Below are 144179 nucleotides of genomic sequence, written 5' to 3'. Positions count from 1 at the left end.
AAAAGGCCATTGTTGAGTTGGAAAAGGCACAGAAAGGGACAACCAAAATGACTAACATATTGGACCCTTTGAGAAAAGGCTAAAAAGGCTGGGACTGTTTAGTTTAGAAAGAGAAGATCCAGGGTGGATGGGGTAGAAGTTTACAAAAATGGTGCATGGTGTATAAAATGTGGATGGAAGAACGTTCTCTCCTTCTTCCACAACAGTAGAATTCATGAGCACCCATGAAGTTGATCGATTCAGGACAGGCAAAAGAAAGAGCGTCACTCAGTGAATAAGTAGTTTATGGACATCATTGGCTGTTAACACATGGCAAGCTTTGCAATTTTTGTCCCTCCCCTGCTGTGTGCCTTTTGATCAAGCGTTCAAAAATTTGAATGCATGGTTAAGAAGGTGTGTCTCCACCCAACTAGGGTTGCTGAGCAAAAAGGGGGGAGGTTGAGGAGGATGGGGGGAGAGAGAGGTGCAGGCTTTGGCGCTCTTCCTCTGTGGGTGGAGGTGACGGCTGGTCCGCTGCTGCTGCCTCTCTCCCTCTTGGCCCCTTCATCCTCTTGCCTTCTTCTCCTCCCACAGCAGAAGGAAGGAAGGGGAGTCGAACCCGTGCATGTAAACGCACCTGAGAACACTCACAATTGTAGCAATCTTTTTTTTTAAGTGCAAAAAGGCAAGGATAGGAAAACCCTGGTAAGTTTCGGGGGCAGGTGGGTTGATCCCACGGGAGGGAGGCGGCCATACTTTCAGACTCCTGCAATTTACTATATTTGCAAGAGACTTACACGGCAAAACAGCCATGTGTTTTCGGCCATTGACACAAAATGTAGTGATGGCCGTAAGTTTAGATATTTAAAAAAAGGAACTGGACAAATGCACAGAAGAATCAGTGTCAATGGGTCATGAAGGCTAAATATAAACTCTGTTTTTGGAAGCAGAAGACTTTCTAGTTGCTGGGAAGCAGTAAATGGAGGCAGCTTCAGATGTAACTGAAGAGTTGTCAGATGCCTGCATTTGGCTAGTAGTGCTTCTTCTAATGTTTGAATATGTATTGTATGGACTACTTGCACAGTCATTGGATAAAAGTATCACAAGATTTTACAAGTTCCCCTTAAAATGTTTTTAAAAAGCACCACTGGCTAGTTGCAAAACTTGCTGTGCATTTTACTGGTGGTGCTTCTTCAGGAAATGTCTGAATCTCTTCCCACCTTTAGAACTTGAACAAGACAGTTCACTTAGCCTCCTGCAGTTCTTACTGTTTCTGTGCAATTACAACTATCTTGATGTACTTTGCAACAAAGGGAAAAATTGATCACTCTTCTTGGTGATGGGCCATAGCTCAGTGGTATAGCCTATGCTTTGTACATACAAACTCAATCCCTGGCATCTCCAAATAAAGGATCTCCAGTAGTAGCTGTCTGGAAAGACCATTCTCTAGTTGGAAAACCGCTTCCAGAGAAGACAACATTGAACTAGAAGGCTGACTCCGCGTGAAGCAACTTCGTGGCAAAACACAGGGAGCACGAGAGAGGTGACATGGATTGGACATTCTGAATGTTACAGATGTAACAGAGAGAAAGAAATTACAGAAGAAGCAAACTTATCTTTCCTGTCCTGCTACCTTTTGACGGTTTGAAACATGTCCTAGCCACACCTGTCACATAGGTCTTGGCAGTACAGTTTGTAATACAGTACGTGAGCAATGCTGACAGTGCAATCCTAAGCAGAGTTCCATCCCTCTCAGTCCATTGAAGTCAATGGGCTTAGAAGGGTGTAACTCTGTTTAGGGATCCACTGCCAATCTACCATGTCCTGCACAGGTACGAAAAGTTCGCTATGTACCAATACGTTTCCCTGAACTGAATGTGTTCCTATTCTCTGCCTAATTCTGCTTTGGTTTTTGAGCATATATATATTTTGCATGTGTGGATGTATAGAAATACAGCAACAAAAGAAGAACAAGAAGGACGTTCCAGGGGAAGAATTCAGAGGAGAGCTCAAACAGCGCCAAAACTGTGCAATATGCTGCTCTGACAGAACTTCAACAATCTACAGACATGGTTACAATATATTGAGATAGGAACCAAGAGACTTTTAAAACTTTTATTGTCAAGTACATGATGTCTTGGGGATTGTTAGAAGTCTGCTATTTAATTTCCCCGCACACCTGGTCACTTATCATTATTAAAATCTATAACTAAGCAGTTCCACTGAAATACCCAATGGACACTAATGTGTTAGAAAGGCCTGTTAAAGTTTGTCACCCTCAGTATGTCACAGTGCTGGCCTAAGGTTCTTGCTTATGTAGTGTATTCAGTGGGGTTTGGCCAAGCTTCTTTGGCAATTAGGCCCTTAATTTCATTGGGACTTGAGGCTAATTTGGACACTATATTATTATTAACATGAACAGCATATGCACAGATTACTCTGGGCTCTTCTTCCCTGTGACTCATAGAACATCCAGATCAATGACACCAGGATCTCACCCCATCACCTCATAGTCATATTTAGTGTACGGTTTGTCTGGAAGGATGATTAGGGTGATTCCCTGGATTTACCTTGCGGCACCTAAAAGACTAACACATTGACTGTAGCTCCAATATTCATGGGCCAGAGCTTCATGCATTTGCTTAAGTGGGCTCAACAAAGGATGCCCAACAAAGGAAATAAAAATCCCTGTAATAGCTTCTCCCAAATGATAACCCACTCGGTGCAGGCAGATTTTCCATACCGGTATCCAAAGCTTTCATGGCTGCTGATTATCCAGAATCAACATATTCAGTCCATGCTTCTCATTGTGGCTCATGGAAGTTTCCCCGATCAGTGGGATGAAAGGGTTTGTTCTACATTGCCAAAGCTGGTCTGATCACACATCCACTCCAAGCTTCCATTTGTTTGGTGGTTGCAAGTTAGTAGCTAACGAAAGCCATCCATTTCCCATTCCCATCAACAACAAAACTCTCGTTGATTTTAATGGTGCTAAGATTGAGCTCAATGTAATATCATGGAAAAACCATTTTGCAATGATTTCTGATCGCTATGTATATGTGTACAATAGCCACATTTAACATTATTTCACACATATTGTGCAAAATGGTCCTATTCAGAGACCCTTCCTATCCCTTTTCCTGAAATGTCAGAAGATCCCCCCCCATGGCTGAATTTTGAGCCATGAAAAAACAGTGCCTAATAATGGAAAATACTGACAGACCTTTAAGTACCACAACATGAATGACATCGGCTATAATAAGTATGAGGAGTGATTCCGAAACAGAAGACTGGCAAACAGTTACCCAGCTGCTAGAGAAATAGCAAGATAGATATTATGTTAAAAAGTGGGTTGGGGGGAAGGGGAGGAATGAAAAGAAATTAAATGAAATGGATATTAGCTGGAAACATCTGTGTTCAACCACAGAGCAAAATGCATATTCAGCAGCCAGTTTATTGGCTCTTTAGAGGATGTGAATGGTGCATTGTAAATAATGACACGCCTGTAATAAATTCCCAGTAAAAAGAGAAGGGCGCTCCGCTTGTTCCTCCCACAATTCACATTTTCTGGGTCCCTGCTGTGAGTGATGATTCACAGCAGTCACAAATTCCTGTTTTCAAAAAATGCTATTGTATACTCCAGGGCTTTCATTAAGTTTTACACTAGCAGGGGAAATTTAAAACTTGCGAGAGCGTGGGGAAAAAGAGGGCCCACAGACTCCGTGGTGACATTCCTTTAATACATAGTGTACCGCACTGATAGATGTGATCGGAGGGGACATGTCAGAAGTCAGTCTGGGGTTGCTTTCTTTAACTAGAAAGGATGACATATGAAATCCTGGCAGTCTATAAAGAAACAAATCCACGCTTCCAAAAAAATAAGGGGAGGGGAACAAATCTCCTTCCCCAAACTGCGATTGTATTTTGTAGACTCACAATCTCAGGCTTGCACTTGGAGGACCAGTTTAAATTGTCCCCTTCAAATACGTAGGAACGGCCATGCTGGATCAGACCAAGGCCCATCAAGTCCAGCAGTCTCTTCACACAGTAGCACACCAGGTGCCTCTAGGAAGCCACAAACAAGATGACTGCAGCAGCACCATCCTGCCTGTGTTCCACAGAACCTAATATATTCAGCATGTTCCTCTGATCCTGGAGAGAATAGGTATGCATCATGACCAGTATCCATTTTTACCAGTAGTCATGAATACCCCTCTCCTCCATGAACATGTCCACTCCCCTCTTAAAGCCTTCCAAGCTGGCAGCCATCACCACATCCCGGTGGGTACAGGCATTTGCATTTTGAATAAAATACATGGCAACATTTTACAGGGAAGGGATCCTGCTTTTGCACTGGTTGTTCTCAAGACCTGAGCTGGCTGCGAAGATAGATCTCACTGTGGAGGAAAAACCTCTGCTTGTCAAGCTGGCTATCAAAACATGCATGCAGACAAATCTCCCTTTCCTCCCTCATTTGCGGAATTCCTACAACATCCTTCTGGTGTGCTGTTCTCCCAGCACTCTCTGCACTGGGTCTTTTAACCCCCAAGACATGTTTTTATATTCAGTTGACATCATTTCAGCGAAACAATTGTTTCGCAGTTGCAAAGCGCACTAATGAAATGAGTTTTTGGCAGGTTTTCTAAGTTCTCAGGGCCCGGAGTTACATGTGGGGTGTGCTGTGGATCATCTTTTACACTTAAGGAGGCACTGAGATATATCTCTATCTGTATAGATTTATTCCTTTTTTTTTTCAAGAGAAGAATTGTCCCAGTAGCTTTGATCCTGACACTAGAATATATCTGCCAAGTCTCAATCATTACCTGCTGCATTGGGTATTAAACATGCTATCAAAATACCCAGTTGAGCTGTGTTCTGGGTTTGCTTAAGCATGATGGCATTCAGCACAGTCGCTCTAAATGCAGACTGAATCAGTCTAATTTATTTTAAGACCCTCCGCTCAATATTTTACTGACGCTTACAACGACTGACAGTTAGGGAGATGAAGTCTCCCGCTTTGTTGGGAGACCTGCTTCCCTGCTGGCTCTGCCTGGTGCCACTCAGCTGGGGGTGGGGGCAGAATGCTGGGAAGGGGAAATTGTTGCTGGTCAGTGTCACGCTGACACCTTGACGTCACTTCTGGAGAGACCCAGAACTGTCACCGTTGCATCAAGGGATGCTCTAGGATTCGCCCATTTTTGAAAGTCGATATTATAAAATGCTCATGCACATATTGCACAGCTAGATCATGTCCCTGTTTATGTTTTAACTGCTGTGGCACAAGCAGTGGCTTCTGTGGGCCACAACAACAAATGCCATGTCTAGTCACAGTATTCTTTTGCAAGCACCTGTTGATCCAGGAATGCTTCTAAATTTTTCCCTCATCTATATTTTTTCCAGGTGTTATTTATTATTTTAGAGATGTATACCTCTGATCTCTAGAACAAGGTGGCTTACTTAAACAATTAAAACAATATAAAACTAACTACATTTGTTTTGCCGTCAAGTCACAGCTGACTTATGGCAACCCATAAGTTGTAAGAGGGGCTATGGCTCAGTGGTAGAGCATCTGCTTGGCCTGCAGATGGTCCCAGGGTCAATCCCCGGCATCTCCAGTTAAAGGAACTAGGCAAGTAGGTGATGTGGAAGACTTCTGCCTGAGACCCTGGAGAGCTGCTGCCCATCTGAGTAGACAACACTGACTTTGATGGACCAAGGGTCTGATTCAGTATAAGACAGCTTCATGTGTTCATGTGTGTTCAACCCTGTAGGGCTTTCAAGGCAAGAGATGTTCAGAGAAGGATTTGCCATTACCTGCCTCCACGTTATGACCCTGGTAGTCCTTGGAGGTCTCCCATCCATATACTAGCCAGAGTCAGGGCTGAGAGTGTGTGACTGGCCCAAGGTTCACCAGCAAGCTTCCGCTGCGCAAGGCGGGATTTGAACCTGGTTTTCCCAGGTCGTAGTCCAACATCTTAACCACTACCCCATGGTGGCATAACAATACCGGCATAAAAATACTATTAACAATCACTAACAACATTTTTAAAAGACAAAAAGGACAAAATAGTTCATTAGCAGTAAACTGATAATATTTACAGTAACTGAAAAAAAGAATGGAAAACATGGCATAAAATAGCAATTAAGTGTCTACAATTAATTAGCAGGAAAATAAATTAGCAATAATTGAGAACAATTAATATCTAACAGCAGGAATGTAAAATATTTAAAGCCAGAGGATAGACTGAGAGATGATAAAAAGAGAACAGCCAGAAGAGCAATGAATCAACAGAAAGCCCGGGGAAATAAATAAGCTGGCATCAAAACTTCACAGGTGATCTGTAATTGATACACCATCACAAAAAAGGTTCTATTTCATGTAGCCACACTGTTGTTGTTTTTTCAGATAGTGGCACAGGGAACAAGCCTTCAGAAGATAACCTTAATGGTTGTACAGGTTTCAATGGGCCCTTCAGGTACTTTGATCCTAGGCTTAAAGGCCTAATAATTGGTGCTTTGAATGATGTCCAGAACTAAATCAGTAGCCGATATAAATCTTTCAGAACAGGTGCAATATTTTCATTATTTATTTCTTTAGCTTTCTACCTTCTTCCCCAAAGGGCCCAAGGTGGATCACAAACTAAAGCCAACAAGTAACAATCATTTATGAAAATCAAGGCAAAACCCAATACAACACAACTATAGAGATTACGGTGGCCAGGTCCCTCTTTGCCACCGGTGGGAGGTTTTTGGGGTGGAGCCTGAGGAGGGCGGGGGTTGGGGAGGGGAGGGACTTCAATGCCGTAGAGCCAAATTGCCAAAGTGGCCATTTTCTCCAGGTGAACTGATCTCTATCGTCTGGAGATCAGTTGTAATAGCAGGAGATCTCCAGCTAGTACCTGAGGTTGACAACCCTAATAGAGATCCTTACTAAAAACTTGCAGATGTTTTTAAATCTTCCAGAGATTTAAAAAATGGAAACAGCAGCCCTATGACCTGGATCTAGATAATGGCCATAGTCCCCCTCTTGTATACACACTTTAATGTGGTTAGAAGGTTTGTGTGTGTCAACGAAGCTGAGAGCAATACCATCAGGAGTTTAGACTCGGTCAAGAGGCTAAACATGCAGCAGAGTAATTCAAGGGAGAATGCTCACAGCTGAGACACCAGATTAAGATGCACCCATCCTCTTCAGGGATCAACAGTCACATCAGCAGAAGAGGAGATAATTCCAGTGATGATGGAATTACCAAGGAATCCTTGAAGGGTAACTACTGGGCAGCAGCAGTAGTAGAAGGTGACACTGAGCCAGCACAGTGTAGTGGTTAAGAGTGGTGGTTTGGAGCGGTAGACTCTAATCTGGAGAACCGGGTTTGATTCCCCACTCCTCCACATGAGCGGTGGATGCTAACCTGGTGAACTTGATTGGTTTCCCCACTCCTACACATAAGGCCAGCTGGGTGACCTTGGCCTAGTCACAGCTCTCTCAGCCCCAGCTACCTCACAGGGTGTCTGTTGTGGGGAGGGGAAGGGAAGGCGATTGTAAGCTGGTTTGATTCTCCCTTAAGTGTTAGAGAAAGTCGGCATATGAAAACCAACTCTTCTTCTTCTACTAGTGGATCAGCTACTCAGTCAGCTACTCGGGAAGAGCAGAGGACAAGTACGGATAATGCCGTTCTTAATGTCGCAACTGGACTAAGGCTGAAAGGGCATTCAGTTGTTGACATGAATGGATGTCAAAGAAAAGTTCAAGGCTGTTTGATGCATATAATAAGAACATGGAAAGTGAGAAATATGGATCAAAGTAAGGTCTAAATGATGAAACAAGAAATGGAACGTTTAAACATTTCAAGTAGACTGGGTTAGGACATTTGCAGTCAGAAAATTGCAAAACAATGACAATGACAAACACAAAATGACAAACACAGAATAAATGGTGTTGCTCTAATACTGAGGTAATATGTAGTACAAGCAGTCAGGGGCTATAATGCAAAGTCTGACCGAAAAATATCAACGAGACTTCATGGAAAGCCTATCAAAAGAATCATCATTCAAGTTTATGCCCCAACTATAGATGCTGATGAAGAAGCAATTGAAAGCTTTTATGCAATTGTGCAGGAAGAAATGGATTACACGCCTAAACAAAAGTAGGAAACAAAGCAGAAATAAATATTGTTTGAAGGTTTGGGCTAGGTGCATGAAATGAAGCAGGAGAGAGACTCATATAACTCTGTGAAGAAAATAATTTGTTTATTGTGAACACATTTCAGGCAGCCAAAAAGACGATTGTATACATGGACATCACCAGATAGCCAACAGGGAAATCAAATAGAGTACATAATCGAAAGCAGAAGAGGGGGAAGCTGTATTCTGTCTGCTAAAACAAGACCAGGAGCTGATTGTGTGATACAGAGCATTAATTATTAATATTGAATATTAGAATAAAGCCAAAGAATAACACGAAAACATTCATAGTACCAAAATGCAATCTAAACAACATTCCTGAAGAGATTAAAGACTATGTAAAGAACAGGTTTGCATTAATAAGTTCAAGTCAACATGAACCAGAAGAACTGTCGGCTGAAACCAGAGATATTATCTAGGAAGAATATGCAAAAGCTGTTCCTGTAGCCAAAAGAAACATAAAACCTTGATGGATGAATGATGAAACTCTTAAAATTGTTAAAGACAAATGAAAAGCAAAAGGCGACAGAAATAGAATCAGAAGTCTAAATGCAGCATTCCAGCAATTGGCACATACAGACAAAGAGAACTATTATAATAAACAGTGTAAATAAATTTTAAAAATGGAAGAATAAGAACAAGATCCATTAAGTCAAAGGGAAAAGTAAAGCATGGTTAGGCATGCAGAAGATCAACATGGAACTTCATTAACTGAACAGGACAAAATAAAGAAAAAAATGAGAACACAGTGAAGAATGATACAGAAGAGACAATACATTTCTTCCAAGAAGAAACTTTTGAAGAAGAACCCACAGTTTTAGCAAGTGACATGAAAGCTGCACTGAGAGAAAATGGGAGAAATAAATTTGCAGAAGTAGATGGGATATCCATAGAAATACCCCAAGACACAAAAACAGAGTCCATCAAAATCTAAGCAAGAATATACCAACAAATACGGAAAACAAAACAATGTCCAACAGTCTGGAAATGCTCAATTTACATTCTAATTCCGAAAAAAGAGACATCAAAGATTGCAGCGTTGGACCACTGCACACTGAATGCTTCTCAGCATTTACAAACTCCCCCTTGAACATTACCAGAGCAAAACAGAAATTTTAATGTGATTGTATGAGCTTTCTTCTGAGTTTTTTATAATAAATGCACAGGAAGTCACATACACATCACTAAAATAATAATAATAAAATTGCTTTTTAGCAGTATTTTATCCATGCAAATGTGAACCTAGGTAATATAGAGCAGGCAATTCTGTGTAAGCCAGAATTAAGGAAGGGAAAAACACACACGTACAGCAAAATTATGAAACAATAACGAAAAAGAATGGTAAAAGTCTGCTTATCCCTAGTTAGACTTATTCAGTGAGTACCAATATATACATTACTTTATGCACATAAGAGGTTGCTTCTGTATTGTAACAGTCAAAATAGTCATATAGCCCATTCCTAAGCTTTCGGCATGAGCTGCTAAAAAGGGACGGCAGGGAGGAGTCATAAGTAGCCCAGACGCCGGTGTGGAGGGCCCCAACGCCAGCGCAGCGCCTTCCTGGCCTCCTAAGGGCTTTCACCCTTGAAGGTCAGGAATACGCTGATACTGTTTAATGTGACTTGCCATGCAGATTGTCCTGCCTGCATAAACCAATCTCCTGCTGGCACAGAAATCATCCATGTGGTCAGAAGATCCAACTAGCAACCTACACTAGCCATCATAGGCAGGTGCAGAGTTGCCATGCAGAAGTGAATTCCTATATGGATTTTTTCTTTTATTAATCATACTTTTCACCAGCTACAAAAATGGACATACAACATAGAAACATTTTAAAAGAACCATGTATAATTATTTGCACAGCATACAATTCTTCTCAATAACCTATCTCTGTGATTCCCTAACTTGTTCATTGAGCATACAAAGCAAATACTTCTAGCCATCAAGTATGATTTCCACATTGCTCAGGTAAGTGAGCCAAGCCACATGCTGCAGATGAATGGGAAAAAATAATCTTTCCCTGGGAATCAAGTCCTATTTATACTATGGGGTCACTCACTTTAAATGTATTTTATTTCACATTGATTTCAAACAAATGCTTTTAGCATTCAAGTTGCTAATTGTTCTGACACCTAGCATTTCAATATACACGGGCTGTGAATTCAGCTTTAAGTAGGGCTGCCAAGTTCCCACTTCAGGCAGGATACCTTCTACCCCTGGCTGGGCCATCCCACAGCCATTCACCTGAGCAGTGGCCGAAAAATGGGAGGAATGGAGGGCAATTGACAGTGTCCTGACATGATGATATCACTTCTGGCATGACTGGAAGTGGCATCATCACACTGCCAGCAATGCTCTAGCATTCAATCAAAACTCTATGGTTAAACCACAGAGTTTTGGCTGAATGCTGGAGTGTCATCAACAAGGCAATGATGTAACTTCCGCTCATGCTGGAATGGCATTCTTCCATCACTAGCACTGCCATTAGGTCGTCGGCAAAAGGTCAGTCTCCCACTACTTGCCAGACTCATGCTAATGAGTGCTAAGATTTTTAACAGCAAAGAAATAATTCTGAGCCTCTCTTTATGCAGGCCACAATCCTATACACACATGTACCAACATGGTGTAGTGGTTAAGAGCGGTGGTTTGGAGCAGTGGAGTCTGACCGGGTTTGATTCCCCTCTCCTCTACATGAGCAGCGGAGACTAATCTGGTGCACTGGATTTGTTTCCCCCACCCCTCCACACGAAGCCAGTTGGGTGACCTTCGGCTAGTCACAGCTCTGTTAGAGCTCTCTCAGCCCCACCTACCTCACAGGGTGTCTGTTGTGGGGAGGGGAAGGGAAGGTGATTGTAAGCCAGGTTGAGTCTCCCTTAAGTGGTAGAGAAAGTCGGCATATAAAAACCAACTCTTCTTCTTCTACTACCAGGGAGTAAGACCCCATTATATAAAAAGGGACTTATAAAGGTAAACATGCATAGAACTCCCCTGTGATTGGAAGAGGATTTTTTTAAAAAATAAGACCTATAAACCATGAAAATCTTCACGCCTACCCTTCTGCCTGAATACAAGAAATTCTACCTGTTATAGCGCAGACTTTTATTGAAAACAAAATCCCCCTCCCCTTTTCTTCCAGAGTGCAGCTTCTGAAAGTGGTATTGCTTTTCACTTCTAAGTACCTACGTGGGACTATCTAGTATGTCTTCATGATACTGAGGTAATTAAGGTCAACTGAGGTGTTCAGACCAACGGGCCCCTGAATAAAATGCAAGAGGATCTCTTAACAGGAGCTCTGTGTTCTGAATCATTCTCTTCCTCTGAGTCAGGAAAGTCAACCTTCATCATTTCTTTGTTTCCCTAGGCTCTTCCTTTAGCAAAGAAACTCACCTGACATACTTTGTCACTATAGCTGAAGTTACTGGACAATAGGTACCTTTAAAAATGGGTAAGAAAGCAAGTCTGTCTTCAGACAGCATAATCACATTTTACATTTTTTTTTTAAAAAAAATCCTTTATGCAGTTAAAGTATTGTTTTAATAAAGAAAGCAAGCCAGTCCTTGCCCTATGGCCAACCAGAATTTTTAACAATCAGGTTGATATTCCACGCATTAAAAAGACTTGCACCACCTGTAAGTAGGGTTGCCAGGTCCCTCTTTGCAACGGGTGGAAGATTTTGGGGGCGGAGCCTGAAGAGGGCGGGGTTTGGGGAGGGGAGGGACTTCAATGCCATAGAGTTCAGTTGCCAAAGTGGCCATTTTTCTCCAGGTGATCTGATCTCTATCGGCTGGAGATCAGTTGAATTAGCAGGAGATCTCCTGCTACTACCTGGCAGTTGGCAACCCTACCTGTAAGTGATTGGAGCCATTTTACCTCAAGGCACCTTTGGGCCCAATTACACCAGCCCAAGGGTGGGACTTGTGATGTTCCCCGGCTTCCATTCACTCCGTTTGTAAACTTCGGTTCAGCAATAAATCTCAAAGGGCGTGATGGTATTTCTGGGGTGCCCTTCTGGTATTAAATTTATAAAAAAATAATCCTCGGGGGTTCCTGCAGCAAATGAATCACGGTCAGATCTGGATTTGGGGGGGTGGAAATCACTCTTCACAATTACTTACACACTTTTGTGATACTAATTTCCACACACTATTTGTGCAGTTTATACTTCAGATTGTTTCCTTGCCTTCAGCACACCGCACCTCCGAAAATAAGCAGCAGAGAATGAAAGGCAATGCATAATGTATACTTCTGAGTTCGATAAGAAATTTGGGACCAAAGTACATGTTATGTTGCAGGTTTATGATCAGATCCCCTAATGTGGGGCTGAGACTTAAAGTGGGGGGGGGGGCTTGATAGAGACACCAGCGCTGGGGATGACATATAAATGTCCCCTCCCACCACTATTTCCCTGATTAGAGCTGCCCCCCTCAAGGCTGCTGTTAAACCCAGCAAGGGGGTCTCTTTTTTTCCTGCTTTGATTAATAGGTGCTGAGGGGAACAGCTAGGGAGAATGTCGGGAGAAAGAGGTAAACTCCACATCTCCAATACCACTGCCCCAATCCAGCTAGATCCCTCCCGAATAAGGATGTACCAATAGGCCCTTTTCATTTTTCTTTGTTTTCATCTGTTATCATTGTGAGAGATTTTGTTTCACCCATTTTCATTGCAGGTGTGTCTAGGCTTTCCAGCATCTGGAGGATGCTGACCTCCAGGTAGTAGCTGGAGATCTCCTGCTATTACAACTGATCTCCAGCAGATAGAGATCATTTCACCTGGAGAAAATGGCTGCTTTGGCAATTGGACTCTATGGCATTGAAGTCCCTCCCCTCCCCAAACCTCACCCTCCTCAGGCTCCGCCCCCAAAACCTCCCAGTGGTGGCGAAGAGGGACCTAGCAATGCTAACCGTTGTGCACACATATCTTTTCCCACATCCCCGCACTGACTGGACATTCGGTATTGTTGGGATTTTCGTCTCATACATTCCATACAATGGTTATGCTTAATGGATTGGTTTTAGTTTCGTCATCTTAAGTCATAGCTAGGTGCACTTAGTTAAGTGTTTCTTATTGTTGTTGTAATTGGGATATTGAAATGGTTTAAATACATGAGTTTAACGCACATGCTGCATTGCAACATTTATTAATTCATTATTATTTCCTATTTATCTTTGTTTTGGCCATAGCGGCTGCGAATTCATTATATTACCTGGTATCTGGCAACCCTAGACATGTACAGCTTGATGCACAACTTTTAAAAAGAGTGAGTTCAATCTCAAACCTGCTCTGGACCAAGATCTCCCTCCTCCTAACCTTGCCAGGCTACAAAATGTTCTAATTGTGAGCCAACACAGGCCCTTTAGGTACATTCTCTGGCAATCTAGGCACTATTAATGCAATGGTTGCCATTATTTTAAGACTCTCAAATAAACCTGCGGGTGATTAGATTGCACGATGATTTTTGCACGAAGGGAAAGGAAAGATGCAGACTTATTGCACAAATTTTGGACATGTTCTATGCAACTACATTCTTATATATCCATTGTTTTGGATATGCCTACAATTGTTCATACAAATGGCATTCTTGAAATAATTTTTACTGCTCCAACACTTTTTCTTCTTAAATTGAACAATAGCATTTAGTTCAGAATGAGAGCTTTGAAAATTAAATCTTCACTTGTTTTTCTTCTAAGCTAGAATTTGTTGGAAGGATGTTTTTTTTAAAAAAAAAGATATGAGGCTTTGTTTTAATTTAAAAGCAGACTCAGTTCCAACTGTGTAACATATTGCCAGCTTTAGGGTGATTTACTTTCAGCTATAAGTAAAATAATAAATCATTCACCATTTTCTAGACTTGCTTCTTCAACATTCATCTCAGCAAGTGCAAATCCCTTTGTTAAACCTATTTGCTTGCCAGTTGCACAATGAATTATAGATTAATTACTCAATAACAATTATGGAGGTGATGCCTGACTGAGGAATCGCGCGCACACATTTTGGTTAAGTTAAACATAGATATGCAGTTTCAGTCTTGGCCTAAAATAAGGACTTCTCCATATGATGAGATAGTCAAAGATGAAAAGGGATGGCAGTTCATAGACTGTTTGTTCCTCCTAGTGGAAAAAAGAAACCTGGGAGTCATATTTTCCAGGATAACATGAGCAGCTACCCACAGATGTCTCATACTTCATCAGATTCATTTTCATGGGCTTCTAAATTTCTCATGCTAAGGGGTTGCCAAAATAGGTTAAACATTAATGCCAAATTCACTTATAGTAAGGTTGCCAGCTCCAGGTTGGGAAATACCTGGAGATTTGGGGGGGGGGTGGAGCCTGAGGAGGGTGGGGTTTGGGGAGGGGAAAGACTTCAATGCCATAGAGTCCAATTGCCAAAGTGGCCATTTTCTCCAGGGGAACTGATCTCTTTTGCCCAGAAATCACTTGTAATAGCGGGAGATCACCAGCCACCACCTGGAGAAGTACGAAATTAGTAAATTCCGAGTGAAGTGCCCTGGTTGTCTTATAGAGTCCAATGAAGACAACTAGGAGGAGGTTAAAAAGAGCAACAGTTCTTTATTTAGCTAAACACAGACCTGGGGGTGAAATAACCAACAAATAAGATGCAGAGTTACTCACCCAAGAAACAAAGGAAAGTCAGTATCATTTATGCATTCGCATGGGGCAGGCCCATGGCTGCTGACAAGAAGATTGATACACAAAAGCACCAATGCACATTAAGTGTCTCCTTCACTCTAATTAGCATAACCTATAGATATTGGCCGAAGGCTGTCTCTAAGCAAGTTCTAGGTCTTGTGATCTTAGTAACTAGAAAACACATTCCTAAGGATGAAGGTAATTCAGAGCTCTCTACTGGTAAAAAGCCGTACCAAGCACAGAGAGCATGATTTGTTGGTTCATGGCTCCGGGTTGCCAACTTCCCCAGAGCTTCCATGTGTGTGCATATGAGTACATAGTATTTTATACCAGCCCTTACATCTGGGCATTACACGAGTTACATTCAGGACTGCTGCAAGTTGCATTAGAATCCATGACGGAACCAGTTAATTTGCTAAAATTACTTAGCAGTATTGCTTGTATCTTATAGGATCAAGGTCCTGAAAAATAACTGGAAGCAAAATGGCTAACGTCAACGAGAGAGATATTTTTAAAAAATTTAGATGTTCTTCAGTTTAGAAATGGGAGAAGTCAATTAAGAAAAAGTGCCTCCACTTGAGAAATTTGTGCAAAACTTGGGCCTGCTTAAAATATTAATTTATTTATTTAATCTTATATCCTGCCCTCCCCAGCAGTGCCGGGCTCAGGGCAGCTTACACATCTCAAACAACAAATTCCATAAAATTCCAATAAAATCATGTTAAAACAGCACTTATAAAAGAACTGGCCTTGTAAACATAATCAATAAAACATCCTGGAGACAAAGCCTTATGAGGAAAGGCTGAGGGAGTTGGGAATGTTTAGTCTGGAGAAGAGGAGTTTGAGGGGGGACATGATTGCTCTCTTTAAGTATTTGAAGGGCTGTCACTTAGAGGAGGGCAGGGAGCTGTTCCTGTTGGCAGCAGAGGATAGGATTTGCAATAATGAGTTTAAATTGAGAGAGGAAAGGTACCAGCTGGGTATTAGAAAAAAAATTTTTTTACAGTAAGAGTTGTTCAACAGTGGAATCAGCTACCAAGGGAGGTGGTGAGCTCCCCCCCACTGGCAGTCTTTAAGCAGAGGCTGGACAAACACTTGTCAGGGATGCTCTAGGCTGATCCTGCATTAAGCAGGAGGTTAGACCAGATGGCCTGTATGGCCTCTTCCAATCACCAAACTCATCTAGAAGATGGAGGAACTTTCTACGATTCTATCCACAGTAAATGTATGAGATGGCGTTCCCGTAATAGTATATAAGCCACAGCATGTCTCCCCACATAGTTCTTAATAAGTTCAGATGGAGATGTGGGGGGGAGGGGAGGGAGGCCAGCATTGAAGGAAAACAGTAGTTGGCCTCAACCATAGGCCTGGTGGAATAGCTCTGTCTTGCAATTTCTCCAGTTGATTTAGAGTAGAACATCCTCCCTTGCAATGGGTGCTCATTTCCATCTTTGTTGCTCTTTTGTGAGTAAGCCAAAGTAGTTTTTGTTCGGTTGTGCATTTGGAAGAGACTGTTATGCTGAACTATCATTTTGCAGATTATCTTTTTTTTAATCAATATTTTTAATTATTGAAATTGCTTTATGGTTTCCACTATGTATCACCTTGGGAGTGATAGTTGCAAGTGGTTTATAAAATTGTCAATAAATAAATAAATGGGAATATTTGGATAAAGCTTTTTCCAAAGAACTATTCCTTATTTACCATTAAAAAAATAACATGGGAAAGACAATCATAAGAGCAAAAAGCAAATTTCACTATGAATGCATTACAATATTGTGAATGTCCTGAACCATGAAAGGCATCATTCCCTTATGATCTCACAGTAAAGTTCTTGGTTTGGAGCTCCTTGAGTGTCATTAACATCATTCAAATCACCAAACTCGTCTAGAAGATGGAGGAACTTTCATTCTTCTCAAGACAGAACAACAGGGTAACCTACAGACAGTAACTCAACAGTAAGAAAATAGCTTAGCACCATCTACTGGTTGGAGTTGCTACATACCTATGAATTACCACATCTCTACTTGGTTTTGTGTACAGTGTAGCTCAGGGAAATAAAGTTGGTGGAATATCATCATTCTCAATGTATTATTGTAGGGTTGCCAACCTCTAGGTGTGCCAGTGTGGTGTAGTGGTTAAGAGCAGTGGAGTCTGATCTAGAGAACTGGGTTTGATTCCCCACTCCTCCACATGAGCGGCGGTTTCTAATCTGGTGAACCGGGTTGGTTTCCCCACTCCTATACTATACATGAAGCCAGCTGGGTGACCTTGGGCTAGTCACAGTTCTCTCAGAACTCTCTCAGCCTCAACTACCTCATAAGGTTCCTTTTGTGGAGAGAGGAAGAGAAGGAGATTGTAAGCCGGTTTGATTCTCCTTAAAAGGTAGAGAAAGTCAGCATATAAAAACCAAATCTTCTTCTTCCTCCCACTATTACAACTGATCTCCAGGCAACAGATCTCCAGGCAACAGAGATCAGTTCACGTGGAGAAAATGGCTTCTTTGGAAGGTGGACTCCATGGCATTATACCCAATGAAGTCCCTCCCCTCCCTAAACCCCACCCTTCTCAGGCTCCACCCCAAAATCTCCAGGTATTTCCCAACCTGGAGTTGGCAATCCTAATTTATTGATAAGTAAGGTTCTAGAGTTCTGCTTTGCAGAACAATTATTGTATCTCATGTACAGGATTTCACTAAAAGTATGGTGACACTGGAGCCTAATTTAAAAAAAAAACATTTGATGGGTAAAAGTGGAATTTGTTTTAAAACATTTATATCCTGCTTTGTGTGTGGTGGGGGCTGTAATAAGGAAGGCTATTGAACATAACTGAACAAAAAGGCTGGCTAGGTCCAGCTTACTACCTGCTCTTTGGGCAGGGGCTGTGGCTCAGTGGTAGACCATTTGCTTGGCATGCAGAAGGTCCCAGGTTCAATGCCTGGCATCTCCAGTTAATGGGACTAGGTATGTAGGTGATGTGAAAGACCTCTGCCTGAGACCCTGTAGAGCCGCTGCCCATCTGAGTAGACAATACTGGCTATGATGGACCAAGGATCTGATCCAGTATAAGGCAGCTTCATGTGTTGACTTAGGCTGGCTAGGGTTGGGTTTTGTGTGTGCATATATGTTTAAAAGGAGGGAAAGAATCATAGAGCTCTGTGTAACATATAGTTTCAGTATAATAAAATACTACAAAAAACATCCACCCATGAGCTTGATAAGTGGATGACTGATGAATAAGGTTGCCAGCTCCAAGTTGGAAAATACCTGGAGATTTGTGGGGGAGAAGCCTGAGGAGGGTTGAGTTTGGGGAGGGACTTCAATGCAGTATAATGTCATAGAGTTTGCCTTCCAAAACAGCCATTTGCTCCAGGTGAACTGATCTCTGTGACTCAGCAAGCCATCCACTGATAGAGGAGGTTATACACCATTGAATGGAACATATGTTCCATGAAAACATTTCATAGAATTGCCTATATTGAAGAAGCTGCTGTGAAATGGGAGGACATACTGGAGGCGCATTATATTGGCAACTATGAACTTTGCACTTTTTTGCTATCAATGATATATAGGAATTTACAACTACTGTAACTTGCTATTTGCACATGCAATTTGGAATGCTTTGTTGTTACTTGGAATATATTCACTTGGCATATGTATGCTAGTGTGAGTGTTTTTCTTGCCAGTAGTGCTTTTGTGATTGTATAACTACGTTTGTGAGCACTCGATAATTGTTTGATTGCTATACCACCTGGAGGCTGGCAACCCTACTGCTGAAGTGCCTTGTTAGACTTGTCTGGCAGACATTACAAATAAATTTAGGAATCATCAACCCAGTAGCCTAGGGTAGCCAACCATTAGGTGAGCCCTGGAGTTCTCCTAGAATTACAACTGATCTCTGGACTACAGATACCAGTTCCACTGGATGAAACAGCAGCCTCAGAAGATGGACTGTATGGCATCACACCCCCACTGAGCTTCCTCCCCTCCCCAAACTGTACCCTCCCAAGGTACCAGTCCAAATCTCCAGGAATTTCCCAAGCTGGGGTTGGCAACCCTAAAGTAGTTATTCTGCCTCTCGTGGAATTAAAAGAGCAAACCCAAATACAAAATTAATCCAAATATGTTACCTTCAGGTGTAAACCGCTAAGCAAAAACCTTGTTTGTAAGGCCTTGCTTCTATAATCCACATTTCTCATAATGGCATAGGTTGCTGTAGGCACAGGAGATGCCCACATATAATCATTGGCAGGATCAAGTTAAATAAAAGTAGGTCTTCAATTGCAGAGCAGTGAGGTTTTCATTAATGTGGAATCATGGCTACGATACCACTTTCCTGTTACCAGCATAATTTAATTGGGATATTTGTTCATTCTCTAAAGGGCTTTGCTTCTCAAGCCCTATAGCCTTCCCTCCATCACCCTCATTTTCATGTGTGAATGCTGCAAAGTGTCTTGTGGTGACACACCAGCAAGCTGTCTCTCATCAGCCTGTTCTGCAGTGCTTCTAACTCTTCCACTCCAGGGAATGTTCTTCATACTTGATGCTGCTGGAAGATTAAAGCTGTTCTCATTTTCTACCATAAGCCAAATAGATGCATAAGCAAGCTGTGTGATTATTCCTCTGTCACGATGGTGGTACAATATTACCTTGCATTTTTGCAATGCTTTACTGTAAGTAGCATAATAGTGGACATTTGCAAGTCAAATGCAGAGAATAGGTGGAAGAGAGGTTAAGAAAGGTAGATTGTGGGGCTGTAAAAAAAAAAATAGAAGCTCCTATTTTGCAAATTACTATGAAACCAGTGACTTTTGTCCAGCTCAGGAGGTGACGTGAACATTAGGAAATCTTATTCTACCATTGGAAAAAATCATCAGGATTCATTATCCCAGGAGTCCTTAAGCACCAGTGACATTTTTTTCTTTTCCCCAGATATTGCCAGTCTGAATGAGCAAAGTAAAAAAGGATATGCCAGTCCAAGAAGATGCAGTGCAATATAGTTGATTTTTATATACCATCCCTCATACAGAGTGCCACAAAACAGTTCACAGGGACAGAAATATAATACTTTACAAAGCTTGGCGCAGAGGCTCCCGGAATGGCAGAAAGGGAAAATGACGTATGGAAATGTAGCCAAGAAAAAGGAAGAGCTGCAATTTAAAAGGCAGTAAAGATGCAGGTAAGTATCCTTGGGGACAAGTCACAGTGAAGGATGCCGCAATAGCGTTTAGTGTCAATCCCAGCCGAAGACAACAATTGATGAACAGAATTAACTTGGAGACATAAGTGATTACTAGCAGGCAGGCTAACCTTTCGGCATCAAGCTCATTCCAAGGAGAAGTTTGTGCGTCCTTAGCAGAGTTTCATATCTTCTGTTTCCCACTGTTGCTCTAGTCCTGACTAAGAAGCGAGCATTCAGACCATAACAATCAACCTCTAGTAGGCAAGCAAGAGATCCCAAATTTGATCTAAGGTGACAAATTACCAGGAGCTCAAAACCTAAACAACAAAGAACGCATTTTTATGATTTCTGTTCCATACTTGCAACAAGTTTCAGTCTAAATTATGTGAGTAAATTTGATGAGGGAGTGAAGAGAAGATAATCATTTCTTGGAGAAGAGTGTTGTACTGTTACTGAGCCTCTTTTTGGGTGCACGTTTTTTGTGAGCCAGTTTATAAACTGAATAGAATCGAATGGTAAAGCTCTTCCTAAACACTTGCTGTGTGTGTGTGTGTGGGGGGGGGGGGGAATCTCATTAAAAATAGGATGTCTGAAAAAAAAACTAGATGGAATTATCCTACCTGACATGTTAGTTTCCTAAGTGCAAGGAGGTTTGGAGGGGGGGAATTTAACCACTTTCCCAACTGGGTTTTTTGTGATGTTTTGTCATTTTACGTATTCGTAATTTTAGCCACATTTTGTCGACGTGCTCTACTGTTTATCAACCAATTCTGCAATCCTGTGTTATTTGATGATCGTATAATAATGAATTGAATTGAACTGAACCACTTTCCTACCTACAATCTGAAAAGACACCCCCCCCAAAAAAAGATAAAAGGAAAACCATTTCACTCTGCTGCATACCACTCTACCGTGGAACAGGTATTCTGTTAGGGGCAAATATATGCAACAAATCATACCAACTGTGCTGGAATGTTAAGTCGATCATTATGCAGAATGTATTTGAAGAGATGAATCCAAGAAGCTGGTTGTGATTTGGCTATGAAAGATCAAACTTCATCATAGTCCTTCCACTGGTCTTCTTTTGGCTCTTTTCCAGTTCAACAAGGACAGCTTCTTTTATTCCCCAGTGCCTGTCCTTCTAGACTTAAAACATGGGTCGTAACCCACAATCAACTAAATTTTATCCAGTATGTGCATCCGTCTGGTTTTTTGTTTTTGTTTTTTGGCCTTCCTCTTGATTTTGAGACCTCACTTCTTCTCACTAATTTGATCTGTATTCAATCATTTCTCACGAATTGCTGTTTCAGAATTAATGAGGTAACCTGGTGTTCTACCAATGGTGAATGAGGAAGGAACATAAAACGTGTTTTTTTTTAAACATCATTGTTGACTCATCTTTTTCAGTGGATTCATAAATGCACTGTCAGCAGGGAATTCTTCCAGCAGCTTCAATTACAGTTTTTCTCTTTACATTGTCTGATAGGGGGTGGGGTGGGACTCATATGTCTGCTTGACTGATAAGTGTGGATTAGCTAATCTCTTATAATTACTTCACAATATTAAGGTGTGTGGGGGGGGGAACAGGTGCCAGAATATTTTACACTTGCAGAATCTTTGCAAGGTATTAAGTCTCTCATAAAGCATCGATACTTATGCTGGAAAAAGGTCTCACTTCTTATGTGAGATTTTGAGCATTACATCATTTGGCACAATTGCATAAAGGCTGTGATGGTGAAAGAATCTTAATTTATATAGCATCTCGGAGTCTTCAAAGCTCTTTGTGTAAATTATCTTGGTAGTCCTTACCACAATGTTTTAAGGTAGATGGGTATTATTATATCTCTATTACAAATGAAAGGGCAGAGGCTGGGAGCTAGTGATATACTTAAGGCTACCAATTGAATTCCTGGCAAAAATCACTTTTGAACGAAGGACTTCCTGGCTGACAGTGCAGTCTCTTTGCTTCTAGATTATAAGATCTTGCTCTTCAAACAAATATACCCTGAGGCCTTTTTTATGCCCCCTGGAATCCTACAGTGCAGTCCTAAAAACAATTTTACCCATCTAAGCCCATTGGCTTGAATGGACTTAGAAGGGTATAAGTCTGCTATATTGTACTGTTAGTTTCCCAGGGTTCAATCGGATGGAATACACATTTCAGTTCCGTCCATAAAATGTAAATTTGAGGCTCACACAACCACTGTTTGACTTCGGGCCATGCAGCTAAAGGAAAGGAGATTTGGCACTTCAATCTCCACTTACCTTCTCTACTCAAAACTGGGCACATTAGCTTGTTATTAGTGCTTTAGATTAAAAAAAAAATTAATAGACACATATTTTCCCTTTTTCTTCTTTCATGTCACCTTTTTACAACTAACAATATCTATCAGAGGTCGATGAGTTAAACTTTTTCTTTCTTTCCCACATGACCCCAGGGCCAACTGAGGCAAGCAGTTTCCATTGTATGGACATAACAAGACCTGTGATCTCCCTTTCCCCTGTTTTAGCCCTTCTCTAGTTTCCTAATAGCCCCATCTATGAGAAACAGTCTTTGTACTTACAAACCAAAGTTTAGCTTCTGGCACAATGATCTGCATGCCGATATTAATAAAGATAAGATAGGAAAGTATGTGGGACAGGGCTTATTGAAGCTCCCAGACTATGGAATTCCTTGTCCCAGAAGGTTAACAGCGGCCATTTTCCCAGTCAGCCTCCAAGAAACTTGGGTAAATGGTTTTATTCCCAAGGGTATTAAGGGTATTAAGTGTTTTTCTTCCCTGAAAATGTTTTATTGAAGGCATTCCATTGCAGTTCATTTAATATTCTGCCCATTGCAGATCCTTGTTCTAATAAAAGTCATGTGCCTTTATTCTTCCAGTTTATTGTGTTGGCTCTTTATTCCATGTGTCCCACAATACCATTACTGCCTATCCCAGCAAAGGTTGGGAAAGGCTTCCTTCCACTGAGTATCAGCACACAGCAATGCACCTACATTACATGTTGCTAATCTTCATCACAGGAGCCCCGTGGCACAGAGTGGTAAGCTGCAGTTCTGCAGTCAAGCTCTGCTCACGACCTGAGTTCGATCCGGACGGAAGTGGCTTTCAGGTAGCCGGCTCAAGGTTGACTCAGCCTTCCATTCTTCCGAGGTCAGTAAAATGAGTACCCAGCTTGCTGGGGGTAAAGGGAAGATGACTGGGGAAGGCACTGGAAAACCACCCCGTAAACAAAGTCTGCCTAGGAAACTTCGGGATATGACATCACCCCATGGGTCAGGAATCACCCGGTGCTTGCACAGGGGGCCTTTACCTTTTTAATCATCATGGGCTGCCCACAACCTATTCCCCCCTTTCCAGCGCTTGTAGGGAGGGGCAGGAGTGGTTTTCGGTAGATTCTATTGCTTATTAATGTTAGGAATTACTGATTATTTTTAACTTATCTCTGCTGCTAGTTAAAATCTTAAAGGGTTTTTTTTTTTTTGCTCTTTGTAATATTTTCATTTCACATTGTAAGCCACCTTGTCTGTCATTTGTATGACAGAAAGGCATTATGTAAATCTTTTAAGAAAAGAAATTAAATCCAATGCATCTTCTACTGGGCTCATTGTGGCTCATTTCGAGAAGGAGAAGGAGAAGAAGAGAGGAGGAGTTGGTTTTTTTTGTCTACATTTAACAAGTCTCAAACTGTCTTACAATCGCCTTCCCTCTCCCCACAACAGACACCTTGTGAGATAGGTGGGCCTGAGATAGGTGAGATAGGTGGGCCTGAGAAAGTTCAGAGAGAACTGTGACTAGCCCAAGGTCAACCATCAGGCTTCATGTGGAGGAGTGGGGAATCAAATCCAGTTCTCCAGATTATAGTCCACCGCTCCTAACCACTACACCACACTGACTCTCAGGTAAGTATGCATGAAGTTCTAACTTTTTGAATCTCTTCCTTCACTTTAAATAGTAATGGTGCAATCCATTAAAATATGTCATAACTTTCAGGCAGATGTATTAATATAATAAATGTACATACATTGCAGGTATAGCTCAGTAGATTCCATTTTTAAACCTCAGCTATAGAAGCGCAGGTACATGGGCTGCAGTCCCTAGAGAGGGAAGCCAATATATGTCTCCAACATCCCATCCCTTCATCAGGTCTTCAAGTTATACTTGCGTATCACATGTTTAGGTAGCATGGGAAATATTAGACAATTTACTATGAAAACTAAGAAGCAGACACACTGCTATACCAATGAGAGCTGGTGGCTGGGATATTTTAAGGAACATGATGTAATCCAGAGTAGTGGATTTATACCAGGAGACCCAGACTCAATTCCTCGTTCAGCCATGAAGCTGTCTAGGTGACCTTAGCCTAGTTAGGCTAGGGGACAACCCTGTATTCCATCCTGAGCTCTTTGATGGAAGGCGGGATGAAGGCGTAATAACCAAATAACTACCATACATGAAATTTACAGAATTACCATGGAGTTATCCTCCTGTGTTGCTTAATTGCATAAAAAAAGATTCCCCTAAAGTGTCCTGACCTGGTTGGCCCAGGCTAGCCTGATCTCGGGTCAGCCCTGGTTAGTATTAGGATGGGAGACCACCAAGGAATACCAGGGTTGCTGTGCAGAGGAAGGCACTGACAAACCACCTCTGTTAGTCTCTTGCCATGAAAACCCCAAAAGGGGTCGCCATAGGTCGGCTGCGACTTGATGACACTTTACACACACACACACAAAGTGGCCTTACTAATTCTGGCACTACTTAGCAGAACACACAAGGAGAATAACCTGCAGTAGAAACCATCATTACCTTTCAAAGCTAAACAAGGTTACTGCTAGGGGTTTCATGACTGTCATCTCATTTGAAGCCATTGCAAGTAACAGCAGTTTATTACAGCACCATGAGTTTAGTGTTGTACCACTCTTTCACTCTGTAGTTTTTCTTAATTTTGAAATTCTCCCCTGGCAACTCTTTTTCCAGCATCTTCCTTGGTGTCAAGATGTAGGTGAGAAATTAAATAGGGCTATTTAGAAGGAGCTGAACCTGGACTGTTCATGAGGTTAGGAACATTAGGAAGAACTTTCTAACAGTTATAGCAGTTCCTCAGTGGAACAGGCTTCCTCAGGAGGTGGTGAGTTCTCCTTCCCTGGAAGGTTTTAAGCAGAGGCTAGATGGCCATCTGTCAGCAATGCTGATTCTATGACCTTAGGCAGATAATGAGAGGGAACGCATCTTGGCCATCTTCTGGGCATGTAGTAGAGGTCACTGGGGATGTGGGGGGGAGGTAGTTGTGAATTTCCTGCATTGAGCAGGGGGTTGGACTAAATGACCCTGGTGGTCCCTTCCAACTCTATGATTCTATGAGGTGCATGTGACCACAATTTGGTCATCCCAACTATTTCTCAAGCTACTGACTACATACATACAGTGGCAGGTATTCATAATCCTGAATGGAGCATTAACAAAAGTTTAGCGCTGTACCACTCTTTCACTCTGTAGTTTTTTCTAATTTTGAAATTCTCCCCTGACAATTCTATGGAAAATGGTGTGTATTGTCTTTTTCTAAGATGACAACTTCCTCTGGTAATAGCGTTGCCTTATCGTAACACTTACTCTGGAATTATCTTTGTGTCCTATGGAGTTAGCACTTAATGTAGCCAATAAATGCTTTGTGTCTGGGGAGAAAACAATTTGTGTTTTCAACCTACCTGTAAAAATCCCCATGATTACAAGAGTGTTCTTCCCTTTTCTCTCTGTACAAGAGGAAGGGATGCAAGAATGCCCACACACACACACACACACACACACACACACACACAAAACATAAAAAGAAAACTGGAGAACTAACTCCAGTTATGCAAGCTGTCAGAGCACAACTTCAAGGGACTCACCCCAACCTAGAGAAAAGCTTAATTGGACATGGATTTTTACAATTATGCTTCTATGCAGTTACTACACCTTCATTTTGGCATACACACAGAATAAATAGGCTTCACAACATTAGTCACCTGATACTGTCAGGAATGAAGTGCCACTACCTGATGGGGGATTTATGTGAAATCAGCATAACTGATATCATATTGTAGCAGCCAGCAAAGAAGCAAAGGCGTTTCTAAATTCTGCAGTTTCAGCACTGCTATTTGTGAGCATGGAACTTGATCGGTGGGTAAGTGCGATTCAAAATTACGGAAGGTCACTAGCAATCGTCCATTACTTCCATTGGTGTGGGAAATGAATCCTTGGGCCACATTGGATACATGATTTTCCCCGGCAAAGTAATCATCTTCATGAAAGAAAATAAATGGAGGAACTCGTAGCAGGTGAAAGATGTCAACCAGTCTTGAAGAATTTTCTAACAGAGTGGTTCCTCAGTGAAACAGGCTTCCTCGGGAGGTGGTAAGCTCTCCTTCCCTGGAGGTTTTTAAGCAGAGGTTAGATGGCCATCTGTCATCAATGCTGATTCTATTACCTTAAGCAGATGATGAGAGGGAGGCCATCTTGGCCATCTTATGGGCATGGAGTAGGGGTCACTGGGGTGTGTGGGGGAGGTAGTTGTGAATTTCCTGCATTGTGCTGGGGGTGGAACTAGGTGACCCTGGTGGTCCCTTTCAACTCTATGATTCTATTATTCTATGGAGAAAATGGCCTCTTTGGCAATTGGACTCTATGGCATTGAAGTCCCTCCTCTCCCCAAACCCTGCCCTTCTCAGGCTCCACCTGCAAAATCTCCAGATATTTCCCAACCTGGGGCTGGCAACCCTATTAAAAAAGGATGGTTCAGATTGTGGACACTACATTGTCCATGGCCCAAGAAGATGCAGAAATCAAAGAAAGAGCAGGGCTTAGGAACACTCAAAGATGCTTGATCATGGGCTTTGAGACTGCAGCTGCTATTAAGATTTCAAAGGTAACATGATGAAAATAGAATTATTCCACAAATTTTGCATGTTGTTTTCCAGGTGCCCTCTGTAAAAGCTCTAATTCTATTTATTTTTTTAAAAAAAAATTAAAACTATAATGGGTACATGTTTTTACATTAGTAAAATGCAAACAAAATTGGAAATGTAGATGCAGACAACATTTAGAATTGCAGTTACAATATCATCTTTGGCTCTCTGAGCCTAACTGAACACCAGAGTATTGAAATACGAGAATAAAAACAAAGACATCTGATGCATCCTGCTTGTTACTAGTTCTCTCTGCTTTGCTACCTGCTTCAATTGAAGCTTTGAAGCTAAAGAAGCTTTTTGTGATTCTTAATGTCTATGTGCATAATTACAAATCAAACATATTCACATTATTAACTTTTATAAGTTTATTAGTCTCAGTGCTAATGAAACCATTCATCCTTTGCAAATGCACATGGCTCCCTAATGAAACTTCAGTAGATGGGAAAGTAGTTAACTGAATACATCCAAATGTTTATGCCAGATTCTGTTTGCTGCAGCAAGGAGGCAAGACCAAATTGCTTTTAAGCAGCTCTCTACAACCAACACACAAATGCAATCACACACTCTCCACAAGATGTACATTTTTGCTAGAGAGCTACAACCATGCTCTTCCAACATCAGTGGTTAATGATGTGGCCTGATGAGAGGAAAGAGCTCAAAATGCATCTTTTGGGGCCACTGTTCTGGTGATGAAAACTGTCGTCAAGTCACAGCTGACTTATGGTGACCCCATAAGGTTTTCAAGGCAAGAGACATTCAGAAATAGTTTTCCATTGCCTGGTTCTGCATCATGACCCTGGAATTCCTAGGAGTGTACCATCCAAATATTAGCTAGGAGGTCTACCATCCAAATACTAACAAACCCTCCTTAGCTTCCAAGATCTGACAAAATCAGGCTAGCCTGGACTATCCAGGTCAGGGTCCACTATTCTACTGTTTTCTTCTCAATCACGTTTTTTTTAATGGAAAGACAAACTCATACTTAAGATGGGCTTTGAGTATTAGAGGTAGGGTTGCCAGGTCCTACCTCTCCTCTGGTGGGAGACTTTTAAGGCACAGTTCGGGATCGCGTGGCAATGCGTGGGCGCACCGACATGCGGGTGCGTCACTTCCGGTTTACAACCGAAAGTCCCACCTCGAGAGAGGCATTATGCCACTCAAACTCTTAGTTCACGAGGCGGGACTTCCGGTTGTAAACCGGAAGTGACCTGCAGCAGCATGTATGCGCTTGCACATTTGCCCACCAACCATCATCTGGGAGACTCAAACTGGCTTACAATCACCTTCCCTTCCCCTCCCCACAATAGACACCCTGTGAGGTGGGTGGGGCTGAGAGAGTGTGATTTGCCCAAGGTCACCCAGCTGGCTTCGTGTGTAGGCGTGGGGAAACCAACCTGGTTCACCAGATTAGTGTCCTCCACTCACGTGGAGGAGTGGGGAATCAAACCCGGTTCTCCAGATCAGACTCCACCACTCCAAACCACCGCTCTTAACCACTACACCACGCTGGTTAGTACGTGGACCACATAGGAATACCAGGGTTGTGATGGAGAGGCAGGCACTGTCAAACCACCTCTGAACATCTCTTGCCTTGAAAACCCTACAGGGTTGCCATAAGTCAGGTATGACTTGTAGGCAAAACAAAAATACAGTACAAAACTCTGACACCTACTGGTCAATCCTCTTTGCTTCCCTTTGTGCTTCCGCCATCCTTGCATGGTGGAGTTAGCACTGCAGCAGAGAGGCAAGACGTCCAGACTCAGCATGCGTTAGGGCATGCTAGGCAAGGAACCCTGTTATCACTAGCACCAATAGAATTGCCATTGGCTGCTTCAGTGAAATAACCATGGTAATAACGATAAAATGACAACGGTAATGGCGCTTACAATCGCACAAGAGTGTGATGTGACGATAAGCCAGTTTCTGTCCGTTGCACATGTTGCAGCAGTGTTGGGAAGGTCAGTCTGATACTTGGAAGCGCCGATTCTCAGCAACCGGCCAAAAGGTAACAGAAGCTGCATCCGATGGAATCTTATCTAACCCCAGGAAATCACTCCCAGCTCTGTTCCATCATCCAGCTCTTACTAGAGCAGAGAAAAGCCTGTGACATCAATGAGAGAGAGAAGGGAACATATGGCTGTAGCTGAGGGAGCCATCCCAAAGCCAGGCCAGATGCAGACGCACGAAAAAAAAAAACCTGGCTGCCAACCAACTCCAGCATTTGGGAAGCACTGCAGCACAGAAATGCTCCTCTGCATACATCTGCTTGGCTTTTTTTTTTAATGGTCTCTTTGCCCGTCTAGCGCTGAGCAGAACTTTGGCCAGCGATTGTGATTTGTTTTAGATTCTCTTTCTCCTGACTGTTTAGCGTACCTTTTGTCGGCTCGAATGTTTCAAGAGTTCAGTGATTTTAATGAGTCGCCTAAGCGGCTCGCTTTTTTGTTGGCGCATTTGAGTGTCACAGCGGTGGGCACTTAGTGAAATATTTAAGACTGATTTCCCTTAGTTGAAGGGCTAGTTGTGTTTCTCGCTCTCTGTTTCTCTCTCTGTTTTTTTTCTCTCTCTCTTTTACTATTGGTTTCAAAAAGAAATCTATAAGAAATCCTCTTGTGTTTCAAGCTTCTAAACTGTTGTTATCAACTTCACAGCCATCAAACTGCAATCCCTTTCCCCCTGTTTTTGAATTCAGTTAAAATTGTACATGATCTGAAAGTGCAAGGTTTTTTTTTCTCTTTTTAATCTGTGAAAGGAAACTCTTTTTCTTGATTTTTGTTGTTGTTTATTGGCTTCCCTAGCAGGAAAAGGAAGAAAATAAGCATTTGGCTTTTGGACCGCACAAATTATCTCCAATTTCCTCGTTATTTATACGCTGAAATCTGAACGTTGTGCCTGCAATGAAATATGTATCAGTACAAAACAACAAAACATTCTTAACCCAGTGAAGTATTAACTTTTTGTTTAAGAGACATCTTAATCCTATTAATGGTAAATTATATTGCCTATTGTGGAAAGCAAACAAGGAAGAAATATTTGAAGCGTGCAGTTAATTACGATACCAAGTGAAACATAACATTTACGCTCTCCCTTTGTCACCTGAACAATTTTTCTTTCACTACCTGTGAGTCATGCGCTGATTGAAAGCTTGAAACTGATGAGAGAGAGAGAGAGAGAGAGAGAGAGAGAGAGAGAGAGAGAGAGAGAGAGAGAGAGAGAGAGAGAGAGAGAGAGAGAGAGAGAGAGAGAGAGAGAGAATGGTCGGTGGCATGTCTGCCCTGGAAATTTCATTCGGAAGATCATTAGTATTACAGGAAATATCACTGTCTTAGTTGGGTTTTTTTAAAATGGGTAAGTGATTGAAAAGAAACATCTTCTCTGAATAAACTGACACCATCAATGGCAACTGCAGAGAAAGTATACCAGTGTTCTTACTGATTGCATGGAAGCAACAAGATGGAGAACTGGCCTTACAGGCAGTCACTCTAAGTGCAAATACAGCCAGTCCCTACTTCAGTGACAGAAATCAACAAAAACTCTACCATATACTCATAATTGTTAAGAAACATAGCACAGGATGACTGCAGCCAGGTGGTCCGTTGGCCATCTGAAGCATCTGGCCACATGGTGAGATCCTATATTGGCAGTAGGGATGTGGTAAAATTGTGCTTTGGTCTCTATTCAGACAATATGGACACATAACCACCACATGACAACAGTTGTCCAGAGGCCAGTGAATGTGTTATGACTAGAGATTGAGAAATCTGACGGGCTCTTTCCAAGTCACGAGGAACATAAGAAAGTATAACCTTAATAGCACGCATTCCTTAACCTCAGAGGAGTAGTAGAAGAAGGAGAGTTGGTTTTAATATGCTGATTTCCTCTACCTTTTAAGGAGAATCAAACCGGTTTACAATCTGCTTACCTTCCTCTCCTCACAACAGTCACCTTGTGAAGTAGGTGAGGCTGAGAGAGTTCGCAGAGAACTGTGACTAGTCCAAGGTCATCCAGCTGGCATCATGTGGAGGAGTGGGGAAACCGACCCGGTTCACCAGGTTAGAGTCCGACACTCTAATGGATGAGTGGGGAATCAAACACAGTCCTCCAGATTAGAGTCCACCACTTTTAACCACTGCACCATGCTGGCAGTAATCCCAAGGAAATTACTTCCAAGATTGGGAAATGCTTGGGGAAATTCAAAAGACCTAGATATTTGACTGCAGGGGGGTTTCTGTGCAGAGGGTTTTCCAGGGCAGGGAGATATAGTGGATTATGGACAAACATGTCCACCCAGTGGGGTGGGGCATTTTTAAATTATGATTTTTACAGAAATGAAGCATGTGATAAAGGAACGTAAATCCTGATCCCTCCCATGTCTATATAGCTGTGCTCTACTATTTGAAGCATTTCATTTTCTCTGAGCAAGCTCACTTGCTCCTGGGTGGATAGTAGGAAGTTAAATTAGGGATGGGGTAGAAGGAGAATGCCAAAATGTATGAACACGGTACATGTGTGCATACAATTCTTGGACCTTCAGTTTAGTGCAAATTGTTTTGCAATAACCACGGGGGGAAATTACCACCACACAGTACTTTATTTGCCTCCTATATTAAATCCATGGCAAACATGTCATTCAGATCTGTACGTATACGTGTTCCAAAAATCTATCCAAAAAGAACAGATATTCCAATTTTACAGCTGGGATTTCTGCCTCTAGCCCATTTATGTCATGGCATTATATATTTACATTAGGTGTTCTGAATGTCTGTTTAATTAGTAAACCAAGGCAATTACTCCAGACTCTTGCATTCCTGATTGTGACTCCCAATCTGGCAGTAAACTTGCATATGGCACAGGATTATTCTGCACTGCACCAGGTCTCGTTGCCAATTTTCTATTGTCTTTTACTGTATTTTTTCAAAATCTCGTCACTTATTCGGAGGATAGGTCCTTTTGCTTTAAAAATCCTTTACCTCCTCTCCTTGCCTGAATTTGTCATGGATGCCATCATTCTATTCCCTTCCCCTCGCAAAGAAAGCTAATGCCAGCCTAGATGCAGCCCGCAAAATAGGTACGGGAAGCATGCCAGAAGGCTTCTCACCAAGGAGTACAGCTGCTGTCCTCCCTCTGAAGAATAATTCATCACCTCCTCGAAACGCTCTGTCTTCATTGGCTTACAAACACAGAGCTGCAGAACCTGTAGGTGAATCTGTTTGTTCTGCAGAGTAACATCATGTACTGCGTGGCACCCTGCCACTGGGATATCATTTCCACCGGGTTTTGTTTCCCAGGCGAAAGGTGTTTTTTTTTTTTTTTAATGAAATGCATTGGTTCCTGCAGTTTTGAATTCCCCACTGCCTTCCCGCTTCCTTTGAGTTCTGGATGAAGCCAACTTACAGCTGGTTGATTCTTGTCTTAATCAATTACTTCTGTTTAGGATTTGAAAGCCGTGTCATACACTTAAATGGGCTTATTTCACGAAGCCTGCGTCAAGCCGCTCTTGACAAAGCTACCCAGAGAAGGAAGGTGCGCACCTGGAATAAGATGAAATACACTGATGTACTTTGACCCGATCCACCTGTTACTTGTTAACAACTAGTAACCTGTTGAAATAGTATTGAAATAAGACATGGAACAGAAGACATCTTGGCCCATTTGTTTAACACACAATGGTCCTGTGGTCATCGGTTTTCCGTGGGCAAATTCCTTAATCCACTTATCTTCTTCAAAAAAACCTGAAGTAATTTTATTAAATATCAATTACATCTGAAGGGCAGCTTTCACAAGGCAACTGAATGATTCCATGGTTGAGTCCCTTTATTCCACACAACATTAATTGGGGAGTCTTCATCAACCATCAGGCCATTCTGGCAACAATCGGCAGTAGTGTTGTCTCTTCCTAGTAGAAACAACAATTTCTGTGTGACATTTGTAATGGGTAAATTGTCCCCTCATTCCAGCTAGATGTCCCTTGCTTCCCTACAACATTCCATGTTGTTCATGTTGCCAGAAGCTGCTCCTCGCATTCTTGGTATGCGTGACACATTCATTATGCTCTCTGAAATGACTGACAACTATCATAGCCATCACTCAGTCAGAGCTACAATGCCAGGAGAAGGCTGGCAATATCACATTTCTTTGAATATGCACCCACCGGCATTTCCACTGGCTCGACAGTGATCTCTGGCATTGGCCCTGTGGAATGTAGCAAGAGACCAGTTCCAGCACTCTGTGCCTTCAGCCTCTCCTTTTCATGACATAACCTAAGCAGACAGTTGTAGTTTGACTGGCTGCTGTACATGTTTGATGAGACACCGACCCATTCCCCCCCATTTGCAACGTGGCACAAATAGAATCATTTGTTAAGCAAAACTTATTTCAAAAGAAATTGCTCCCCCCGGACAATATCAATATACAGTTGTCCATATGGCTTCCGACTTTCCTAAATCTGCCCCATCTGTCTTGACCTGCCACATTTTCAAAATGCACTCTCTCTCTCTCTCTCACACACACACACACACACATACACACTTTTGAACCATCTTCATCTCTGGCAGCTCATGGAAGTCATTTTCTCGAATCAGCCTTTACAATAAATTAATCATGACTACGTACAAAACAGCAAAGGTGGTACCTTTCTACTACTTATACCAGCAGTTCCCAACCTTTTCAATAAGTGGATCCACAAGTTCAAATTTACTTGGCATCGTGACTAGGGTTGCCAACTGCCAGGTAGTAGCAGGAGATCTCCTGCTAATTCAACTGATCTCCAGCCGATAGAGATCAGATCACCTGGAGAAAAATGGCCGCTTTGGCAATTGAACTCTATGGCATTGAAGTCTCTCCCCTCCCCAAACCCCGCCCTCCTCAGGCTCCACCCCAAAAATCTCCCGCCGGTGGCGAAGAAGGACCTGGTAGCCCTAATCGTGACCCTTCCAGCGTGGCCCAAGGTTTTTTGGCATCCTAGGCAAACTATGACCTTGGCACTCATCTAGCTTAGCATTCCATTTTCTACAGTGGCTAACCAGATGTTTTTGAGACACCAACAAGCATTGCACAAAGGGCGCGGCTGTTCCCATTATTAACCCCAAGCCAGTGGCATTCCGACATACACAGCCTTTGCATATGGAGGTTACATTCCAGCCTTTGACCACCCTCTCCTTTTCCATTACTTCCTCTAATTCCCCCTAAGATTCTAACCGCCCATTCCTGAGATCTTGGCTGAAAAGAGCTCAGGAAGAGTGCAAGTGGCTATGCCGGTGCCCAGGCTGCTTGCGCCGGCGCCCGGGCCACTTGCACTACCAAGAGAGCAAGGGATGCCGGTGTTCGGGCGCTCATGCCAGCCTTCCTACTCTGGAGTGGCAGTGCAGCCCTGGGATGCCAGTGTGCCAACAGAGCAAATCCCCGGGCTGGCATCCTGCAGGGCGTGCCTGGGGCATGCGGGGAGCGGAACTGCCAGTAGTAGAAGAATTGGTTTTTATATGCCGACTTACTCTACCACTTAAGGGAGACTCAAACCAGCTTACAATCACCTTCCCTTCCCCTCCCCACCACAGACACCCTGTGAGGTTGGTGGGGCTGAGAGAGTTCTAACTGAGCTGTAACTTGCCCACGGTCGCCCAGCTGGCTTTGTGTTGACTCTCTAGCATCTGATACTTAGAACTCTTATTCCCTCTACACATGGAAGTTCTATCTCACAAGTGTGGTTGTGATGAGGGGAGGGAATCTCTCCCTCATCTCCTACTTCATTTTACCTCAGATAATTGAGATGCCAGAGGCTTTATTCAGTTCAACAATAACATAACAGAATTTTATTGTACTTCCCAGGGAAAGGGATTGGAGGAAAAACTACATTGAGGAAAGTTACAAATGTCCTATATAAATAATGAGTTACTCAACAAGTGCAGCACAGATGTTATTTTACTTAGCCCAGACTTCCAACTCTTTAAGGTAGCTTAGTCCCAGAACCTGCACACAGGGGCTCATGTATTATACTCTGGTGCCTAAACCTAGGAAATATGGAGATTCTCCCTTCTCATGGCAAAAACTTTGTAACAAATATTATGCAGTTTATTAATGAACAACAACAACAAAAGTATTACTAACCAAAGAGGACAAGAATAAGTAAGCCTTCACGCTACCTTCACATGACCAGGACCCTGTTCCAGGAAATCTAGCTGTGATAATGGTGCAACAAAGTAACAGGACAATTATTTTGTGCAATGATATTTTTAAATGCCCTCCAATTGTTATAAACAAGATGAAATAATTTTGAATATGTATACCATTTTATTAGATGTGATGCTTAAAACTGATCGAAATGTTTTTCATAAGATGGCAAAAAACATAGGCCCTGGCATGGATAACACATAATGGAGGGACTGCCTCTCCTGGTATGTTCCCCAGAGAGCATTATGATCATCAAACAATAATTTGCTGGTGGTCCCCGGCCCAAAGAGTGTCTGGCTGGCCTCAACCAGGGCTAGGGCCTTTTCTGCCCTGGCTAGGGTTGCCAACCTCCAGGTACTAGCTGGAGATCTCCTGCTATTACAGCTGTTCTCCAGCCGGTACAGATCAGTTCACCTGGGGGAAATGGCCACTTTGGCAATTGGACTCTGTGGCACTGGAGTCCCTCCCCTCCCCAAACCTCACCCTCCTGAGACTCTGCCCCCAAAATCTCCTGCCAGTTGCAAAGAGGGACCCTGGACCTTAGTAAAGCTGCAGGTACAGAAGACCATGAGATCTGAACGAAGAAAGATAAAACAGAACAGGACAAGAATAAAAGGCCTTTGCCATGGCTAACAACAGGATCGTCCTTTTTCTCATCCTCTCCCAAAGGGTGATCTATGCTACCCAGACCAAAATATGCCACAAAAATAGTATTGTAGAAAATGCCTGGATGCTTGTGATGCCTTTAGCTATAGCTCAAAGGCTTTCTTGCAGCCTGAAAACAACCAGCCTTTAAACATGCTAAATCCCCCTTATGAGTCTTAAACTACTTCTTCAGGTCATTATTAACTGAGTTTCAACATGATGCCATGTATATTAGGGGCCATGGCGGTTTGACTAAGCAGATTTGAGAAACTGATTTGACAGACTAATTTGATATAAAATATAATAACATGGTTTTCTTCTGGATACTCAAGGAACAGAAGTCATATTGCATGCAAATGTACAGTTTTCTCTCTCAGTGAGTTAGTCCATGGTTGCTGTTTCTCATCATTTAGCATATGGATTGGGCTGAATTGTGGCCACAGGAGGACTGTAGCAGTAAAACAGCCCTGGAGCAAGCTGAGCCAAGGGTCTCCTGTGGTGCAAAGCTGGATGGACATGCCTAAACCCGTTGTAATCATCCCTGTGGCCCATGGCTGAGCCAAGCAGATCCTACAGTGCAGCTGGCACCACAGGCGTCCCTTGGCTCTTCTTGATTCTGATCCCCAGCAGCCCCCCACCCAGGTCAGTGGCCCACCAAGAACTTCCAAAGAAAGTTAAAGGGGTGGTCTTCTCTTGACTACAGCACAAACAGCATGGACAGCAAGGGTTTGTGGCATATCTGGATGGAAGCAGGAGGGCTTGCCATCCTACCTGTGACAAAGAATCAGATCCGTACTCCCGCCTGCTTCTCCAATCCTGCAGTACTATATGTTGTTAGCTCAGCAGAGAGGAGAACAATCATACTAAGGCACTCTGGGATGCATGTATACTGTTGTGTGCACAAGACTTACAGTATCATACTCTGGAATTCACCTGACATGGCATATTTGCCAAAACAAATTGGCATCAATACACTAATGTTATCACACAACCACCTTTATAGCTGGATTTGTTGCATATTCCAGAAATATATTACTGTGGTGTTATTTATCCTTGTTTTTCTGCATGAAAATTTCTGCATGACATACTAGCAGTACATACGAGCAGTACTAATGCCCAAAGAGCCTTCCAAGTATGTGTTTGTGATAAGGGTAACAGAATGAACGGCACTCTAGCTAGTGGTACTAATCACTTAAGGTGGACATATTGCTATACTTCCATCCCAGTTTACAGAAGAGCTTTCTTTTTAGCAAGATTCAATGTATTACCCACAGCAGTTTTGAGTAGGTGCTATTCTAAAAAGCCCTACTCCAAGCATCTATGTGGATGCGGAACTGCTTCTATTGAAACTATGGAGCATGCCTTATTTTATTATAGAAGATATATAGACATGCCTGTAGCTAATAAGCTACAATTTCTGCTGGGTTGTTGTGATCCAGCTATCACAGTTCCAGTAGTGAAATCTATTTTGGGTTTATTTGGATTTAAGAGACATGAGGATAATTTTAAAAACATATATACAATTAAATAAATTATATAAAATAAAATAATATTTTAAAATTCTGCCCAGCAGCTCAGTGTGATTAGCTCACAGCCTATTGGTTAGGAGCTGTACCATTAAAGTATATACCTCCTTTTCTATTTAAAGCCTGTGGGCTACTTAATTGTGATGAGAAATCATAATATGCTTGGTGGTATCGTTATGTCATGATCAGATTTGTTTTTTAGAATGCATGATCAATATATGGAACTTAGTACCGCAGCCCATTGTAATGGTGACTACTTTAAAATAGAAAGATTAACATATGGAGCAACAAATCCATCACTTGCTGGGAGCTATGACAGCCCAAAGGACACTTTCCATTCTTAATAAGGATGGGAAGTAATCTGAAAATGTTTCATCTGAATTCTTGTTCAAACAGAAGGTTTCAGAAATCTCCCTGGTCCAATTGGGTTTAGATTCAGATCTCTTCCACAGTCATTTTCAAAACGTATTCATTTCTGGCCCACAGAGACACCCCTTTCTCAAAATTATTGGGGTCTGGAGGACATAAGAAGGGCCAGAGGTAGGGCTCAGGTCTTGGACACTGCCATAAACATGTTCCTCGGTGTCCAGAGATTATCAGAAACATGGCAATTTTGTATTTCCTATGGTTTCCAGCATGCTCACAGCAACACTCAAGTCCTAAAATAGCAATTTGAGCCTGCCAGGAGCCCTTTCTACCCAGCCCAAGTTTAGAAAGGGAGGGCTCTTGGCAGGTTCATCTTCAGTGATACCTCAAGGATCCATTGTGCTACAGATAATGTCACTGATTCTGACTTCACCTGTTCTGAACAGATCTAGTCTTAAATCACATGGATTGTGAATGTTTAGCAGATGTCCTCCAAATTAAACTAACTTAAAAGAACCCACTCTTTAATTGCACATGGAGAATCTTGCCTGTTACTCATTTTGGTGTGACAACCAAACACTGGAGACTGACAACAGAGGATGGACACCACTTCCTATTCCCTGGTTTCATGTCTCCCAAATGTATCTTTACATCCAACGTCAGTGGACAGAATGCTAAAATGGACTACTGGTCTAAATAATGGTCCTATGGGGTAACTCGCTAGCTGCTACAGTGAGCCTAATGCAATTTGTGACGGTTTGTCTCCCATGGCATCTATATACCATTCTGGAGTATTTGCACTAGCCTGACTAACTAGAATGAACCAAGGAGAAGAAATACACTGCTGGAAACATACGGGCTGGCCCACACATCCTGACCTGTCTCCTACAGAACATCAATTGAAACTGATTGATCTAATGCCTTGCATCTGCCAAGCTGTCATTCAAGCCAGGGGGGATTTGGATGAAGACAAGGGAAGCATTGTAAAAATGACTTTCTGATTTAGTTTACTGAGCCAGCCTTGAACTTCTCCTAGGTACACTAAAATCAGCTTATAGAAAAGGCCTTGCTTGCTGGGAAATAGCTTCACCAGAATGTAGACAAAATGCCTATATAAAGAGTAAAAAGGGAGGGGTTCTCTTTGATTTGTGCCTCAAATGCGTACTGGGAGAGGGGAGGAATCCCAGATGTCTGCTGCATTGTAAGAACTTATACATGCATTTAAATTGCTTATATCATTACTTACAGATGTAATTGTGAAATATGCTCTTTTTGCATTCAAAATTAAGGGCAGAACAGATGGTGAAAAACTCACTTTAAAGCAATATGTCCATTAAAATAACCCATACCGTTTGTGCATGCTGTAACAAATTCTTATTTCTTTATTCCTATTTCTAGCGTGACCTATCTTAAAGGCTTGGGAAAGAGAGCAATATGTTACAAAATATTATAAAATGTATTCAAGAACAGCATTCAATAACATTATGGGCAAATCCTGTCAACATTAGGCTTAAATATTCCCATTGAAACCAAAGAGACACAGAAGTGCTTGTCTTCTGGACTGATCACATCCAAAGAGTTCATATAGATCAATGGCCTCAAACTAACCATAGTCCTTCATTTCAGTCCAGGCTACTACTTCAGACTGTGGGTAGAGGCTCTGTGTCATGGGTCAGCCTGCTGAGACTCCCTCAAAGAAGACCTTAAAGCAGAAGGCAGTGAAAGAGAAGAGCAGCAGCAGGCTAAGCAGCCACAGGCAGAGCAGTCTCAGGCAAATGGATCTTCCCCATGTCTACAGCCACCCAGTGCAGGGGACTTACCCATGTCAGAGGTCCAGCCACAGGCAGTGTCACCAAAGAGCCCCCCAGAGCTGCTGGAGCAGAGGTGCAAAAGGCTCAGGGCACAACTACACAATTGGCGAAGGGGTGCTATACTACAAGCCCAGTGAAGAATACTCCCTGATGACAGTGATGACACTAATGAGCTTCACCAGGCATGGAATACTGAGACAGGGTAACAAACAACAGCTGGTGCACCCCAGGCTTATTTAAGCCATCAAGTAGGCTTGGCTGTTGTGCAAGCAACTTGTCACTAGCCTTCCTGTGTCTCCTGTGGATTCTTGGCATCCTGATTTCTTGGACTGAACTTGATTTACACCATGGACTGCCCTTTCCTGTACTGATATCTTGGACTATGCCTGAAGCATGAATTACCTTGGACTGCTTTCCAGTCTATGTTCCCTGCCTCCAGCCCTCGTTCTCTTCCTGCAGCATGACACCCTGGTAGCTGCATGTTCCTCCCTTTAAAAATATAGATCAGTACTACTCTTCTGTTTGTTTATTTAATTCATTAAAATATTTATACCCCACTTTTGCTCCTGAGTGGGGGGAAACAGAAACTAAGGGGTCTTAAAATATAGGCAAGCATAAAAATGTACGGAAGAACAAATTTAAAAATAACTCTATAGATAAACCATCATCCTTCTAACAGAATTGGATCATCATTCCATTGTATTCTGTGGGATGGTACCATCAGCAACAGGCATTGCAAGGAATGAACTTGGCACATGGGTTCAAACCAAGAGAAATGATCCTTCAGGTATGTGAATGAATGAATAAATTTATTTTTATAGGGACATAGGCCATTACAAAACACCACCAGCAAATATAACACATTATAACATAAATATACATAATAAAAGTCAGGCTATAAAATTGGAATTACAAGAAGATAAACAACCTTAAAATAATTAATTTTGATACAACAATACAGACAACAACAGCAAACAAAATCAGTTTGATGTAACTGCTCTTGAAGAGATAGCCTTGGCCCTTATTTTCTTTGCTGCCAGGGCGTATAGTGCCATTCTGTAAGATATATGGTCATCAACATCTGATAGCAGAAATATTATTTTCTCTTTATCATAATACAGGCTTAAACTAGTTAATATCCCAGTGAAAAACTTGCTCCAGTGTTGTACATACACTGGGCAGTCAAATATATAATGGGCTAAATCCTCCAGCACTGGCATTTCACAAATGCATAAGTGTTGGTCCCTTGACTTTTATTTATAATGTCCATCCAAGATGGCTGTGGGCATGGTTCAAAGTGCAACGTGAAAGCTGCTCTGAGGTTATGATTTAAGATCTTAACTTGATAGGTCGATCTAAAGTGATCATATTTCAATAGTTTAAACCACAATGCGGACTGTGGTTTCAAAATTAATTTATCAAGGCATCGCACTTATATACCCAGTCTCTAAGTTGAGAATTATCTACTGAAGGACCAAAAAATTATCTGGGATGAAATATCGTGACAATAAACTATTAAGAAAACAGATCACGATGGATCTTTAGAAATTATGGAAACAAATTATAATTAACGAAACAAACTTGATTTATCCGTTCCAGTTTTTTCCATAATTTTAGAACAACAAGATGAACACGAGCCCTGAAAGAAGGTAGACCAGTTTCTGCTCTCATCAGGGCAACCAGAGTCCCCTCAGGAAGGACCAAAATACAGCTTAGAAATGTATTTTGAATTGTTTCTACACTAGATATAATGTCCTCTTTCCAACCCCGCACTTCGGCTCCATATAAAAGATGGGAGATAACTGTATTTTAAATACTTTTAGGGCTGGGTCTATAAGAAAGCCTCCCTTTGTGAAATAAAACCTCAAAATGGACTCCACAATCCTTGTCACCAAGGACCTAATAGTTGCCAAATGGTAATCCCAATTTAGAGTCTCTTAAATGTAATTCCAAGGTATTTAAAGGAACTACACTGTTTAATTGGGTTTCCAAGTATAGTCCAAGATATTTTAGCCCTTTTCCTGAAGACCACCACTTTTGTTTTCCTAAGAGCTTCTTCTTTACAGTAAGTCCCTAGTTGCTGCAACAACTTACTCAACTCAATTTTTGTAAGAAAAACTACCACCATGTCATCTGCGTATAGGAGGATAGACTTTTTTTATCCCCAAGAGTAGGTGAACAAATTGCGGGCCAGATAGACTTTCAACAACGTTATTTGTATACAAGTTAAATAACAAGGGGGCCAACACGCAACCTGCTTCACCCCACTGGAGATTAGAATTTCATTAGTTAAAGAGCCAGATGTTCCCACTCTAATTTTGTGTCCAAATGCAGTTCACACAGCAATAATAATGCCTGCTTGTCAATATTTAGTTCTGCTAACTTTTGCCATAAGCGGTTCCTGTTGACAGAATCAAACACAACGGCCAAATCAACAAATGCTTCATATAGTGCTTTTGTAGGACCATTTATACCCGAGAAAGCCAGATGTTGTAAGGTCTGACAATGATCAACTGTACAATAGCCCTTTCTAAATCCTACCTCATATGGGTATATAATATGATTCTCAGCCCCCCCATTCTTCTAACTTAAGGAGCAAATATTTACTAGATCATTTTGCTGCTATGCCAAGCAGACTTATTGGCTTATAGTTCTGTGGATCAGTTTTGTCCCCTTTCTTATGGACAAGGCCAACAATACTTTGTTTCCATCCAGAAGGAACTGAGCCTGTTTCATTTATATATGAAAAGACTTTTGCCAACACAGGAGACCACCCTGTTGGGAAAGCTACAGCAAGGGAAAAGGAACATTCTCTTTCTTCACTCTCTGTCAAAGGATTAAGTATTAGTCTTGTAAATTTCTCAAATTCCATACCTAATACAGCTATTGTGTATTAGGAGCCAGTGTTGTGTAGTGCTTAGTAATGGACTCTAATCTGGAGTACCAGGTCCCATTCCCTGCTCCTCCACATGAAGACAGTTGGGTTACCTTGGGCATGTCACACCTACCTCACAAGATGTCCGTTGTGGAAAGGGGAAGGCAATTGTAAGCCGCTTTGAGACTCCTTAAAGGTAAAGAAAAAGTGGGGTATAAAAATCAACTCTTCTTCTTTGTCTTATTCTGTAGGGCACACTTTCCCCACTTATGTATGCACCCCAGGCTTCCTCATATCTCTCTCTTTTCACCCCACAAGGAGAAGCAAGGAAAGCAGAACCAAAGCAATTGCATTCCTTTCTTCAGAAAGCATTTTATTTGAGTGAGAAGCTTCACAGGCACAATATATGATTTTTCACATGTAATCTACCTGTGTTCTATGGAGATTATTTCTGCTATTATGGACTTTGCCACCTTCTTGGGTAATGTAAAGCATAAGAAAGAAATCTTGAGTTTGTAGTGGATAGGTCACTGAAAATGTCAGTGTCATGTACAAAGACAGTGAAAAAGGCAGACTCAGTGTTAGGAATTCTTAGGGAATGCACTGATAACAAAACAGCAAGTAGAATGGTTTTGTATAAATGGACTCTGTGGCAATGTTTAGAATATTCTATACAGTTCTGGTCATTCCATCTCAGAAAGGCCCTGGAAAACATATAAAACATACATAAAAGAGCAAGCAAAAGGACAAAGGTCATAGAACAGTGATTCCCAACCTGGGGTGCGTGTCCCCCCAGGGGTATGAACCAGGACATTTAGGGGGACGTGAAAAATGGCAGAAACGTAAATTTGAAATAACAGCAACTATATTAATTACAAACATTTTGGTGATATGAAGGGTACAATTTATAGAAATGAGTTGCAGAGGGTATGCAAATGAAAAAAAAAGTTGGGAACAACTGTCATAGAGTATTTTCCTACAAGGAAAGACCAAAGTCTTTGGATCATTTAAAAGATGAGTAAGGGAGAGAACTATATAGATTTATAAGATTATGAGTGTATGAAGAAGGCAGTGAAAGAGAGATCTTTCTCCTCATAATAGTAGAATTCATCCAACAATGTTAAGCAGCAGTAGGATCAAAGCAGAGAAGGGGAAGGATTATTTCACACAACGATTAATGAACTCATGGAACTGAATGCTACAAATTGTGGTGAAGGCCTCTAGGTTAGATGGCTTTTAAATATGTTAGACTCATCCTTCATAATTTATCCACCAGTGGCTGATAGCTAAGTGTCACGTGTCTTCTTGCTGAGCCCTAAATTGCTTCTCAAAGTCTAGAGGAAGGATCTCTCTGAATACCAGGATTATGGAGGCAAACAGTAGGGGAGAGCTGCTGCCATCCAGCTCTGCTTTAAAACTTCCCACAGATTGGAAATGGGATGTTGGCTGGATGGGTTCTCAGTTTGATTCAGCAAGACAATTCTAAAACGGTGCAATAAGGGTACAGTTCCTGTGCATACTTTAGTAAGAAACCCTTCTTCTCCCTATTGATTCAACAATTCTGTCTATATTACGCGTGACTTACAACACACTCCAAGAAATGTACAGAAGTGGTCCACAGCAGAGGAGATATGATTTCTCATGGAATTTCTCATACCAATACGGTGCTTTTTGACCTGTGTGCACTGAGACATCTGTGTGTAGCCCAGCATTCCCCCCCCCCCCGAAGAATGAGCACACATGGAATAAAAATACCTCCGTGTGAAGAGCTAAAATTGAGTACAGTAGCACGTTAGAGACCCACAAGATTTTCAGGGTATAAGGTTTCTAAAGTCCTGAAAGCTTATAGCCTGAAAATCCTGTGGGTCGCTAACCTGCTACTCGACCCAAATCTAGCTCTTCTACTGCAGACCAATATGGCTACCCTTCCGAGCCTACCTGCATATGCAGATGCCCTTATACCTTTCTACAGAGGAGAGAAATGAATACATAAAGACACGGACACTTAAATAATGAATAATAGAGTTGCTTAAGTTGGATCATTTTGTTTGAGCTAGGGAAGTCATTTGCAAGACAGCATTCTGTATTACAGTGGTAGCAAACACTGTACAAAACCAAAGACATCCTCCTGACCCTCATTGTTTCAGTCTTATAGGAGTTGAGTGGATCGTTATCATGCCTTGCTGATTGGGAATGTAAAAGTGTCATACTGGAGGGTAATATAACGTCAATTTATTTTATTAAGGCACTGTGTAGATTTCTAATGTGACATAGGTGCTCAGAAACATGATGAGAAACGCATCTCTGCAACATCAAGATGCCCCTTTTCTGCCAGATTAGGACTTTTTATTCAGTGGAAATAAGCTGTACATTGTGCTTGGAAAGTTTGCGTCAAATCTGCAAACCTTGCATTAATTTTGTAAAAAATTGTTTCTATCTGATTTCCATTTTCGCATTATGTTTGCTGCCATTCAGAACAAGAGCTGGGGGAATGTAATTGGTCTGTTGCTTTTGATGGTAGGCTTTATCACTTCAAAGAGGCAGACGAAACTCTCAGCTAAGCAAATTGTAGCCCTTTTTTGTTACCCATTGCTGAAATGGCTTTCAATTAAAAAAATTAAAAGAAAGATAGGAAAATAAAAGCAATGCACCCTTTTGATTTATGCTTGCTTTTTTGTTCTTCACCAAATAAAATAATAATAATTTCTTGTTCAATATGGTTATTTCCCTGAAAATGGCAAATTACGGCCTTGCTGCCTGAAAAGCTATAACATTCTCAGCAATGAAAATAATATCAGTTGCACTGTTTATAAATCTAGTATTTGGGCTTTAATGTTCTTTACGGATGAAGTGAACTACAGTGGCACCTCAAGCATGTCTGCAAGTCCTCACCAATGTGGTGGAGAGCCAGTGTGGTATTGTGGTTAAAAGCGGTGGACTCTAATCTGGAGAACCCGGTTTGATTCTCCGCTCCTCCACATGAACTGCAGACACTAACCTGGTGAACTGGCTTGGTTTCCCCACTCCTCCACATGGCCAACTGGGTGACCTTGGGCCAGACACAGCTCTTTTAGAGCTCTCTCAGCCCCCACCTGCCTCACAGGGTGTCTGTTGTGAGGAGGGGAAGGGAAGGTGATTGTAAGCCGTTTTGATTCTTCCTTAAGTGGTAGAGCAAGTCGGCATAAAAAACAAACTCTTCTTCTTTGTCTTCTTCTTCATGAGAAAGGCTATTTAATTGGTTTTATATGTCATAATGTTCTGATTTTAAAAAAGCATACTCCCATCTCGTATCTTAGATATGATCTAGGTTAGATCAAGGGTCAGCCACATGTAGACAAACTAGGAAATAGTGTGGAATGCCAACACTCTGGGGGTATCTGCCTCTATCAGCTACTCAGGTCACAGATATAGTTAGAAAGAGGAAGAAATAAAAAAAGTAAGGAAGGTACAAAACCACTAAAATAAGGAAACAGTATCTGGCCGGCCCCTTGAGAGCTCTTATCCTGCCCGCAAGCCAGCCGAGGCAGCCACCCCCTCCACTCTTGATCTGGGCTGGCAAGGCATGGCTCAGCCCCCACCAAGTGGCATTTATGTCATAACCGGCCCTCATAACAAATGAGTTCAACACCCTTGTGTTATGCTGTTCATATGGTAGTACACTGAGAAAGGGGGAGATGCATGCATAATTTTAATTTGGCTATAGTAGCAAAATAAATCCTTGGCTCAGTGCTAAAACATTTTCTGTGGTCTTCTTCTCATAAAAAGTAAGAAGTCCAAAAAGCCTTTGGGCTTTTGCATGTCTGTATTAGTTGGTAAGAAAACAAACAGGCATTGTATTTATAATGTAGTTGAGTCTGAGTGGCTTTTTGTTATCATTATCATCATCATCATCACTTCTATAGCACTTTATGTAGGTCTGCTTTAAAAGCTTCTTGACCACATGCAATCACCCCTGGGGAGTGTGAAGGGCTAACTTTAGGGTTGCCAGGTCCCTCATTGCCACCGGTGGGAGATTTTTGGGGCGGAGCCTGAGGAGGGCATGGTTTGGGGTAAGGAGGGACTTCAATGCCATAGAGTCCAATTGCCAAAGCAGCCATTTTCTCCTGGTGAACTAATCTCTATTGGCTGGAGATCAGTTGTAATTGCAGGAGATCTCCTGCTACTACCTGGAGGTTGGAAACCCTAGCTACCTTAGCTTGGCTACTATTTCAGTTTTGCTGGCCTATGGCTGAGAGGTAGTGCCTTGGCTAAGGCTCTCAACTCTGGCTTGGGAAAGTCCTGGAGATTTGGGGGTGGAGTTGGGAAGGGCAGAGTTTGGGGAAGAGCGGGAGCTCAGCAGATATGTAATGCCATAGAGTTCACCCCAAAATCTGCCATTCTCTCCACGGGAACTGATCTCTGTACTCTGGAGAGCAGTAGCAGTCCCAGGAGAACTCCATGACCCATCTGGAGGTTAGCAACCCTAGCATTGCACAAGGCTGCACAAGTATTCTCAGATCTTAAAAAGGTCTCCACAGTGCAAGGCTAAGCCAAAACCCATTTATTGCCTTATCTAAAACCTCTTGCTTTAGCCTTCGAAACAACATGCTCCTCATTCAAAGCTTCACAATGTACACATGGGGCTTCTGTACAAGCCATGTTGCCTATCGACTTCAATGCATTTGCGCAGTGGGGTTATGTGTTCCAGGTGGCTTGGAACGGTGGGCAATTTCCTGCCAATCCATCATCCAGCTCACAGCAAGGATTGTGTGTGCTGCAAACAACACTTTCCTGTCGCTGCCGGTCCCATTCCTTCCAGAAGCACCACAGTGCAAAGGGACGATTTACCACTCAAATGGTGGTTTAAGAGGTAAATCGTCCCATTGCACTGCGGCACTTCCATAAGTAAACCGGAAGTTATGGGATCATGTCGCTCGCAGCCACGCATGTGTGATCCCTGCCCCAAAAATCTCCTGCCGGAGGAGAAAGGGGGACCTGGCAATCCTAAGTGGGGTGCAAAACCAACCCCGTAGCGAATGGGAAAGTCACTTGACATTGGGATCAGCATATTTCATTTATTATAATTATATCTTGCCTTTTTTGAATCATGCAACTCAAAGCAGTGCAAGTGAGGTCTGGCTATGACCAGACCCTGACCTGGATAGCTTCAGTATGGTTATAGTGCCACATAGATGTAGCATCAATAGTGCACAGCAGTGCCTTTGTACTATCCAGTTTACAGTATGCACCATAAATCATTGCTGGTTTGGGGGGGTTGGGAATGGTATGTCAGGAATAGCCCAGAGCAGGAAGCCTGTCAAACAGAGGATGATAGATTTCCTAAATCAAACTGGAAGGCAATTTGTATGTGTTATTGTAGTATTTCCATCAATTTGTTGTCTTTTACCCTGTGAATCCAAATCCCAAACCTCAAAACCATCTTTCATAGCTGGAGCAGCCAAGTTCATCAGTGCAGACACGATGGCACTTCCTCCTAAAGAACTGGTGGTGGAAAGAGCCATCATATTGCAGGTGACTCATGATGATCCTCTAGGGTTTTCAAGGCAAGAGGCAAACAGAGGGGGTGTTCCACTGCATGCCTCCGTGTAGCAACCCTGGATTTCCTTGGTGGTTTCCCACCATCCAAGTATTAACCAGGGCCGACCCTGCTTAGCTTTTAAGATCTGATGAGATTGGGCTAGCCCGGGCCATCCATAGGGTTACCAGCTCTGGGTTGGGAAATATCTGGAGATTTGGGGGATGGAGCCTGAGAATGGCAGGGTTTTGGGAGGGGAGGGACTTCAATGGGGTATAATGCCATAGAGTCCAATTGCCAAAGTGGCCATTTTCTCCAGGTGAACTGATCTCTGTCGCCTGGAGATCAGTAGTAATAGCAGGAGATCTCCAGCTACCACCAGGAGGCTGGAAACCCTAGTCATCCAGATCAAGCCTTAAAGAACCACACATCCCATTTTTGTTTTGTTTTGAGCAACAGAACATTTCTTCATCCATGCTGGGCCATGAACACATGAAGCTGCCTTATACTGAATCAGACCCTCGGTCTATCAAAGTCAGTATTGTCTACTCAGACCAGCAGCGGCTCTCCAAGGTCTCAGGCAGAGGTCTTTCACATCACCTACTTGCCTAGTCCCTTTAACTGGAGATTCCAGGGATTGAATCTGGGACCTTCTACATGCCAAGCAGATGCTCTACAACTGAGCCACAGCCCCTCCCCATGTGTCTTCCTACTCTACTTATGTCTGTGAAAGGAAATGCACAGTGTAATTGCCAAAGCTTACCTTTAGTCAGCAGAAGATACGCGTGCCCTGAAATACATTCCAGAGTTTCTGCATTCACATCTCAGGTTCAGTTATTTGTACTTTAGAGAATAATCAAAGTGTGTCAAGTAAGTGGTAGCACCTATTCTATTAAGCATAACTTTAAAGTATATGAGTATATTGCTTGTGTGAAAAGGGTGTACTTAACCAGGTTCTTAAGAACTTTGCTGACTTGTGACAATAGCCAGCAACGCTTTGTTTACTGGCGCAATCCACTTAGCGCTACACCCACTCAAGTGCCACTGAAGTGAATGAGGGTTATTCAGGTACACTGCTTGTTACAGCATTTCTTTTATTTAATATTCTGTGAAGAAGAAAAACAATCATTGGCTATAAGAAGATTTGGCTCTATATTATTTTAAGTCTGAAAACCTATTTAGTTTTTGAATTTGAACACATAACAAGATGATCCTCCTCTTCCATAACAAAATTCTACCTTGGGTGTTAAAAAAAACCCTTAAAATATGCCAGAGGATAAGGACATTGAGTGAGATTAGGATTCTATTGTATGCCGGAAAAGAAACAGCCCCCCCCCCTTCTCACAAAGTCGTAATCTCCTTTCTTTAATAACAAGATAAATTGTTTTCCTGTCTGGGCCTGGAAGTGGAGGTATAGAAGAAAAGAATGGTGTTAGATTTTGTTTGCGTATTTTTGTACTTTGTATGCCATTTTAAATCTGACACTTATCTGAATGGTCAGAGGAGGATAGAAGTCTCAGTCAGCTCTTGTGGCACTCATTTTTCTTGTCTTAAAAGCCTTTTCATATCATACTCCTGTATCTTCTCCCATGCACTACCAACTGCACCATGACATCTCTATTATCATGTAGCATGTCTTCCAGGAAGCAAGGAGGCAAGGATGTCCCTCTAATAGGCATGGTCCTCTTAGCTCATGCATATCTGCCAACATACTACTTGACATGACTATGAGTTCCCAGTCATGTTAGTCTTTTCCACACAAAGAGAGATGGGGAGAAAAGTACGTGACCCCCTCAAAAATACTATTTATTTTTTCAAAAGTTTTAAATATGAGCCTAAAAGGGATCTGAGACTGAATGAATGCATTATTTATTACCACCGAAGACCAGTACCAAAATAGATACAGTACCAGAAATGTTCACATAAACAACCATTACATTGATTATATTAAAAATAGCAAATATAGTTCATTAAGGCAATAAAGAACAACTACAGACTCTAATAGCTGCCCAAAAATCTGTTGACTTTATCTTTAATCCATAGGGTTGCCAGCTCCAGGTTGGGAAATACCTCGAGATTTTTGGGGTGGAGCCTGAGGAGGGCAGAGTTTGAGGAGGGGAGGGACTTCGGTGCCATAGAGTCCAATTGCCAAAGCGGCCATTTTCTCCAGGTGAACTGATCTCTATCAGCTGGAGATCAGTTGTAATAGTAGGAGATCTCCAGCTAGCACCTGAAGGTTGGCAACCCTAGTAATACAATTCCTCTGATCTACCAGTGGTTTTCTAGAGGATAGGAGTAAAGAAATCATATCTAAAGTCAATGTGAGAAGAAAAGCTTAAATGTGACCTTTTTCTTGCACAATAGGAAGCCTTTAATAGTAACAAAAACTCCTCCTTACTGGCCAGGCAGCTCCATGGTATACAAAACAGTAGAATCTACAAAAGAAGGAGGCACTTATTCTGACAGAAGCTGTTCGCAATAGGAGAAGACAGCAATGGTACGGCTGATAAAAGACAATCCTTGATGGTTTCTTGCTAGTCATTTCAGTGTAAGATATTATACTGATTATCTTCCATCCTAAATTAATTTGGAAACATGCACTGAGTGCTGGTTTGCCCGTACATCATTCAGTCCAGCATCAAGTGATGACTTGCATACTTGAAGGAGCCTTGAGCATAGCACAGAATTTTTTTTATTATTATCTTGCTCCATCTTAATACTTTTCAATGAAATTTATTTACACATTCAACAGTCAAACCATTGGTTCTTGTAGGTTATCCGGGCTGTGTAACCGCGGTCTTGGAATTTTCTTTCCTGACGTTTCGCCAGCAACTGTGGCAGGCATCTTCAGAGTAGTAACACTGAAGGACAGTGTCTCTCAGTGTCAAGGGTGTAGGAAGAGTAATATATAGTCAGAAAGGGGTTGGGTTTGAGCTGAGTATTGTCCTGCAAAAGTATTGTCCTGTAAGTATCAAGATAATGTGCTAATGAGGGTATGGTATGTTAATATGGAACCATTGTATCCTGAAGTGATCTGTTAATGTGTGTAATCCAAAACTAATCTGTATGGCTATTGTTGAATGTTGTCTTTGTCTGGAGGTTTTTCAGGGCAGGAAGCCAAGCCTTATTCATTCTTAAACTCTCCTCTTTTCTGTTAAAGTTGTGCTGATGTTTATGAATTTCAATGGCTTCTCTGTGCAATCTGACAAAATAGTTGGTAGAATTGTCCAGTCTTTCAGTATCTTGGAATAAGACCCTGTGTCCTGTTTGTGTCAGTCCATGTTCAGCCACTGCTGATTTCTCAGGTTGGCCAAGTCTGCAGTATCTTTCATGTTCTTTTATCCTTGTTTGTATGCTGCGTTTTGTGGTCCCGATGTAAACTTCTCCACAGCTGCAAGGTATACGATATACTCCTGCAGAGGTGAGGGGGTCTCTTTTGTCTTTTGCTGATCGTAGCATTTGTTGTATTTTCTTGGTGGGTTTAAACACTGTTTGTAGGTTATGTTTTTTCAAAAGTTTCTCCATCCTATCAGTGACTCCTTTAATAAATGGCAAGAATACCTTTCCTATGGGAGACTGTTTTTCTTGAGTTTTCTGATTTTTGTTTGGTTCAATGGCCCTTCTGATTTCATTCTTGGAGTAGCCGTTTGCTAGCAGTGCGTGATTTAGACGGTTAGTTTCTTCTTTGAGAAACTGTGGTTCACAGATCCGTTTTGCACGGTCCATTAATGTTTTGATTATTCCTCTTTTCTGTCGGGGGTGGTGGTTGGAGTTTTTGTGTAAGTAGCGATCTGTGTGAGTTGGTTTCCGGTAGACCTTGTGACCTAACTGAAGGTTTGATTTACGGATGACAAGGGTATCAAGAAATGGGAGTTTACCCTCAATTTCCTTTTCCATGGTAAACTGAATGTTTGGATGGATATTATTAAGATGGTTTAGAAAGTCCATTAATTTTTCTTCACCATAGCTCCAAATGGTAAATGTATCATCTACGAACCTGAACCAGACTGTAGGTTTGTAAGGTGCTGATTCTAATGCTGTCTTTTCAAAATATTCCATGTAAAAGTTTGCTATTACTGGACTGAGTGGACTTCCCATAGCTACTCCATCAATCTGTTCATAAAATTCTTGATCCCATAGGAAATAACTTGTTGTCAAACAATGGTGAAATAAGGCTGTTATATCTTCTGGAAAAATCTGGTTAATCAATGAGATTGTGTCTTTAACTGGAACCTTGGTAAAGAGACCCCCTCACTCTGCAGGAGTATATCGTATACCTTGCAGCTGTGGAGAAGTTTACATCGGGACCACAAAACGCAGCATACAAACAAGGATAAAAGAACATGAAAGATACTGCAGACTTGGCCAACCTGAGAAATCAGCAGTGGCTGAACATGGACTGACACAAACAGGACACAGGGTCTTATTCCAAGACACTGAAAGACTGGACAATTCTACCAACTATTTTGTCAGATTGCACAGAGAAGCCATTGAAATTCATAAACATCAGCACAACTTTAACAGAAAAGAGGAGAGTTTAAGAATGAATAAGGCTTGGCTTCCTGCCCTGAAAAACCTCCAGACAAAGACAACATTCAACAATAGCCATACAGATTAGTTTTGGATTACACACATTAACAGATCACTTCAGGATACAATGGTTCCATATTAACATACCATACCCTCATTAGCACATTATCTTGATACTTACAGGACAATACTTTTGCAGGACAATACTCAGCTCAAACCCAACCCCTTTCTGACTATATATTACTCTTCCTACACCCTTGACACTGAGAGACACTGTCCTTCAGTGTTACTACTCTGAAGATGCCTGCCACAGTTGCTGGCGAAACGTCAGGAAAGAAAATTCCAAGACCACGGTTACACAGCCCGGATAACCTACAAGAACCAATGAACTCTGACCGCAAAAGCCTTCGACAATAGTCAAACCATTGTTATGAAAAGAAGAACCAATGCACTTATGAACCAGTCCTTAGTATTTGGGTTTGCCAAATTTGTGCTGGTATATAGGCCTATGTTCACACCACCGCTATTGCCTATGTTTGGAACACTGCTATGGACTGAAGTCTACAAGGATCATTACCATGCATATTGATTGCAAAGGATCATCTGGAAATGAAAAAATTGATTGTATTTAAACTGAAAGTTATTTCAGAGGTTCGGATTAGGGAAGCCAGGTCCCCCCCTGGCCTCCAGCGGGGAATGGGGGGTAGGGTTGCCAGATCCAGGCTGGGAAACTCCTGGAGATTTGGAGATGGAGCCTGAGGAGGACAGGGACCTCAGTGGGGTAAAATGCCATAGAGTCCACCCTCTAAAGCATCCATTTTTCTAGGGGAACTCAGCTCTGTAGTCTGGAGATAAACTACAATTCCGGGTGATGCCCAAGTCTCACCTGGAGGCTGGCATCCATAGTTCAGATTGGTCAGAACATTTCAGACACCCATCGCAAACCTTGTAGCACAATCACCTTTAATCTAAAAGATCCCACTTCTGCATGAGAAGAGACTCTTCCTTACTGTGTATTACGCTGCACCCATCCCAACACAAATCCCTAGCCTTTGATCTCTATGGTTGGATCTGGACATGAAGCAATATGAGGTAGTATAATAAACCTTCTCATATCAGCCTACAGGTTGAGAATAGTATGTGTGGATATTAGGGTTGCCTATCTCCAAGTGGGGTCTGCAGATCTCCTGGGATTATAAGTGATTTCCAGAGGACAAAGAAAACGGCTGCTTTGGAGGGTGGACTCTATGGCATTATACCCCACAAAGGTCCCTCCCCTCTCAAACCCTCCCCAAGTTCCACCTCCAAAATCTCCAAGAATTTCCCACCACGTTGGCAACCCTAATGTATCTTCATATGCAGAAGAATAAAATGGGAATGAGGTAGTGCTGAGATGGTGGAGTGGATTATGCCACTTCCAGTTGCTGGGAGGGGGAATCACATTTTTTAATACACTCCACATTTTCAAAAAATTCCCAATCTTCCCCTGCTACAGTCCGAAGTGACACAGTCCTTTCACCACCTCAAAATGTCTGACTTGTCAGTGAGGTATATCCTTACCTGTTCCTCCTCTGGTGTTATGCCAAGCAGAGGGGTCTCCTTTTATTGTGGGGGGGGGGGGATTAGCTGGAGACTGGTAGAGCTTTGCAAGAGGTTGGCATGGGGGTCTTGGCACCAAATTTTATGGGGATGAGTGTAACAGTGAAAAGGGTTCCCAATGAAGAGGATTTTTATGAATCTTAAGGATTTTATTAAAAGAAATCAAATTTGTTGCACTCACACACAAACCCCAATTCATACAGAGCTAAGAAAATAAAGGTATGAGGGGGTGGACACAAAGACTGAAGGTTCCCAGGGGAAATTATATTTACCTTCTGGGGAGCGAGGGTCCAGATAGAGGCAGCTGCGTGGAGACAAGTAACAACCTGTGCAACTTGCAAGGAAAGGAAAATGATACATGCAAGTGTCGTGGCTCTCGTCTTGGATCCATGAAAAACTCTAGCAATTTGCTATTGCAAATGGGGATATATTTATACTCAGGGAAGGATTTGGAGACTAGGTCTCACTGCACCTGGCAATATCTGGGAATGGCTTGTCATTTCCAGTGACAAAGGCTTGATTTCTCTAGATTGGATTAGGATTAGGAAGGAGAATAGAACCTGGAGGTGAGGCAGATCAGAAATGATATCTAGGTACTTGTGGCTAGGCACCTCAGAGCAGAGCTATAGAACTGGAAATGAAGGGAGGTCTGGAATGGTTCTAGCAGGGTGAGTCAGAGGGTTTGGCTAGCTACTTGATGAGGCCATCTTAATGGAGTTGATGAGTTTTGGCAAGGTGTGTATTTTCAGAGGAGAAAGGCTGTATCACAAGAATATGCAAAAACATAATTGTGATATGCATAAACAGTGCTAGTTAATATGGTCCTCCTGGTAGGGTGATTCACTATGATGCGTATTGTCAGCTTGGGAAGAGGGACAATTATCTCTTTCAGCAGAGCGACACCCTTAAGGTGACACAAGACATTATATATCAGTATATGCCTTATACTGACCTGGGTATATGTCCTGACCTGGGTGGCCCAGGCTAGCCTGATCTCGTCAGATCTCAGAAGCTAAACAGGGTCAGCCCTGGTTAGTATTTGGATGGGAGACCACCAAGGAATACCAAGGTTGCTGTGCAGAGGAAGGCACTGGCAAACCACCTCTGTTAGTCTCTTGCCATGAAAACCCCAAAAAAGGGGTCACCATAAGTCGGCTGTGACTTGACGACACTTCACACACTTCACACACATATGCCTTATACTGAATCAGGCCATTGGTCCATCAAGGTTGGTATAGTCTACTCAGACTGGCAGTGATTCTCCAGGGCCTCAAGTACAGGTCTTTCACACCATTTACTACCTGATCCTTTTAACCTGACATACCAGGGAATGGCCTTGACCTGGATAGCCATGGATAGCTTGATCTCATCAGGTCTCAGAAGCTAAGCAAGTTCATCTTGGCAAGTATTTGGATGGGAGGCCTCCAAGGAATACCAGGGTAATGGCATGGAGGCAGGCAATGGCAAACCACCTCTGAACATCTCTTGTCTTGAAAAGCCTATCAGGGATCACCGTACGTCAGCTGTGACTTGATGGCAAAAACAATAACCAGGGAATGAACCAGGGACCTTCAGCGTGCCAAGCAGATGCTCCACCATAGAACCACAGGCTCTATATGATGTTCAGACCAATGGCTTTCTGCTGAGATATAAATATGGATGTAGTTTAGGGTTGTATCTTTCAGCTAACTTCTAAGAGTGTGAACTCTCTAGTAAGTTAGAAAACCGGGGTTGTTCTTCGCTTGAAAGTTCCTTCTCACTTTTCCTGCATATTTCTGTTTCCATGAAGGCTGAGGCCTAGATGTAGGGTTGCCAGGTCCCTCTTCATCACTGGCAGGAGGTTTTTGGGGCACAGCCTGAGGAGGGCAGGGTTTGGGGAGGGGAGGGACTTCAATGCCATAGAGTCCAATTGCCAAAGTGGCCATTTCCTCCAGGGGAACTGATATCTATCGGCTGGAGATCAGTTGTAATAGCAGGAGCTCTCCAGCCACTACCTGGCAGTTGGCAACCCTACCTAGATGCGAGCCCGTACTCCTAGGGTAACCAACACAGAGGCTCCCTCTATCTATGAAATCTGACACGCTCATTTGCTTATGGTGCATTATGAATAAATCCATCAATTGCCTTTTCTACCACCATATGCATTTTTTGGTATGCACACTTGGGTACATTCGAGTACCGATGCTTTTCATGCTCTCCCTCCCCCAACCCCCAGGAAGCTATTACAGTTTCACACTTGAAACACAAGACCCTCCTGGTAGAAGTATTTTGAAGACTAAAATAAATAAAGGAGAAAAGTGGAATGGAGTCAAACAGGCAATTATTTGTAATAGAAAAAACTATTGATTTTTTCCTTTTGATACATAGTCTAAATTATCCCTCAAGAAAAGTAGTAATGCATCTTTAAGCAGATTTATTGGCACTAGCCATAAAAAATGTGTTATTTAACCTCAACACTATCACATTTTTCCATTTTCATTTGATATAAAGATGGAACATTGAGACAGACATTGGACGGAAGATTTGATTTAGGGGCCAGAAAGGTTCCAAGTACTCTAACACAGGATTAAAGCCCATTGAACACACTGGGATTTACTTTTGAGTAAACATGCTTAGAATCAGACTGCATTTACTACAGTGTGAAAGGGTTCCTCCTCAAAAACGACTTTTTCTGTGAAAAATATGGCACAGCCTCTTAAATTGTGGTCTACAAATGTGTCCTAGTTGATGTACATATAGCATACTGCATTTGTTCATAGTCATTAGTCATCTGTTGCTGACCTGGTCTCTTCCTTCCTTCCTCTCCCTTTATTGTAGTCCTCCTGATGCAAATTTCGATTGCAAGATCCTTGAAGCACTGACTGTTTTGGATATGCAAATTCTGTAAAGCACATTGGGCTGGCTAAGTAAATGGGCTGCCCATTCCTGAAGAGGGGATAGAGCCACGGCAGCCGGGAACAGGGCAGCTGCACCACCATCTCCGAGGCTTCCCAGCTGCTGTGGAGGCAAAAACCCTTTTAAAAAACATTTTATATTTTAAAAGAGAGAAATGCCCCATAGGGAGCAGCGAGGCTGCACCACCTTTTTCGGTGCTGCTCAAAGGGGTGTTCCCGTGGCGAAAGGGCCGTGGAAGCTGCCTAAAGGCAGCTCGACCCCCGGGAATACCCCAGGAATGCTCTCCCCCACATGCTGGCACAGGCTTTCCCTTCCGAGAAAGCCCGGCCAGCATGGCTGCGCTGGCGGCAAGGGCTGGCAGCGCCCAGATGCCAGCTTGTTTGCCCCTGTGCTGGCGGTGCCACCTTAAGGTGCCAGCACGGGGGTCATGCCAGCTCCTAAGGAGCTTCCCCCCCTTCAGGAATGGGGTCAAAGTCTCCAAAGTAACATGTTCTCATGAACAGCAAGGGAAAAATGCACTAGAAGGTAGAGGACTTGGCACTATTAATGCATTGGACCCATTTTAAATAATCATAGAGCCTCAGAATCACAATGTGACCTGAAGCTAATATAGAATTTGACACTTGGTGAGACAGAACCACGCATTTTCACATCATAACAATTGCACATTATTAGCCCAGTGAAGTACCCTTTATAATTAAGAACCTGGATTAAGAATGCTGCCATACAATTTATCCCTGACATATTGCTTTTGAAAACTGCAAGGCTAAAAATAGAGTGTATTAGTTTTTTGAGGGGGGTGTAATTTATTTACTTGTTTAGAACATTTATTTAGAAATATTTGTTTTTACATGTTTCATGGACAGACGGAGGCTGCTGCACCGGATAAAGACAGCAACTGCTGCAACAGAGACGCATGCCCCAGTTCGGTGCAGATTGAGGTTTGTAGGACACCTTTTTTCTGTTTGCACACACTCACGCAGACACACAACCAACATTGGATCATCCCTAGTGCCCTGGAATAAAAGGCCAAATTGAATGATCCATGCACTGCACACACACTGAATAAGAAAGAAAGAAAATTGTATGTAGCAACTGTAGCTACCCTGCACCCTTCTAAGACCACTGACTTCAGAGGGTGTAACTCTATTTAGGGTTGCACTACAAGTCAACGGTTCTTCATCCTCTAACAATGTAGTATCTTAACAAGAGATGAATGAACAATGACCTAACCTCTCTCCCTGTTTAATCTTGTCTCACTCTACAAGACAGGTCTATTGTTTGGGGGATATTTTCCCTCTGCTCTACATCTCTATGCCGTGTCGTTCCTGCAGTTTGCTTTTGTCTCATTCCTCATCCTCCCAGAGGGTTTCTTGTTATCTTGTTCAGCCCCCTCTCTTGTTACCCAGTCTCCCATTGATGAGATTTGTCTGTACCTAGTGCATCCTCAAATGATCTGTTGTTGTCAATATCCCCCTTCCTGTTCATGTGGTAAACTCTGGATTATACAGGTGGCAGAATGAAGTGTGCCATTTCATAATTAATCCCTCAAGCATTGCCTGCAACTTCTCATCAAAACAATCAGCCGAGCAACTTTCACTAAATATATGACATGAAAGGAAGATGGGAAATGGAAAAGGGAACCCGCTTTTGAAAATCCTGATTGTAGAAACAGTCTTTCGAATTAAATTATTCACCCACTTCTTGGGGTTTCATTAAAAGCATTTTGCTTTCAGTAGTCTAACTGAAATTGGCCTTTACTTTCTTGAATTTAATCAGTCCTGGAACAAGGAGAAATGTGCTATTTTTATTGGAATCGAGATGAACTTGATGTCTGAGTGATGGTAAACAACCACCATGTTGCACTAATACTATGCTACACTGGACCGAAAAAGGAATAGAGTGCCCACCAGGAGGTGTTGGCAGCCGTGTACATTTGCTGCTTATGCTACAAATGCACGAGGCAGCCACTGCCTTCAAGAACAGAGAAAGTCCTTTCTTATATTCGACAGGCCATTTCTGCACCAGAATCACAAACAGGACTGGTTTTCTGCTTCAGCATATGTCCAGCAAGACAAGAAACAGTCCTAGGTACCATGTTGAATGGGGTCTCTCTCACAACGATGGCATCACCCAAGTGATGGTGACGTCCATGCAGAGCCAACATGCTGCTTTAATGAATGGGAGGTCAGGTCAGATTGCAAAGATCACCATGTGGCTAGAAGCTTAGGTATACCAAACATTCACTCCTGAGATTGGGGGGGGGGGAATCTGTGTGCGGGAATGCCCTTAAAAGTACAGCAGCCTAAAAGTCCAACTGATCTGGTTTGCTGCCACATAGGCCTTTTATGCAGGGACGTTTCCCCACAGTCACCCCACCAACTGCTTCGGGGCTTCCTTTTGGTTATGCGTGCCTTTTCCATCCGTCAGAAGATGCCTTGCTCTCCCTGCGCATTTTGCCCACATTTTCCAGATTCTGGCTAAATCAGCCTCTAGAAATCATGGGCAAAATGCGCAGAGAGAACGAGGCAACCTCTGACGGGTGGAAAAGGCATGCATAATGAAAAGGAAGCCCCAAAGCAGTCAGCGGGGTGACTGCGGGGAAACGTCCCTGCATAAAAGGCCATACTGAATCATGAGAAGAAATATTTACATGGGAATGTAGGCTTAAAGCAAAGAGAAAGAAATATCCTCCCTGTTAAACACACAAGCTTTTATTCTAGCCCTTTTCTGTTGAGTAAGAATTGCTTGTTGCTTTAAACAGAACAGGAGTACATCAGCACAATCAGCCTGGGGAAAGTCTCAAATATAGATTCTTACACATCCAGCCTCTATTGTCTGCATTGTCATCAGTGTGTGTTGGTCTTCTGTCCCTGTGCACAGCAGAATGTACAGCAGCACATAATTCTGAAACAGCATGGTCTTCAGGAACAGCTATGTATGTGTATATATACACAAGAGACAGCATGGTGTAGTGGTTAAGAGCAGTGGTTTGGAGTGGTGGAGTTTGATGTGGAGAACCGGGTTTGATTCCCCACTCCTCCACATGAGCGGCGGAGGCTAATCTGGTGAGCTAGATTTGTTTCCCCACTCCTACACATGAAGCCAGCTGGGTGACCTTGGGCTATCACACTCTCTCAGCCTCACCTACCTCACAGGCTGTCTGTTGTGGGGAGGGGAAGGGAAGGTGATCGTAAGTGGGTTTGATTCTTCCTTAAGTGGTAGAGAAAGTCAGCATGTAAAAACCATTGCTTCTTCTTCTATATCTGATGGACAACATTCACTGCCAGAAGATGTGGCGATGTCATTACCTAAGTTAGCTTTAAAAGGAAACTAGACACATTCATGAAGGTAAAGTCCACCAGCATCTGTTGGTCATGAAGAATAAAAGGAACCTCCATGTTCAGAGCAAAGGGACAGCAAGGTGGACTATTTACTTCTTGCTCCCAAGTAGATTTCTCAGGGGCACTGAGTTGACCACTGTAGGATACTGTAGGATACTGGATTGCTCAGCCCTTGAGTAGAATGCCAGGTCTATGTTTTCGCTCTAAAAACTGCTATGGTGGCCAATATATATATATATATATATATATATATATATAATATATTTCCAATATATATTTCCAATATATTTCCAATATATATATATATTTCCAAGGGCGGAAACACATGGTTGCTTTAGCCTCTTTCATTCCTTGTTTCAGCCAGGATTCAGCCAGGATCGAACGCATGCGTTTCGCCAAACATGGGTTCGATCCTGGCTGAATCCTGGCTGAAACAGGGAATGAAGGAGGCTAAAGCGACCGTGCGTTTTCGCCCCAAGTCTCTTATCCAGTTGGTGTCTTGATTGTTTGTTTGGGCCAAATTATCAACTGGAGTTCTCCTCGATGAAGTCCTGCATCATGTATAGTTTGGATGCTGAGTCTCATCCAGCAGGGTTCTCCTGACATGTTTATGAATGCACAATGTCGGCAGAGAGATCTTCCTTGTTGTGTCATTGGAAAATGAAATGCTGGAACTCAATTCTTCAATCTCTCAACAGTCTGAAGGAGAAGGTAACTTCCACAATGACCATCTGCCCTGAGCAGACACGGGAAGGCGATGCACTGCCTTCCAAAATACACTAAGCACCAAAACAAATTTCATAAAAACTGTTTTTCACCATACATTGCAAAAGGATCATTACCGGCTGTGTGTCAAACTGAGTTTCCTATTTAAACAAACAATGTGTCAATGAAAAGAATGGACTAATGCTAACTTCTATTATCATAGACATGCCTGGAGATGAAGAGCGTTTGATCTATTGCTACTTCTTCAGGGCAACTTTCCTTTCCAAGGAGGTCTTGTATCACTATATCCTCTGCTTCCATTCTGTCAATGTTGCCTTTGTTTTAGAGGCTCTTCAGTTAAATTAATATAGTGATCAAAAGAAGAGAACGGAGTTCAGGCTGGGTTTAGATAATAAATCTACAGTCGCTTTAGATGAGAAATGACCCGGCTAGAATTCAGGCTTAGAGGTAAAATTTCCCAATTGGTAGGAAGGTGAAGGTCATGTTATTTAAGGCACTAACTACTATGAACCATGAGATAATTTTTAAACCAGAAGCACACATATGGGATATATATGTGTGTGTGTCTATTCTCATTGTGCCTAGTGGATAATATGATGAAGCTAAATACCATTGGAAATAAAATAAGGGTCATTATATCAACAGAAGTGTGACCCCAACCCCATGCTTTCTGAGATAAAAAAGTAGTAGGGGTCCTTGTAGCCAGGGATTGGTGGATGGCAGGACATTTTCCCCTGCAAATGGACCCAGGGATTTTCCCCCCACCCCATAATGGCTCACTTCCAATTTCGGAAGGAAGGTAACTTAAAACTGCCTGAGGAAAGGGAAAGGATAAGGACCCAGTCCACCAATTCCTCCCCACACACAAACATCTCTTGTCCCTGCATTACCACGATGAAGGAAATGTGTTCAGGAATTTCATGTTTTCATTAAAACGTTTACTTGGTTCCCTCCCCCCCCCACCCCATGATCCGATATGCTTACACTCTGCCACTGAATTGCTCGGTTCATTCCAGTATACAAGTATCTTTCACAATGTGCTATTAGGGAGGTTCTGACAGCTTCTGGGGAACATGTAAATAGAGCAAGAGCCCAGATACCACAGATGGGCATTTTGTTAACGTTGTCTACTAATCTCAAAACTTTTGAAGTGCAGTGCCAATCATTTTATAGGGGATTTAATAAGCAGTCACTACTGACTGGGACACTTTTACCAGCTTAATGAAATTTGGTTTAAATGACATTGGTTAGTTGTTGATTGTGTTTTAAAGTAAGCTGCAAGCTCCCTTGAACTGCGGGGAAGGCAAAGGGCAGAAATAAGCAGCAAAAAAACCCAGGTTCCTCCTAATCAACACGATTTAGGAGGCTTTATGCTAGGATCAGACGGGGACCACGCTCTCTTTCAGAAGTAGTCAACATTTCTAATGCTATGAAAATGCATGCAAAAATGTGTGCATGGGTGTGCCCCTAGTCTTTAGACAGATGTATTATAGACTTCCTTTTTATTCTCCTTTAAGGGATATAATAAATAAATAAATAAATAAATAAATTTTATTTGCGGCTAATATGCCAGATAAAACAGAAACAGACCATTTAAGGGATATGCTAGCATTGCTGACTGCTTATATTTGTTGTTTCCTCGTTACAGTTACAGAAAGCTTCAACATCCATAAAAGAATTACTGTGATGAGGTTTGAACTCCATATTTCTTTACCAACCCAGGGCTGGATTAACCGTTAAGCAAAATAAGCACGTGCTTAGGGCATCAAGGGCAGGGGGGCACCACAGAAATTTCTCATTGCCGGATTTACCATTGACCGTATGGTGCAAAACTGGAAACAGTGCAGCTGAACCAGGGTCCACAAAAAGTAGGAGAAAACTTTTCAAATATCAATAAAGTGGAAGTATACAAAAACAAACATTATTTTCCATCTTGCTGTAAATTGTGTTTCATTTTGAAAAATAAAATTTTATTTGATGGTTTATTGTTTATATTTTGAATTACATATACATGGGGGCTCCAAAATCTTTTAAGGGTTTAGGGCCTCTAAAGGTGTTAATCCGGCTCTGTACCAAGCTATTTATCTACCCACTCCTCCTTCAGCAAGTCATCTTTTGTATGATCATGTAGAGTTTGGGAAGGATCAATCCAACCACATTATTCAATGTAACTATCACATTATCAATTGAGCCAATTAAAAGTGTCCCCTGATTTTGATGCCCGTGGGGAAGTTCCTATTTACCCCTAGCTCTGTGTCCACTTTGGAGAATTCACATGGGCTCCCAATACTTTTTAATCAAGGCACAACAAAATGTAGCCTGTGGTGAAGCCATCCGTTCCAGGTGAAATCTCTGTAGAATTGGCAGAACCCTGGATGTTGGTATTTTTCTACATTAGCCACATTTCTATGAATTGTAATGACAAAAGAATGAAAGTTCTGCCAAATTCAAAACAGTATTTTAAATAAAGGACCTGTAAGAAAAAAAGATGGACTATTATTTCACAACTACTTGTTGCAACTATAAGCAGCAATATTTTTCCAGTGACCTAACCGAACAGCATTATATGACAGCATATATACATTTGATAGGCATAAATCAACATAATATCCACTTTGTACTATTACATTACTGAAAATGTTCATCCGGAATAGTGGGGGATGGCAAAGGCAAGGGCAACAAGTAATAAATTCTCTAGAAATTTTACCAGATGATTTGGTGTGTGTGTGTGTATATAAATCATACAACCACTCATACCTTAATAACATTACATTATTATGCATGCAGCATCACCTAAATAGGCCTTCCTTATAGCAGGTTCCACAAAGTTCACCACACAATCTTATGTATGGTTTATTAGACTAAAGAACAAACTTACTAGATCTATGAGGATTATGTTTGGGTACATTTCTGTTTCTAAGCACATCAGCATGTCTTCAGGTGCCCAAAGGGTCACCATGCATGAAGTCACTTGAACAGAGACTGATTTAAAATACAATAAGCCAGGATCATTCCTTGCTAGATAGCCCTAGATGTGAACTACAGCTTAAAACAGAATGTAAACTTTGGAAATAAGGCGTAGGAATGAATAACCTTACATGGCACTTGCATCGGGTTTGATAACAGAGTTCCAATTTTCATTGTAACAATTCAAAGGTCTAGTACCTATTCGAAGATACAAAACATGCAATCTCTCATCATTCATTTGTTTATTTTTTCAGATCCAGTGTGGCTAGGTTTTTAAGGACATTTCCATCGACTAAAGAACTTTTAGTCAACTTATCTTCCTTTCAGCCAATTAATTGATCATATTAATTTGTATATAATTGGATAATACCAAACTTATCATATAGGGGCTTTCTGAAAATTTGAAGAAAGTAGGATATAACCTATAGCTTAATAAGCCAGAGACCCCTTCCTTCCTTCCTTCCTTCCTTCCTTCCTTCCTTCCTTCCTTCCTTCCTTCCTTCCTTCCTTCCTTCCTTCCTTCCTTCCTTCCTTCCTTTCTTTCTGCAACATACTAGAAGCAAAACAGTTTCAACAAAATGTATGTTCCTGTCATAGTCAGCCGTTTCTTAAAATGTAGGTATGCACAGTGGATCACACAAAGCTGTAGTACAAGTTTCCTCTAGTCTAACTCCCCGATACCACCTGAAGACTGTAGGGGGGGAGTAGTAATGTTCATAGAGGATAGGGCTATCCATGGCTACTAGTCAAAATGGATACTAGTCATGATGCATACCTATTCTCTACAGTATCAGAGGAGCATGCCCATTATATTATGTGCTGTGAAACACAGGCAGGATACTGCTGCAGTCGTCTTGTTTGTGGGCTTCATAGAGGCACCTGGTTGGCCACTGTATGAACAGACTGCTGGACGTGATGGGCCTTGGTCTGATCCCAGCATGGCTTTTTTTATGTTCTCAAAGACAAATGTTTTATTTTCCTTACAGGTTCTAAGTTTTGCCTTGGATTTTCCACACAGTTCCTGAATAAGCATAAAAATGTCAGTTTGTGCTCTTGTGACAACACCGCAGTAAGATGCAGGTAGGGTTTCAGCTGCTATTCCATGGCCTTGCTAGGTCATAGTTGACTTGGAAGACCCTGCAGAGGTGACTGATGGGGCAAAGGGCACCACTATAACAGGGTTCTGCTATTACTGCTTCACACCCCACTCTTGTAGATGGATTAATTTACTGAGAAAACAGATTAAAGACTGCAGCCCTAACATTTATCAAAGCTAAACAATTAAAGAATAGATCACGATGGGTAGCCATGTTAGTCTGTCTGTAGCAGCAGAAAAGAGCAAGAGTCCAGTAGCACCTTAAAGAGTAACAAAATTTCTTGCAGGGTATGAGCTTTTGTCAGTCACAGGTCACTTCCTCAGACAGAAGTGAGCTGTGACTCACGAAAGCTCATGCCCTGCCAGAAATTGTGTTAGTCTTTAAGGTGCTACTGGACTCTTGCTCTTTTCTACAATTAAAGAATACTTATAGAATCAAAACATTAGATGCATAGGTTTGGATCCTCTGCCCTTCCTCTGCATCCGCTTCTCTCTGGCAGCTCTGTCTCAGAGCTTAATTCCTCCAGCACTCGTCACTACACACTTCTGACTTGTGCTACACCAATGTCTTTCCATGAGCTGCAAAGTGCCAAGTGCAAGAGGAATGCAGAAGAAGACTGCTCCTGCACCACCTGGAGAGAAACATGCATGGAGGGAAGTTATAGGATCCAAACCTTATTGTTTCATTGGTTTGAATTTAATAAAAAATACTCTACACTTCAGCTCATTTTAAAGACACGTCTCTCCTCGATAGGTCAGGTCCTCAACACCAAAAAAATGCTTCCAGCTTCCAGTGCCATGCCTTTTGTTGTCCCTGTTGGACTGGATCCCTACATCTAGCCTCTAACATATGATTGATGAGATTTAGAAGAAGAAGAAGAGTTGGTTTTTATATGCCGACTTTCTCTACCACTTAAGGGAGACTCAAACCGGCTTCCAATCACCTTCCCTTCCCCTCCCCACAAGAGACACCCTATGAGGTGAGTGAGGCTGAGAGAGTATGACTTGCCCAAGATCACCCAGCTGGCTTCGTGTGTAGGAGTGGGGAAACAAATCCAGTTCACCAGATTAGCCTCCGCCGCTCATGTGGAGGAGTGGGGAATCAAACCCGGTTCAATAGATCAGACTCCACTACTCCAAACCACTCTGAACCACTACACCACGCTGGCTCTCAATTCACTGCCCCATTCCCTCATAAAAAGGTGATGGATACTGTCAAAGATGAACATACCCAACCATCTCTCTTCCAGGTATTTCTGTGTTCATCTCCAAATGTAACAGTGCCACACTGCCCACCACTGCTCACCTAGGTCTGAGAGCCAGTGTGGTATAGTGGTTAAGAGCAGTGGACTCTAATCTGGAGAACTGAGTTTGATTCCCCACTCCTCCACATGAGCAGCAGACTTTAATCTGGTCAATGGGGTTGGTTTCCCCACTCCTACACATGAAGCCAGCTGGGTGACCTTGGGCTAATCCCAGTTCTCTCAGAACTCTCTCAGCCCCACCTACCTCACAAGGTGTCTGTTGTGGGGAGAGGAAGGGAAGGAGATAGTAAGCCGGGTTGATTCCCCTTAAAAGGTAGAGAAAATTGTCATATATAAACCAACTCTTATTCTTCTTCTTCTTACTCGGGGGCAGTGTCTGCAAACTGGAAAAAAAATGTCAACCATCAAATAAATGTCACACTGAATGTAAAAGTATGCTAAGCGTGTGAGGAAACAATTAATAATTAAAGTTATCTAGGCTAGTAATAAAAAAAATAGACTAGATAGCATCACTTTCTAGGTAGATGCTGCTGCATTCTTTAGGTCTACAGACGTAATGAACATCACAACATGGGGTGTGCACATTTGCTACAAATTTCCATGAGCAGCCCTTGATGCTATCCAATTACATCTTCTGGCTAATAGCATTTTGCAGATGACGGCTAGGCTGATCCCAGGGCCAAGTGTGCACCTCTCTGCTAAATGCCCAGAGTACAAAATAAGACACGAAGCGCCATTCTCCTACAACGGATTCCTAAGGGGAGTGGATCAGGCTAAGACACCAGGTGCAATGTTCTTCCCTGCTGTGTACTGGAGAGAGGAGGGGGACGTGGATGCAGCCATTTATCATTTGTGGACATCGTGACATTGTTTTATTATTCGACTTCCAATTGCATTCTGGGATCCTAATTCTGGTCTTTCACCTGATCAACGGCATCTTCAGCACTAGTCGCTGTCTCTCTCGATGATGAGGCAGGTGCAGAGGAGGCTATTTTTGCATACTGTGCTGAGCTGACATAATATCTTTGTCACAGGAGACTAGGTAGCTTCCATTTATGGGGGCCACACTGCAAAGTAAGGTTGAAAAAAGGAATGCCTTCATCAGGTATGTGGTGTGCTTAAATTGAAACCTCCTGACAGTACCTTTACCAGAAGTAGCAGTCTGTGAATTACTGGAGATAATTAGAAGACTGGATTCAACGCGTTGAGAGGAGAAACAGCTCTGAATCCTACAACTTACCTAGGTATCAAGTGCCAAGCAGCCTCACGGGGCAATTTTTTTTAAAGAAGACAAAAGAATACCTTCAGCATATTTCTTCAAGAAAATAAAAGCACCACAAGTGCAATCAGCAGATTTGGGTGGGAGGGGGGTCGTTCAAGAAATTGAAAATTATCCACAAATATAGCTGTGCTTTGGAGATTTTGTTGAGAGTTTTCAGAAGAAAGTTGAAGACACAAACAGGAAGCAGGTTTCTCTTGGACATAAATCATTGGGAGGGATTTTGTGAAAGGTAATTTTTTTTTTTACTGGGAATCAGAGTTTCTTGATTTGCACAGGGTTCTTGGCTGTGCACATATCCACCCAGGTCCCCTATTATGCTGTACCAGTCTATGGTGCAAGCTATCTATGGCGTGGGTTTGGGGAGAGGAAGGACTTCATTGCCATAGAGTCCAGTTGCCAAAGAGGCAATTTCTTTCCAAGTGAACTGATCTCTATCAGCTGTAGATCAGTTGTAGATCAGGAGGTCTCCAGCTACTACCTGGAGGCTGGCAACCCTACTAACTGGACATATCATACTGCTAGATCTGTAGCACGCACACAAGTCCAGAATGCTTGGAGAACCAGTCTGTAGTTCTCACAGCTCCCACCTGTGTACTTTACCAGAAATAATTCTAACTACAGAGAATAAAATATGTGTACACTTGGTACTAATATTTTACCCTCACCAAGCAACATTTATGAGTGAAGCCCATTACTGTTTTACTATTTTGAAATAGAGTTATTTCATTTTTTTAAAAAAAAACCTTTCATTTCTAGAACTTCATTGTTGTTTTTTTCCCTGCTTCTTCTCTATCAGTTCATACTGTGTATATCAAAGGAGGCCAACGTTATTTCAGTATTGACTTTTATTTTGATGAATGCGCTTCTATTTCATTTATTCTTTATTTGTACAGAAACTACACAGTATTTTTATATTGTTCCCCACTTCCTTTTTGATTAAACTGTTTTATTTGATTCCCCAGAAATAAAGCAGTGGAGAGGAATAACACAGATGCAGTAGGCTTTCCTGACTTTCAAAATGTGTTCTTCCTAGAAAAATGCCTCGTCCTTGTGGGTGCTCCATCCGGATGCAATTCCTTGATGAAGATGCTAAAGAAGCACAATGATTAATACTCATGGTAACTGTCTGAGAGTATCCTAAAAAATTAAGGTTGCAAAGGTATATACATTTTCACTGGCAGTAAGACCCACTGAGCACAATGGGATTTACTCCTTAGCAAGCATACACTACATTGCAAGGTAAGTGAAGAAACCCTGACCTAATAGGGTTGCCAACTTCCATGTACTAGCTGGAGATCTCCTGCTATTACAACTGATCTTCAGCCGATAGAGATTAGTCCACCTGGAGAAAATGGCTGCTTTGGCAATTGGATTCTATGGCATTGACGTCCCTCCCCTCCCCAAACCCTGCCCTCCTCAGGCTCCACCTCAAACACCTCCCACTGGTGGCAAAGAGGAACCTGGCAACCCTCCCTCCTAGTGATTGTTTGAAGCTGCAGCAGGAATAGGATGGTTTTCTCCACTGCAATGAAATGAAATTTTGTTTTGGGAGTCTGGATCAAAGCCAGATGGCATTGCCTAGCTTTCCAAGACACCCATATTGTTTTCCCTGCCCTAAAAGGGGGACCAAAAGGGAAAGAATATGTGTCTTGGGAATCTGAGTCAAATAATCAAAGACGGTATCTAGCATGGAAAGGGCCCCCAGCTCTACCATTAGGTGGGGGCTGGTTTTGAAAGACTATTAAAGGGCAGAACGTTGTCAATTATCTAGTTTAGTCAATTACAGTTAATTAGAAAAGCACAACAAATCCTGGGAGGAAAACACTGTTTAAATATGTTTGGAAACTCTGGGAATGGAGAAACCTCTTGGTCAGATTACAGCAATGAATGGCTAGATAGTAACTTTGCAGTAACATAAGTCTCCTTTACTGACATTCATTGATAATAATTAATGTAAATATTCAGTTCTCTTTTTTAAGAGTATTCATATAATAAAATAAACTATGACATAACAAACATGAATAATAATTGATGATAGCAACACTAATGGGCAGTAAATAGTGGTATAAAAATTGTAATGAAATAGAATAGATTTTAAAAGAACTTTCAGTGGTGATTACTATTATAAATCTAAACATAAATTTCTAAAAAATACTTTCCAGATATTAAAAATTGAGTTAATATATTACTATTATCTATCCATAATATCATCTATTCCTGCCCCCTGAACTGATTGCTGTTGCTTGAAGCTCAGTGGTAATAGCAAGAGATCTCCAGCCAACCCCTGGAGGTTGAAATGAATAACAGCAGAAAATTGCCCAGCTTTTTTAATAACCAAAAGTGCAATAACTTACAAAATAGTGTACATCACTAACTAATACAAATAAACAATCCTCTAACATCATATATATATCTAAATCAATCCAGCTAATAAGGTCCACATTGAAACATTATCAACCAATTAAATTCCTGTTTGCAAAGTATCGTGTTTTCCAAGCCACAGGTAAGTTGAAAAAGGAAAATCTTCAAATGGTGCATTCGTGGAGTAGTATCCTGACAGATGCACAATTCTTCATGGACAGACTACAGGTCTCATGAACCAGCCAAGTCAGTGCTGCAAAGCTACAGGGGTCTGGGTATTACCCTGTTTCGACCCTCATCTTCATCAGAAATCACTGGAGCCCATAGGGTCTTGAAATCACAAGCCCAGCCACTATTTTTTTAAACCAGGTTCTTTATTGAGCAACACAGACCCCTAAAGGTGTGGCTCATTTCACCAACCACAGGATTAAACTGTTACATAGGAGAAGAGCCAAGTTGCTGCCCGCTGCACTCATCCTCCTCCTACCAGAAGGGTATAACTCTGCTTAGGATTGCAGTATAAGTCACTTTGCTCTTTGGTTCTTGTAGGTTATCCGGGCTGTGTGACCGTGGTCTTGGTATTTTCTTTCCTGACGTTTCGCCAGCAGCTGTGGCAGGCATCTTCAGAGGATTAACACTGAAGGACAGTGTCTCTCAGATGTAACTTCATATGCTCTATTCTTAATATTAACTGTTATGTCAAAATCCAGTGTGGTGTATTAGATAGAATTTTGGACTAGGATCTAGGAGACCCAGGTTCAAATCCAGACTGGAGGCTGGCGTACAAATCCCCTCTAGGTCATGAAGGTCACACGGTGACCCTAGACAACTCACTGTCTCTGACTAAGTTACCTCACAATGGCTGCTTTTACACATAGGCTTTTCATGTTTCAGCCACCTGACTTATATGTGTTTTTGTCATGTTTGTCACTTAAGTCATTTTCTATTTGTGCCAGACCGTTACCAACCCATCCCTTCAACAACAACAAAAATCTGTGTGTGTGTGTGTGTGTGCATGCGTGCGTGCGTGAGTGAAATGCCATCAAGTCATTTCTGACTCATGGCAACCCTATCAATTAATGTCCTCCAAAATGTTCTATTATTAACAGCTCATGTCTTGCAAACTGAGGGCTTTTATTTCCTTTATAGAGTCAATCCATTTCATGTTGGGTCTTCCTCTTTTCCTGTTGCCTTCCACTTTTCCTAGTCTTATTGTCTTTTCCAGTGATTCCTGTCGTCTCATAATGTGACCAAAGTATGATAGCCTCAGTTTGGTCATTTTAGCTTCTAGAGAGAGTTCAGGCTTGATCTGATCTAGAACCCAAAATCTGCTTTATTTTAAACCTACTAAAAACGGTATTTCCTAGGCAGGGAGCTAGCACCACAAGCACTTTCTTGGGTCTGAAAGGGAAACCGCTCAATTGCAGGACTTCCCTGAAGTGCTAGTCCATTGCAGCAATTAGCATAACAGAAGAGAATCACCCAGTCTGCCTTTTAGACAGAGAGGAGGGGGAAAGGGATCTCTGCAGGTGATTGCAAATACATGGAGGTTTTTTAAAAAAAAAGTTTTTAAAAGCTATTGCATTATTTCTATGCAGCATTACTCATGCTCATGAAGGTATTATTTAAAAAAAACAGAAGATTGCTCACATCTGCACCGACTTTTTAGACATGGGGATGAGGAAGTACCTCTGTAAATACATTTTTAATAAAGGTTTTTAAAAGATATGGTATTATTCCTATGCAGTTTTACCAATGTTCCTAAAAAAATGAGGGTGTATTGGGGAAGAATCCTGATGGCCACATGAGAACATGGCAGGGGGGTGGCTTAAACACACATCAGGGTAACCACTGCTAACAATGGAGAGAAAATAGATTATGCTTTGCTGTCTAGAATCCCCATTGCAAGGGTGATTTAACACAGGATTGCATCACCCTGGTGTGGAAGCAGCCAGAAATGCTGTGAGGAGCAAATGGGGTTGGGGAAATGAGAACGGGAAGAAACCCATACTCTTCCCTGAGTTCTTTTGGAAGAGACAAGAGACTGAAATGTAACAAATAAATAAATAAATCATACCATGTCAATTGGCCACAGATATATTTCTGGGCAGCAGCAGTAGTGGAAGGTGACGTTGGCGGAGGATCTTTCGTAGATAACGGCAGTGCCACTACAGCTAACCCTGTTTAGTACTGCACAGAAGAAGGCAACGGTAAACCACTTCTGACCAACCCTTACCTTGAAAACCCTACGATGAGACAATCCAAAATGAAAAAAGATATAGTGCTGGAAGATGGGACCCCCAGGTCGGATGGCACTCAATCAGCTACTGGGGAAGAGCAGAGGACAAGTACGAGTAGCACTGTTCTTAATGATGCAATTGGACTAAATGTTGAATGTAGCAGGAAAAGAGGACGTCCCAACAAGAGATGGATTGATTCTGTAAAGGAAGCCACAGCCCTCAGTTTGCAAGACCTGAGCAAGGCTGTTAAGGTTAGGACATTTTGGAGGACATTGATTCATAGGGTCACCATGAGTAGGAAACGACTTGATGGCACTTAACACACACACATATTTCTGAAACCCACTATCAGTAAAGCTGATTAACCCTACATTTCCATTCCAAACTGTGTTAAGAGCTAACACTTCTCTTGAACCAACAATGTACTCGCAAGCATGTCAAATAAAGCAAAACAGATTTGGTAATAATAATTGGTAATATTTTACTAAAATACAAAGATCTGGATTTTGCCTCTTAAGGGTAGTTTGGCAATATTCTCCCTCCACACAAGATTATCCTTTACGCCTGACCCTCCTCCACCAGGATTTCTCTCTCTCTCCCCCACTGTGCAGTGAGCAGTGTTTGTGGGGTCACTGTTTGCCAAAGGAAGCTAGAACAGCAATGTCAAAAGGGTAATTGGCAGAAAAGAGATTTTTTTTGCCTCTGAGCAAGAGGAATTAAGCTTTCCTTTAGCACCTTGGGACCATCTCGGGCTCATTGTTGCTAGACCTACAAGCCCTAATTATGAAGATCACACCAAGGGTCATGTTATGCAGTGAGACAAGAGTTCTTTCGAGTGAGAAGGAGGTCACAGTTCCTTGTGTGCTACTGATTGATCCTTGGAGTTCACATCTGGAGAGAGAGGGCCCATTATGGGGGGGGGGGAGAAAAACTTTACATTTCATAGAATTACTTAATTTATATTTACTTTTAGCTGAGTTTTGCCGAAGAGCTCCATTTTGGTAAGATATTAGTTACTGCCAGGGGAAAAAAATGCAGAAGGGCTTTAAGTATCTGCTTACTCAAGTATCCTCTTAAGGAATACTGCAAAATGTTTCTAATAAGACTTCAATCTTTTTTGGGGGGGATGTGATAATTGGACTTTTTTAGACTCAGAGGGGAAAAAATACTTTGGTTTATGTTCGTTCACATTCACAAATGGGGAAACAAAGAAGCACTGGATTCAGTACTTGCCAGAGCCAACTTTAGGCTGCTGAAGCAGAGAAGAAAAATGGTTCCAATTCATGCAATCTGAAGTTAGTCTGGGTTAAAATCTTCCTAACTGCCAATTCACTTCAGTAGCCAGCATGGTGTAGTGATTAAGAGTGGTGGTTTGGAGCAGTGGAGTCTGATATGGAGAACCGGGTTCGATTCCATACTCCTCCACATGAGCGGCGGATGCTAATCTGGTGAACTGGATTTGTTTCCCCACTCCTACACATGAAGCCAGCTGGGTGACCTTGGGCTAGTCACAGCTCTCTCAGCCCCACCTACCTCACAGGGTGTCTGTTGTGGGTAGGGGAAGGGAAGGTGATTGTAAGCCGGTTTGAGTCTCCCTTAAGTGGTAGAGAAAGTCAGCATATAAAAACCAACTCTTCTTCTTCTAGTTGCTGCAGCAATACCACAGCAAACGTTATAGCAGCCAAGTATTATTCAGCATATATATAGGTTGTGCAGCTTACTACACTACATTCTTCCCTGCATACACTACCTTTTGCCAAGTTGAGCCCATACGAAGCAGATGCGGCAAAAACTATAGCTATGAAGCCCAGTGTATGAGGCAGAACCTACCATTGTTTTTCACATTAAAAAAAATGGAGCCTGTTTCAGGGCAAGCTCTCTGGATTGGTTCAGAGTCTGATCACACAGCAGCCAAAATTAGCTTACTAGGGCTGAGATTTGCTGATCTATTTTAGGCATACCCTATTTTAGGCTTGAGCATGTCCAGTAGGACTTTTCCCATTTTCCCCCTTTAACAAACAAATCCATACAATGTATTACCGAACCATTTTAAGGGACCCCCATAAGACATGGAGGGTTGCCCCACTGAGAAATATGTGCCCAAAGCTTCCTGCAGCACAGAGAATAGTAGATCAGTTGTTTGGATGGAAGCTAAGTTGTTGCAGCTTCTGCACAGCTTCCCATGGCCATCTTTCACTGTATGACAACGGCTTTCATTGTTCCAAGCTGTACCGTTTTTGTCTGCCACGTTTGTGGAATCTTGCTGTTCCTATTTCTCGGTACCCTTCATCTCTCAGTACTTGCTGACTGCTGAAGCACCGCTAAAAATGAAGCTCAAGTAAATGTATTCTCCTGGGTTGAACAAAGACCTAGGATTCCTGTCTCATTACCAATGCCGATTTCTCCACTCCTGCTGTATATTACACCTAATCCATGGAGATAGACCATGATGTTAGTCTTTCTGTAGCAGTAGAAAAGAACAAGAATCCAGTAGAGTAACAAAATTTTTGGCAGGGTATGAGCTTTTGTCAGTCACAGCTCACTTCTTCTCATATCTGAAGAAGTGAGCTGTGACTCAGGAAAGCTCATATCCTGCCAGAAATTTTGTTAGTCTTTAAGGTGCTACTAGGCTCTTGCTCTTTTCTGCACCTAATCCAATCATGTCTGCTGTTGTCATTTACTGGCTATTGACATTTACATGGTATTGCCACTGGGTGTCTGAAGTCACTCTTTTCTACTTAAGGAGAGGTGGACTCACTTCTATCTGTATGTGAAGAAGTGAGCTGCGACTCACGAAAGCTCATATCCTGCCAGCAATTTTGTAGTCTTTAAGGTGCTACTGGACTCTTGCTCTGTTCTACTGCTGATACCAGAAAAAGCCTTCATAATGTTGGTCACTTAAAAGATATAAAACTTTAAACTTGAGCATTGAACATTGTTGTACCAACGTTGTAATTCTTATCTGCACAATCGATGAATTGAAATAAGGCTGTTTCAGCTGCATAGCATGAAAGACTCTTAGGGAGGGAGATTCGTCTGCCCAAGTGTTTCTTTACAGAACTATGAACTCCGCCCTAAGAGTTACCTATTTTGCTACTGTCTACATCATCCCTTGAGCCCCATGGTGCAGAGTGGTAAGCTGCAGTACTGCAGTCCAAGCTCTGCTCACAACCTGAGTTCGATCCCGACAGAAGTTGGTTTCAGGTAGCCGGCTCAAGGTTGACTCAGCCTTCCATCCTTCCGAGGTCGGTAAAATGAGCACCCAGCTTGCTGGGGATAAAAGGAAGATGACTCGGGAAGGCACTGGCAAACCACCCCATAAAAAAAGTCTGCTTAGTAAACATCGGCATGTGGCGTCACCCCATGGGTCAGGAATGACCCAGTGCTTGCACAGGGGACCTTTACCTTTACCTTACATCATCACTTACCACAAAATGAAAGAAAACTGAGTTAAGAATCTCGAATCATTCCAGGAATTGTTGCCTCATCTCAGTCTCTCATCTCCCCTTGAATATCTAACAAAGATTGAAATGAGCTCAGGGGTTCTTCCCTTAGGATAACTGAATGTGCGGATGAGCCCAGAGATGGTTTAAAGTAAACAGAATAGTAACTGTAAGTAGGATTTGAAGTCAACCCAAAATATACACATTTCCAACATAGCTCAAACGAAATAGAGCGCTAATGAATTAATCGGTACAGTTAACTGATCAATTCATTAACTGCAACATTAAAATGGTGAGTTATGTGTTGGATTTTAATCAGAGCTGTCCTATGAGAAAATACACTTCAAACAGAAGGAACCATAATATATATTATATATTCACTTCTTAATATATGCAATAACTTTAATATGAATCAACCCCTCCCCTCATTTAAAAATGTCTTATAATAAAGCTGGAGGGCTACTGTTTGAGAAAGAAGAAGAAGAAGAAGGGAGACTCAAACCGGCTTACAATCACCTTCCCTTCCCCACAACAGACACCCTGTGAGGTGGGTGAAGCTGAGAGAATGTGACTAGCCCAAGGTCACCCAGCTGGCTTCGTATGTAGGAGTGGGGAAACAAATCCGGTTCACCAGATTAGCCTCTGCCGCTCATGTGGAGGAAAGAGGAATCAAACCTGGTTCTCCAGATCAGACTCCACCGCTCCAAACCACCGCTCTTAACCACGACACCAAGCTGGCTCCCCATATCTAACGTCCCGTATCCTGATAAACTGTCCTTAAAAAAAAAACCTTGGAGTATGATAATACTGAGATAGAGTAATGTATACTGAGTAGCTCAAAAGAAAGTCCATTTAAAAACAACAACAACAACTGTAACCATGCATGTTAGAGCGATGAAAAATTAAGGACTTTTAAAGATAACATGACCAATTTCCACAAATTACAAACAGTCAAATTTGGTCCAAGTAGGCCCTTGTAAAATGGCATGCCACTTGGATTCTGTAAACTGACTTGTGGAAGAACCCAGGAGAGAATGTACCTCCTGCCTTACAGAAGAAAATTGGTCTGGATGGCATTTTCATTTTTTCCAACCCTATGTACTGTGATGATTCCGTGACATATGTGATTCTGTGATACTGCCATTGCTGCTGCTTTGACACAACAAGGTGAAAGATCTCAAGGCATTTCATGTGTCAAAGAAGAGGGAAAACAGTGTGGAAAGACCCCCTTGATACCATTCTGAGCCCTGAGCAGATGTCAGTAGCATGATCAAGCCACCAGCTTGACAAACCTACCATCCTGTCATCCTGCTTCGCCGCCATTCCAGAGCTACAAAGTGACAAAAAAAAAAAAAAAAAACTCAGAGTGGTTGAAAAATAGGTCCATAGCTACCCTGGGGGGAAATCACCAACATATGAAAAGGTTCATTATGCTACATATGCTCTACAGCAATACAAAGGGAAGGAGCACAAACTCCAGTGATACCCAGGGTCTTTCCTACCTTCCTTACTGGTGATTCTGGGAATTGTCAATAAATAAGAAAAGGGGGGGAGAGACCCAACCTGAAAAATCAAAAGCTGGGTACCCAAGGTTGGTGGAGAAAGGTAAAATAATGTTATATAGAAGTATATTTATTTTAAGGCAATTATATCAGGGTTAAAAACATTAAAAATGATAAAACAAGACTCAATAGCAACTAATAGGCTGAGAAACTTAAACCACACACCATACGCATTTCAGCCAACTGGCCTTCATCAGTAATCAGATAAAAACCCATATAATGCACACACAAACAGTATGCAAATATATCACAGTATATAGATAGAATTACAAAAGCCCAGGTATGTATGTAGGGTATATATCAACTTTCAAATTTGAAAGCTCACTAGGTGAGATTCCTGCAAGTTGTTCTACTCTTGGCTATATTAGTCTCCCATACAGAGTGTGCATGCTAGTTATTAACTTGATTCTGGGAATTGGTCTGTCCATGGTTTCCTCTGCCACCAAATGCTATCTCTGACTTATCAAGTACCCTATTTGTATTCAGCACCTCTCTGATGCACTAAGGAGTCCCGCAATAAGCTATTAAGGGCATTTAATTTTACCAATTTGAAACTGAAAAACACAAGCTACTAGGGCGGTGAAGTTGCTAGAAGAGACATCAGACCCTAAGTTGGAATACCGGATTCATCACCTACTATATGTGCTAAGCCTACAGATTGGATAATTGCAGTTCTATCAATTAAAAGTGTGTTTCTCAAATCCATACTTGCTGGAGTAAGAAAAGTAGCTTAAATACTAGCACACCAGAGATATTAATGAAGAGTTTTATCTTATAGAATAACCTCTGAAGCAGTAAAACAAATAAGTATAATTTGAACATCTAAGGAGATGGTTATCACTGCAGCTACATGGTAATAAGTCCCACTAATGTAAAATAGAACTTTCTTCAACATATGTTAGTATCAAGGTGTTCATAAATGATGCAGTGCAATTATATGCTGGATTTCCCCCTCTCCATATCACACTGTCAAAGCAAAAACACAGAGGGTTGAATGCTAACTACCACCAATGGAAGGAGTTCAGAACTTTATTTATTTATTTTGCAATTTCTAGCCCGCCCGCCCTGGCCGAAGCCAGGCTCTTTGCTGCATTCCCATCTGTTCCTACAGCTACAGCCCCTTCTGACCTGGCTCAGTGGCAGAGCATCTGCTTGGCATGCAGAAGGTCCCAGGTTCAATCCCTGACATCTCCAGTTAAAGGGACTAGGGAAGTAGGTGATGTGAAAGACCTCTGCCTGAGACCCTGGAGAGGTGCTGCCAGTCTGAGTAGAGAATACTGACTTTGATGGACCAAGGGTATAAGGCAGCTTCATGTGTTCATGACCTCCAGAGAGTATATTGCTTGGGTGTAGGACCCATATGGAATAAGAGCCATATGGATTAGGGGCTTTAGTAGGGGAAGGGGGCAAAATCACCCTTGCTGCCGTGTGTGTCACAGCTCCATCTTTGCTTTTGGAGCTCAGTTGTGTGGTTCAAAAGCTATCAAGGGCTGGATAATGCCCTTTCAATCCACTTCCAATCCACTTTGCCACTGGATTTTACTTTGTGAAATGGCAAAACCCATGTGCTAACTATCATTAAAGTGCATTGAAAGTGGATCGAAAGTGCATCATTCAGCATGTGTGAAAGTGCCCCAAGGATGAGTGAAAATTAAGACTGACCTTGCAACGGCCACATGAATCAGGAAAAAAATGTGTATTTTTTTCTAATAAAATCTGCCAAACTGAAATAAAAAAATATGATCATATTAACAATTTATGTTCATGATTGAGTTTCTCAAGGTATCCAGTAATCTCTAGAATTTATGGATCTGCAACTGCAGCTGACAGAATTAAAAAAAATAAAAATAAACAGTGTCAGACATTGGCTAGGCAGCTGAGAAGAGCTACAATCAGATGGATTTCATTTGCGAAAACCTGTTCTTTGAGTGTTACAATCTGTGGTCTGAAAGTTAGGGAAAAGGTTGCATTCCCAGTTGGGCCATTATGGCGAGATACAGGAAATAAATTCTAAAGTAAGTAATGGATTGTGAGAAAGAGGAGGAGTGGGGGTGGGGAGAAAAATGCTCTGTCTTCTAGCACAAAATCTACCAGTAGTTTTCAATAATGAAGACATGCAAAATAAGAAGGGCAGCTGCTGAAACTTATCCCCTGTCTTCCAAATCTCATACTTTCCTGTTTATCATGCTTCACTGGGAACTTGGCTGAGCTTCTCTCAGCAGGTGATTTCCAGTGCAGGACTTTTCCTGTTTCTCTCATTCTAACTTTATACCTCTCGCCCCTGTAAAGCTCCTGTGAACATTTTTTTCTGGGACAACAGACATGCATTACATTTGGCATAATATTGGGTAAATTGCTTCATGGCTTTTTCTTGTCTATTTCTTAAGACTGAAAAGCTCAAAGGAATAAACATGTCACACCCTCTCTCCACTCCCACCAGCCTGTGTTTATTACACAACTAGGTATCCCAAGGTCTACACTCAATTTTCCTCTACCTGTCATTTGTTTACACAACCATTAAGCAAATATGCTTAACCAATTTGCTTCACCTCAGGATAGGTAACTCAATAAAAGATGGCAACCTCTTCTCAAAAGATTAGACTTTGCACTAGTAACTTTGATTCGATTTTTACTGCTACAGGACACAAAATCATCCATTCCCTCCTGCTTCATTGTCCAGTTCTTCTCTATGTTAACAGTATTTCTCAACTTGTACCATCTCCAGATTTCATCAACATCCTCCTACTTTCCTCCCCAAGGTCACTAACAAAAATACTGAATACAAATTGACCTTAAACACATTTGGCTAGTTTACAACAAAACAATATTAATACACAGAAATATAGAATTGAATTATTGAATGATCCTAGAGAGTTATTTCTATCCAATGTATCAAAGGTCGTTTATGCATGGGAGTTTTACCTGAGGTTCGTTGCTCACTGGACCCACACTTTCCTGTTGGGAGTCTATGCACTAGCGGTCTCCAAGCTCAAATCAGGAAGTATTTGAATCCCCACCCCTTGAAATGCTGCTTTGTAATTGGCTGTAGTAAGAGAAAAGCCCCCCCCCAAATTGCTTCATAAAAAAGAATTTTAAGAGCATTTTAAGAATAAAAACAAAAAACGAAGCTATTTGAAAGGGGGGAGAAACCCAAGCCTCGTTTTTAAAAGCCTTCTGCTCAGAAAGAACTCCAAGGAAGCAAGAAGTATTTGAATCCCCGCCCCTTGACACACTGCTTTGTAATTGGCTGTCTGCTTACTGTGAGGAGGAATCAAGCTTCTGTGTCCCATGCTTTGCCTTATGCATGGGGCTTTCAAGCAGGCTGAGCTCAGGGGAGAGGGAAGAATTGGGTTAATAGAGAGAGGGAAAGTCCCAAGATTTGTAAGGGCTGGCAGGGAGGCCATCTCTAATGGAGGGAAAACTCATGCATAATTCCAAGGAACAACCGAGACAGATGAGGGGTGAATGTGAGTGAAAGTACCCATGCATAAACAACCAAAATTTATTTATTTTTCACATATTATTATTTCCCTTTATTGTCTTCCCACCTTAGAATCAGGGCATGGATAACACAACAATGATTTTTAAAAAGGTGGCTTGATACACATTACTTCTTTCCTCACTTCTACTGTAAAATGATATGTGGAACTGGTGGATATTACCTGGGACTAGGGCTGTCGATTCAGTTCGTCCCGAACCGAAAAACAGCCAAATTTCCCCTGATTCGGCGGATTTCCCACTCAAAAAAGGTGGGAAAACGGGGAGCCGAATTCAGCGAGTTCGGGGTGTTTGCTGAATAAATTCGGCAAATTCGGGGTTCGGCGCAGCAGCATAACCGTCAGTTAGTAAGCAGCATTCTCCCCCGGCCAATCGGTGGCCAAGCTGGGTCTTCTTCTGGCCAATCAGTCGCGATTGAGTGCATGAGCCCAGCTGCTGCGTGGCCCGGGCAGAGAAAGAGAGAGTATCTGTTTGTGTGAGAGAGAAATCCCCATGGGGGGGGGGTGCTTGTGCACATTCGCTCCTTTCCATGGCTGCAGGGGGTGCATTTTTGGGGGTACAGCCCCCAAACTTTCAGCATAGCTTCAGAGGAGCCTTCTTGCGAGAATCGCCAAGTTTTGTAAAGATTGGATCAGCAGGGGCTGAGATATGACCCCTTTGGGGGCTTTAATCCATAATTTTTCTCCTGTGTGTGTGGGGGGGGAGCAGAGTCTGTGTGTGTGTGGGGAGGGAGCAGTTTCTGTGGGTGGGGGGAAGCCAAAGGGGGCTTTCGCCTGTTCTGTCTGGGATGTGTGTGCCCCCTCGAGTCTCTCTCCCTCCCTGGTTTGAGGGGGGCGGGCTTCAGTTGTGTGTCCTCAGGTTTTCCCTCATTCATAAGATCAGTTAGGTCTATTTTGATGCTTGCTCAAAAATTGTTTTCAAATTGTGACTTAAAGAATGCATTTTCCTGGTCCCGAGTCCGATGCAAAAGGGGAAATTCCACCTCCTCCTGCTCCTTATGCTTAGCTAGCATGCCTCTGTCCCTTTCCATGGTTTGCAAACTCCCAGGCGGCCGGTGTTGCTTTGCATGGTTGCAAACGTGTTGCTTTGCATGGTTTGCATGGTTGTGTTGCTTTGCATGGTTTGCAAACTTCTTTGCACCTGCCCCGCCCTTGCTCCCTGCAGCTCAGCTGTTTGTCAGGGCTGGGAGCTTCAAGTGGGCGGCAAGCTCTGCTAATTGCAAACCCCCATTGTCAGATGCACATTAAGGAGGGAGGACCCCTTTCGGGGCCCATATCTCAGCCCCTGCTGATCCAATCTTTACAAAACTTGGGGGTTATTGCAAGAAGCTACGCTGAAAGTTCGGGACCTGTACCCCAAAAAATGTGGTTGTGTTTTTAATGGCTTTATTTGGCCTAATTTTTCCCCGAACTCCGGACCTCATGTCAAATTGCACGGACCCGAAGTGGGGGAGTTCGGACTTCAGCATTTCCCAAATAAAAACGAATTTTTTGGGGGGGTACAGGTCCCAAACTTTCAGCGTAGCTTCTTGCAATAACCCCCAACAGCCCTACCTGGGACATAAAACTATCAATAGTGCTCTGTTATTGATAGGATTACATATATCAGTACATCAAATATGATCTCCATACCCTGTTCTCTAGATCTCTGATCTGGAGAACAGGGTTTGATTCCCCACTCCTCCATAGGAGCGGCGGAGGCTAATCTGGTGAACTGGATTGGTTTTCCCCCTCCTACGCATGAAGCTAGCTGGGTGAGCTTGGGGTAGTCACACACTCTCAGACCCACCTACTTCACAGGGTGTCTGTTGTGGGGAGGGAAAGGGAAGGTGATTGTAAGTTAGTTAGATTCTTCCTTAAGTGATAGAGAAATCAGCAAATAAAAAACAACTCTTCTTCTTCTTCCTTAGACAGCTTCATGGCTTCAGCCTTTGCTGCTTGAAGTGGCAGGCGACATGCCAGTATCTTTATGAGGGGGGGGGGACTGAAAGGAAAGGTGATAAAACTTTAAATGCACATTAAAGGGATAATCCAATCAAGGTGGAAAAATGAAGAGAATGCTCAAATTTTCCCTCCTTCCATATATATTTACCTTTATAACCAATTTTGTATTTGTGGAACAGAATGATTATTGCACAATTGCCACTGGGAATACGGTAAAAGATCCTTAAAGAAAGCTCAGCACTTTCATGTGTACATGAAAGAAAGCAATCACAAAAGTTTATACCATTACTATTTGACTTCCTCCACCATGAGTATACTCTACAGAGATGACAAAAGTGCACGCTGGAGCTGGGCACAAGCTGCTGTGGACATGGTGGACTTGTCTTGTACTAAAGGCACTTTTTTGTGAGGGGAGGAATACCATAAGCAAACAGAAGATGGATGAAGACCTTCTGTTTCATCTAGTACATCTCTCATTGGTCTACATGAACAATTATACAAACAGAGAATATTGCAAACTGATTTAGGTTGGTGGGGGGAGAAAGTCACTTGGAAAGAATAGTCACTCTGCAATCAAGTAGCTCTCCATACTCCTCCATTGGTGCTGTTATCACTTTCTTATTCTTCCCTTTAAAGCTACCTCAGTAGCTTCTCCCCGTTTTCTCTTTTGTACAAAGGAGAAGGCCACACACACACACACACACACACACACACACACCTTTGCTCTGGATGGGGAAATAACAGCATCAGCACACTTTCCCATCTGCCTTTCTACTTCTTCCTGTGCTCGCGCACTCGCGCGTGCGCTCACACACACACACACACTGGCTCTGAAAGCAAAAGAATTGTGCCATTGACTCTTTCCCCCTGCATCAAAGCTGCCATTTGCCTCTTCCAATGAAAACATAGAGGCAACTGCATTTCCCCCCTACAAGGCCATTTACAACTTGTGGTAGTACTTTGGGAAAACAGCAAACGAAAAATTTCCCCAACTGAGCACTGCAGAGCTGCTCTGAAATGTAATCTTTTACAGGCCACCATTTTGTGACTGACTTCACTCAATGAATCACTATTTTGTGACTGGGTCCACCCACCAAATTGTCACTCGTGGCTAGCAGCTTTCATGGCAGTTCCCCAAAACACAAAGTCAGCCCTCCCCTGATCTTGGAAAAAGAATAGGATTGCTCATTTCTAAACGGCAATCCACAGCTCAATTGTCCATTAAGAAATGGCTACCCATCATATGGAAGATAGCAGAGATAGAGATGTAAAAGTTGCAGAAATTTTAAAGCATGGAGAAACTCTGTGGTTTTTTCCCTGGGGGAAAAATGGAAATTTGGGGGAAAATTGAAACACATGCAATATTAACTTTCCCATTAAACCTAAACCTATGTTATTGCTTTAACAACATAAAATGCATAATTTATTACTCAGAATGTAAAACTGTATTAATTTATATATTTATGGAATTTAAAACTAAAAATGCCTTCATTTTCATTGGCAAGATTGAAAATATCCCCAATACTAAAGTGAGAGAAAGCTGCACACCGTACCACCCTATGCTATCTTACCACATTTCATTCATTACAAATGAAAACAAGTTTTAAAAAATCAGTGTTCCTCAATGGTCCCAATTTTCCCCACTAGTTAAATGGGGGCAAGATATTGAAAAACTCAGAACACCCCCCCCCCAATTTTCCACTTCCCACTCAGGCCCTCATACCTCTAGACAGAGATAACCAAAATCACTGAGTATGTTCCAGTTAGGAAAGTCAGGGCTTCCATCCTAACTGGACATCATTTATTAATTATATGAAGTAGCATTTTACTTTCCTACCTTCCTCCAAAGAGTCCAGAGCATCACTTATATTTACAACAACCCTGCTGGCTGGCTGAGATGTAGGTTTGGTTTAGATGGAATTTCAAAACAGGATTTGGTGTTTTGAGAATGAGTCCAGAGAGAGCTTCTGAACCAGGCCTTGGTGACTTGCTCAGTATCACCCAACTACCCATAGCTGAGCAGGAATTTGAATCTGTGATTCCCACTCCCAAGCCAAGTGTCTAAATCAGGGGTGTCAAGCGCATTTGTTATGAGGGTCGGATATGACATAAATGTCACTTGGTCGGGCTGGGCCATGCCTCACCAGCCCAGATCAAGAGTGTGGAGGGGTTGGTGCCTCAGCTGGCAAGGCTGCAGCAAGTTTGCAACCCAGATCGAGAGTGTGGGGGTGACTGTCTCAGCTGGTGAACCCACAGCGAGCTCACCAACCCAGATTGAGATTGGGGAAGGTGGCTGCCTCAGCTGGCTCGCGGACCAGATAAGAGCTCTCAAGGGGCCGGATTCAGCCCGCAGGCCATATGTTTGACACCGCTGTTCTAAATACTTGTTATGGGCACTGCATTAATATCAGAAGGATAGAATTCCAATAGAGAAGAAAACAAGTATTAACTAGATCAGTTCTAGTCTATACTGTAAGGGTGTAAATCACATTCCATGTAAGTCACTTACAACTATTCACTGGATTGCCTCTCTAATGTTTTTCATTGGCGGGGGGTGGGGGGAGAGACAGTTGTATCCTGAGTGAAATATTGGACAAAATGCTACTTACTGCATTCAGATAAACTGATCAGTGCTTCATTATATACACCCAAACAATACTGTTCCATCTACAGACATTTTCTGATAATGATGCTCTGCATGAATGTATAAATAGCAACTAATAATCATAATACAAAATGAAGCATTTTTGTGGGATTTAACAATGATTACTATTATTGGGAAACGGGAAATTATGAAGTAGAATATTTTCACGTGGAAAAATGTTACCTTTTTTTCTAAGGCCTTGATGTAATTTAGGGGAAATATTCAGATACATAGCAGGAGGAAACTATCAAACTCTGTTCAGATATAAAATCCTGTCTTGTATACCTTGAACTCTTCAGCACATTGCTCTTTCACATATTATAAAAATTTTAAATTTGCTTTGCAAAGCAGGAAACACATTTATTTTATACACCACTTCCAGACACACTCATAATACGATATTATAATGAACTATTTTTAATATAATAAACCAAAAAAAAGTTCTTAGTACAAAAAAGGCTATTAAACAGCCAAGCTTTTATTTCTACATCATCTACCAATGGCTTTTATTTATGTGATTTTTTATCCCTCACTTCTTCCGAGGAGCTCAGAGTACATACACATAGCACACTTGGTGTCCCCCATTTTATTTTCACAAAAAAAAACATTATTGTGACTGACTCACATGGATGACCCGGACCAGTGGCTGGAACCAGGCAGTGTTTTCCTAGGGAGAGGTTTCCAGAGGGAGGGAAGGAGGGAAAGACAGTGGTAGATTGCCTGATGGGTGGGAAGACAAGAAAAAGCAGGGAAATGGAAGAGGCTAAAGGGGTTTTCGGAGAATGGGAAGAGTAAATAGTGGGGGAGGGGAAAATTAGATGCCCCCTGCAAATCCTTGAAGGTTTCCTGCTTGTATCTAGATATCTAATAGTGATGTGCCCCCCCCCCCCATCTGTAGATATCCAAATTTGTGGATCAGGACCTAAACAGGAACTAAACAGATAGTTTGTGGATCTTTACACTATGGGTCCTGTGGATCTTTACACTACAGGTCCTTTAGGTCCTGTCTCACTAACCTCTTAGAGTTTTTTGAAAGTGTCAGTAAGCATGTGGACAGGAATGAGCCTGTGGACATTGTGTATTTGTATTTCCAAAAGGCTTTTGACAAAGTCCCCCACCAAAGACTGCTAAGCAAACTTCATAGTCATGGGATAAGAGGACAAGTCCTCTTATGGATTAAGAGCTGGCTGAAAAATAGGAAACAGAGAATAGGAATCAATGGTCAGTTCTCACAATGGAGGGATGTGAGCAGTGGAGTCCCTCAGGGATCTGTGTTGGGACCGGTGCTTTTCAACCTGTTCATCAATGACCTGGATTTGGGGTTGAACAGCAAAGTAGCCAAGTTTGCAGATGCCACCAAATTATTTAGGGTGGTTAAAACAAAATCGGACTGTGAAGAGCTCCAAAAGGATCTCTGCATACTGGAAGAATGGGCATTAAAATGGCAAATGAGGTTCAATGTGAGCAAGTGTAAAGTGATGCATATTGGGACAAAAAATCCCAACTTCACATATACACTGATGGGATCTGTGCTGGCAGCGACAGACCAAGAAAGGGATCTTGGGGTGGTAGTGGATCGCTTGATGAAGATGTTAACCCAGTGTGCAGCTGCTGTAAAAAAGGTGAATTCCATGCTGGCCATAATTAGATGAGGAATTGAGAATAAAACTGCTGCCCTTGTACAAATCTATGGTGAGACCACACTTGGAATACTGTGTACAGTTCCGGTCACCGCACCTAAAAAAGGATATTACAGAGCTTGAGAAGGTGCAGAAAAGAGCAACCAAAATGATTAGGGGACTAGAGCAACTGCCCTATGAGGGGCGGTTAAAACGCTTAGGGCTGTTTAGCATGGAAAGAAGGCGGCTGAGGGGAGACATGATAGAGGTCTATAAAATTATGCATGGTTTGGAGAGAGTGGACAGGGAGAAGTTTTTCTCCCTCTCCCATAATACTAAAACAAGGGGTCATCTGCTGAAGCTGGAAGATGAGAGATTCAAAACAGATAAAAGGAAGTATTTCTTCATACAACGCATAGTTAAATTGTGGAACTCCCTGCCCCAAAATGTGGTGAAGGCTGCCAACTTGGAAGGCTTTAAGAGGGGAGTGGACATGTTCATGGAGGAAAGGGGTATTCATGGCTACTAGTTAAAATGGATACTAATCATGATGCATGCTTATTCTCTCCAGGATCAGAGGAGCATGCCTATTATCTTAGGTGCTGTGGAACACAGGCAGGATGGTGCTGTTGCAGTCGTCTTGTTTGGGGGCTACCTAGAGGCACCTAGTTGGCCACTGTGTGAACAGACTGCTGGACTTGATGGGCCTTGGTCTGATCCAGCAGGGCTTTTCTTATGTTCTTATCTTTCAACAAACCTGAAAAATACCCTAGGTTTGCAGAGAAATCTGAAATCTAAAAGAAATACATTGAGGATTAAAAAAAAATGATAAAAAGAGCACCTGTAGCTTTAAGAAATGGATTTCCTCAGTGGCCATTGCTAGGCAACCACAACAGGGGCCAGACCTGCACTAGGCAGCAACTACTGGGTGACTTGATACCACCTGACATCCATGACTCAACTAGGCCTGGCTGCTTGCTACTGTTCAACAGCAGCCACCCTATGAAAGCCAGTGAGGTGTAGAGGTTAGAGCTTCAAAGTAAGCTCTGAGAGACCCAGAAGAATACTGATAAGGTTTATATATACATATTCACATTTGAATGCATATCCATAGTGCACACCTTTTCACTCTAGTTATTCTTCCTATCATCTTGTTCTAACTTTTCATTCTCTTATTAATTCTGTGAGGCACAATTCATGCAACCATCATTAAGTGTTCAAGTCCACAGGACTTGAAAATTTCCAGAGTGCTGAAGTGGTCTCCTAAATGGGTTGGCACACAGATTGCAAGTTGGAAGAAATTAAAAGTCTTTGAAAAAGTGAGCAGGTCCTGAAAAACCAGAAAATGTTGAGTAGCAGAATATTTCCATTCAATTCAGATGAAAGAGTCGACCATTATTGACCACAACTCCTCAAAATCGTTAGTAGGAACTGAGTATCCTTTGCAATATCTTATAGAGTATCCTTTGCAATATCTTTCTAATCATGAAACATGGGTTTGGGATCATTTTATCAAAGCAAGTTTCACAGAATGAAAGAAAGAGCCTGATGGACTGTTTTTGTTAAATGGCTGTTTCCTTATTTATGCTTCCTACAAGCTAGATATATCAACCAATCAAATGATAAATGCTCCTGTTTCCCATCATAATTAGCTAAATATTCTTTTACTTAAACAAGCTTTCATTTTGCTATAGACACAGTATAATAGATCCATTAACGTGGTCTATCAGAGGCCAAGGATCTTTTATTTATGAGTGCAAGTACAAATGGTAACTGTTTTTTATATGTATTTTTCTTCTTCATGTTGTAACACCACGTAATGGCTCAGCTCCAAACAGTAATCACACAATGGGTGCCATTCCTTCTCTCTTGACCTACCACACTCCACATGATTTAATCCATTGTTTTGGATGTTGCTGATGATTTATTGTACGAAAAATGTAAATGATCTGGATGGCAGATGTTTTATATTTTCTGACCATTCATTTTCAGTGGGAATGTAATTAAAATTTATGAAGTGTATCTGCTGAATTGCATTGGCAATTGATGATCTCTTCCAGTCCTGTCTGTCTGGAGATGATGAGTGATTGTGGACAGTGAGATGTGTTGACAAGGGCAGAAACAGACGTGATGTTTCTGTCAGGAGTGAGGTTACCTGAGAAAAGGGCTGTGTTCCCCCGCCTTTACTTTTTCCCACAGGAAGAAGGTGGCAACCAGACCTGTCTTTCGTCTTGCTAGACAGAGTACAAAGCCCCACCGTACTCCTGAAAGCTGTCACTCTTCACAAGTACAATCTCTGTCTCCCTCAGCAATAGGCATCTGGAAGGCAAGATATCACTTACGGCAGCCCATGTCAGAATATTAATTAAATTTCTGATGGCCACCCAGAAAAGTTAATGAGTATAGATTTAACAACATCCCAACTCGTAAGGCTACACATTTAACCCTTTAGTTGTCAATTTTAGACTTGATCTGGGAGAGAGGGGGAAAGAGAGGGAAGGATAGTATCAGGGAGAGAAGAATATCTGAAAGGAATCAAGGCACTCAGTGCTACGCCAAAGAGCAGCCAGCTGGAGAATCTGTAATAGAGGTAGGTTTGAATGAGACCACTGTGCATACCTTAGGCACTCAGGCAACAGTGACAGCAGTCAAAAAACACAACCATAATACATAGCTCTTAAGTTTACAAGTTGCCTGGAATTCTCCATTCAACAACCCAGGGAGTCTCAATAAGCTCAGAAAGCAGGTTTTAATACAAGCATTAAATATCCAACTTTTAAAACTTAAAATTAAATTTAAATTAACTAAGGCTAACGGTGAGAAAGGAGCCCCGTGGCCCAGAGTGGTAAGCTGTAGTACTGCAATCCAAGCTCTGCTCATGACCTGAGTTCAATCCCAACGGAAGTTGGTTTTAGGTAGCCGGCTCAAGGTTGACTCAGCCTTCCATCCTTCCGAGGTCAGTAAAATGAGTACCCAGCTTGCTGGGGGTAAAGGGAAGATGATTGGGGAAGGTGCTGGCAAACCACCCCGTAAAACAAAGTCTGCCTAGTAAACGTTGAGATGTGACGTCACCCCATGGGTCAAGAATGACCCGGTGCTTGCACAGGGGACCTTTAACTTTTTAAACAGTGAGAACCCAGCATTAACTTTTGGACCTCATGATGGTGATGTGATGAAAAAGGGCAGTGACAACTCTTGTTTGTAGGAACTTAACATTCTTTGTCCAACTCCTGGGGCTCTGGGGTGGAGTCTGGAGCTGCCGCTCCTTCCAGGGCTCGCTTTTGCCTCATCAATGCCCTTTAGAAGAAGCCTCAAAACAATGAGGGGGAGGTAGAGTTGTGAAAAAAAAAATCAGTAAATTTTGGGTTCAGGTTTATTGGGCCTGATTTTTTCGGTAAACCCGGAATAAGCTGATGGAGGAGAGGTGACCCCTTCCGTACCCCATAAAATTGGACCCCCTGACCCAATCATCACCAAACTTCAGGGTTCATGCAAGAAGAGTCCCTTGAAGCTATCCTGACAATTTGGGAACTCTACCTCCAAAAATGTCTCTCCCAGAGCTCATTAAAATAATTCCCATAGTGAAAAGCCTGGGGGAAAGCCTGAGGAAAGCTGAAGCAAAAAAAAAAAAAAAAAAAGCTGAATACCAATTTGGCTGATTCGGCAATTGGCTATTTGTCTTTGACTTTATTCCCAGGTTTTGGTATCCAGTAAAATGGAAACCTTAATATTGCTGCAATGGCTAATTTCGGTTTTATTTTCGGTTTGGGTTTATTGATATGCACAACCTTAGGGGGAGGTTTCGCTACTCAACTCCCTCTCCACTGCTGTGGCCCAACCCAACCATACACTCTGTGGATAAGGCCTTGCCCTTCCCCGGGCTCTTTTCCAGTTCACTGTTTAAAAGTCCCCCCAGCCACAGGCCATCCACGGGCTCCTCCAATCCCCTTCCTGCCAAGCCTGTGTTCTCTCAACTGCCATCCCTGTCTTCCAGAGAGGCACCACCCACAGATTCCTCTTCCTGAATCTTACCTCTCCAGGATGACCTAAGGCAGGGGTCAGCAAACTCATTAGTCAAAAGAGCCAAATATCAACAGTACAACGATTTAGATTTCTTTTGAGAGCCAAATTTCTTAAACTTAAACTATATAGGTAGGTACACTGTTTATTAACTTAATAAACTAGTTTAAAGTCTTAATTAAACTATAGGTACACTGAATAAAACTTGATATCATACTTAATAGTGATCTTATGTATGATAAAAATTAAATTGTAAGTCCCTGCCATTTCCCCCTCCCCGTCTGGAGTCCTCGTCTGGAGGACTGGTCTACCGCCATAAAAGCCTATTGGTAGACCTGGCCTCCGGCTGAGTCCCATTGGGAGGCCAGGTCTACCCATTGGCTTTCTTGGCAGTAGAAGGCCCGGAGGCCCATAGAAGCCAATGGGTAGACCTGGCCTCTGAAGGGGGACTTTTTCCCCTCCTCAGAGTCCAGGTCTACCGCCAAGAAAGCCAGTGGGTAGACATGGCCTCCCAATGGGACTCAGCCGGAGGCTAGGTCTACCAAAGGAAGCCCGCCCTGCCCAACAGCTGATAGGTGGGCGGGGGGCAGGAACTGCTGAGCCGCTTGCCCAACAATCGCGCGGCTAGAGGAAAGGCTTTAGCCTCCCAACCATTGAGGGCAAGGGAAAGGGGGACCTGGCCATTCTCCATGGCGGGGAGGGGAGAGACAGCGCACCCGCTCGCCTGGTCTCTCTCTCTCTCTCTCTCTCTCTCTCCGCAGCCCGGCTACCGGCGCGAGCTGGCGCGAGAGCTGGGGCTCCGAACCAAGTTCGGAGAACTGCACTCAACAGGCCAAAGAGCTGCATGCGGCTTGGGAGCTACAGTTTGCAGACCTCTGACCTAAGGGATCCCATTGGGGGCCTGCCAGCTTCCAGGAAGTCTGTGCCTTCCCAGCCTCCTTCTGCCCCTTCCCCCATTGCTCTGTCAGCAAGTGGTCCTGCGACCAGCCTAGGATTGCCAGGTCCCTCTTTACCACTGGTGGGAGGTTTTTTGGGCAGAGCCCGAGGATGGCGGGGTTTGGAGAGGGGAGGGACTTCAATGCCATAGAGTCCAATTGCCAAAGCGCCTATTTTCTCCAGGTGAACTGATCTCTATCAGCTGGAGATCAGTTGTAATAGCAAGAGATCCACAGCTAGTACCTGGAGGTTGGCAACCCTAGACCAGCCCTTCAGTATGGCCAACTTCCTTGCAAGCCTTTCTGCTTGGTGCAGCTTCATGCCAGCTCCTGCTGCCTCTGTTTACTGGCTCCCTAGCCACGCTGCCTCCCCTGGCCTTCACAGTTACACATCCAAGCCCCCTTAGGTGCTGAGTTTCATGCTTTTCTCTGTGCCTCTAGACACCTCCCCTTGTACTGCCTTTGCTTCCTGCCCTCACAGGCATCGAGCCAGGGAACCCTGGGTCTACTGCTGCTTCCTGGTAAGCAGGGGAGATGCTGCTTCCTGGTAAGCTTCCTGGTAAGCCTACTGCTGCTTCCTGGTTGGCAGGGGAGATGCCAATGACCCGAGACACCCTTACAACACCTGTTTAAACTGAGAAGGTAATGAGATAAAAGAATGTCACATCGCCTTCAACTCTCTTCTTTGAAATACTGCTTGTCTGTTCAGTCATAAATTGTTGCACTAAAATCTCTGTAATTTTTTTGTACAATGTTCAGTTTTCAATCTTAGAAATTTAAGATTCGTACAGACATATCTATATCTATGTATCTATCTATATTCAAAATTCTGTTTTTGAACCTTGTTTTGTGTGAAAGATAAGTTTCAGCTCTAATAGCTCTGAAGTTAAAAGGCTAAACTTTAAATGGTGTTATAACTATTGAACAAAGATGGCTCAGTAATAAATTTCCTTCCACAGAATTACTCTGAATATGGAAGCAAGAGGGTCAAACTAGATGTGACAGCAGGCACATGTCTCTAGGATTGCCAGATACCAAGTAATGGTGTGCAATTGCCCACCAATAAGGGGGGCTGCCCACCACCCCTCAGCTGGCTGGTGGATGGAAGCAGGCCAGCTGAAGGGGGAGATTAACGTCACTTCCGGGTTTACCCTGGAAATGACGGGGATGGTCTAGCACATTCCTCCAAAAACTCTATGGGCATCCCCTTCACTTCCAAGTTTACCCCAGAAGTGACGTTATTGCGCTGATCACTGCCCCCCCCAGCCCCACCACAATGAGGTTCTCACCGATGGCAAGGGGAAATCTGGCAACCCTGCGTGTCCCCCTGATGGTTTTTTCAGCACTGGAAAAGGTGCGGGGGAGGGACAAGCACTCCTCCTCCTGCACTGCAGACCCAATCAGCCATCACAGAAGTTTTAAACCATCCACGCAAGGCTCTGAAATCAAGTCTGGGCCCCTGTGTCGGCCCAGAGTACCGCAGCTTGAACACATAAAATGTGAAGGCTTCGGTTTTCTAAGCATTTTTGATAGCAACTGTTCTAGCGAAGGAGAGGGCTGTGTGATACATTGACAGGCAGACTTTGTAGACCACACAAAAGTATTTCTGCTTTCTTCCACTGGAAAAAATACACTGTCGTCTTCAATACAATATCCTTGCCACTCTAGATATCCGAAAATCAGTGCGTCCTGAATCCAGTTGAAAATAAGAGTGCCCTGCTTCTCTTGCATGCCACACCTGCTGCCCGACCCCACCAAAGGCCACTGTCTTTCAGGAGCATCACAGCTGCACAACTGGGGTGGGCTGCCATGCCATGTCTCCAAATTACTAACTCAGAGGTCGTGCCCCTGAAGCCTGCAAGGTAATTTTAAGTTGTGTGTGTGACCAACAGCAGATTCTGCTATATTACATATTTATGAGGTTTTCAAATTCACACTCAAGTTCTTAAAACTCAGGAGGAGAACAGTTTGTTATGTTATCACAGAACTACTTCATACGATAAATATACACTTCTTACTAGCTTAAATTAGCACAGAAGTGTCTAAAAACAGTTCAGCAAGAGGTTAAAATGCTTAAAAAACATAGAAATTAAGGGTGTTAAAATCAACCAAATTACTGAGCCAATTAAAAAAAAAACTCTTAATCTGCCTCCAAATAGTTAACAAGTTAAGTGAATTGCTGAGAAAAGTGCATAATGTCACCACGGAAAAGTCCCTTTGTCTGGGTTAGGTCCCATGGAGCATTTCCAATAATTAAATGAATTTTCATTAATCCTCTCCCTCCCAGTGCAGACCTCTGACTCCCCTCTCATGCTGTTCCTGGGCAGAGCCTGTCCCCCAAGAGCAGCATTTCAGGGGGCATTTGGTGCTGCAGCAGGAGGGCGAAGATCAAAAACGTCCATTCCACTGATGGAAATCCCTTCCATCAGCCGAAATGTTCCATGTGATATAAACCTCTGGTAGGTAGACATGTACATCTGAAGTTGGAGCACTACAGAACAGGGCCTTTGATGCTGATCTTAACTGATGACGGGCTCATATCGGAAATCTCTCAAGTACCCTGATTAGACCATGTAAGGCTTTAATGAACCAGCACTTTGAATTGTGCCTGGAATGGGCTGGCCCCTGATGAAGTTCTTTAAGAACTGGCAGGATAGGAACTTTCTACCCCATACCAGTTAGCACTTTTAAATATACAAAAACATTAAAAAGCTCGAATAGCCAAGTCAGACAGGGTCCTTTCCAGCGCTGTTTTGGACTTTGAGTAGGGTTGCCAACTTCCAGGAACTAGCTGGAGATCTCCTGCTATTACAACTGATCTCCAGCCAATAGAGATCGGTTCCCCTGGAGAAAATGGCCAGTTTGGCAATTGGACTCTATGGCATTCAAATCCCTCTCCTCTCCTCCCCAAACCCTGCCCTCCTCAGGCTCCACTCCCAAAACCTCCTGCTGTTGGCGAAGATGGACCTGGCAACCCTAACTTTGAGGGAGGACTCATTGGGACCAGGTCTGGGGCTAGGGTTGCCAGTTCCAGGTTGGGAAATTCTTGGTGATTTTGGGGTCGTGTCTAGAGAGGGTGGGGTTGGGGAGGGGAGGGACCTCAGCCGAATATAATGCCATAGAGTCCACCCTCCAAAGCAGCCATTTTCTCCAGGGAAACAGATCTCTGTTACCTGGAGATCAGTTGTAATTCTAGGAGATCTCCAATTCCCACCTGGATATTGGCAAGCCCTGGCAGCAACCACTGGGTTGGAGGGGGAAACAGGGAGAAGTAGTGTGCCTCCCCACAAGTCCTTGAGGGTTCCTTACCACGCAGGTGGGCCTGGCCCAGTGGCCAACACCACACAACCGGACCATGGTTTTCCTAGGTAGAGGCTGCGGCGGGGAGGGGGGGCATGAAGAACAAGGGGAAGATAAATGTAGGTTGGCTGTTGGGTGGGTGGGTGAAGGAAGCAGGAAAAAGGGAGAGGTTATGAGGGCTTCCAGGAAAGGGAAACAACAAAGAGTGGGGGTGGGGAAAATGAGTCCTTGCAGGTTCCCGCTTGATTCTTTTTAATCACCAGTACTGCTTTAGACATGTCATTTAAAAACACGTGTTCTAATTTAAGAATTACACAGGCAATTGCTGACCTTTATAAGAACTCTTTTGGCATCTACAGATAAGGTTGCCAATCTCCAGGCAGTAGCTGCAGATCTCCCGCTATTACACCAGATCATAGAATCATAGAGTTGGAAGGGACCGCCAGGGTCCTCTAGTCCAACCCCCTGCACAATGCAGGAAATTCACAACTACCTCCCCTACACACACACCCCAGTGACCCCTACTCCATGCCCAGAAGACAGAGATCAGTTCACCTGGAGAAAATGGCCACTTTGGCAATTGGACTATGGCGTTGAAGTCCCTCCCCTCCTCCAACCCCACCCTCCTCAGGCTGAGCCCCAAAAATCTCCAGGTATTTCCCAACCCAGCGCTGGCAACCCTAACTACAGAAGAAGACTGCTATGTTAACATGTCCCAGTAAATATGTCTAATGTAACATTACACAAATCTGAACATCAGAAGCAGGACCGGTCCTCATAGGCAGCAAGGTTTAGCTAACTCCAGAGGAGCTCTGTTGATCATTCGGAAATCAGTGGGGTTTGGGGATTTCAGTCACAGCAGCTTAAAATGGAATATCAAAGAAAACGGGCGCCTAATCACTCCCTCTTAATATATTTTCTCCCTCAAACGAATAGAAGGAAAAAGGAGCGCTAAGGATCCCCGAAACTCAGTAATTTTTAGTTCTTTCGTTTTCTCTATTGACTTTAATTAAACTAAACCAGGATTGTGGACCTGTCATTCGAGGAACTTTTCCATAAAGAAAAAAGGGTCTTGCTCCCCAGGTGGGTTTTCCCAAGTTTTTTCAGGGTCTAACCACAATATATGCTTGGCATCCATGACAAGGTTGTCAAAAATAATAGCTAAGGAACTCACTGTCTGTCATTCTGAAATAATTACATATGGGGCTTTACTTGCATCCTAGATGGATTATACGTTTCATTGAGAATATATATGCAACCTTTTAGAGAAAAAGTAATTCATTGAGGGCATCACTGAGATTAGCAGCCAAATAAGGATGACGGGGAAAGAAGAGCATCTGTTGATGTGCACGTTAGCCAGGCGTAGGTTAGAGGGCTTGTCACTCAAAGCCCATTAATTGCAAAATGCCTTCATGTTTTATTAGCCCTTTTATCAGGAATTAATCACTAACTCTGATATAGAATTCAGACTTGCAGATGTACTGTTCTTCATATATAAGGCAGGAATCTGGGGTGTTCTTAAACCATGGTATGGTAGCCAATGAAGAATACCTTGTATATGACAAAAAGTTGGTGCCATTAAAAAAAACCAGTGTTTTAGCAACCGCCATCTAGCAACAGCAAAGAAGGAGGAAGCAAAGCAAACTGTACTCAGCAATGTTCATCAGGTGCACAGTTGGAACAGAAATGCAAAACAGGATGTTCCTGTTCAGTAAATATTATCATTTTTATTCAGTCATTAATTAAGTTGCTTAATTGCTGCTGTCAAAAGACTCTCAAGTTTGTGACTAAGTTGTTGTACTGTTTTGATAGTTGCTGAAGAAGAAAAAGACAATAATACCAGGGTTATACCGTACCTTAAAATAGGCAGGGATAGGAAGTTGGAGATCACAACAACCAACATGTGACTTGTGGGGGGGGGAGGTCCATCCATGAGTGCTTTCCTCTAAATATGTACCTTTGAACTATGCACTTAATGGAGATGTAGCAAAAAATATATATACCACAAATAAAGACTCATAAGCAAAAGCCCCCAGAAAAAAATTATAAGACTTGGACAGGAAGTAAAATACCTCTCATTTGTATGAATTTATTGGGGAACTCTGATAGATCATGCTGCATTATTGCTAGGGTTGCCAACCTCCAGGTGGTGGCTGGAAACCTCCCGCTGTCACAACTGATCTCCAGATCAGTTCACCTGGAGAAAATGGCCACTTTGGCAATTAGACTCTATGGCATTGAAGTCCCTCCCCTATCCAAACCCCGCCTTCTTCGGGCTCCAGCCCCAAAATTTCCAGGTATTTCCCAACCCAGAGCTGGCAACACATCCTCTACACATTTTTGGTGGTACTGGAGAAGGTGGGGATTGCATTAACCAATCATTGAAGGAGACCACATAGGTGGCTACTGCTCCCCCCTCCCACCACTGAGGAGGGTTGCCAACCTCCAGATACTATACAAATAACTCACTCTACTGTAATGGATATTGGTCAAATAAAACAGTAGTAGGCAAAAGTAAACAAGCAAAAATAGCAAAGTGCAATCAATGTATTACACGAGTGTAACAAGATAAACAAGCAACGCTAAGCAACCGAGGTTACAAAGCAAGTAGGTAGAAACAATAACCTTAATAGTAATAGTTTCTACCTACTTGCTTTGTAACCTCGGTTGCTTAGCGTTGCTTGTTTATCTTGTTACACTCGTGTAATACATTGATTGCACTTTGCTATTTTTGCTTGTTTACTTTTGCCTACTACTGTTTTATTTGACCAACCTCCAGATACTACCTGGAGATCTCCTGCTGTTACAACTGATCTCCAATTGATAGAGATCAGTTCACCAGGAGAAAATAGCGGCTTTGGCAATTGGACTCTATGACATTGAAGTCCCTCCCCAAACCCTGCTTTCCTTAGGCTCCACCCCAGAAACATGCCACCAGTGGCAAAGAGGGACCTGGCAACCCTAGGGTTCTCCAACCCTTTTCTAACCACAGACCCTTTTTAGGTCCATGACTACTGATTTGTGAAGCTAGGAGCAGCATGCCAGGACTTTCAGAGAGAGGGGCTGTATAGCAGGGCAAGGAGGAGCAGGTGAAAACCAGGAAGTCATCAATAAGGGAATTTTTAAAGTCATTTTGACACTTTTAACATTTTGGCATGTAGGCCAGAAGGGTATTTATACACATCCAAGAGATTTCTGGGACTAGCATGCTTTCTCTCTCGTTCTCTCGTTCTCTCTCTCTCTCTCTCTCTCTCTCTCTCTCTCTCTCTCTCTCTCTCTCTCTCTCTCTCTCTCTCTCTCTCTCTCTGTATGCATGCATCCAGAAGACAAAAGATCAGTTTATGAAGCCTCTCAGCTGCTATTTCATTGATGTGATTGATGCTCCATGGCCTGCATATTATCATTTCTGTCATTACTCTGTGAAAATCATTTTTATGCAAAATATTTCCCCTCCTTTTAATCTAACTTTCCCACAAGGGCCTAGAAATGGAAATGGGCTCAGGCCCTGTCAGTCAACACAATTATAAATATTTTTTTCTCAGAAGGATTATTTTAAGCTCTTTTAGGAATACATCTTTTCTAGTGCACAGTGCTGATGAATAGCCAACACTTACAGCATATTGTGCATGTAATTTGAGGTATTAAGTGTGCAGTAGATTGATCAGATTTTCCTGAAAACCCAAAAAGCATCATTAGCATCAATACAATGATTCAGACTGATAGAATTTCAAAAAGGGGTAGGACTGATTTCAGTATTACACAGTCCCCCTTTTTTAAACAAGAATTCCCATGGTCCTCTGATATGTTTTAAATGTACACACGTAAAAAGTCTCTTAAATTAAGGTGTTGCTAATCTGTATTGAGTTATCCTATGCATATGCTCTTGCTTAATAAAGTTGTAAAACTTGCTTTATTGAATGAGACCCAGGTCCACCTAGTATACCATTCTTTACAAGAAGCCCAGCAACCAAGAGACACTAGATGGCCCACTGGAAATCGCACACTGACCTATGGTTGGACTGTGGCCCACTTTTTTCCCATCATTAAGTTAAGAACATTTTGTACTGTTCTAGAAGACTCCCCTCAAAAAGGGTATAGAAGAGGCAGAGAAAGTACACGAAGAGGTACTTTCAAAGATCACAAAGCTATATTATGTTTAAGCTAAGCGAAGGTGAAATGATGTCCAATCCACTAGGTTGGACTAGAGGGGCAAAACAACCACGGATCTGTAGGATCTGTTGCATTAACAGAGTCCAGACAGCTACTGAAGATGTTCAAAGAGGGCCCTGCAGCTTGACCTCTTCTTGTGCATGTAGTAGAATTGATCCTGACATTTTTTAAGTCAAGTGGTGTCCCTTAGGGCTGTTGATTCGGTTCGACCTGAACTGAAAATCAGCCGAATTTCCCTTGATTTGGTGGTTTTTAGTTCGGGACGAACCGAACTCAAAAATGGCAGGAAAAGGGGGGGGCAAATTCAGCGAGTTCGGGAGTTCACGAATAAATCCGGCCAATTCGGGGCCATCAGTAAGCAGCATAACCTTCAGTAAGCAGCATTCTCCTCCCCCGGCCAATCGGTGGCCAAGCTGGGTCTTCTTCTAGCCAATCAGTCAAGATTGAGTACTGGAGGAATCAGCTGATGTGCGGCCCGGCCAGGGAGAGAGAGAGAGAGGGAAATCCTTGTGTGTGTGTGCGGGGGTGCTTGTGCACATTCGCTCCTTTCCGTGCCTGCAGGGGGTGCATTTTTTGGGGTACAAACCCCAAACTTTCAGGGGATATTCAGACAAGCCTTCTTAAGAGCCCACCCAAGTTTTGTAAACATTGGGTCAGGGGGTCCCGAGATATGGGCTCCCCCCCTTTTTCTTTCCATGGCTGCAGGGGGCGCTTTTTTGGGGTGCAGCCCCCAAACTTTTATCATAGCTTCAGACAATCCTTCTTAAGAGACCACCCAAGTTTTGTAAAGATGGGTTCAGTGGGGGCAGAAATATCGGCTCCCCCCTTTTCTCTTTCCGTGGCTGCAGGGGGCGCATTTTTGGGTGTGCCGACCCCAAACTTTCAGCAGAGCTTCAGACAAGGCTTCTTAAGAGACCACCCAAGTTTTGTAAACATTGGGTCAGGGGCCCCCGAGCTATGGGCTTTCCCCTTTTCCCTATTGGGATGAATGGATCACCCTCGAGAGATGCATACATATGGATCTCATATTGGATACAAATGGAATCATATTGGATTACCCAGCCTCCCAGCCCCTCCTGATGGAACAGAAGACAGCCACAGTAAGACCCCTTTGGGGGCTTTAATCTGTAATTTTTCTTTTCTGTGTGTGTGTGGGGGGGGGGGAAGCAGAGTCTGTGTGTGTGTGGGGAGGGAGCAGTTTCTGTGGGGGGGGAAGCCAAAGGGGGCTTTTGCCGGTTCTGCCTGGGGTGTGTGTTCCCCCTCCAGTCTCTCTCTCCCTGGTTTGAGGGGGGGCTTCATTTTTATGTCTTCAGGTTTTCCCTCATTCAGTTAGGTTATTTTGATGCTTGCTCAAAACTGGTTTTCAAATGGTGACTTAAAGAATGCATCTGCCTGGTCCCAAGTCCAATGCAAAAGGAGAAATTCCACCCCCTCCTGCTCATTATGCATAGCTAGCTGCCTCTGTCCCTTTCCATGGTTTGCAAACTCCCAGGTGTCAGGTGTTGCTTTGCACTGTTGCAAAGGTGTTGCATTGCGTGCTTGTGTTGCTTTGCAGTTGTATTGTTTTGCAAAATTCTTCACATCTGCCCCGCCCTTTGCATGTTTGCAAAGGTGTTGCTTTGCAGTTGTGTTGCTTTGCAAAGTTCTTAGCACCTGCCCCGCCCTTGCTCTCATCAGCTGTTTGTCGGGGCTGGGAGCTTTGTGCATGGGTGGCAAGCTCTGGCCAGAGATGCACATTAAGTGTGGGGGGACTTCTTTTGGGGCCCATATCTCAGCCCCCCCTGGCCCAATCTTTACAAAACTTGGGGGGTCTGGCAAGAAGGGTCCTTTGAAGCTCCTCTGAAAGTTTGGGACCTCTACCCCCAAAAATGCCCCCCCAGAGCCGCAGAAAGGCGCGGTTGTGTTTTTAATGGCTTTATTCGGCCGAATTTTTTTCCCGAACTTTGAATTCCCGCCGAATTGCACGGACCCGAAGTGGGGGAGTTCGGACTTCAGCATATCCTGAATCTAAACAGGCCGAATTGAGCCAAATCCGAACTATACCAAAAAAATTTTTTAATTCAACAGCCCTAGTGTCCCTCCCAAGTAGGACTAGCAGAATGGAGGCCACATGCTGCTAAGAGAGCATTCTGCCTGCAGCTCTGGGCTTCAGCTCAGACCTGCCACCTTGCTTGCTGTTGGAGTTTCAGGAGTGGTTCTGGGGTTCTGAACAGAGTGGTAAGCCCCAGCAGTTGGTAATAGAGACACACCTGGCTCCTAGGGTGGAGCAGAGTCCATGAGTGCAACTGTGCAAGTGGGCTGCTTTGTGTCCTCCTACTGGTGGGTAGATTCCTTCTGAGACCCAGTAGTACTGGGGAACTACAGGGGAATCCTTCCTGGGATTCAAGGGGTCCATGACTCTTCCTCCTCCGCCTTCAAATCTTCATATTCAGTAGGGCTGTTGGGGAAAAAAAATTGGGAAAATTCGGGTTTGGGTTTATTGGCTGTGAGAGATCCCCCTCTCTGAGTTTGCTTCTCCAAATCAGTTGCTCAGACGTTGATACAGAAACAATCGATTTATTGAAGCCTTCAGGAGATGAGACAGGCACAGGTAGAAAGTTGCAAGTGAGGGGCTATACGGGTTTACAGAATATATTGACTCCAGGGCACTGGGGCACTGGGGTTCACACTTATTGTTATGGGAAGTTACAAGCTTGGCATAATACAAAACATCAGACAGATCCCAGGAAGTCTGGGCGGCTATCACACTTCCAAGGCCGCATCGGCCTGAGGGAGTACTGGCAGGAAGAACAGCGGGGGGGGGGAAGATACATGGGCCATCAGGCCTGGCGCCTGAGACCAGAAGGTGTGAACTGCTTTTACGAGTTCACTGATAACACAGCAGGTGATGGAAAGCAGAGACACAAAGACAGAGACCCTCACATTCTGCCCCCCTTAAGGCCCCCCCCCGGGGTCCCCGAGAGGACGAGGCTTATCGGGATAAGCAAGGTGGAATTCCCGGACTAAGCGAGGAGCCGCCATGTGGGGTGCGGCCACCCATTCGTCATGAGCGGAGCCAAGGTTTTTCCAGCGAACAAAGTAAAACAGTTTCCCTTTCTTCCATTTGGAGTCTAAAACCTTGGATATTTCCAAATGGGTGTCCCCTCCTACTACGGTAGGAATCTCGTGTGCGGGAGGGGGGTGGAACTGGGGGGCTGCCACATAGGGTTTGAGGAGGCTTATATGAAAGACTGGATGGACTCCTTTCAGAGTTTTTGGGAGGTCCAGTTCCACAGTAACCTCGTTGATTACTCTGGTAATGGGGAAAGGTCCCACATAACGGTCGCTCAGTTTTTTGCAGGGGCGAAGAGAGCGGAGGTTTTTGGTGGACAGATAGACTTGCTCCCCCACCTTGAGTTCCCATCCCGGAGACCGGTGTTTGTCTGCTTGTTCCTTGTACTTGCTTTTTGCCCTTTCCAGATTTTTGAGCAACCATGGCCAGGTGGATTTGACCACCTGAATCCACTCCTGAAGGTCAGGGGTAGACTGGAGCTCTGGCGAGACGGGGGCAGAACCGAAAGGGCCGAAATCCGTCCCGTATATAACTTGGAAGGGACTAAAGCCGGTAGAGGAATGAGGCGCATTGTTATACGCATATTCGGCAAATGGCAGCAGGTCGACCCAGTCGTCCTGGTGGAAATTTACATAGCAACGCAAATAACATTCTACCACCGCATTTACTCGTTCTGTTTGACCATCCGTTTGGGGGTGATAGGCGGAAGAAAGGCCCTGCTCTTCCACTCCCATTAACTTTAGGAAGGCCCGCCAGAATTTGGCAACAAACTGGACCCCCCGGTCGGAGAGGACCTTCCTCGGGATCGAGTGTAGCCTGAGGACGTGTGTGATGAACAGTTTAGCTAAGCCCTGGGCTGAAGGAAGGCCTGCACATGGAACGAAGTGAACCTGTTTGGAAAAGAGGTCTGTGATAACCCAAAGAACCGTTTTTCCCCGACTCGGAGGTAGGTCGGTGATAAAATCCATGGCGATGACTTCCCAGGGACGGGAGGGGCTCTCAAGCGGTTTGAGAAGCCCTGGGGGTTTTCCCATCCGTTTCTTGGCTGTGGCGCAGGTGGGGCAGCTGCGCACATACAACTCTACATCAGATCTCATACCGGGCCACCAGAATTGTCTTCGAACCAGGTGAAGCGTTTTTATGAAACCAAAATGACCCGCTAGCCTGGCACCATGTACAAGTCCCAATACTTCCTTGCGAAGAGAGGAGGGGACGTACAGTTTCCCCCCTTGCACCCACCAAGTGTTGGTACGTTCCAGACCAGTGGGGAGGAGATGATGCTCCTCCTCCTGCAAGGAGGCGTCCCGGAGTCGCTGTTGGAAGGCTTCCGGGATGCCTTTGAGTGTAGGGGGGGTCTCCGGTGGTCGGGCTTGGGACCGGGTGGTGACGGCTAAGCTAGGAACTTCCCCTCGCTGCTCGGGAGTGAACAGGGAGTCGACTGGGCGATCGAAATCGTTGCGATACTGGGGAAGTCGTGACAAAGCGTCGGCTAGGGCATTTTCTTTGCCAGGGACATGTCTGAGAGTGAACCGGAACTTAGCGAAAAATTGGGCCCACCGAACCTGTTTGGCATTGAGTTTTCTAGCCCCCTTGAGGGCCTCAAGATTCTTGTGATCGGTACACACTTCGAATGGCAGTTCGGCCCCTTCCAAGAAGTGTCGCCATATGGTAAGGGCATGTTTGACCGCTGCTGCCTCCTTCTCCCAAATGGCCCAGTTGATTTCAGACTGGGAAAACTTCTTGGAGAAGTAGGCGCATGGTCTCAACCTTCCCCCCTCATCCCTCTGCAATAGGGCCCCGCCCATGGCTACATCCGAGGCATCCACTTGCACCACAAAAGGCTTGGTGCAATCTGGGTGAGCCAAAACGGGTTCGGATGAAAAAAGTAGCTTCAAACGTTCAAAAGCTAGCTGGCATTGGGGGGACCATTGCAAACGGGCTGAGGGAAGCGCGGCGCTAGCCCCCTTGTCCTTGGTACGCAACAGGGCAGTGAGGGGAAGCGCAACTTGGGCAAAGTTAGGAATGAAGTTCCGGTAAAAATTGGCAAACCCCAAAAACTGCTGAAGTTGGCGGCGGGTAGTGGGGGGTTCCCAGTCCCGCACTGCCTGGACCTTGGCGGGGTCCATTTCCAACCCTTGGTGGGAGATCACATACCCCAGAAATGTAATGGAGGGTTGGTGGAATTCACATTTGGACACCTTAGCATACAGTTTGTGCTCCCGCAGCCGCTGGAGCACCTCTCGCACTAGGCGCACATGGTCTTCCATGGTTTCAGAGTAAATAAGGATGTCATCGAGAAATACCACCACCCCCCGAAACAGCAAATCATGCAAAACCTCATTAATTAATTGCATAAAGACACTCGGAGCCCCCGAAAGTCCGAACGGCATGACTAGGTACTCAAACATCCCAAAACAACTGGAAAAGGCCGTTTTGGGTTCGTCTCCTTCTTTGATGCGAATGCGGTGGTAGGCTTCTACCAAGTCCAGTTTGGTGAAGATTCGGCCCTCCTTTAATTGTGCTAGAAGGTCAGGAATAAGAGGGAGGGGGTAAGCATTAGACTGGGTGACTGCGTTCAGTCTGCGAAAGTCAATACACAGTCTTAAATCTCCCGTCTTTTTCTTTACAAAGAAAGCTGGGGCTGAATAAGGAGCCTTGGAGGGGCGTATGAAACCCCTCGCCAGATTGACATCCAGATAGTCTCGCAACACTGTCTTTTCACTAGGGCTCATGGGGTAAACCTTTCCCTTAGACAGTTTGCCTTCCCCTACAATCTCGATGGCACAGTCCGTTTCTCTGTGGGGAGGCAGTTCGTCGCACTCTCTAACATCAAAAACATCAGTAAATTGCGAGTACTCAGAGGGTAATTGAGGAGAGACTGGGGCGGGGGACCCTACCAGTGCGGCGGCTGGAGTCCTGAGTACCCGTTCCTTGTCATGCAACCCACAGGGGTTTTCGGGGAAGGAAAGCACCCGTTTAACCCAATCAATGGAGGGATTGTGCCCCCTTAACCAGTTCATCCCTAACACCACAGGGGTTACAATAGGGGCGATAGTGAAATACAACCGTTCCCAATGTTCCCCCACGGACATAATCACGGCTGCAGTTCTGTGGGTCACCGGGCCCCGTTTAAAGTCACTCCCGTCCATTTGGGAAAAACGGAGAGGTCCCGGAAGCCGCTTGCGCCGGACACCCAACTTCTTGGCAGTTTCCTCATTTATCATGGTGCGGGCACACCCCGAGTCGACCAACGCGGGGACCTCTAACGGGGGACCCCCTTTGGGTAGGGACAGATGGACACGCACAAATACATTGTCCTCTTGGGCGCTTACCATCGGTGGAGCTCCTTGCACAACGATAGGGACGGTCTGCTGCGGAGCCCCCTCTACAGCAGACCGACGGCGTTTTTTGCCGGCTGTTCCCACTCTTCCTCCTCGCTGGAAGAGGGGGACGGGGTAGTGGCCTCCGGGGAGCCGTCCGAATCAAAGACGGTATTTGTAATCCGGGACCCCGATGGGACCGTAGAGTCGGATGCCCCATCCTGGGGACGTGCGTGGAGAGCGGAGGGTGCGCCGGAGCGCCGGCTCAGTGGTCCACTTCTGCGGCGAGGCTGGCTGTCGGCGGCCGGTTTCGTCGGCTCGGCCTGGGTTTGGCGGGGAGGGGTCGGACGGCCTGAGCGAGAGGGGCATTGCGATGCAAAGTGACCCTTTCCCCCGCAGATCAGGCAGACGCCGGCCTCGAACCGCTTGCGGCGTTCCGCGGCCGAGAGGACCCCGCCACCCCCTTGCCGGAGTTCCCGGCCACGGTCACCCCGGGGCCTGGGGTCTCGCCCAATCCGTTGCTTGGACAAGTTCAGGAGTTGTTTGCGATTCTCGATGTCAGCAGCATGGCGAACCCAACCTTCCACATCCGGGGGGTTCCCTTGCATGAAGGCCCAATGTTGGAGGTCTGGGTTGAGACCCTCCCTGAAACATTGTACCAAGGTAGCCTCACTCCAGTCCAGAATTCGGCTAGCCAGTGACTGGAACTCACTTGCATACTGCGCCACCGACTTAGTCCCTTGGCGCAGTTGCATCAGGGAGGCTTTAGCCCGCTCACCTAGAGTCGGGTCCTCAAAACGGTTTCGGAGTGCTACCATGAACTCGTCCAGGGTTCGCAGCACCGGCGAGCGGAGTTCATACTGCAACACCATCCAGGCAGCCGCCTCCCCTTGCAGTAAGGAAGCCACGTACTGCACCCGGGACTCCTCAGAAACGAAGGTTCGGCCTTGTTCCCGCATAAAAATGTCTACTTGGACCATAAAAAAGGTCAACTGGTCTCCCGACCCGTCATACGTGACTTTCAGGTCCCGACGGGCCGGGGGGGCAGGGGTTGCGGGCGGAACTACTGGCGCCCCGTCTGGGGGAGCACCGGCTGGAGGTTGCAATTTCAGCGCATCTAGGGTCGTGGCCATCTCACCCATTACGCGTTGCATGATCTCCATCTGCTCCTGCATAGCCCGGCGGTCTTCCTGCCACTGTTTTCGTTCTTCCTCCATGAGGGCCTCTTTGCGGGCCGGGTCCCCTTCGAGTCCCGTGCTGGGGAAGGCCAACCGGCGATCCTTCGCCGCAGTCCGCGAGAGCGACCAGCCCTTGGGAGAGTCCAGCCAATAAGTGAGCCCCCGGGGACGTCCGTCCCGATCTTGGTCGGGGGCGCGACCCTTCGGTTTCTTTGGCTTGGCTCCCTCCTCTTTAGGGTCCGGCTTCTCCGGCTCGTCCGGTTCCTTGGGGGCATCGGGGTTAGGGGTGGTGTCCTCGTCGGCTGACATTCTGTCCAAAGCGGTACAGCTGCAGTCCGAGAGGCAAGGACTTGCAACTTAATGTGAGAGATCCCCCTCTCTGAGTTTGCTTCTCCAAATCAGTTGCTCAGACGTTGATACAGAAACAATCGATTTATTGAAGCCTTCAGGAGATGAGACAGGCACAGGTAGAAAGTTGCAAGTGAGGGGCTATACGGGTTTACAGAATATATTGACTCCAGGGCACTGGGGCACTGGGGTTCACACTTATTGTTATGGGAAGTTACAAGCTTGGCATAATACAAAACATCAGACAGATCCCAGGAAGTCTGGGCGGCTATCACACTTCCAAGGCCGCATCGGCCTGAGGGAGTACTGGCAGGAAGAACAGCGGGGGGGGGGAAGATACATGGGCCATCAGGCCTGGCGCCTGAGACCAGAAGGTGTGAACTGCTTTTACGAGTTCACTGATAACACAGCAGGTGATGGAAAGCAGAGACACAAAGACAGAGACCCTCACATTGGCCTTTTGAGGGGGGACCCACATGCTGAATTCCCTTATACCGGTAAAGGTGGGAATTCGGCATTACATTCAGGATTCCTGAAAAATTCAGCCATTTAAATGCATTAAACCCTTTTTGTGGCTTTTCACAGCTTGGGGGGGCATTTTTGCAGGTAGAGGTCCCAAATTTTCAGGGTAGCATGAAGGGACTCTCCTTGCAAGAACCCCAAATTTGGTGAAGATCAGGTGAGGGGGTGTGACGTTATGGGGTCTGGAAGGGGTCACCCCCCTTCCTCCATAGGAATGCATATGATTGTCCAGGATGGATGCAACTAAGATAATTAACGGTTGGCTTGGAACACTGATTAAATCATCTTAGTCAATGGAGATTACCTAGCCCCACTGTCTAGCCAGGCACACCTTAGATCTTGGGGAAATGCAGAGCTGCCAACTGCCTTCTCCCCCCCAAGTCAAACATTCAAGATGGATCCCAGACTTCTCTGAGTAGCATCCATTTTGAATGGAGCAATGTTTTGCTCTTATGTCAGCCTTTGGTCCCTGTGGTTCATGGCACCCTTTAGCGGGAGGAGTCCAGCTGCATACAGAAGGAGGATGCTGTCTTCATACTTTGCTTTCTCCTTCATGTGTTTTTGCCCAACAGGGCCTTCTGCAAACTGGCTTATGGGAAACAATTCATAGAAGGGTTTGGTTACAGCCTCTGGGGCCTTACAACTGCCCATTCACCAGGATGGAGCACTCTTGTATTAGTAGCAATGACTGACACTGAACCAACTTGATGTAGTTGGCCTGAATAACAATTCAACAATTGATGCCATAAATTCCCCAAGACAAGTTGGTCATACAAGATCCCAGCTCCCAGCTTGTGTTTGTGTGCGTGTGTTAAGTGCCATCAAGTCGTTTCCGACTTATGGTGACCCTATGAATTAATGTCCTCCAAAATGTTCTATTGTTAACTGCCTGGCAGATTGAGGGTTGTGGCTTCCTTTATAGAGTCAATCCATCTCATGTTGGGTCTTCCTCAACTTTTCCTAGCATTATTGTCTTTTCCACTGCCTTCTCATAATGGGACCTGAACCCTTCCCAATCCCAAACTTTTCAGGGCTAACAAATACTTAGCTTGAGATGTCTTGATACGTTCAGTGACTCAGTCTGTGCGCTATCTTTGAACCAATGTGGTGTACAGTGAGAGTGTGAATAGAACTCAGGAGCTCTGGGTTTAAATCCCCACTGTGCCATGAAGGTCAGCGAATGACTATGGGCCAATCATTCATTCTCAGACTAAACTACCCCATTGGATTGTTGAGAAGATAAAACAGAAGAGTGGAGAACTATGTATGCCATCTTGCACTTTTTGGGAATATCGTATAATAAAATGCAACTCACAGTTTTGAAACTTTTTTGGTGGGGAAGGCAAAATACTTTTCAGAAAGGCTTGAAGGTCTCTATCATTTCCTGGATTAACCAGCATGATGCAGAGCTATATATATGTGGAGAGGAAAGGAGAAAAAGAGAATAGATAGGTTTATGCTGTAGAGAGGACAGGTTTACATTAAATAGTAAATAATATATTAAAATTCTCACTGTATCAAGACTATGTAACATATTACAAGTAAGGGATATGTGGATCCATAGTACATTCTTTTTACAAAGTGGCCAGTTTTGTTTTTTTAATTGTGAACAGATATAAAGGTAAGTGGCATCAGGAGAGGTTGGAATTGGATTTTTAACATCAGGCATGAAGAAAAGGTGGGCTAAGAGCCTTTTGGTACCACAGAGGCCTAGATCACACGTTAATATGTGTCGGAGTTGAAGAGGGGGTCACAAGGTGAAACAGAGTTCAACCATAAGTTGACTGATAGCTCTGTGGGCCAGATTGGGGGGGGGAGAGAGAGGGATGTCTAGACTCAGGGAAAAAGTCACTGGAGGTTCATCCCGCCTGAGAGAAATTCCTCTCAGCAGTAGCTATCCCAGTGATGAATTGACCCGTGGCCCTGAGATGGAGCTGGCAGTTTGCACTCACTTGTCTCCCACAGATGTGATATAGTTTCTTAACAGATGCATGCTGCCAGGTCCCGTCATTCTCCAAGCTAGCAGCCACCCAGTGTTCTACCCAGATATTCCAGTGCTCTGAAAATAAATTAAATGCAAGTAGTAAGCAATGGAGGAGTCATATAGTTCAGGCTTTTATTTGCTTATTTCTTTGCTGTATTTTTCTTTGCAGCTTGTTTGAGCACAGGGGGGAATCATTTATTCATTTTATACCAGGGGTTTTCTTTTGTGGATTCTAAAAGCAAATATTTCTCCCGCTTCTTTGTTGTTTGAAGTAAATGAACAAGAGTGACAGAGCAACAGACAGTCCAACAGGAAAGCTAAAAGCATCTTTTTGAAATGGAGCACCTCTCCTCTTACTTCCCTCTGTTGGAAATGAACTTAAATAGCATCTGGTTTCACCTAGGACATAAGTACAACTTTGTCCAGAGAAGTAAAGAAGGGGGGGGGGGAATCATTGTAAAATGCAAGATTTTCATAGCGTTTAATTTTAGCAACTGTGCAGTTCTCTGCTTGATGGCAAAAATGCTTTGAAATTAAAAAGAAAAAGTGGTTCTATATTTTTTTTAAAGACAAAAATTAGAGACAGGCATCTATAATGATTATTTTCTCTTCCTCAACAGCCATGATGGATCAAAGCAAGAAAGTAAGTATCTTGGAAATGACATATCTCTAAAAATTTCATGATTGTCTGTATTTGATGTGACACGTCACCAGACTGTGTGTCAAATCTGGAAAAAAATCTTTCAAAAATATAAAGACACAGAGTTTGGTTAACTACATTTGTGACAGGTGGGAATGGCATGATTTGAAATCCTTACTTCTTCACAATCATTTAACATAAATGGAATCCCAATACTCAAATGACACTCTAGGGAGATAAATAACAAAACATACATTAAATGTAATAAAGAAGGACCATAAATGGTTGTTGCCTTGTTGGAAAGTTAGCATTACAAATCTGAACCTGAAAGCACTCATAGGTGTGACCATCACTCACATTAACGAGGCTTCTAGTCATTTCCTTTGATTATCAATCAGACATTAATGAATAAACTTTAGAATTAGCAGTCACCTATAGAAATATAACATTAATTGATAAGGAACAGAATAACAGCCAGACATTCAGATACTTCCTTATTTACCTCAGAATAAGTAACAGTTACAGATGTCTTTGTTCATATAATTAGGGAGGAATTTGTATCTAAGAAGAGATGCAAGACACAACGGAAAAACAGATGAGTAATTATATCACAATGCAATTCTAAACAGAGTAATACCCTACTAAATGCCTTGAAGAGTGTGACTCTCTTTTGGATTGCATTGTTCATTCTCGGCAAACATTGGTCAGATCAGATTGTTTGGTCTGAGCATTACTCAGTACTAATCCATTCAATATACATAGGGGGGACCCTTTAAAAGGATGCATTAATATGTTTTTGTAGCCAGATGCATTGTTTCAACTGGCACACTTCTTGATGTGGGAGGAGTAAGGATCTACTTTGGACCACAGAGTTGTAACTATCCTTGTGCTGATATTGCTGGCCATGTGAATACAGGGAATGGTCTTTCAGGTCTGTACGTAGGCTGTATAGCAGTCATCATGCAGGGATGAGATCTTTATGAATGCATGCAATGGGAGGGAATTCTTGTATAAGGCATGAGGACTCGCCCTTTTGCCAATTTAGCCTGGATCTGACAATCCAAGCTGTCCCTCTAACAAAATAACTGCACACCGAAGGGTATATTATACTACAACACAGCCTTCAAATGGCAACCTTCAAATATCCACTACAGAAATCAATTTTGTTTTGTTATGTTTGTTCCTGAAAGAGGCTTGCCATTTGCCTATCCATGGTAGGTAACACCCCTCCCCCTCTCGAGAAATTGACTCTTGGGAATATATTGTTGCACAATAAAAGACACGGATCAGGTGCTTTGTATTCTAGCAAAAGGGTTTTGATTCACACACACGCATCTCCATGTTTGAAACTCAGCAAAGTTTTAACCCCCGATATCTAACTTTGCCATGTTTTAGAAACCCACTTTAGAGGAGGTTTCTAATCTAACCCCCCATGATGATAATGGCTGCTGATCAATTTGAAACAGCAGTGTCTTTGAGCATGCAGTTTTGTGAGAACCAACCTGGTGCAAACCAGTTTGGTAGATGTTCAGAGCTGTTAGGTATGAAATGAACAGACTGGGTGATTGACTCACAAATGATCAACACTTTTAAATATAGTAGATCATTGAATGTGTTTGTGGCAAAATTTGAATCATCACTAGCAAAAAAGTAACTTTATTTATTAAACTTTGCTTCTGTTTTTGAAGTGTGGATGGAAAATGAAAATCTTGATGTATATAAAGCTATACGAAGGTAATTTTGTATGAAATACTGTCAAAAGAATGATGCAATCACATATTGATTGGATGTTTTTAAAACAATGTTTTATCAAGGCACACGAACACATTACTAGCATAGAGGGGGAAAGATGTAAGTGAACTGAAGGAATGGTAAACTGCACATGCTCAGATTACCACTTTTTTTAGAAATTCCACTAGTTAATCTGGAATTAAGAAAGTGCATCATGACGTACACAAAAATTCTGAAAGGCAATTGAAGTAATCTGCTCAATCCTACTTTAAAATAAGGTGCAGTTCACAACCAGCTGTGAATTGTTGGACAATGACCATTAATTAAAGAATCTACCCTGAAACACAAGGGATTGTGGCATTTAGGAATAACTAGCATTTGGGAAAAGTAATTTCTTCTGATGCTGGTGTTTGGACTAGTACATGGATTGAGTTTTGAGCAATGGGAAGGGAACAAGACAATTCAGACAAAGTTTTAATGTTAATACCTAAGCATCTTTCTAGGGCTGTTGAAAAAAAATTCGGTAAAATTCAGATTCGGCAAAATTCGGCCCATTTTGATTTGGGAAATGCCGAAGTCCGAACTCCCCTGATTCAGATCCGTGGAATTTGGTGCCAAGTTCCGAGTTCAGGGAAAAATTCGGCCAAATAAAGCCATTAAAAACACATTCACGCCTTTCCGCGGCTCCAGGGGGGTTCTTGCATGAACCCCAAGCTTTGTAAAGATTGGGTCAGGGGATCTTGAGATATGGGTCCCGGAAGGAGTCCCCCCCAAAATCGCCCACAGAAATAAAGGCATTAAAAACACATTCGCACCTTTCTATGGCTCTGGGGGGGCATTTTTGGAGGTAGAGTCCCCAAACTTTCAGCATAGCTTGAGGTGACCCTTCTTGCAAGAACCCCCAAGTTTTGTAAAGATTGGGTCAGGGGGTCCCGAGATATAGGGCCCAGAAGGGGTCTCCCCCAAAATCGCCCACAGGAATAAAGGCATTAAAAACACATTCACGCCTTTCCACGGATCTGGGGGGGGCATGTTTGGAGGTAGAGGTCCCAAAATCTCAGTGTACCTTGAGGGGACCCTTCTTGCAAGAACCACCAAGTTTTGTGAAGATTGGGTCAGGGGGCCCAGAGTTATGGGGCCTGGAAGGGGTCCCCCATCTGCCCATTGGAATAAAGACATTAAAAGGGATGTACTAAAACGAATGACAAGTCAGCCCATTGGAAGCAATGGGAAAGGCTGCCCAGCCCATTGAAGATAATGGGAGAGGGGAATGTCAGTTGACTTGCATTGAGTCCACTGAAATACATTACAGGGGATGTACTAAAACGAATGACAGGCTAGCCCATTCGAAAAAACAGGAGCGGCTGCACAGCCCATTGGAAACAATAGGAACCAGCCAGAGAGAGACTCACTGACCCACAGTAAACTCCACACGAAGTTGGCAACCGGTGAAAACAGTAGAAAGCACAGTCCCACATAGAGGCAATCAAGCCCACCCCCCAGCAGAACAGGTAAACCCACCCCCCTTTGGCTTCCCCCCTCACACACATACACACACACACAGAATCTCCCCCCCCCCACATACACACACACAGGAAAAAAATTATAGAGAATTATAGAGAAAAGCCCCCAAATGGGTCTTACTGTGGATGTCTTCTTCTCTTCTATCAGGAGCAGGGACTGGGAGGACTCAGGAGTAATCCAATACGATTCTAGCAAATTCACACACACACATACTCTCTGGCACGGGAGGTTTTGCCTTGGATTTGCCACTCTCTAGAAGCACATTAAGGATTGCCTGCTCCCATTCATTCCAATGGGTGGATGGGGGGACCTCATAACTCGGGATTAATTGCCTTTTAGTCAGACCCCCTGGCCGGGGTAATGGTACAGCCCAACTGCCGAGGCAACCACTAGAACAGACCCCCGGGCCGGGGTAATGGTACGGCCCAACTAAAATGTGTTTTTAAATGCTGTAATGGGCAGATGGGTGGGGGGACCCTTTCCAGGCCCCATAACTCGGGACCCCCTGCCCCAATCGTAACCAAACTTGGGGGTTCTTGCAAGAAGGGTCACCTCAAGCTACACTGAAAGTTTGGGACCTCTACCTCCAAACATGCCCCCCCGAGCTGTGGAAAGGTGCGAATGTGTTTTTAATGCCTTTATTCCAATTGGCGATTTTGGGGGGTACCCCTTCCGGGTCCCATATCTTGGGACCCCCTGACCCAATCTTTACAAAACTTGGGGGTTCTTGCAAGAAGGGTCCTCTCAAGCTACGCTGAAATTTTGGGGCCTCTACCTCTAAACATGCCTCCCAAAGCCGTGGAAAGGCGCAAATGTGTTTTTAATGCCTTTATGGTTATGATGTTGATTCGGAGCCCCCGAATTTGCCGAATTTATTCAGCGATCGCCCCGAACTCACCAAATTCGGCTCGTTGTTTTCCCGCCTTTTTGAATTTGGTTCCATCCGAACTAGAAAACACCGAATCGGGGAAAATTCAGCTGTTTTTCGGTTTGGAATGAACCGAATCGACAGCCCTACATCTTTCAGTGCAAACCTCTTTTACTCAGAAGTGACACTAATGAAAATGGGCATGACTTCCAACATGAATTAAAGGCTGGTCAAATAGGCGTCCAGATCACCTCTTGCCAAGCACTAAGAGAACCCTTCTAGTAAGATGTATGAGATCAAGACATTAATTTGTTTGTGCATCTGGTTTCTCAATCAACATATCTAATTCTCAACATGGCCCCATCTGTGGATACTTAAATCCAGAGGTTAGGGCCAAGGACAGACAATACAGATCTTACTACAAACCTGAAACAGCCACAAGTTTGCAGAAAAATCTGAAATCTAAAAACAAATATATTGGGGGGGGTGAAAACCCACCAAAATGATAGAAGCAATGCCTGAAGCTTTAAGAAACAAAAGCCCTCAGTTGCCATTGCTAGTCATCTACAACAGTTCTTCCAGATTTCAAGACTTGATTTCTGTTAGTAAAAGGCAGAGGGAGGGAGGGGCTTTCAAGGTCTGTTTTGGCCTTTGAAGCAGCAACCACCAAACAACTTGCTATCACACAACTTGCATGACTCACCCAGGCCTGGCTGCTTGCTACTGCTCAAAATAACCAGTGTGGGGTAGTGGTTAAGTGTTTGAGATTAGGATCTGGGAGACCCAGATTCAAATCCCTACTCTGCAGTGGCAGCCCTCTGGGTGACTTTGGGCCACTCACACACTCACAGCCTAACCTACCTCACAAAGTAATTGTGAAGATAAATGGAGGAGAGGAGACTGCTGTAAACTGCTTTGGGTCTCTATTGTGGAGAAAAGTGGGATATAAATGAAATAAATAAATAATATAATATAGCAGAAGATGGAGGGTAGGTAAGAGTTTGGTTAGTTGTTGCATGGGAAAGAGAGAAGAAAGAAAAAAAAGCTGAGGATATCAAGGCTGCCAAGAGGAGGGAAAGAGAAAGTAGTGGTGGGAGGAGGATACAGAGGAAAGTGAAGTTCCTCCTGCAAGTCCTTGCAGGTTACGCAATGCCCAACTGGACCTGACCCAGTCTATTCCAGCGATTGGCACCACCCAACTTAGCCAACGTTTTCCTGGGTAGAGGCTGCCACAGAAGGAGGGAAAGCAGAATATAGGGAACAGATAAAAGGTAGGTTGGCTGGTAGACAGGAAAGAGAGAAGAAAACAGGGAAAGGTGAGAATATGGGGGTTCCCAAGAGGAGAGAAAGGGGAAATAATATGGATGAGGGGAAATGAGGTACTCCACAAAAGCCATTGCAGGTTCCCCACTGTACAACAGGTCATTGCCAACCAGCCGTTACCATGCAACTGGGACATAGAGGCTGCCAGGGGGAGGGAAGGAGAGCAAACTGAAGACAGAGACAGAAAAAGATAGATTGACTAGTGGATGGGGATTAGAAAAGGAAGCAGAAAAGGGGGAGAGACTATGGGGGCTTTCTGAGAAAGGAAAGAGGAAATGGTGGGGGAAGGCGAAATGAGATGCCCCCCACAGGTCCTAGCTGGTCCCCTGCTTGTCCTGTGATAATCTTCAAAGCACTAAAATGTTAAAATTTCAACAGAAATATATTTGGCCAAAGGAAAATAGTAAGCATAGATTATGGAAAATCACACAAAATACAGAATTGCTACGGGGAAGGTAAGCAAGTCTCTTTCTTGATAACAAGATAATAAATACAAATAACATTTCTGGTGGGGAAAAAATAACCAAAGTCTTCAGTGTCTGGATGGGTTTGGAAGAGGAAAGGTTAGAATTCGGAACAATTCTTGGTCATTATCTGTTCTAGAATCTTCCGTTTGTGCTTGCCAGTCATGCTCATCCTTTGCTTCCAAAAATTCATCTATATTTTTAGAAGCTGCTTATTTTGCCCCCAGATTCCCACTTGTCTCATTATATTCACCAGGGTCTCTATGTATTCATTCTAGTCAAGCTTGTGTTTTTTTTCTTCCAAGTTAGGGTCACAACATATCAGATTTTTGCAGGCCTTTTTCTCTTATTCATGTTCAGTACCTTTTTACTTTATTTCTTTCTTAAGAGAGGCAATATTCTTCTAGTGTTAATAATGGAATGCATCACTGCTACAATCTTTCTAGCTTTTAAAATGTTATGAAGTTCTCAAGTTTCACACTAACTCAACGAGCAAAGTTAAATGATCGTATTATATTTTGGTTGTCCAGTAATAAGTTTGTTTAGAGCAGTGGTTCCCAAAGTGGGCAGTACTAACCCCTGGGGGGCAGTGGGATTACCTAGGGGGCAATAAAAGGCAAGGAGACAGCAGGGGGCGCTAGAGCTGGGCCCCTTCAACTGTTTTGTAGGGGGTGCTGGGGTTGAGTTTGTGGAACCAAGGGGGCGGTGGCCCAAAACATTTGGGAACCACTGGTTTAGAGAACAAAGTCACATTGCATATTTATTCATTCATTCATTCATTCATTCCTCATATTTATAGCCCACCCTCATTCCCAGCAAGCTGGGCTCAGAGTGGGTTACAACAATACATAATAAAACATCAGTTAAACATACTTTAAAGCCTCTTAAAAATTCTGTACTCCATATAATTAATAAACAATATAAATTATTAACTATATATATAGTTAGCACCCTTAAATGGAACCAGCAGTATGCAATCAGATTGAAAGAGGAAGTACCCCTTAACAATCACTTTCAGAGTGATTTTACACTGGTGTATGGTAAACATCTGTTCCTCAAAGCAAAGACTTATTCCTGGGTTTTCTCCTCCTCACTGGAGAAGCAAAAGAGAACCAAAGAAGCATCACCTTTGTGCGGGAGGACCTCTTCAGAAAGTACTACCCCTCTCATAGGAGAATGCTTGGTTTGCAACCTCTCTACGTTTTCTGTTTGGCCAAAGCACCCCATGGCAGTTTGGGGTAGCGCCCACTGCCGGTCTTCGAAATTCCAAAAGTGCCCCCAGGCGCAACAAGATTAGGTAGCCCTGCTCTAAAGGTCACTGTTGCCCCCACAAAAGGGCTCCTATCAGTGTTTACACATTATAAGCATAATTTACCATACTGCCCACGATGAGAAAACAATCTACACTGTTTACCCCAGGGTCACATCACTGACGTATGGTCTTTGCAGTCAACACATAAACCCATTAACTGCCTGAACATTTATGGTGGACCAAGAAGTCTGCCAGGGTTGAAAAGCAAATCTAAAGTGAAGTTGTTTTTACTGGCACTTGACGTAATATATCATGTAATGGCTAAACATGAAATGTGACACAAAAGCACCGAACCCACCTTGTAGAATTCGCTGCACCTGGGTAGAGCAAAATCTAGGCATCACTTCCCTTCAAATGTATGATACAATATAATTAGACAATGATATATAATGTATCATGTTTATGTATGTGAAAGTTATAGTTTGAGAAACAGGCATTTAAATAAAACAAATGCACAGATGCTTCCAAGGAGATTTCACCATCCCCTTTCTGTCCTACAGCCATAATATTGTTGCCTATTTGTTATTGCCTCCTAATATATGGTTCCTATATGGAACATTTTTCTTTCATTTCCATATTCCTGAAAAGGCATTTTACTATTTATGTGGTCAAATCACTACTAATATGATTTGATGGCACATAAATAGTAATATGACTTTTTATGTTGTCTCCTGCTTATGGAGAGGAGTTTTAAAAAAAAGAAACCTTATATTATAGCCTTGTATTAAACTCTGATAATTTTCAGGGGTCCATCACTGTAATATATGGGTGGAAGACTGTTACTGTGATGCTGTTGCCAGCCAAAAACCTTGCTTTCAAATGTGTGTCCGTAGCATCGTGTAGCATAAATCAAAACAGGTTTCAAGCCACCCATACATCTTCTCTCTGACTTTAAATATTTTTATAATCATGGCTGCAATATGAGACATTGGGGACATTTTACAACTAGCACTGGAATCAGCTCAACATCACACACACACAAAATCTATACCTTATGTCCTTAACATAGCAAACAACTCTTTCCTTTCACAACAGATTGACAAGTTTTACTAATAGCCTATTTACTAATGCATATTACAAAAATGGGGCAATTTCAGAACAAATAACTTACAGGCATATATGTAAAATGATACGTTTCGAAATTAGTTTATATGACCACCAGTTTAATCCACCAGAATATGGTAACCTTTGTTATCTCCATTGACATTTTAATATATTTATAAAGTTGCACGTCTAGATGTAGACATTTTGAGACCCTAAAAAAGGGAAGAATATTTTCCCTACTGAAGATGGAAACCTCTTAGCCTTGTCTAAAAATAGTAGGGGGTCCACATCTGAGGTAAAAGTTGGACATGCAAATTTACCTCATATCACTTGGAGATACACTTGTCACAGAGCTGTGTGCATGTACTAAAACAGGACCTGTAGGGGCATGGGAATTGTGCTGACGGGAAGAAAGAAAAACTTGTTTCCTGTTAATCAACATAAGGAGTTGCTGGTGTCTTTGGCATTCCACTTGGTCAGCTTATCTATATATTGTGTTTTGACCATGAGCTATATGTATTCCCTATGCTCATGAGCTACCTTGCCATCAAAAGTCAGACCAGCAGCTGTGCATCTAAATCCCTCAGAAACCTCTGTAACATTTAGTAGAATTTTCCTGGTGTCGCAATGTCATAAAATTCCATGTTCCATACCTCCAGAGCCAGTGGTATAGAGTTGGGGCTGGGAAGCACAGAGCAATGAGATGACAACAGGAAGTTCTACAAAACTTTGTTGGTGGGGGAGAAATAAATGTCTGCCATTTTCTACAGAAGCCACACATATACTCTCAAGCGTACTGTCAACAAGAGTCTCCTGTCAAGCCCTTATTTTGATGAAGTTTTTGCAGTTTATTTGGAGAAGGACACATAAATTCAACAAAGGTTTATACAAAAAATAGCCCTTATTCAACATCATTTAAGCAGTGCTCCTTGCGTCAATAAAATTTACACATGTGCAATGTATTACCTGCCCTGGCCTGGATGGCCCAGGCTAGCCTGATCTCGTCAGATCTCAGAAGCTAAGCAGGGTAAGCCCTGGTTAGTATTTGGATGGGAGACCACCAAGGAACACCAGGGTTGCTGTGCAGAGGAAGGCACTGGCAAACCACCTCTGTTAGTCTCTTGCCATGAAAACCCCAAAAGGGGTCACCATAAGTCGGCTGCGACTTGACGGCACTTTTACACACACAATGTATTATCCACTGTACTGTAAAGGGTCACATTCACCCCATCTCTAACTTGCCCTTTCTGGGCTAAGTAATTGAGAGAGCAGCAGCAGACCAACCCCAGGTCTTCTCTAGACCCTTTTCAGTCTCGCTTTAGGCTGGGCAATGGGAAAGAGATGGTTCTGCTTAGCTTTAGCTGATGACCTCCATCTGAGTGTAGACAAAGACCATGCTTCTTTCTTGTTCTTATTGGACTTATCTGCAGCCTTTGACACAGCAGATCATATTGCCTTGTTGAGGCACTTGGAGGCAGAAGTAGGTATCAGGGAATGTGCACTGAACTGGTTCAAATCATTCCTCATGGATCGGACTGAAAGGGTTGCTATTGGAAACTACATTTCATCATTGTGGGACCTATCCTGTAGAGTTCCACAGGGTACAATTCTATCCCCCATGCTTTTCAGTCTCAATGTAAAGGAGAAATTGCAGGTCAGGAAGGCTCCCTGGCTTTCCTCAAAAATGCAAAACTGAAGTAGTCTAGAGGGCTTTTCTACGCAGGCAATAGGGTTGCACTGTACAAAATGCAAAGTTACTTGGGTAAATTATTAGGGACTGTAGTCAATATGACTGTGTATAGTTTGCTGAAAGAAGAATTCTACTATGTAATTTTTGCATCATTTAATGTATTGTGTTAATACTTATGCTGTGCTTCAGTTCTGTTTTTAGAATTCTGGTTGGTTCTACAACCCTAATTCTATTGTATTGTTTATTGAATGTCCCATCCTGTCGATTTTATTGACTCACTCTGTGTAATCCACCTTGAGACCAAGTGAAAAAGATGGACTATAAAGAATGTAAATAATAAATAAATAAAACATAAATAAATAATAAAATTAAATTTATGCACGTGCAATGTAGTTCCCACTAGGGTTGCCAACCTCCAGGTAGTAGCTGGCGATCTCTTGCTATTACAACTGATCTCCAGCCAATAGAGATCAGTTGACCTGGAGAAAATAGCCGCTTTGGCAATTGGACTCTATGGCATTGAAGTCCCTCCCTTCCCCAAACCCCGCCCTCCTCACCCTCCGCCCCAAAAACCTCCTCCTGATGGAGAGGGGGGGACCTAGCAAACCTATACTATAAAGGGTCACATTACCATGAGAAGACATGTGATATAAAACTATGAATGATAAAAATCTTATCCCTATGGTGAGACAGACAGACAGACAGACAGACAGACAGACAGACAGACAGACAGACAGACAGACAGACAGACAGATAGATAGATAGATAGATAGATAGATAGATAGATAGATAGATAGCCTTTATTCGGTATATAACCAGCAAAGTTCCCTATGTTGTGTTCTTAGTGATTGCTTTAGAATCAAGAAAGTTCTCTAAGGGAGCAATCCTAAACAAGTCTACTCGGAATCCTAGTCTAGTCTATTCAGTTGGGCTTAGGGTTGCCATATCCGAGTTGGGAGATTCCTGGAGATTTGGGGTGGAACCTGGGGTGGAACCTGGGCTGGTTTTGGTGAGGGGATGGATCTCAGCAAGGTATACCTGCATAGAATCTACCCTCCAAAGTAGTTGCCTTCTGCAGGACAGCTGATCTGCATAGTCTGGAGATCAGTTGTAATTCTGGGAGATCTCTGGGCCCCAGCTGGAGTTTGGCAACCCCAATTGGTGTAACTCCCCAAAAAGAGTTCTCAGGAATGCACTGTTAGCTCAGAAATAATAAAAGCTCCAGTTTCTATGGTTTATTGGCTTATTCTGTTTTCCTCGGCACATTCCAAAATGCTTCAGAACCCTACCAAGAATATACACCCCTTGCTTTCTATGAAAGAAGCACTAGGGAGGAAGAGTGCTTAATAAATTGCAGGAGCTGGTAATTGGCTGTAATGAAGTGCAGGGGGGTTCCCTCTAAACACAGGGTTTTAGAAATGAGGCCCTCAGTTTCTTCAGATCCTGCAACTCATCAGTACCTTTCAACAAGGCTAATATCAGGTCCAGTACAATATTCCTTCTTTTTCAGAAATCTGTTTCCTAAGGTCCAGATGATGTTATAAGTGGAATAACATGGCTCAAAGTAGTTGTGCCAGATGTGATGTCCCCTGTTACAGCCTCAAATAGCCTACGAATGAAGAATGCATGCTCCATTAATTTCCATTGGAGTGAAGAATGCATTGCCTTTTTGCCATTCCCTCAGTATTTCTTCAGAAATCCTCTCATACTCACTTGCTTTGTTTTCTTTTGCTCAGGAAGTCCCATATTACACAGCTTGGTTCAGTATTTGTATTCCTTCTGCCCCGTTTCGACGTGCGTGCATATACACACATACTATGTCATCAAGCGAGTTACTCAGAATGCCCTGATATGTTGGATATTATGTGGCTGTTTTTCTCCTTTGGTTGATTAAGCCCACCGGTTTTTTAGCAAATATACAGAACAGGTTTCATACATAAATCAACCTCTGTAATTGCATTTTAAATGCTGGAACCGTTTTCCAATCCTGTCATCCATTTCTTAGGTGGTGGCCTCTTTCTTTAGTACCATCAGTAAATCAAAATTTACACAACTGTTCTCTCTCTCTCTCTTAAGACACTTGCATAAGGTGAACTGTTTTCTTCCGTGTGGTCTTCCTAATAGTATTTTTGGCAGATTTTTAAAAATCTGGAAAGATTGTTCAAGGTGTTTGCAGTTTCTCAGAAACAAGTTACAATTTTACCACATGTTTACTCTAGAGGAAGTTCTAATGAGGCCAGGGAGTTTCCTCTTGAATAAAGCATGTAGGACTGGATGTGTGCAGGACTGCAGTCTTCAGCCAAGTCAATACTATGGTGACTTGCATGAATTGCAACGGCTACACTAACCAGTGGATCCTATTGCAGAGAGCTGCTTTAGACTTGACATTACAATTGTGTTTCTCATGGCTATACCAGTACTCCCCAGAACAAACACAAGAGGATGCAGGACAGACACTCATTCCTTAATAGGGTTGCCAACCTCCAGGTACTTAGTCAATACAGGGCAATCACTATGGCTATTAATCAAAAACCAATGATAACAATATTCTTAAAGGTTTAGTTTCTTATTCATCCTTTGTTCCTTCACAAAGATACAAAATATACATAAACAGTGTAACTGAGAATCAAAACAGGCTTCCGGTAAATTTCCTGTTTCACATAAACTTTCATCAGTTGATAAGTATAGTTTCATAAATTATAGTTCATTAATCCTTTGTTTCTTCTTTTTTTCAGATTCTTTGCTGAAGAATTGTTGAGGATTGTTCGTGCACAATGGCGATCCCACGTTGTATTTCTAAATAAAATATTTTTCCAAAAGCTATCATTGGAACTCATTATATAATTATAAATATATGCAGCACATCCACATAATATAAATATAAATTATACTCACAGACTACTTTTCCACGTCTTTTATATATTTAAATTCTACCATTCGTATGGTGAGTATTCTTATATCATGGTGGGATAGAGTAAAGAGAGAGAGGGTGCGTTATTTATTGGAAACGCTCCTGTACGGCGTTAAGCAGCGAAATTCACAAAAAGGCAGAATAGTCGCATGCCGAGTTCAATCCATTGGGGACCATAGTATTAAACATGGTGATAAAGTGGGCTTCTCTTTGAAGAAGAATCCTATCTATATTTTCCCTATTAAACCGTTTCTTCTTATATTGCCATAAAGCAAAAAACCTCAAGTCAGTGTCATTATGTTTTGCCTGTTTAAAGTGCGCGATGACCGGAGCCTCTAACACGGAGTTCCGTATCCTCGATCGGTGCTCTCCGATCCGTATTTTCAAGGGTCGACTCGTTTTGCCTATGTACATCAATTCGCAAGAACATAGAACGGCGTAAATCACGTTTTCTGAGGAACAATCCGTATATGACTTAATTTCAAATTTAAAGCCTGTTTTAATATAGGTAAAACTCTTAACAGGGAGCGCATATGGGCACATAGTACAAGATCCACACCGATAATGGCCCCTCTTAGTAGTTACAATGGGCCGATCAATTCTATCGGTGTGTACAAGTTGATCCTTAAGGGACATGGTTCTTCTATACCCTAAGAGGGGTGGTTCAGAGCAGTCAGGCAAAGCAGCAATCATATGCCAGTGTTTATAAATAATTTTCCGAATGCCACCCACTAAAGGAGTGTACTGAAAGGATGAGGTTAATTTAGAAATTGGTCTCTTAGAACGAGTAAACATCTGTTCCCGTACCTGTACATCCGCCCGTTTTTTAGCCGAGTCAATTAAAGTTGTAGGATACCCCCTTCTCATGAGGGCACCTTTTAAAGAAGAGGCAGCGATATCAAAATCTTTAGTATTGGTTGAATTTCTTTTAAGCCTCAACATTTGGCTATATGGTAAATTTCGCTTTAGATGGCGTACTGGCTGGAGATCTGCTATTACATCTCCAGCCGATAGAGATCAGATTACCTGGAGAAAATGGCCACAATTGCACTCTATGGCATAAGATATTATGCTACCTCGTTCAAAACTACCATGCTTTTCTACTCGTTATTCTACTAAAAGTAATGTGTGTCTACACGCATTCCAGGGACAAAGAACAGTTCAGTTCAGTTTCATTTATTTACAGTCATTTGACCAGCAGATAAAAAGCCCTAAAATTAATCAATACAGAACCAAGATTACAATTTTGTTACGCCAACCAGAGATCTCTGCACTCTAGTGGCTATATAACAAAACTCTGCCACTGAGTAGGAAATAATGACATCTTTATCCTCAAGTAAATAATTAACAATAAAATTGTCCGAATATCTAAATATTCTGGTCAACAAGGGCAAAATCAGCCTATTTCTGACATCCCGATAAAATTCACAATACAATAAAATAAAGATCTGAGCAAGACTGTCAAAGATAGGACATTTTGGAGGACTTTCATTCATAGGGTCGCCATGAGTCAGAAGCGACTTGACGGCACTTAACACACACACAATTGTCTCAATTACATCAGAATTACAAGGGCACAATCTGGTCTCCAAAGGTAAATGCTGGAATCTCCCACTAAGCAAAGCCGATGGAAAGGCATTAAAACAAGCTCTTGAGAAGGCCCATCGAAATTTAGCTAAAGTAAAGACGTTAGATAAGGAGCAGTAGAAAATCCCTCCCAACCCTTCAGTAATTTATATGATCTTGGATGAAGGGTCATCTCATTATGCAACTCAATATCTATGTTGTTGACTAGCCATGTTTTTTGCCCATTTCTAATCAATTATCAGGGGCTAGATCTATCAAGAGAAGTTTGTTAATTATCCCTCTGCTCCAAGAAGTCTGAGGGTTGGATGACAAAAAGTAGAGTATACTTCAACCTACAGGCTGAAGGTGATTTTTTAGCCAGTAATTGAAGACTATTGTCCAGGCCTTAGCCTCTACTTTTAACAGCCCAGCCTCCTGTCAGAGCACCACAATGGTTGTACATTTTGGAGCATTAAACAGAGCTCTAAGGAAACCTCATTGTATTCTTTCTAAGGGAGCATAGTTAGTATAAGGGCCTAATTGGGCACCATATAAGAGCTGGGCTAACGATTTGGCTACAAATAGCTTAATTGCAGCTGGAATGAAGCCACCTCCTTTAGTACGATAGAATCTTAAAATACCCTTTGTACTTCTTTGGGCAGAATCAACTACATGACTTATGTGAGCACTTTGCCTTCTGTTATATTGTAAGACCGCACCAAGGTATCTAAAACATTTTAACTGCTCTACATGATGCTGGTCAATAACCCAGTTATAGTTTTTGACCCTATTGTTAAAACACATAATTTTAGTTTTTGCATAGTTAATAACCAAATGTTATGGTATTAGCAAACTCTTCTATTTCTACTATTTTGTATGCTGACTACACCTTGTTAATAGCCCACTTCCCAGTAGGATTGTGTCGTTTGTTGAAAGCATTTGGAGATTACTGTAGCAATGCGGGTTTAACCATCAGCTAAAATAAGCCTCTCCCAATAAACCCCCTCAAAGAGCTTTATGCTCATCTAGCAACAACTTATTAGTAATCCCTGTCCCCAAAAGTATCTGGCTGTCCTCAACAAGGGCCAGAGCTTTTTCAGCTCTGGCTCCAGATTAGTGGAACTCTCTGTCGAACAGGACCCGGGCCCTGTGGGATCTAGTTCAATTCCAACCTGGGGTTGAGGGCAGCAATGGTTCCATCATACATGGCCCCCTGCTGTATCCTTATTTGATCTGCCCCACCTTCTCCCCTCACTGCTTTGCTATCAGCACTGGTATGAATAGCACCATCTGGACCGTTTGGTTTTAATTGCTAAAGTTCTGGGATGTTATAGGTTTTTAATCTGTAAATTATTTATTATTATTTCTCTTGATGTATTGTATTATAATCAGAATGTTATGATATGTATTATTGGATGTGAGCTGCCCTGAGCCCAACCTCGGTCTAATATCTAATATAATTAAGTAATTAATATAATTAATTAAAACTAATAGTGGTGGGGAGGTAGTTGTGAATTTCCTGCAGTGTGCAGGGGGTTGGACTAGATGATCCTGGTGGTCCCTTCCAACTATATGATTCTGATATGATTCATTAATTAATTGTGTTGAAAGGATCAGGTAATCCAGTAAGCATATACATCCACTTCACCCAAAATGCTCCTTAACCCACTTTTCATAAAGGTAAAAGGTAAAGTTTAAGGTCCCCTGTGCAAGCACCGGGTCATTCTTGACCCATGGGGTGACGTCATATCCCGACGTTTCCTAGGCAGACTTTGTTTACGGGGTGGTTTGCCAGTGCCTTCCCCAGTCATCTTCCTTTTACCCCCAGCAAGCTGGGTACTCATTTTACCGACCTCAGAAGGATGGGAGGCTGAGTCAACCTTGAGCCGGCTACCTGAAACCAACTTCCGTCGGGATCAGACAGGTCGTGAGCAGACATTAAATGGCAGCAATAGTTTTGATCCAATCAGGAGTCACTATAATGTCAACACAAGCCAAGACAATACAAGCCGATATAGCATATTTGGTACTGTACTGGTTGGTATTGGCATAAGTAAATTAACAGTGCCATCCTAAGCAGGACTACTAAGCATGCTACTCAGGTCTATTCATTGGGGCTTCTTCCCAGGAAAGAGTTGTTAAGACTGCACCCTAAAGAGACTATTCGTAAGAAACCCATAAATGTGATCTCAGCTACATTGTCCTTAATTTAAAATGTTATTCTTCTAATCAGTTTGCAACATTTGGCCGTACACCAGCAGTCTAATGTGCAGTGAAGATACAGCAAGGTTAATTTACGCTATGTTCTAATGAACCTGGTTTTGTTTTCTCCGAAGAGCATCCATGCTTTCGAATCCATTGCTGTGTCTATGCTTTTAATTTCCCAACTGGAGGACATGTTGAGCAACTGAAGTGGTTAATGTTAATGTGTACCCCAGGTCACTCTCTCCCCCATGAGGTAGCAGCAGTAGGATCTGTTGTCATGGTCAGCTGCCTCAAAGTGAAAAGAGAAAGCGAGAAAAGAGGCTCTGGTCATTAAGCGGCGTCGTGTGTTATTGCTTTTTCTAACTTTAATCATAGCAGCTTCTATAAACCTGGGTCTGAATCAAGTTAAGAAACTGCTGTCTTAAACCTACGATATAAGCAAACCCGGAGTCCGTGTCTCTCAACCCATTTATTCCAAAAATATTCGAAATAACCACCGAAAGACATGAAATAACAGCGCCGCTTTCTTCTTTCAAAGCTGTCAGATGAGCAAGAAACTTTGGTCCAGTTTCCCAGCTTGAAGGAAAATTGATTTACAATAGACATGGGCATTTACGCCAGCGAAGGGCTTGTATAACATGTTTAATATTACATCAATGCAATGAAACTCTTTATACAGCAGATCTCTTAAATCAGCTGAGCTGAGCAAGTGATTCAAGGAGAATTGACTAGTTTATTCCCTTTCTGCTTGCATTTCATCTCAGAGTTGATCACAACCCCATCAAATAAAAGCTGAAATCCTACGCCAGGCTCTTACATTGAAATGTGTTTAAAATCTGGGCAGCAACTACAGTCTGATCATAAATACAGTACAATTACATTAACGCAAGTTATTTGGAGAACCCAATGCCAATGTGATGTAGTGATCAGGGTGTTCAGTTGGGACTAGGGAGACTTGGGTTCAAATCACCCATGAAGCCAACTGTACCACAGAGCTTACTGAATGACTTTTGGACAGTCATTCATTCTCTCTTAGCTCCACAGGTTTGCTGCAATGATAAAGTAGATGAGGGAAGAAACACCCTCAGCTTCTTAGAGAAAAGGTGAAATGAAAAGGTAATAAATAGATAGAACACACACACTTTCTCTTTTACACACACACAAGGTTGCTTATGTCACTCAAGGAACATTCTACTTTGGACTCCCATTTCTTTTAAGTTGCTTTGTATTACCCCATTTCCCTAGAAGTTTTCTAAACACCACAGATTTCTGACAGTGTCTCCCAATACCATCCCATATGCTTGAAGCACCTGGATTATCTTTATGATGTTTCCTAAAAGATTAAGGTCTATTATGCATGGCTGCTTCATGCGCACTCACCCCTCCAATCACTTTGGGTCTTTTGTGTTGATTATGCATGCCGTTTCTGACCGTCAGAGGTCTCCTCACTCTCCCTCTGCCCTTCCCCATGTTTTGTCTGCATTTGAAAATTCAAGATAAAACAGGTCTCTGAAAACGTGGGAAAACCCAGGGAAATGCCGGGGGAGAGCGAGGCAACATCTGACGGTTGGAAACGGCATGCATAATCAACACAAAGACCTGAAGTCGTCGGAGGCATGACGGCGAGTGAAACAGCCATGCATAAGAGACCTAAGTTCCATGTCAGGAAAAGTAACACCGTTGGCACACTTGGGTGTACCCCTTCCATCTGTATTTCACTGCATGACCAGAACACATACATTCAAATTAGCCCAACATTTAATGAGCAAGTCATTTAGGATAATGGGAATTGCCCAATACTCAAAACATTTTGTTCAGGGATTGTATGTCAGTAGTGCAGTGGTTTGTGGACTGATTATACTTGGAAGCGTTTCCAATATATATGTGTGAATTTGAAATTTTTAAATTAAAAAACATGAGTGTCTTTTCAAGTTCCTCATTATTCCACTGCTTTTAAACGACATTTTGATGTAATTTCAAAACATGTAGATAATAATAGTGAAGCAGTTACATTATCATCAGTTTGGGTAGTGAAAAATGACTGCTAAAGCACAAGGACTTCTATCAAATGATTTCTAGTCTGATAGTATAATCCTTCTTTTTCCATTTATTATCCTATTTATAATATTCTGCTAACCTTTATGTTACCATTTTTTTCCTAGGGCTTTCTCAAACAGGGAACCTGAACTTAAATCCTTCCCTGGGGCCTAATAAAGATTTAGGGGGCCATGGCTATAGATCTGCCCTTCCTACACACACCACAAAAAAAAAGCATGCAAATTTATCCTTGTCCAGAAATATTCTTTCCCATTAAGACATATTCAGCACACCACAGTAACATAGAGAAAAAACCTCCCTGTTCCTATAGAGTTTATAAACTTATCCATGAAAAAGAAAAATCTTGTTTTCTTAATAGGCTTATGCAGATAGAATCTAATGCAATGGAACACAGTTAAACATGATGGCTTGAATCCTATGGCTTGGACATGCAAAACATTTCTTGAGTTAAGTTCATGCTCCACCATTGTGCTAGATGAGTCACATGCAAGTAGGGAGGCCAGGTGGCTTGGAATGGCAGGCAATTTCCCGCCAATCCATTTGCCAGCTGACAGCAAGGATTGCGTGCATGCGCGGCCGCGAGCAACACGATCCCGTCACTTCTGGTTTACTTACAGAAAGCTGCAGCATGACAGGACAGTTTACCACACAAATGGGGCTCTGAGTGGTAAATTGCCCTGTTATGCTGTGGTGCTTCTGGAAGTAAACTGGAAGTGACGGGATTGCGTTGCTCGCGGCCATGCGCATGCACTCCCCACCCCCAAAATCTCCCGCAGGAGGAGAGAGGGGACCTGGCAATCCTACTTGCAAGAACGAATATTAACACTCTAGCACAACAGCAGCTGGTTGTTAACGGGTGGTGTTTCTAGCTACGCAAGCACAAATTTGTTTCAGGATAAGTGTGCATTTGCACACATGTTCCAAAAATAAACTTCCATTTGTGCAACAGGAGATACAAAAGCAGAAGATAATTTCAGAAACTTCAACTGGTGCAGAATGCGGCAGCCAGGTTGTTGACTGGCGTGGGCCATAGGGACTATAGGACTCCAGTCTTGGCTTATCTACATTGTCTCCCAGTCTGTTTCCAGGCAAAATTCAAGGTGCTGCTATTGACCTTTAAAGCTCTATATGGTTTGGGAACAACATACCTGAAGGACGGCCTTGTTTTGGGTGCCTCTGCATTCTGAGATTAGGTGGGTGGCAACTCAGCAGAAGGCCTTCATAGTCATGGCACCAAAACCCTGCCCAGAGAGTTCTTGACTATCCTACTGTTATCTTCCGCTAGTGAGAGACGACCTTTTTTGTCTTGTTTGGCATTTCCTCAGCGATCTCTCCTTCCTGCCCAAAGTTTTAATTGCTGTTTTTTTTATGTTTTTGCACGTGCATTTAGCTCTAGTTTTAATTGTTTTACTGATGTGTTTTTGTTGGTTTTAATGTTTTTTTAAAGATGTGATTTTATTAAGTACATTTTGTTAGCTAGAAGCCCTTCTGAGGGCAGAAAAGCAGGGTATAAAATGTGTAAAATAAAATAAATGCATTCATGATCCAAGTCTATGAATTAAAAATGCCCATCCATCCAACACCATAATGTGGGGAAGTGAATTATTTATTTTACAGGTTCAAAGGCATGGGAAGGTTTTGAAGATCTCCCTGTCCCATCTTCCAATCTGAACAAGGATAGCCCGAACATTTAACTATATGTTATGCCCATTAGCTGATGCATTTAAATATAGACCTACATTAAATAACAGCAATACCATGCATGAATAGCACAATCCTAAACACAATCCAAAATCAATGGGCTTAGAAAGGTGTAGCTCTGTTCAGGGTAGTACAATAAGCCTCCCCTACAGATTAATCCATGTGATCCAGAACATAATATGCACATAAAAAGAAAGGAGAAGCAAATGAACTGCATCACATGTCAATTGACAGTAGGGTTGCCATGGTGCTTAGATTGGTTGGCAATTGCCCACCAATGCAGTACTCGCCTTGGAAGTGGGGGATCGAGTGCAAGCATGGCTGCGCAGATGCGATCACATCACTTCCGGTTTACACCTGGAAGCGCCGCATCACAACGGGCCTTTTACCACTCAAACTCCCAGTTCCGGGTGTAAACCAGTAGTAAACCGGGTGTAAACCAGCCGTGCACATGCGATCCCTGCCTCAGCTCCACCAAAAAAACCTCCTGCCAGAGCCAAGAGGGGACCTGGGAATCCTGACAGCCAAAAAAACATAAATAGATTGTAAGCCACAACTCTTTGAATTAAAAGTAATCCCTTCAAAAAGCAAATAAAGTCTTGATTGATGAGGGGACGGCTGACAGCAATAGCTGGTCATTTATACCTGTTCCTCTCCCTGGCTACCTGATGTAATCAGACTAATGAATATGTCTATCAACTATCAATCCATCAACACATCACCGCCAAATTGCATTAAGGGAGCATGTAACAGATTGGCACATTCTAAGCATTGTCTGACTAGCACCATCAACACAGGAATTAGCCTCCCTGACATTTAGCTTGGAACCATCTAGCATGCTGGTATGTTCACCTGCTGGTCACCAGCAACATTGCTGGAGTAAGCTGATGTGTCATCAGTGTTTGTTTGGGGACATTAAAATATTTATCTACTACCCTAATGAAGATACAATATATTTATAAACAGTGGCACAGCCACCATGACCACCAAAATTGATATTGTTGTACTGTTTCAGCCCATTCCTGACTTCTGAGGACAGATGTCCTCAGGAGGCCAGGAAGGGGCTGTGCCGGTGTTGGGGGGGCCCGCACCAGTGCCCGGGCTACTTACGCCGTCGTGAGTGGCCCCAATGCTGGTGAAGAGCCCCGGACGCTGGTCTCCTGGCACTGCTCTGGCAGCACCGCCCCCAGACACTGGCTGGGCCTTCCGCCAGCGACCCACAGGTGTAAAGGCCCACGTCGGCGTTCCAGGGGGCATGGCAGAATCCCTGGGGCTTTCCTGGAGCATTTCCCTTTCACCCTGGTACGCCACCAGGACGAACAGTGTTGCTGCACCTGCTTGTTAGCAGGTGCAGCCTCAATGTTTTCAATGGGGCGAAAATCTCTATATAAAAATCTATAAAAAAACCAAAAAGCCTTTCAGGGCTTTTCTTGAGCTTTTGGCAGCCAGGAAATGGGTTAGGAAGCGCCACCTCCTCTCCGCCGTCCCCGGCCACTGAAAGCTCAGGAATGGGCTGAAAGCCTCATCTTCCACTCTAGGTTTGTAAACAGTGCTATACTTCACTTGCAAAGTACATTGAGAACTAGCTAGTTAAGAAGAATCCTTATCAGAGCATCACCTCTTTGCTGTTTTGACTTGTTCACATCTATGGTTTGTTTGTTTTTTGTTTGTTTTTTTCGCTGTCTGTCACATCTGACTTATGGCACCCCCTGGTGGGGTTTTCAAGGCAAGAGACATTCAGAGATGGTTTGCCATTGCCTGCCTCCATGTCATGGCCCTGGTATTCCTTGGTGGTCTGCCATCCAAATACTTGCTTGAATGGACCCCGATTAGCTTCTGAGATCTGACGAGATCAGGCTATCCTGGGCTATCCAAGTCAGGGCTAATAACAACTTCAAACCACTATCCCAATCCAGCAAGAATGGTTAACTTTCTGATTATGGGCTATACACTCCAAAGGGGTTAAGAACACAACCAGACTACCGCCTCCCCAGGCCCCCATGATGCACAGTGATTGACCATAGCATAGACCAAACCATTGCTTGTTACTGTAAGCTATATCCATCTATTGTGGAGAGTACGTGCCTCCTCTTCCCTTTGACCCTATACAAGGTAAAAGAATGGTCCTGGCCATATATATCTAGCAAAAATATTCAAGGGTTGGCAGACAGGGGTCAACCTGTGGGGAAAAGTCTCACTGTAACCCAACAATATACTTATAACCGTAGTATCTAGGCATAGCTTGGCAATCTGCAGGAGACAGGGACATAGGGGATCAGGTAGTAGGTGATGTGAAAGACCTCTGCCTGAGACTCTGGACAATACCGATAATCCAATGGTCTGATTCAGTGTAAGGCAGCTTCATGTGACAGCCAGTGTCCCAACAGCCATTAAAAAAAATTCTCCCACCACCAATTGATTCCACGCCCTAATGGGGATATGATAAGCCTAGTGAGATCCCTTATAAGGATATGTAAAATATAAATAAAGGCTTCCTTCTTCTCATTGATTAAAATTCTGCCTAGGATAAGTATTTCGTATTTTGATTTGTTCTGCTTTTATTTTACGTGTTGCATAACACACAACTCATTCTATCCAAATAGTTCTAGGGACGCTCATAAATTCAGAGGAAAAGGAAAGACCTAACGACATTAAGACTATATTGCTTTAGGACAGTGTGAAAATTGAATCTACCTGAAAAAGATGCTTTGGATGCCTATGAGTCGTATAATGTGCATGTCACACAATCCCTCCCCCCAAAAAAACTTTGCTGCACAGCTTCCATTCATTTCTCAGCAGCACTAACTGCCTTTTCCCCTATAATCAGATATGTGTGTGTAAAGTGCCGTCAAGTCGCAGCCAACTTATGGCAACCCCTTTTGGGGGGTTTTCATGGCAAGAGACTAACAGAGGTGGTTTGCCAGTGCCTTCCTCTGCACAGCAACCCTGGTATTCCTTCGTGATCTCCCATCCAAATACTAACCAGAGCTGACCCTGCTTAACTTCTGAGATCTGACAAGATCAGGCTAGCCTGGGCCATCCAGGTCAGGGCTATAATCAGATATGTGAACATAATGTTACATTTTCTTCCCTATCAGCTGGGAAAAGTTAATCACAACTCCTGTTGATGCTGATTAAAGATGAGGGAAAAATGGAGATTCAAGTGTGCACAACACACACGCACACAAAAGGTTCATTCAGGAGTCTTTTTCCCTGTCTATTTAATTATTAATTTAAATAAGCTGAGCTGCTTTGATATCAACCAATAATGGTGCAAAGCCAGTGCAAAGAAGAAGAGGAGGAGGAAGAGGAAGAGGAAGGTGGTTTTTATACCCTGCTTTTCTCTACTTTTAAGGAGTCTCAAAGCAGCTTACAGTCGCCTTCCTCTCCCCACAACAGACTACCTTGTGAGGTAGGTGGGGCTGAGAGAATTCTGAGAAAATTGTGACTAGCCCAAGGTCACCCAGCAGGCTTCATGTGGAGGAGTGGGGAATCAAATCTGGTTCTCCAGATTAGAGTCCACCGCTCTTAACCACTACACCACTACACCAGTGAACGTCAAGTACTGGTTTGTTAATGGGAGTAGTCTGTCGGCTTTAATGTTCTACTAACTTTAATGTGACAAACCAGGCTGAAACCGAAAACAGATGGCAAAAACAGTCGTAACAGCCCAGTCCTTAGAACCTGAGGAGCCTACTCTCTGCTATCGGTTTTAGGATTGCGGCCTTTTGAGGTTTGGTTCACACAGCAATGGCAGTGTTCTTATTTTTATGTTTGATTACATTTGTGGCTAACCCCTGACCCTGGAAATTTTGGGGAGGATGCTGGAACAGGAAACCATCAGATACGACTGGCTTGTCTGCTTTTTCCTCCATCTACATACAGCCGAGCCAAGTTCAAAATAACCTCCTCAGTAGTTGTCAGCAACAGACACTTTGTTTCAAGCGCTGACAAGGCCCTAGACACCATCTGCATCCAACGGAAGAAGTCTGGCCCTTCTCAACAGAGGTTAATTGGTGTTCTCGGCCATAAGGGTTAAACCAGGGGTGGGCCAGATATGGCATAAATGTCACTTGGTCGGGTTGGACCACGCCTCGCCAGTCCAGATAGAGAGTGGGGGTGGTGGCTCGGCTGGCTCGCAAGCCGGATAAGAGCTCTCAAGGGGCTAGATCTGAGCCATGGGCCTTATGTTTGACCTGGGTTAAACTGTACAGGACTGTAGCAGTGCCATGGTTTAAACACTGAACTGTACCAATCACGGGGGAGGGACTCAATATTTATAGTGACGGGCATTTCTTGTCTTCAACTTACCCCCTCCAGTAGTTTAGTCCTGCGCTCTCACTCTCCCTGAATAAATGCTCACTCTTAGCTACAGAACCTCCAATATTGCAGGTAGGGTTTCCCACTCCGGGATGGGAAATTCCTTGAGATATGGGGATCAGAGCCTGGGGAAGGAGCTCAGCAGGGATGTTATGCCATAAAGTCTACTAGGGCTGTTGAAAAAAAAATTCGGTAAAGTTCAGCTTCGGCAAAATTTGCCCCTTTTTAATTCAGCACGTGCCGAAGTCCGAACTCCCCCGCTTTGGATCTGCGAAATTTGGCGCGAGATCCGGAGTTCGGGGGAAAATTTGGCCGGGTCTTTGAAGTGCTGGGCGCTGCCTGCCCAGGCAGCACCCACCACTTCAAAGAGTCAGGAAGGGGGCGGGGGTCTTTAAAGAGCCCCCCCGCAGGCCTTCATGGGGCTTCCATGAAGGCGTGCGGGGGGCTCTTTAAACAGATCTGCGCCTTCCAACTGGAAGGTGCAGATCTGTTTAAAGAGCCCCCGCGTGCCTTCAGGGAAGCCCCGTGAAGGCACGGGGGGGCAGAGGGGTTTAAGGACCCCCCACCCCTCTTCCCGGGACTCCCGGGAAAGCGGGCGGTGGGTTGTCAAGCCCCTCTGCGCTGTCTGCGCAGGCAGCGCAGAGGGGTTTAAAGACCCCCCGCCCCTCTGCTGCTGCCCCAAACCCAGAATTTATTCATGAACACTCCGAACTCGCTGAATTCGGCTCCCTATTTTCCCGCCTTTTTTGAGTTCGGTTCGTCCCGAACTAAAAACCGTTGAATCAGGGGAAATTCGGCTGTTTTTCGGTTCAGGATGAACCGAATCAACAGCCCTAAAGTCTACTGTCCAGAACTGCCTTCCCCCACCCCTGAATCATTAGTGGGGAGTTCTGAATTCCCCGTTCCTTTTAAAATACCACGTTCTTCCCTCTAATCCCTATGCATTTGGGGTAATTTCATGGTGAAGTACCAGTATCATTTCTAGGCTGGCCCTTAAAACAATACCTACATCATCCAGGAAAATTATTCATATCAAAAATGGTTCTTTTCTGCATTAACAAGCATCAGATGTTCAAAGCTGATTGAAGTCTCATGTGTGGAAAGTTGCCTAAATGTGTGTAGGTTAAATAAGATTAAGCTGGCCACAGGAACCACCCTGAACTTGCCCAGTGTCTGACAGGTATAAACGGAGTACGGGAAAGCAAAAAAGAGGGTTTGTTTGCAAGGTCCTTGAGAGACATTTACCCAAAATGAGACGGCTGGGCAAAAAGCCCTGCAATTTATCATCATACCCTACTTGTAACTCTAACCTAAGAGTGTGTCATTTTACTTTCCTTGTTATTTATTTACAAGTGCATTCTCAGTATCAACCCTTTCATTCATTAATCCTAATGTGGCCTTTTTCAATGTCTATTTACCATTTTAAATACTTACTATAATTTACAGGGCTTTATTGAACACATCCGAGGTATATTATATGAGGCTAGCTTAATGGAAAGTCATGTATACCAAAGTAGGAGGGAAAAACACACATTTAATTTATGGTTGGCTTTGGATTTTGATCATAATTTACTTCCACAGAACTGATTATTCAAACAGAGTTCACACCAGTAGGGTGTTGTTGTTTTTAGTAGCAAAAGAAAGAAACACATTAATGTTGTTAATTTTTTTTGCTTGTTTTGAAGATTTCCCCCGAATTTCAGTCTAAAATGATACAAAATGGGTATCATTGCATTCACCACCCTTAAGTAGTAACATAAACACCTTCATAAAGTCCAGTCTTATAGGCATAAGGAACATAGTTTATAAGTGTTAATTTCACAAAGGAGGTGTGCGCTGAACATCGGTGCCTGATAGCACAAGAATATGATAGTCAAGGCAGAATGTCAGACAACATAGGGGAGCAAGTCATCCCCCTCTCCCCACTAATTTCTAGAAAAACCTATACCCATATCATTTACCAACCACTGCTATATATTTTTGGCAAGCAGTGCCAGGGAAACACTCAATGTGACAGCATCATAACAGAAACAGACTGTACATGGTCCTACACCTCTCAGGAAAGAGAGAAAGTCAGCAAGTGAATGGTGGCTTGGGTAGCATATCCATGTAATTTGTATCATGAAGCTCCTCTCTCCATATTTGCAGTATGGAACACAGGAGTGTCAGACCCAAAGGAGTGTCAGACCCAAAGAAGGCAGTTTGGGAGCAATTGAAAACACATGCCTAAGTCCCATTAATATGTTTAGGAGCAAACTACAGCCATTCACCACTGCAATATATTTATCACTTTTTTATCCCACCTTTTCCCCAAGAAACTCAGGGTGGCATGAATAGTTTGCCTCTCCTCTATTTTATTCTCACAACAACTCAGTAAAGTCGAAAGAGTAACTGTCCCAAGATCACTGAACAAGCTTCATGGCTGAGTGGGGCATTCAGCCTCGATTTCCATGTCACTAGTCCAGCACCCTAACTACCATACCACACTGGCCTCAACCAGAAAAGGGTACAAAATCACATGAGACGTATCTCATCCTATGGTATTCTGAGATCACTCAGTCATGTAACAATGGCAGTGTGTGTGTGTGTGTGTGTGTGTGTGTATGTGTGTGTGTGAAGTGCCGTCAAGTCACTTCCGACTCATGGCAACCCTATGAATCAAAGTCCTCCAAAATGTCCTATCTTTGACACCCTTCCTCAGATCTTGCAGAGCTGTGGCTTCCTTTGTTGAGTCAATCCATCTCTTGTTGGGTCTTCCTCTTTTCCTGTTGCCCCCAACATTTCGTAGCATGACTGTCTTTTCCAATGACTCTTGTCTTCTCATTATGTGACCAAAATACGATAGCCTCAGTTTAGTCATATTAGCTTCTAGGGTCAGTTCAGGCTTGATTTGATAACCCACTGATTTGTTGTTGTTGTTGTTTTTGGCAGTCCACAGTATTCCTAACACTCTCCTCCAACACCACAGTTCAAAGGAATCTACTTTCTTCCTACCAGCTTTCTTCCATGTCCAGCTTTTACACCCATACATAGTAATAGGGAATATGATGGGATGAATTAACTTAATCTTGGTGGCCAGTGACACATGCTTACACTTCAGAATCTTTTCTAACTCCTTCATAGCTGCCTTTCCCAGTTTCAATCTCCTTCTGATTTCTTGGCTGCAGTCTCCCTTTTGGTTGATGATGGAGCCAAGGAATAGAAAGTCTTCAACAATTTCAGTTTCCTCATTGTATACCTTAAAGTTGTGCAATTCTCCTGTAGTCATTACTTTTGTCTTCTTGATGTTCAGCTGTAGTCCTGCTTTGGCACTTTCCCTTTTAACTTTCAGCAGTAGTCGTTTCAAGTCTTCACTATTTTCTGCCAGTAATGTAGTATCATCGGCATTTCTCAAATTGTTAATGTTCCTCCTTCCAGTTTTCACTCCACCTTCATCTAAGTCTAATCCAGTTTTCCTAATTATATGTTGTGCATATAGATTGCAGAAGTAGGGAGATAAAATACATCCTTGTCTTTTGCTAATTGGAAACCATTCTGTTTCTCCATATTCTGTTCTAACTCTGGTCTCTTGTCCAGAGTACAGGTTGTGCATCAAAATAATCAGATGTAGTGGCACACCCATTTTCTTTAAAACAGGGGTGGGGAACCTTTTTCCTGCCAAGGGCCATTTGCACATTTATGACATCATTCAGGGGCCATACCAGGTGTAGATCTCCCGGTGGGGGGGGAAGAGGCTAGGGTTGCCAGGTCTCCAGCCACCACCTGGAGGTTGGCAACCCCAGGGGAGGCCACACAGAGAAGGCCTGCAGGGTGCCCCCACTCCCCGCTCCCAGGCGGAAGGGCAGCCAGCAGTGGGCCCGAGCAAACGAGGTGCCAGGGGGGCGCAGCCCACAGTCGATCGGCAAGGGAGGAAGGAAAACAGAGAAAGAGGAAAAGGGAGGGAGGGAGAAAGGGAGAAAGAAATGGAGAGAGAGGGAGAAAGAAAGAAAAGGACGGAGGGAGACAAAGAAAAGGATGGAGGGAGACAAAGAAAGAGACAGAAAAAGAGGGAGAAAGAGAAGGAGAGAAAGGAGAGTGACAGAAAAAGAGGAAGAAAAGAGAGAAAAGCCTCCACACACACACACACACACACACACACCCGCACATGCTGGCCCCGTGCGACTGGGCCCCAGTCTCCATGCCCTTCATCCCCAGAGTCCACAAAAGCCCCCCCCCCCGAAGCCCGATCGGCTCCTGCATGCATGCTCTGCCGCCGGGAGCCAGCAGCCTCTTTCCCCCTCCCTCTCGCTGCTCAACAGCCGACAGTCGGCGAGAGGAGGTCCAAAGGGCGCCGCAGCGCCGCTGTAAGCCAGGAACACCCTCTGGGAGGGCCGCCCTGTGCCCCACCTCTGCAGCAGGGCCCCGGAGCTCCGGAGGGCCACAAAAAATGTCCTCGGGGGCCGCATACGGCCCCCGGGCCTGAGGTTCCCCACCCTTCTTTAAAACCAGCCATAGCTTTTCATGGTCCACACAGTCAAAAGCTTTGCTGTAATCTATGAAACACAAGCTGATTATCTTCTGAAATTCTCTCGTATGCTCCAGTAACCAGCGTATATTTGCAATATGATCTCTAGTGCCTCTTCCTTTTCTGAATCCAGTTTGAACATCCAGCTTGAACAGCTCTATTCTCTCTGCCAAAACAAGACCAAAAGCTGACTGTGGTACAGATAATGAACTGTTAATATCGAAACAATGGCAGTACTTGAGCTAAATATGATTCTTTCACTATGCTGCCATAGATAAAGCCTAATACATATTTGTTTTTGGGGGGGGGGGAGCAAGTCTGTCATTTTTTCCCCCTTTTAACAATGAACTATTTGCTGCTTGTTCTTTACTCTGAAACTTTAAAACTTTAAAAAATAAATTTTGATTATCGGTTTAATTATAGATTTTTTTTAATGTCGTTATAATTTCCAAGTGTGAAGTCTACTTCAGTTCTGATCAGCTTGATAGATATTGTAGGACTAAACCACTTTTTAAAAAAAGAAAGAAATAGCTTTAGTCATTTATTTTCTTGTTGATTGACATGTTTGTTACCTGTCTATTTTTCTTTTTTCCCCACTCTAACGTTTTATGCTATCGCTTCATTAATTTATGGCCAAACACCACCTTCCTGACTCTTCTTTTGGATGTCTCAATCCCAAACGGTCTCCATATATTTTGGCAATCATCTGTTCATACCACTTGAGGAACCAAATTCCTGATGCCCTTGAAATGTATTCCAACTGTTACGGTGAGTTCCGCTATATTATGACAATATATACTTGGAATTTTGTGCCCTGGCCAGACTGTGAAGACAGCTCAGACGAATGACTGGAGGGTGTCATCTTTACTTGCAGTCTCTCTCAATTCAGTCCATACTTTTTCAGAAATGGGAGATGTTTTAAAAACAGCATACTGATATGTGTTCTGCCATTTTCTGTTCCTCCATCCTTGTCTGCCCCTATTGCTTTCAGCACACATAGGGCTTTTGCTGTATCATCATTATATCAGCCAAAACACCTACAATCTTTTCCTCCAAGACTTGTATTCCGGAGTCAGATGCATTTGCAGCTTATGCAACTCGTCAGCTCACCATCTTCCAGGAGCCTATTTAACAGTGTACAGTCCCTGATTCCCAGCACTATCTGATGCTTAATTAAATATCCATTAAAAACCCAGTTACAGAGTGGACTCATCAATTTGAGATCAGTACTGAATTCTTCTACACAATGTGCACTGAGGCAACAGTTGCATCTTTTGTAAGTGTTGTTGTTCTTGGGGATGAAATACTCATCACATTTACTGAGGACTGTCACAAAATTAGATCACTGTTGCAGCCTGAACAACATGCCGTGGCATATGGGCCCTACCTCATGTCCCATTACTGGCACAAAAAAGCTAACTTTTGAGTGCCTCTTTTGCCACCACCCCTACGAGTTGCACACAGATGTTGAAGGCTTGCTTGGATCTTTTCCAAGATTCTGATTTCACTAAGTATTCCTGGGGCATAAACCATTCCTAGTGCAATCCTAAACAGAGTTACACTCTTCTAAGGCCATTGAAATCAATGATCTTACATGGGTGTAACTCTACTTAGGAACACTCTGTCCATCTTTATCAGTACTCGTCCCTAATTTTTCCCTTTACCTTTCATTACCCCACTCCTGATATGATATGATATGATATGATGTGTTGTTTTGTAGTGTATGAATAAACATAAAAATACTGATTATCAGACAGTTATATAAGTGATCTCTCTCTCTCTCTCTCTCTCTCTCTCTCTCTCTCTCTCTCTCTCTCTCTCATTCTCTTTGAACCTACTGAGAACGCAGCCTCTATAACCTTGGCCATAGCTTCATCACTCCAATGCAGGAGGTGCTCTTAAACCAAAGGCACATATTCAACTAATCCTATTATCCTTAAACAATCTTCACAATATTTGGGAATCCCCTTATCCCTCATCTTGATGCAGGGAAGGAGAGCTGACTGTGGTTAAGCAGTAGAGAGAGGATACACATTTTATAGTTCCCGTTTTAGGGTTTAATTATCACAGCCCTATAAATAGGGATTAAGCCCGAGTAACTCCTTATGTGAAAACAGCCAAATTCTCCAGGGCATTTCAAAGGATCCCTAGCCCTGCCAAATGCACAAGTGAAATTTCTGCATTTACTGGCAATCACAGTGATGTAGTAAATCCAGCTGGTGACATTACTGCAATGTAGTTTATTTGTCTCTAGAGCATAAAAATCATCCTGCTGCAACAGACAACTGGTTAGGACCTTTCCCTGGACAAGTGGCCAGAGCTTCCTGGCAATTGCTTCAGAATGAATTATACTGCATCATCTGTCTACAAACTCAACCTAGGAGACATTAAGGAGAAATGAACCAAAAGCTGGCAACGGTGCAGTTGAAATGTAAAGAAGGAAACATCAAACCTCCCACTGTGCTGTTTGGCCAGGATAAAAGGGAGCAGTTGATTAACAAAGCCTATGGGGAAAGGATCTGTCTACTTTTTGACCAGAATTCGTGAAAGGGATTAATGTTTCCCAGTTCCTTATCTCTGGGATAACCTTATTTATTTGTTGATCTGGCAAAACACTCTCCCAGTAAAAATAATACGAAGAAGAACATAAGAAAAGCCATGCTGTATCAGACCAAGGCCCATCAAGTCCACCAGTCTGTTCACACAGTGGCAAATCAGGTGCCTCTAGGAAGCCCACAAACTGCATCCTGCCTGTGCTCCACAGCACCTAATATAATAGACATGCTCCTCTGATACTAGAAAGTAAAGGTACGCATTATGACTAGTATCCATTTTGAACAGTAGCCATGGATAGCCCTATCCTCCATGAACATGTCCACTCCCTCTTAAAGCCTTCCAAGTAGGCAGCCATCACCACATCCTGGGGCAGGGAGTTCCATAATTTAACTATGTGTTGTGTGAAGAAATACTTCCTTTTATCCGTTGTGAATCTCTCACCCTGCAGCTACTGCAGATGACCCCACATTCTAGCATTATGAGAGAGGGAGAAAAGCTACTCCCTGTCCAGTCTCTCAATGCCATGTATAATTTTATAGACTTCTGTCATATCTCCCCTTAACCGCCTTCTTTCCAAGCTAAACAGCCCTAAGCGTTTTAACCGCTCCTCATAGGGCAGTTGCTCTATCCCCCTGATCATTTTTGTTGCTCTTTTCTGCACCTTCTCAAGCTCTGCAGTATCCTTTTTTAGGTGTGATATAAGCAGAAAGTTAATAATAATCAGCAGAGATGTCAATCCAAAACCTGTACATTTTGCAGAAATTCAAGTATAATCTTTTTTATAAGAAAACAGATAGTAAATACATGCTGTATACTTTTTACAAATAATTTTCCATCTTTGTTTTGAACAAAATTATTCTGATTCTAAGGGTTTGGGAAATGCCTAGTACAATTTAGCCAATGCATTGAAATCAACTATGAAGTTATGAGTTATAGATATCCATGAGTTTAACAGCAAATTCACACATATGTTTATGAGTAGATGATTGCACTGTGAAGGGATAAAATGCTATCACAAATGAAGCATCACAACTTTCATATCCTCTCCCCCGTTACTAGGGAGGCACTTCACATGTTTTGTGGAAAACTGCAAATATTGATATATCAAGCAATGTACATGTAGATATGAATCAGAAAGTATAAGCAGAAAGTTAAGTGCCCCAAAGGCTAATTGTGCCTATAAATTTATCCTTGGTTTTCATAGAGTTAATGGAGCCCAGATTTTCTAGCCTACCATTCCACTCATAGCCACATTATAATCTTTCTTATCTGAAGACCCTTCCACGATAGTGGCAGAAATAGAGATTTTACACTCCATCCTCTGCCGGTCCTCTTCCTTGCATTCCCTCGTGTGATGCGTAATGAGTTGAAGGGGGTTGGAAAGTTTTTCCTAGCCAAGCCAATATCGCATGAGTTATAAGTGACATTTCATTCTCATATGCAGATTTTTTTCTTTGCCTAAGTGAATTATTTACAAGGTACAGCTTGTGGGCTCCAGCAGTCAGCTGCTAGAGATTTACATCTACATTGAGTCCCGGCTCCCCTGCTGAGAGAATATGAAGTTTTCCACTGCCCTTTAAGTGGTGAGTGCTGAACATAGAACAGCTCTTCCTGAAACCTTTCCTGGAATGGAAAGGTTTCTTATAAGGAAGAGAGACAGACTATCAGTGAGAAGAGCCAAAACAATAACTATGGGTGAAAATGCATGGTCGCTTTAGCCTCCTTTATTCCCTGTTTCAGCCAGGATTCAGCCAGGATCAAATGCACGTTCAGCGAAACGCATGCTTTCAATCCTGGTGGAATCCTGGCTGAAACAGGGAATAAAGGAGGCTAAAGAGACCATGCGTTTTCGCCCTATAATAGGAGCAGGGCTTTTCCCTCCTCTTACATTCACATGAAAAGCAACAGCACCATGGGAAATTATAATTCTCCCTTTGCATTTCTAATACCAGAAGCAATCCTACCTTTATTTTCTCTTAATATTGGTAACATCGTAACAGAGAATTGTGGCAACTGTTATGCTCTAAAAAGAAAGTAGGAAATGAGTAAAGAATAAAGGGGCAGACAAAATCATTAAAATG

Source organism: Euleptes europaea, chromosome 8 (assembly GCF_029931775.1).
Source record: "Euleptes europaea isolate rEulEur1 chromosome 8, rEulEur1.hap1, whole genome shotgun sequence".
Taxonomy (NCBI): domain Eukaryota; kingdom Metazoa; phylum Chordata; class Lepidosauria; order Squamata; family Sphaerodactylidae; genus Euleptes; species Euleptes europaea.
The sequence above is the reverse complement of the archived record's forward strand: the minus strand, read 5'-3'. Positions refer to the sequence as shown.